This window comes from Ochlerotatus camptorhynchus, unplaced genomic scaffold, assembly GCF_037179485.1.
Source record: "Ochlerotatus camptorhynchus isolate MF236.1 unplaced genomic scaffold, CSIRO-AGI_Acam_v1.1 ptg000125l, whole genome shotgun sequence".
NCBI lineage: Eukaryota > Metazoa > Arthropoda > Insecta > Diptera > Culicidae > Ochlerotatus > Ochlerotatus camptorhynchus.
The window spans coordinates 309,055-420,342 of NW_027040615.1; the positions used below are offsets into that span (position 1 = coordinate 309,055).

Sequence of the window (111,288 nt, forward strand, 5' to 3'; positions counted from 1 at the left end):
AGATCAGAAGTTCAACACCTGTACCGGCTGTATCAAAGCCTTCATGAATGTGGACGATATGGGAGATCACGTGAAGCACCACAATAATAACAAGCCAGATCTGCCAGAAAACGTTCAGAAAATCGAATAACCTGAAAACCCACATGAAGACGCACATATTCCAGCATTCGTTTCAATATTTGAGTTCGCGTTCGTTTCCAAACGAGGAAGAAGTCAGCCGTCACTCGTTGGTAAATTCATCACTGAAGTCGTTTAACTATTCGGAAAACAATTTATTTATCCTGTAGACTCACGTCCGGAACCACACCCTGGAGTTCAATTTGACGGCGTTTCGTGTCCTTGTGTGGGATCTGGATCATAACCATGGCTGCTCTGTGGATATTTCGCATAGGTCCATACACTTTGCTGTAGGATAGCGATTCAACGGTGGACTGTAGAATCAATATCATTCTTTGAAATCAATCCTGCTCCTGCTGGTTGATCAGGAACATTCACAGGATTCACTTTGCTCGACTTTCACCCTTTCAAATGTTCAAATCGCCTCCAGCAGTTTTTCAAAATTTGCCTTGTCTTTGTCGTTGTTAACCCAAACCAACAGCAACACCGATGGAATGTCCTCCTCGATCTTCTTCTTGTTGTCATCCTTTATTAGCTAGAGAAAGTTCTGTAGAGGGTGGGTTGATAGTTCCGCTAGAGTATGGCAGTGTGAAAATTGAATAGAAGTTGAAAATGAGCGAAGGGCTATTAATGCGACAGTATTAGTCAAACGCACGTTCCTTTACCTAACTCATACATTAATGGATGATGATTTCTTCAAATCTACAGGCAAAAGAGTGCGCGTTTGACTTGCTCCTATACTGTCTGCGGCTGTTGAATGGTAATGTAATAAACGAAAATCGATGAAGAGATTTGATCAAAGTAGATAGGACCTTTTGAAATGCAAGATATAACTGAAGCAACTTGAAAAAAATGCTCGGAAGCTCGGGAGACACTATCATGACCATCCCTTGTTAGCCTAAACAAGACAGCAGTAAGTTGTATTTCTCATAGCTTCAGTACAGCTAGAGAATTTGACTCCCCGATTTCTACCTTTGTAATGTTTCTCAACTGTTTTGAAACAATAAATATGGCCTTAACTAATTACATTCCTATTCTACCTCTGCAAGAAGCACATAAAACAGCCTAACAACTAACCAGCACCCATCGAAACACCAACATCCAATGGTTCATTAAAACTAAATAGTCTCACTTCAACAGCAACAATGTAGCGAAAAAAAAAACATATTTCATAAATTTGTACCAAATCAATCACTCGTTGTGAACGAACAGAATCAAATCATAAACCATTAGTTACAAGCTGTAACTAATGAGAAACCTAAACAAATTATTGCACCAACAGAGCAGCAACGAGCGTCGTGGAATGAACGATGGAATGGAGCCAAGAATCGAATAGCAACGAACAACCTCCAGTATAGTGTAATGCAGTGACTAGTTTTTTTTAGTGTTTGGTGCAAAATGCACCGAAAGAAGAAATAGAGCAGAGTGGAGCATCTAGAAGAAAAAAAAAAAAAACAAAAGGCCAATCGCGCGGTGGCAAAAGGCGATGAAGAAATTCATCACAACCAAATTGCACGCGGTTTCGGTTTCGGTTCAAGAGCATTCAACAAACGTGGAAAACGTAGAAAAAGTGATAAACGAATCAGCAGAAGAAGGTAACAACGCGAAAAGCCTCACCGGTGGTGGCATTGTGGGATTACAGTCAGCAGCGGCGTCAGCGTCATCATTATCGTCGTCGGGGGTGGCGGCGGCGGTCACAGTCATGACATTGAATTCACCCACCAGTAAGCAGCAGCAGCAGCAGCAGCAGCAAAATAGTGGCATTAGCAATAGTAGTAGTAGCAACAACAACGGAATGATGACAGTGGAAGTTCCGCCTGGTGCTTCTCCGCAATTGGTGCAACAGCAGCAGCAGCAGCATGGAGGTGGGGTTATTACCATCAGCAAGCCGAAACCACCGACGACGGGCCCGGGCTCAGGCTCGTCAACAGCCGGGCAAGTCAAGATGTGCGGTTATCTCAAGAAGAAGAGAAACGTAAGTGTGCATAATTTCGTTTATATGGGGGGCAGTTTTGGGAGCTTATTGCCTGGAAATGAGGCACTTTTGTCGCTGGATGATGACTGGCAGGGGAAAAGGGGCATTTGTGATTTGATGTCTCCGTGACGACTCGGTAGTAAAATTCCCCGGGGAATATTTTTGCTAAATAAACCTAGTTTCTTTCTACTGACTGTGCTCATTGGGATGGCACTAGTTCTCAGAGGATTTTAAAATTTATCATCTAATGAACTGGTAAAGCTATAATCCTTTTATGGAACCCATTAGGTGTAGGATGGAAGGTGGTAAAGACGAACACCACAGGAAAATTGATACTGCTTCAAATCAAAACGATACATATTTTTAACAAGCGTGGAAACTAGGGCTTTATATTAAATTGGAAGGTTAAAAAAGAGAACTCACCACAGTTCCATCATCTTTGCAACTTTTCGCCTGCCCTTGGCTCAGTGTTTATTGAGCACTTCCTCAGTTGTTAATTAAGAGGTTAAGCTTAACCTACCCTTAAAGCTCTTTAACCTTCCCCAATGTACTGGACTTTTTGAGGATTTTAAAAGTTCTCTGAACGCTTCGGATAAAGGGTGTCCCATACCAAATTGCATCACGGAAAAAACGCTGTAGAAAATTACCTAGTTGACCGATCCTTTTCAAACCTTCAGACAATAAAATATAACCCATTAGTAAGCTTTTGGCATATTTATTTCATTCAACTTCAATACCATAACCGTACGCTCGCACCTTACGCTTAACTCCACTCATTAGGTTCTGAAAAGCCCGATTCAAAGTAAATTTGGACGCATTCAAGTGATCATAACTCAAGAATTAAACAACATAAACGGTTGATCAAAACGTCAAATAAAAGGGAATCTATTCATCTTTCAAACGATATATAAAAAGTTATTACATTTCACCGTTTCCAACTAACTGTCGTACTTCGCATCCTCGAAGTTTTCGCTTGACAATTGCCCAATATTTTTCGATCGGTCTGAACTCAGGGCAATTCGGAGGACTAATCTCTTTGGCGACGAAATTAACATTGTTTCCAGCATACCACTCTTGTACCTCCTTAGAGTAGTGGCAGCTGGCTAGATTCGGCCAAAACATAACGTTGGTCTTATGTTGCCGAATGAAGGGTAAAATCCGTTTTTTCAGACACTCTTCAATGTAAACCTTCAACGTCATTGTGTGAGATGTGATGAAAACCTTGGTTTTAAGGCCACAACTGCAGATTCTTTGCCAAATCATTAGTTTCCGAGCAAACTTATCAGCAAAAACAAATTTATACCTGGAAGGGACATCCCCACGACCAGTTGACAGGTAAACTTTTCGTCCGGGGATTTGTTTATAATCCATTTTGACATATATTTCGTCATCCATTAAAATACAGCCTTCAAATTTCGTCAAATCTCGTTCGTACGGTAATCGTGCTCGCTTTTTGGCCACTAAATTTTGTTTCAGGTAGCGATTCGGATGTTTACTGGCACAAAAAGACTTATATCCTTCTCTTGAAAGGATGTTACGCACGGTGGAAAAGTTGGAATCGTATTTCTTTGCCAAATCACGTATGGAGACACCTGGGTTGCTTTTCACGTACCTAAACACCTTTCTCCTCAGCTTTTTGTCCCTAGTGCCACTTTTATGATAGATGCACTGTGCTCTATCCACACTCAGAGTATCCTTGCAGCGTTTGATTACAAGACTCACCGTTGACTTTGGGAGTTTTAACACATTTGCTATTTTTAAGACAGACCACGAAGGGTTCTCTAGATGTTTGTGCACAATTAATTTTCTTTTCTCAATTTCCATGATCCGTAATTTCGGGATGCGTCGATCAATCGAGAAAAACTTTTCACCAATTTCTTCGTCAATGAAACACCAACATATGCCTGTCAATCGTTTTTTGTTCCAACCACCAGGGGCGCGGTGGTGTATTAAACCGTGCGTCCAGATTTACTTTGAATCGAGCTGCGCACCCCAACAAACATTGAATGTTGAATGAGAGCTTATTCAGGTAAAAATAAGCTTCTTCAGCTAAAAAATGGCCTTTTCAGCTGTTAATCAACTCAAGTTGTTTGTTGGGACTCCGTTTGCAACATGAGCAGATCGTTTGCCAAATCATGTATTTCTTGGCAAACATAGAAAGTTTCTGCTTCCTTACTTCCTCCGGAACATCGAACTTGTGCTGGGCGGTGAAGAACAGTAACCCCGGAAGCTGCCGGAAGTCCGCCTTGACGTAAGTCTAATCATCCATGATGAGACAATGAGGCTTCGTCAGCATCTGGGTGTATAGTTTGCGGGCCCGTGACTTTTCCACCGTATTTTGCCTATCGTCACGATTTGGAGCCTTCTGCACTTTTTACGTATGCAGCCTCTCCCGGTCCTTGGCTCTCTGAACGAAAGACTGATCACTAATAGAACATCTCAGAGTTTCGTAGTAACGTTTAATCACACGACTCACCGTTAACGGTGATCCAGAGGCTCGATCGTTCATTTGATATACTTCACTCATTCAGTCCAGGTGATGTACATATTCATGGTTCCATCTGAGACTCGAGTTTTGGCTCACTCAGTCGAGTTGTTCGAGTTGCGCGTTTGTTCGCGTCGTAGTGCCGGTCGCATCGTGTGGTCGGAGGCTCCGTGCTCCGTGAGAAAGCGGAGAACAGCGATGAAGGTAGCTCGTGCGTGCCTATCACAAATAGGTACGCTACTCTTCCCATCGATGTTGGGTTAAGTTAAGCTTCCTCCACTGGTGGTGATGAAAGTGCCACTCAACACGCTCATTGGCGATCTCACATCGCTGGGCATTGGCACCAAGGTGATGCTGTGTCCAAAAACGGAGTATGAAGCAATCGTGAAGTACCTGAAGGATTCCAGGGCGGAATACTTCACATCCCCGCTGAAAAGCCCTTCAAGATAGCCTTACCGAAAGATTAACTCAAGAACCGTTACAAGCTAGCCCCAATCGCAGTCTTCCGGATGACGAGGAGAGACTAAAACGTGAAAACGTACCCGGATCGCCTTTTCCTGGTGCATTTCCAGAAGGGAACGGTGACGCTCAATGCGTTGAAGGCCATCCGCTCCATCAACTCCATCATTGCTCAATGGGAGCCATACCGTGGCGGCCGTCACGACGTCACCCAGTGTCAGCGTTGCCTGAATTTCGGGCACGGCACCCGAAACTGCTAAAATCATGGCTCCTCCGATTGCGTTGTCGACGAGTCGGAAACGTGCAAATGCGCCAACTGTGGTGGAGCGCATCAAGGGTCCGACAAACAATGCCCCGACTCTACAGTGGTACTGCAATGGATGAAATCTCCCCCACGATCCTGGAAAACCTTCGTTGCAAACCGTATTTCCGAAATCCAATCCACTACTCACGGCTCGAAATGGTTACACGTAGCTGGAAAGGATAACCCCGCAGATCTCGTTTCCCGAGGGATGTCAGCTGAAGAATTGGTCGCAAACAACTTATGGAAGTATGGTCCAAGCTGGCTGCAAGAGGATATATCACAGTGGCCGGTTCAACTTACGCAGGAAGACCAGTTACCCTCCGAGGAGATGGAAGCAAACCCGAACGTGATCCCTACAACTCAAAAGCTCAAGCCAAATTCATTGTTCGAGAGATTTTCATCGTACCCGCTTCTGCTTGGTGCATAAGTCCATCCAGAAAATCAGATTAGTCATTGTACACCAAATTTCCTTAGTTTGAAATGTTCCAAAAATTTATTATAACTTTCAAAACAGATTAGCATTGGAAATCCGTAAAACACCGTTTACTTACATTCAAACGCCAACAGTAAACCCATTAGAGGTCTCAAAACCTTGAAATCGTACACAACCGAAAGATCATCGCGATGGTCTCCAAGATCCGTAACGGAGAGTAAGTCGGAATGACACGCCACACCGCCTTCCGTAGCTTTGTGTTTCCTCTTTAGCGAGATGGGGCAGGCGTGATTCTGGCCCCCCTCCACACCGACCGGTTATTGGTTGGAACGACAACTACCGCACAATGCCGTTGATGATGATGATGATTTGATATTGACATTAATTTTCACGGTAACATTATTTTCCTTTCTTCTCTTTTCACGCCGATCATCATCAAACGGAAATTTGCCGCCATCGTCGCCACAATCACGATCTGACATTGACATCTACCGATCGAACATGCAGAAGATGGGCGGCTGGCGGAAGATGTACTTCATCCTGCAGAACCAACTGCTGCTCTCCTACTCATCGAAAGACGACTACGAGAAGAAGCTCGCCCCCTTCAAGGACATCATCAATCTGGTGCCGGGGACGGTCATCATCCCGACGACCGGGCCCCGCTTCACGATTGAAACCAACTCCAAGGTGCTGTACACGTTCGTAAGTGACTCAAACCAGTGGAGATTATCGAGGCTTTTCTCCAAGATGAACATGCCCGGTCGCTAAACTAATTTGCATATCTTCTGTGTTTTGCTTTGCCAGCGCTGCGATGATCATAAAAGCTGTTCCGAGTGGATAACTGCACTGCTAGACAGCCTCAAAGGTGACGGCAGTGGTGATAAAAAGTTCAGGTGAGAGTTTTTGCTTTTGTTTTTCATTAGAGTTGATATGTGTAGGTATCTCAGATGTGGTGCGGAGTCACGGAATTATCATTTGAATACAATTTGATGAATAGACATTTGTGATTCGTCCCATTTTCTATACCTTTCCTAAAGCACCTTGAGTTGGTGAATAGGGGAAATGGATGTAATGTCGGCCTAAATGCCCCTAATTTGGGCCCATACATAAATTCAGCAATCGACTAAATAGCTACCGAAAATATCCATTACTACCGTCCCAATGACGCGTTCATCTAGATAAAAATGATAAATAGCAGATTTTTAGCGATGGACCCAATCTTAGATCGATAGGCCAACATTAAAGCCATTTCCCCTAGTTGCATATTTTCCTATAGATTGCGTTTTCAACGCCAACGAGTAATGTTTATTGTTATTATTGACTTCGACAGTGCCGTACAGACTAGTTGTAAACTAAGTTCGTAATACAATATTTTTTTGAAAATTTCTTGGTCATCTTAAAATCCAAACAATTTTAGCTGTATATAGTCAAGTTTTACTTGGAAATCAAATTTTACTTAGAAAAGCGCAATCGAATTTGGATTACCAACTTCCATAGAATTTGGATAAACAAACTCCACACACATCCGGATCTGACGTGTTGCGGCAAAGTGACAGCTAAATCTATTGTCTAACTGTCAAATTGACGTCAACGCAACGCAAACGGATCTAATGTAGGTGGCCTCGCCACCGCTCTTTCGATCTATATTAAGGTCCCCAACAACTGTGCAAAATTTTAATGGATTTAGTTGTGATCTGGATTTACGGGAAAACGTTAAAAATTGTTTGAGAAAATGTATGGGAAACGGAACAAAACTATTCATATATACTTGTCAAAATTTCAAAAATTTATCAATTTTTACAAAACTTGCAACTTATATTGAAAGGTTGCAGAACAACTTTGTCGAAGATCACAAATTGATTCAACTTCAGTGCAAAAATTTATTAAACTTTTACTATTGGTTAACTGTTCCGCTTATTGTATGTATGTAAAGGATACCACTCATTGTAGCAGGGCACAGCCATTATACAGTGGACTGTCCACCTCGTATGACTTGATCAAGTACGATACCTGGTTGTATTCAATTTACCATTGTATGAAGGGCCAAAAACGGAGGGTGAACCCTTAAGCAGAGACATTGAGGCGTGATCCACTGGAGCAAGAAGAATCTCCATCCAATGATACAAATGTTCCAACCCGATACAGAACAAGCCATCATACGAGGGAATGTCCCAAAGAGTGGGGAGAATAGCTCACCTTCAATTCACGAAATGTTAACAACAGGGAGTTGGCAATTCCACTCTTCCCATCCAAATCGCTTCAATCAAGCGCCCTGATAGTACCATTCCTACCCAATGAATGATTATATGAAAATATGTAGAACATAAGAATATGATACTACCCATGGTTTTCTGCTCAGTAAGCAAAACCGATCCCTCCAGGGTAATCGAGCATCTCAAAACCACTCCTCGTCACCACCCGTCGCTACTGGTGACGTTAAGTACTAAGCTGATGTATGATTTTAATATTTCACCTGCCGAAACGGTTTTTCGCAACGCCGACCATGGTAGTATCGCCAAGATACTCACTAGTTTAGATTGGGACGACTTATTGGACACCGTTTACAATGAGTCCACCGCTCAAACTATGTCCAGTGTCTTGGCATATGTCATTGACGGACACGTTCCGAAACAGATTCATCATCGTGCATCCACCATGGCATACGAGCGAATTTCGTCGACTGAAATCCAGAAACAGAGTTGCTCTTAGGAAATTCACCTAGCACCGCACACTATCCCTTCAACGTCACTATGTCAGGATCAATCACGAATACAAACGGGTTGCGAAACGGTGCTTTCTTCAGTATCGATGTGGATTGCAGAGAAAACTTAATTCACATCCAAAGCAGTTTTAACGCCATGAAGCTGGTCTGCCGTCGTCTATGATACATAATGGTAACGTGGCCTCATCTACGCAAGATATCTGTCAGCTGTTCTCTGAAAAATTTGCTAGTGTCTTTACGGACGGGAGACCAAGTGACGACCATGCCCGACTGGCTGCCAGTTCCTCAAAACGCACTTGGACTTGGACAGTTTGTTGTGTCCTCTGCTGCACGTTGTGCAACTGTCCGTGGACGTCGGCGTTTTCTCATCCTGTTGGAATCTAGCGCACATCTTTCCAGTACACGAGAAGGGCAACAAACAGGATGTTGGCAACTACCGTGGCATCACTTCGCTTGGCGCTGTTGCTAAATTGTTCGAACTCGTTGCTATGGAACCGTTACTCGCTCACTGTAAGCCGTATATTAGTATCGACCAGCATGGTTTCATGGCTGGTCGCTCCACTGCCACTAACTTGCTGTGCATTACTTCCTACAGCTCTAACAGTATGTCGGATTGTGCTCAGACGGATGTCTGACTTATCTGCAGCCTTCGATAAATTGAATCACTGCATATCAATCGCAAAACTGGACAGGCTTGGTATCCACGGCTGCCTTTTGCAATGGTTTCAGTCGTACCTCACCTATCGCTATCTTACTGTTGTCATTGGTGATCACCAGTCCCGTATGTTCGCTGCCACGTCCGACATACCTCAGGGTAGTCACCTGGGACCGCTGATTTTCCTGATTTGCTTCAACGACGTGAATCTGGTAATTGAATTCACTCAATTGAAGACTGTGAGTTTTTTCTAGGAAGCATAGCCCAGCACAACCGAAGCTTCAACTTTTGGGTAAGCCGATCACTCATTCCATGTCTTTCAAATATCTTGGGGTCTGGTTCGATTCCAAATGCACCTGGAGATCCCACATTGAGTATCTGAAGCGGAAATGCCAACAAAGGATCAATTTTCTCCGAACAATTACCGGAACGTGGTGGGGAGCCCATCCGCAAGATCTTCTAACGTTGTACCGGACAACGATTTTATCGGTTTTAGAGTACGGTAGTTTTTGCTTCCAGTCGGCGGCTAAAACGCACATCATCAAACTGGAACGGATCCAGTATCGCTGTCTTCGTATCGCGTTAGGATGCATGCACTCGACTCATACGATGAGTCTCGAAGTGTTGGCGGGCATGTTGCCACTATCGGATCGGTTTTCGGAATTGTCCCTCAGGCTCCTCACCCGTTGTGAAGTTATGAACCCACTGGTGATTGCAAACTTTGAGAAGCTTCTTGAGCTAATCCCTCAAACTCGTTTTATGTCATTGTACTACGTGTACATAACACAGGATGTCAGCCCTTCGCAGCATAATCCCTATCGTGTTTGCTTCTCCGACTTCGACAATTCTGTTAGTTTTGATTTATCCATGACGCAAGAGATTCGCGGAATCCCAGAGCATCATCGTTCCATGATTGCTCCGTCAATTTTCGCTGCAAAGTTTGGCCAAGTTGATTCCGCAAGATCGTTCTTCACAGATGGATCACTAATAGAGGCGTCCGCAGGTTTTGGTATTTTTAACGAATTTCATAGCGCCTCTCGAATGCTTCATGCTCCTTGTTCCGTATATGTTGCTGAACTGGCGGCAATACATTATACGCTAGAAACGATCGCCTCACTTGCACCAGATCATTATTTTATTTTTACGGATAGTCTCAGTTCTGTCGAGGCTATTCGCTCCATGAGGCCGGTAAAGCACTCCTCGTATTTTCTCATGGAAATACGAGAGTTTTTAAGTGCTTTATCTTTAAGATCTTTTGTCATCACCTTTGCATGGGTCCCATCTCATTGCTCGATTCCGGGCAATGAGAAGGCGGACTCGCTTGCAAAGGTGGGCGCTATGGAAGGCGATATTTACGATCGACAAATCGCCTACGACGAATTTTTCTTCATTTATCGTCAACAGTCACTCGCCAGCTGGCAAAATAAATGGAGTGAAGGGAGTTTGGGACGATGGTTATATTCAATCATCCCTAAGGTGTCGAAGTGTCCTTGGTTCAAGGGGTTGGATGTGGGTCGAGACTTCATTCGTATGATGTCTCGCCTCATGTCCAATCACTATTCGTTAGACGCTCACTTGTTTCGTGTTGGGCTGGGAGACAGCAATCTCTGTGACTGTGGACAAGGTTACCAGGACGCAGATCACATTATTTGGTCATGTGCTGAGCACCGTGGAGTCAGATCCGAGTTGTACGATTCCCTTCGGGCTCGAGGTAGACAACCTAATGTTCCAGTTCGGGATATTTTGGCTAGACGTGATCTGGAGTTTATGCAACTCATATATGTTTTCTTGAAGAATATTAACCATAAATTGTAAGTTTGATTAACTTTGTGTTTAGTTTGTGTTTTGTATGTGTGTGTGTATTTTTTTTTTTGTAGATTTGTTTCTGTAATAATTGTATAATTACAGAGTTGATATAACGTCGATAGGATTAAGTATATGTTTTAGAAATAGTGACATTTTTGAATCATAAATCTTATTCCAAATTTCCTTTTCCCTCTCCCGATCCAAACAATTGTCATCCACTAACCTCGAGAAGACCGCGAGTAATCGGTTCCAATCCTTTAATTTTAGATTTAAGACATTTATAATGTATAAATAAAATGATAACTTGGCTCTGTAAAGTTTATTCGATTGAGCCTGTACAAATAAAGTAATTAACAAAAAAAAAAAAAAAAATTGAAGACTGTTGCTTCCTTCGACGTCAGCTGAATGCTTTTGCTGATTGGTGTATTCTGAAGCATATGGAGGCTAACCCGTCCAATGCTCGGTTATCTCTTTTTTCGCACAAGAAAAAGACTATTATGTTCAAGTATGCCTTGTTAGGCACTGAAATTGAGCGCTTCAGCCAAATGAAGGACCTAGGTGTGCTTCTGGATACACAACTTGCTTTCAAGCACATTTCGTATGCCGTCGACAAAGCCTCCTGGGATATGCGCTACGTAAACTGCCGTGGACGGATCCCTTCCGATTGCCTAGCTACGAAAGTCGTTTGCAACTGATCCATCTGGAGCCCCTGTCGGTCCGAAGAGATACAGCAAGGCCATTGCTAATTGCGGATATTTTGCAAGGACGCACCGATTGCCCTGTTCTCCTTGAGCAAGTTGACATCAATGTTCAACCCCGAGACCTACGGAATAATTCAATGCTGCGCCTGCCCATACAGCGAACTAATTAACGCATGTTCGGTGCAATCGGTGGTTTACAGAGGGTCTCCGCACTATTTTAGTTTGACCTGCCTCGCCAGCTGCTTCACCGGAGGTTTAGTTCGGTTTCTAGATCAGTTTAGTTTGTCTAGTAATGTTGCTTTTTTTACGAGATGACTATCTATGTAGTTATTGATGTTTAGTTTTAGTACTTTTCATGTTAAGTCAAGGGGTGGTCACTCTACACACTTGTTTTGCACCAACTTTTTTTTCAGTGTACCTCAGTGTGCCGCAGCTGGCACGGCAGTGCCGAAAAGTAATTGAACTGACTTTTGTTTGCTTGTGAATCATGAATTGTTTGGCAACCCGGTATTTTGACAACTCTTGATTCTGGTTTGTTTTTCGAAACCTGAGAACTCAATTGACGACGACGATTTTGGGCGGCTTGAGCCGGAAAGCGACGCGGTCAAGAAAGTGGTGGTCGCTTTGTGCTAGTCACGACTGTCGGATCTTCGGAACCGAAAGGCGCTAAACGGAAAGCCATTCCAAGCGACGAACAGACGAAGAACACCAACGGAAGATCAAAGCTTTGAAGCAGCTGTACAAACCGCCGACGGTAGAGGAAATCAATCGGTTAAAGGAAACGGAATATTTTTACCACTCGAATCTGTTCCGGCTGCAGGTGGAAGAGATGCTAAGCGAGGTTAAGGTGAAATTCAAGGTGTTAAATTATATGGAGCGTTGGTTGGGCGATTTTCGGAAGTTTTTGAGGACGGTAAAAAATACGGACAATGAACGATCTCTGAAGGATGTGGATTATGAAGGGATTAATATCCAGACATCGTAACCGAGACTAGATTATTCAAATCGCCATAGGTAGGGGTGGTGAGCTGGGGCTCCCTTAGCTCAGTCAGTAAAGGCGCAGCTACAAAGCAAGACCATGCTGGAGGTGGCTGGGTTCGATTCCCGGTCCGCTGGCAATCGAAACCCTCGGATTCCTTACGGACAACAACCAGCGTAGAATCCGCCAGTGTAGTGTCGTTTGACCCAGTTGTTACCAGCACCGGATTGTCCAAAAACGAAGTTATTCGGTCGGAACAGCTGTCCAAATGGCCAAGGTTCGAGGGGGGCGACACATCCAAATCTCAATTCTAGATGCTCAACAAATCTCCCACTAGCGAATCAATATTCGAAAAATATTCTTTCATTTCTCGCATCTACTTGCATCGCGCCTCATCTTTTTACAGGAAATCTTCAGAATCGTCATCAATCTTCTTTCTATCTACTCAGCGTGCGCGCAGCTAGCCGAAACAAAACACAATCTTTCCTGCATCGTAGCTAGAGTCACCCCTCTCGTCAAGGTTGATCAGAACCGCTCGTGGGACGTACATTCCTCCGGTAACGAGAGTCGATTTTGGAGAATCACTGGCGGGACTTGATGGAGATTCACGGTTGTGGTTTGTAAAAATTGGATTGTATTGTGGCAACATCAATAACAAATTCTGACACATGCACACTGCGCAGGCACTAGAGGTGGGCAAAACAGCTCATCTAGCTGAGTGGATCAAACCCATCCAGCTCATTAAAGGGACTCGATTCTTTTGAACGCTGTTCAGCTCACATTAAAATAATAGAAATTATGACACAAATTCAATTGTGCCAACAACATATCAGTAAAAGCAAAAACTTTATGAGAGAGATACACCTATGTCACACGCGATGATATGATTCACATCGTGGCACACGATGTTACGCCTTTTCTCAAGCTATGCAATCCAGTCTACATACGATTTTATTTCGGATGTTAATTCTCCAGCAGAATTTCTCTCACTATTATCGGCTTCAGCTTCAGCTCATCAGCTCAGATCCGGATCCAGAGCTGAATCGTGAAGAATCGAGAGAGAAAAAAAGATCCGAAGAGCTGGACGGGTCCGAGAGTTGTCAACAGCTCCCAGTGAATTATTCGAGTAGATGATTCGGATCCGGAGCTGAGCTGATAAGTTGGAGAGCTGCATTTCACTTTTCGGTTACAGTTTTGTGTGGATTTTCCGCTCCCCCAGAGAATCAGAGGTGAGAGCACATATGCTGGAGGAATAACATCAGCAATAAGAGCTGGGTACTTAAATAAATTGGATAATACCAATAGAAAATTAACATCGCGTAGCACATGTGCATACTATGTCTCACTCTACCAAACAGCCGCTTGGAAGTTTGCATTTACCATTGGTGCTGTCGATCAGTAGGCACATGGTGTATTACCATAGAGGTAACTCTAAGACTAGAAGGTTCCGAAATTACGTGCTCAACTTTTTGGCTCAGCTCTGGTACTCTCTTCAGTCCCAAGCTAATCGATTCACCCCTCGAAACATAGGGAAAACCAATAACCCCTCATTTTATCTGTCAAACTTTCATAGCGAATCAAAACAAACATTGCGTAGTACTAGAATTTCGACTAGAATAGGGTACGTTAATCGTTTGCTTGGGACCAATAGGCTACTAAAGTGGTGAGCCAATTTAAAATCGTTAGTTTCGTGTTGATTGTTGGTATTACGCTTGCGTCTTGGTTTACGCGGTGAATATTCAATGCGTAAGTGGAGTAATGAGTCCTTTTTTGAAAAGTTCCGCTATGAATGATGTAATGAATGGTTTAGACTTGTGATTTCAGTGAGCTGATGAGCTGCGGTTCCTAAAAAATGAACCACGGGTCATCAGCTCACTTTAGAGAATCGGGTCTTAGAACAACTCGGGAGCGGATCGCCCATCTCTAGCAGGCACAGAAAAAGTTCAGTGTTGCCAGTAACTTTAAATATCATAAAAATTGTAACCATGGGTGCCAACAGCGCTAATGACTGCGCCCGGGTGTGCCTCCCCACCTTTTCTGAAACCAGAAGCCGCCATCTAGAGATAGGGATATTTTTGATGCCTGTACTGCCTATGCAATACAGGCGCTGCTCGATTGGCTCTGGCTTTGATAGTTCGTTTGGCTCAAAACCAGCGCTCCTCTCTTATAAAGCTTGAGTCATTTAATATCTGGACTGGATATCTGGACGAATGCATCTCGGAACCATCTTAACAAAATAAAAATGTTGAGCACTCAAATGAAGGTCCGTTATTGCACTATAAAGGAAAAATAGCGAAAAAATATTCCGATTTGGTTTTGATGAAATCTCGAACTTTTCTTCGAATACCACTCATCATATTTTGGACACTCTGTTGACTAACCTGAGCGGTCATTTTGTTCCACCATCTCTTCATCTCTCTCGCATTCCGAGTCACCTTTCTACTCTTCTTCAACTTCTGTTTGACAACTGTCCAATATTTCTCAATTGGGCGGAATTGAGGGCAGTTGGGTGGATTGATGTCCTTTTCGTTGTCTCGATACCACCGTAGAACTTCTCAGCTGTAGTTGCGAAATCAAGCCAAAACTTAACAGGTCAATTGTGAGCCTTAACGTACGGAAGCATAGGTTTTCTCAGGCACTCCTGCTTAAACATTTTGGAATTCATAGTCTTGTTTTCACGAAAACCTGGGTTTTTAGTCCGCAGCTGCAAATACCTTGCCAGATCATAAGCTTTCTTGCAAATTTATCGGCAAAAACTAAAATCGGCTTTGTAGAACTTTTGTCCGGGAAGCTGGCCATAATCCATCTTCACGTACGTTTCGTCGTCCATGAGGATGCATCCTTCGTACTTTGTAAGAACCTCATTGTACAACTTCCGGGCACGTCTTTTGTCCACTAGATTCTGCATCAGTGTCCTGTTTGGTTGCTTACTGGCCCGAAAAGATCGAAATCCTTCTCACTGACGAATCCTTCTGACGGTGCTATCAAAGAACGAAGTGACAGACGACTAACTGGCGAAGAAATGAATTAAAATAATGTGGTTCGCTGTAATAGACTTTTCTTAGAAGCTTGTGCCATCAGCCACCAGATGGGCTAGTATTTTTGTTTTGATTTGAACGAAGTTGATTTCGTGTGCAATGATCTTTGACAGTATGCAAAGAGTGTATCATTTTATCATTTTTTATGCATTTCAGTTTTGAGTAGAGTGAAAAAGATAAAACCAAAACATTCTAGTACATTTGGTGAAAATGCTAATACAATCCAGTAGTAGCAACAATCAATACGAAACTAACGATTTTAAATTGGCTCACCACTTTAGTAGCCTATTGGTCCCAAGCAAACGATTAACGTACCCTATTCTAGTTGAAGTTCTATTACTACACTATGTTTGTTTTGATTCGCTATGAAAGTTTGACAGATAACATCAGGGGTGTGTGGATTCATGCAGAACATGCAGGGGTGAGTGAAATAGCTTGGGACTGCTTGGGACCGTTGTTCTGGTACTGAGTGAGCCAAAAATAATAATGATTTTCTTCGGGACCCAGTGGTCTTAGAGTTACCTCTATGGTAGTAGTGTTGCCATGTGGTACAATCAACAATCAATTCGAAACTATCGATTTTAATTGGCTCACTGGTCCCAAGCAAATCGATTAACGTACCCCATTCTAGTCAAAATTCTAGTACTACACTATGTTTGTTTTGATTCGCTATGAAAGTTTGACAGATAAAATGAGGGGTACGTGGATTTTCCTATATCTCGAGGGGTGCATCGATTAGCTTGGGACCGAAGATATTACCAGAGCTTTAGCTCGTGCCTTCGGGACCTTCTGGTCTTAGAGTTACCTCTATGGTACAATCCAGTAGTAGTGGTGCTATCATGTGGTACACTGAAAAATTGCAATAGCAGGTTCGTCACCAAAGTTTTCGAGCCACTCCGTCTGTCACTTCGTTTGTGGTTCTATAGCTGGCATTGAATTTCTTGCCAATATCATAATCCGACAGCCCTGGGTTTGCCCTAACCATGCTCAATACCTTCAAATGCAGCTTCCGATCCTTAGTTCCCCTACGACGCTTGCTATGATTTTGCCGATCGATAGTATGACGCTCACGGAAAACGTTTGAGAACACTGCATACGGTCGATTTAGTCAATTTCAATGACTTCGTGATTTTTTAACCTGACCAAGTTGGATTTTCCAAGTGGGTGTCCAAAATTAATGTTCGGTTCGTGGCTTCCATCCCATCAAGTATAACTTCTTTTAAACAAAATGAATCGTGACGAACTTTTCAGCACTGAAAGAGGAAACATTTCAAAACAAACTGCTGTCAAAACATTTCAGATCCGACCGCTAGCACTGCAGTAAAATAAAAAGTGCGTCCAGATATTAAATGACTCAAGCTTTATTTAACACTAGGTCATAGCAAACTAACGATTTTAAATTGGTTCACTACTTGACTAGCCTATTGGTCCCAAGCAAACGAATAACGTACCCTATTCTAATCGAAATTCTAGTACTACGCAATGTTTGTTTTGATTCGCTATGAAAGTTTGACAGATAAAATGAGGGGTTAGTTAATTTTCCTATGTTTCGAGGGGTGAATCTATTAGCTTGGGACCGAAGATAGTACCAGAGCTGAGCCAAAAAGTTGAGCACGTTATTTCGGGACTTTCTAGTCTTAGAGTTACCTCTATGGCCATCGGGTGATAGATTGAGCTTGAAAATTCTTTTAGAAAACAACTACGAACATTTGAATAGTCGAACGGAAAAATGGTTTTCGTAACTTAAAAAAGATGGAAAGCTCCGTTAATATTGGAGAAATGCTCCTTTGCTGCGCAGCTACTCAGATTTACGGGCATCATTGAGGATAAGCTTCTAAAAGAATCTACTTGAGAAGATTCTAAAAGAAGATCCTAAAAGAAGCTTCTTTTGCAAGCTTATTCTAGACGCTTACCTGTCGCTCCACTCCTCTGACTAAAGCAAAAGCACGAGCAGGACAATATGTCATCGTTTCAATATTGCGTTCCCATAGCTGCCTACTCGAACTGAAACTTTAACGAAGATTATTATGCCAGGCCAGTATTTCACATTCTCGAACATAAACTTTAACTTTAACTTTAAATTTTAAAGATTTCAGATTGAAAAAAATGGGGTTTTAGGGATAATTCTAAAAGAACTATGGGTTGAATACCAATGCACAATGGTCCCAAAGCCGTATTAACATAGAGTTAACTCTAAGACTAGAAGGTCCCGAAATAACGTGCTCAACTTTTTGGCTCAGCTCTGGTACTCTCTTCGGTCCCAAGCTAATCGATTCACCCCTCGAAAGATAGGAAATTCCACTAACCCCTCATTTTATCTGTCAAACTTTCATAGCGAATCAAAACAAACATTGTGTAGTAGTAGAATTTCGACTAGAATGGGGTACGTTAATCGTTTGCTTGGGACCAATAGGCTAGTCAAGTAGTGAGCCAATTTAAAATCGTTAGTTTCGTATTGCTGTTGGTATTAAGGAAGATAAAAATGTTTGCGCTAAAACCGTTGGTTTTAGGCATATAGTGTATTCGGGAAAGTTTCTTCATATTTTTTGGAAAATCTTTTCATGTTAGTAAAAAAAGAGTGGTCCATAAAATTGATGAATTGAAAATGCGAACTTTTTTATTATTTAGGATAGACTAATGCAATGTTCTAAAAAGTTGCAGAACAATAAATTTGCAGTAACTTTGCTGAAGACACCAAATTTTCATCTCTTATGATTCATGAGTTAGGATTTTTTTAACAAGCAGATTAGATTGAAAAATTGGTTTTCAATGAATATCTTTTCATACGTTCATTTCTCGTAAAAACGATGTTCTAGACACTTTTAGAACTTTCAATGGCAAATATAACTTAGCAACCAAGTTGCTATATTTTTTATTGGAAAGTTAAAGGCGATTTTCTTTAAAAAAAAAATTGCAGTTTTCAAGCAAAGCTGCTGCAAATTGATTGTTCTGCAACTTTTTAGAACATTGCATTGGTCTATCTCAAATAATAAAAAGTTCGCATTTCCAATTCAACAATTTTATGGAACACTTTAATTTCACTAACATGAAAGATCGGCCAAAACATATGAAGAAACTTTCCCGAAGACACCATATGCCTAAAACCAACGGTTTTAGCGTAAACATTTTTGTCTTCCTAAATACGGCTTTGGGACCATTGTGCAATGGAATTTAACTAAAGTTAATTTCATTCAAGGTGTTTTTATGTTACTTTATACGTGAAGTTTACGATTTTCAGAGTTGGTTGGAAATGCTATATAACATGAAGCTTTGGTGTGATAATTTATTAGCTAGAGAGAAAGGTCTGAAGAGGGTAGGTAGATAGTTCCACTAGAGTACGGCAGTATGGAAATTGAATAGAAGTTGAAAATGAGCGAAAGGCCATTAATGCGGCAGTACTAGTCAAACGCACACTTTTTTACCTAGCTCATATAAAGTATGAGGAGATTTGAAGTATTTTTTTTTTCAAATCTACAGGCCTTACTTACTTACCTGACTTACTTACTATTCTAAGGTAATTCGGAGCCTCTTTCCTTCACCGTGAATTAAACCTACAGTAAACTTGACTACATGATTTCAACCTGTAACTACATAGAACGCATAGAACGCTAAAGGAAGCCGTTAAGGGCAGACGCAATGTTCGTGTTAGAAGATGTATTCCAAAGAAGAAGACTTGAAAACAGTTGTTGACAAGCATTCACTTGAAAAACCTTACCAAATTTATATAACTAGAAATGTAATTTAAAATTACTACCTACATCGAGCTCGAGTATTCTTCACATCCACATTGAAAAAACATCAGTAAGTCTGGGAAATCTGTTTGATCTTTCTTTTGTCAATCACGATTTGCCACCTCTGTATTCTCCGTAAAACAGCGTTTCACACCCTTTACTTTAACACCACATAGCACGTAACAATTATTTTCTACCTTGAAAGAAGAACATTAGAGAGCCAACAAAAGAAAATGTGTAACAACTCTGAAAATCAAATTATTTCCATCCATCAAGCCTACGGCGGGCGTGAAGCAATTGCATAAGACCCCTCTCGCTAATCCCTCTCAACCAGCATACGACTATTGGCCTGACTTCCACCAATTGACTTGAATTGTTGCAATGATCGAATTTTCGCTAATTGACATCTGTGTAAAAGCATGTTCAATGCCTGCATATTGGCAATAGCACATTTTTCCTTCTCAAACCAGCCTAGACCCCCAGCATCCATCTGTTTCCGTTTGTGCCAAGTCGCGAAAAACGAGTGAAATTAATACACTAATCATTCTTTTCTCAATTGCTCACAGCCATCACGCTCTGCACGGTGGTAGAAACAGCAGCGGCAACCTGCAACACCATCTGACCCGCCGCTCGCTGTCCTCCCTGTCGTCTTCATCCTCGTCGACGTCCTCCTCGGCATCGTGCTACGCTACGGATGACCCGTCCAAGATGGCCATTACCTCGATCAGGCGGCTGCAGCAGACCAATCTACTCCATCCGCAGCAGCAGCAGCAGCAAAAGCAGACCTCGCTTTCGGCGCCAAACTTGTTCTACGGATTCGGCAGCAATGGGACTGCAAGTGCCATCATCGCCACCAGCAATAGCAGCAATGTGAAAATGGGCAAACTGGTGCAGCTGCCCATTGCCGGGGGGACGGCGAGGCTGCTGGAGCGGGGCGGGGTCAACGGGCAGAAGATGTACAAGATTCTCACCATCAACGAGGACGACGCAGATGATGATGGGTAAGTGTCGAGAACCCGAAATCTCCTAATGTTTGAACCGTTTTGAACTGAGCAATGGATACAAAACTTAAAACTCTCCTCAAGTAGCATAGTCGTCAACACACGCACTTCAAGCGCGATAAAATTGACCCAAGCCGGTGACGGCGCGCGAGGTTGAGCGTTTGGGTATGACATAATTTCTCAAGCGATTCGGGGATTTTTACCAAACAAGGTTGGCGATGTGACTTTTGATTCGGCACGGCATTCATTCGTTAGCCAGTTCAGTACTGTGTTGTCATAGTTTCGAGCTCGAGTACGCAAGGTGATTCTGGTGGTGTGTTTGTTTTGTTATTTAACCCTTCAATACAGCAGTATGATCTTCAACCATCAACCATAATGAAGTCATTGAGTTTGGATTTGTGTCATTGTAGTAAGTAGAGCAGTGATAATTTGATGAACTATGAATCATATAGCAAACAGGTTTGAATACTTTTGTGTTTGGTTCTCACTGTAAGCGCGGGTACGGCATTTTAGTGATAATACATTGCACAGTGGTCCAGAATGCAGATTTAGGTGGAATTATATGTTTTGAGCCTGAAATTGAAACTTTAGACTAGAAGTCTCTTCTACAAAGTTAGTTAGGCCCTTATTTTTATGACAATGAATTCTAGGGTGGTTCTTATTATGATTAAAATTAAAAATCTAACTAAAAGTTAGATTTTTGATTTTAATGATAATTAAAACCACCCTATAATTGTCATAAAAATAAGGGCCTAGCTATTAGGAACAACTTTGTAGAAGAGACTTTTAGTCTAAAGTTTCAATTTCAGGCTCAAAACATATCATTCCACCTAAATCAGCATTCTGGACCACTGTGCATTGGGAGTTCCAATAAAACCGGTCATCTAGAATTTTACAAACGAACCATAAGGGAAATAGCTCTAATGACTCACTATGAGTCGCGAACTTTTCCCTTGGTGACCTTCGTGAAATATTGCGAGCTTTTCAATACCTACAAGCGTTATTACAAAAAAAATGCTTCATTTCGACTTGGGTAATGAGGGTCCCGTTCTTTAGATTTTCGTAGAACAATACGTCATCTGGAAATTACAAATGGATATTTTTGGTTGCCTGTGAAACATTGTCAAAAATATGCTTTCCTTCGAAATGTGTGTATGGGCCCAATATTAGAGACACTTATGCCGACATTAGGGACATTAACCTTATACACAATTTGTATTGGCTCGAGAAAAGACCCTAGAGCGGCTCTACGCAACGATATGGCGAATCGATCTGGCGAATCGATCTGGCGTGACCTTCTCCGGTTCGCATTAAACTTTGCATAATTGTTTGTTATGGTAAATTCAAGCCGTTAATGCGGTAAACACGGCAACAAACGGTCTTGTGGCCATGTTATTGGCGTAAAAGAAAGTCAAAGAAGAGAATCGATCAATGTTACTTAGGACCTAATGACAGGGCTGGTAGCCATCACTGCTGTCAAAAATAGTGATTTTAGTAACCATGTTGAAGAAATAAGTGACTAAATAGTGACTGATAGTTGTAAAAATAGTGACTAAAAAGTGACCCTGAATTGAATTAAACATAAATTTTATTGAAAACTCTTAGGAATTTCTGAGGAGCACAACTCCTGAGAACTTCAAAGGAAAATTCCAAGGGCATTCTGAGAATAATTTCATAAAGTGTGTGGGAGAAAACAAATTTGGAGCATAAGACCTTGGATTTTTTTTTTTTTAAATACTAAAAGAAGGATTACAATTAAATCTGAGAATAACTCCACGACATCTTCAAAGGAATTCGGAAAATAAATTAAGGAGAGTTTGCCAAACAAATTATGAGAAAAATTTAGAGAATTTGTGAGTAGAAATGCCAATGAATTCTAAGGAGACTTTCAATGTGAGTAGAATTGCAAGGGAAGGAATGAGATTCAAAAGGAAATCTGATAATTTTCATGGAATTAGAATGAAATAATTAGTATAGTTTTATGATTTTCACTTAAGTTCTAACGATTTTTCTGAAGTTCATGAAACTTCCATTAAATTATCAACACTAATTTAAAACTTCTTCAATAGTCTAGACTTTCCGGGTGTTATTAAAACTGCCTAAACGAATTTCTTTAAAGTTCTCTAGGTTGCCCTGAATTTATCAGTATTTTTTAACAACCCGCAACTTCACTGAAATTAATTGATTTGCCTTGAAGTTTGGACAATTTTCCTTAAGTATTCTAACCATTAAAAACGCTCACTAATTTTCCCTGAACTATGGTTACCTGAAGTTCTCTAAATTTGTTTGTACGGCAAATTTTCTGATATATATTATATATTTAAAATTCCCTGACGTTTTTAGATCAATCATAGAATTCTTGGAATACCCCATAATTCCACAGAATTCCTTGTAAGTCGCTGCAAATTTGCTTAAGTTAATGGGATTATTCTTTAGCTATTTGATCGTCCTCGAAGTACTCGGAACTTCACTGAATATCATGAAACTATCTAAATTCTAAGTTCTCTGGAATTTCTGGAATATATTTATCGCTGCTTGCTAAAAGTTCTCGCATTTTGTTTTAAATGAATGGAACTTCGTTGATATTCTCTAATCAACTTAGCTAAACTTTCGTATTTTTTAAAGTTCTTGATATTTCCATGATATAACACCCTTAAAGTACTCTCACGTTTTCCGGATGTTCATATAATTTTTATCACGTTTCAGAAGTTCTATCGGAGCTTTGTTGAAGTTTCTGGAACTTCTTTAAGGTTCCCACAATTTTCTTTAAATGATTTGAACTGTCCTTGATTATCTGATCTATCTTGATGTTCTCGGAGCTTCACTAAAGCTCTCAATTCTATTGAAGATAAATTTTCCTGAAATTCTTTGGACTTCTGTGAAGTTCCTGAAATATTTATGAAGTTTTCTTAAATTATCTGATGGTCTCTGTACTTCCCTGAAATTCTCGGAACATCTTAAGGGTTCTCAATTTTCCTAAATTTACGATTATAGATATTTAAACTGCTCTAAAAGTCTGAACTAAAGTCATGGGAACTGCTCTTAAGATCTGAAATTCCCCAAAGATCTCTAGATCTAGCTTTTCTGAGGTGCTTAGATGTTTTTTTAATTTGCACAATACAGTGAAGCCTCCATTTACGAACCAAAACGGGGGTTCGTAAATCGAATTAGTGCGTAAAAAAAAAACCTCGTTATTTGGGATTTACTTCGTAAAAAGAGGTTTTTGAAAATATTGTCAAATACCCCACAATATGGGTATTTTTGGAATCAGGGTGACGTGTAGGGACCGGAAATTGATGTGTGACGCCATTTTGGAATCCAAGATGGTGGTTTCCGGTACCAAAAAAAACTTGAAAATTCTGTCAAATACCCCACAATATGGGTATTTTTGGAATCGGAGTGACGTGTAAGAACCGGAAATTTATGACTGACGCCGTTTCGAAGTCCAAGATGGTGGCTTCCGGTAACATAAAAACAGAAAAATAATGTTAAATAACCCACAATATGGGTATCTTAAGAATCAGGGTGACGTTTAGGAACCGGAAATCGATGTCTGACGCCATTTTGAAATCCAAGATGGCGGCTTTCGGTTGCAGGAAAACAGAAAAATACCGTTAAATACACAACAATATGGATATTTTTGGAATCGGAGTGACCTGTGAGAACCGAGAATCCATCTCTGACGCCATTTAAAAATCCAAGATGATGACATCCGGTTACAGAAACACTGGGAAATACTGTCAAATACCCCACAATATGGGTTTTTTGAATTGGGGTGACTTATTAGGACTGAAAACCCATGTCTGACGCTATTGTGGAATTCAATATGGCGACTTCCACTTACATAAAGACATAAAAATAATGTTAAATAACCTACAATATGGGTATCTTAAGAATCGGGATGACGTGGTGGTATTTGCCAATTTTTTCTGTAACCGGAAGCCGCCATCTTGGATTTCGAAATGGCGTCAGACATAAATTTCCGATTCTTACACGTCACTCCAATTCTAAAAATACGTATATTATGGGGTATTTGACAGAATATCCAAGCTTTTCTGTTACCGGAAGCCGCTATCTTGGATTTCAAAATGGCGTCAGCCATTGATTTCCGGTCCCTAAACGTCACTCCGATTCCAACAATACCCATATTGTGGGGTATTTCACAGTATATCCCAGTTTCTCAAAATCACAAAAAAAAACTCGTTATTTGGAATTTACTCCGTAAAAAGAAAACTCGTTATTTGGGATTTACTTCGTAAAAAGAGGGACGTGAATTGAATACTGCGTAAAAAAAGACTTCGTAAACGGAGGTTTCAGTGTACCCCTCAACGTTTATATATTTCTCAAGTTTGCTTAACACCTATGATGTGCCCTGAAATTCTAGGAACTTCATAAAAGTTTCTGAAAATTTTAGAATGTTAAAAGAACCGATTTAAGGATCTTAAAGCTTCCAGTAAGTTCCCCATAATTTCAGTGTGTTAACTTCCCTTATGTTCCCGCAGTTTGTTTATGGAGCTTTACTGAAATTCTCAGAATTTCCTTTCATTCCTCAGAACTTCTTCAAAGTTCCTACAATTGTTGTGAAGTTAATGGGGCTGCAATGAAGATCTCTAATATTTCGTAAAGTTAATTACGAACTTGAAATAAATCATTTAATGTTTTCCTTAATTCAGGCACTTTGAAAATGTTCAATATCTTGAACTTGAACATAGAATACGAAACTACAAGACAGTGAATATTTTTAGATTTTGGACTTACTCAAATTAAGTACGTTTTTTAAACTGTGAACAGTGAAAAATTAAGTTCAACATTCATTGGATTTGATTACAAACTTGTTTCTTTAAAACTGATTGCCATGTCTTAAAAACGCTTGGGTTAGTTACTGTTGATCTTCCAGAAAAAGCATATTTTGAACGCATTAAAAAAAAAGCTTTCTTATTATAAGCCTTGAATTTTTCTTTCCTTTATTTAACGTCGGTCTCTGTTCCGCAATCTAGTGCCAATCACCGACGGACATCGATTGCCATCCATTGACGGCAATCGAATGTGCAGGAAGGCAGCTTCCACACCTGCGTAGGATATCGCACCCATTCAACACACATGGGCCGGGACCAACGGCTTTACTTCCCTTTAGAAGGAAGATGTGACCAGAGATTTTTATGAGTCAGAAAAATCCCACCGACCTCGGCTGGGATTGAACTCAGACCCATTTGGGTGTTAGAAAGCAGTCACGCTTACCACTACACCACCGGCGCCGGCTAAGCCTTGAATTTATCCGTTAAAGTTCTGGGAAACCCTGGAAAACTCAGAAAATTTTATTTAGAAAAATGAGTTGACAGTCTGTAGATAAAGAAAGACGATTAAACGTCACAAAGCAAATAATGATCAATATTGAAATAAATTCACGCTAAAATAGTTGAAAATAGTGACTGATTACAAGAAAAAGTGACTTTAATGACTTGACCTTAAAAAAAGACACTTTTTAGTGACTGGCTTGAAAAAGTGACCAAGTCACTAAAAAGTGACTCACTACCAGCCCTGTAATGATTTTTTCGGCTTGATTTATTCACTTTTGTGTGTGTTTTCCCTCTAACCCCCACTGGCCGGCAGTGTTATTTTGGAAGAACTCTCTCTACAATGTCGCATTTATGGTCATTGTAGACAGCTTTAGTCCCGGAGGTTAGAAGGTGATAGCTCTATTGCAGATCCAGCAACCCATTTCAGAATGTCTGGAGAGTCACGCCCATTCCGAGGTTACTTTCACTTACAATAAGCCCCGCATGTATGCATCACCGTTATCAAACGGATATGGGTTATATATACACACTTCCAGGTTCGAACATATTTTTTTCAATCCTGGCATGTATTTAGTTTTTTTTTTTTTAATCGGAAAGGTCTCACTATATTCTGCTCTTCCGCCGTCGTTAATTGCTTCTTTTGGAATCCCTTGAACTTTTTTCTAAAAACGCTTCGTATTTCATTCCGTGGTGCTTCACCGGCAATTTCCTTCTCGATCGATCCGAAAAGATTGTCCTTGGTTGGTTCTAATATGATTGCGCCTTTTTGGGTCGGTTTCATGTCCACAATTTGTCATTGAATTGCCATGGTGATCTGGGACGAGGCTTACGTCCAATGTCGCTGGTCCACCGAGCGCTCCGTGTGCGAAAAGAGAACGAAAGAAATACGAAAGGGATCAGTGTCAAGAAGTGACAGTTTCATCACATTCCCCAACTAACCATGCTCAAGCAAAGTAAGAATATACAAGCTATATTGCGACTATATGGTTACTTGGGTACTCATATGGCCGTCAGAATGGTTCATCGGTTGCGAAGTGAAGTATTTCTGAAAGTGATGCGTTGTATTTCTCAATGTTCTGATTTTATCCTAACGTTACCTCAATGTTAGATCACAGACAAGCAGACACAATACATTGAACATTTATCATTGTAAACCCTACCGCCATCTGTCGTATATACTTTAATGGGCAATACACTCAACAGATGGTTGTAGCAACAATCAATACGAAACTATTGATTTGAAATTGGCTCACTACTTGACTAGCCTATTGGTCACAAGCAAATCGATTAACGTACCCCATTCTAGTTGAAATTCTAGTACTACACTATGTTTGTTTTGATTCGCTATGAAAGTTTGACAGATAAAATGAGGGGTTCGTAAATTTCCTAATGTTTCGAGGGGTGCATCGATTAGCTTGGGACCGAAGATAGTACCAGAGGTGAGCCAAAAAGTTGAGCACGTTTCTTCGGGACCTACCAGTCTTAGAGTTTCCTCTATAGTCGTAGTGTGTAAACGTCAAACGCTGGCGGTACTATCAACTAAGAAACATTTAAATTGACCGTTGAAAACGATTTGGATGAACGTCTGCTTGTCTGCGATAATACCTTCACTATCGCAACTTCGGGTAATCTGCGAAAGTACTTGCATTTTTCTCAGGCACTTTTGATCTAACTATACGCTCTCTGACCGAAGCGACATTTGAGCTAAAATTCGGCCATGTTGAATCTCGCAAGAGATTGGCGGATTCGAAATTTTTCACGCTTGAAAACGTCACTTCCAATCGAAATGACGTCTGAGACAAAGTTGTGGCAAAAAATAATTCCTTTCTAAGAAAAAAAAAATACAAAAAAGTGTTTACAACTTAAATAACGAAAATCGACCCCTTCCATATTTTTTAAAATATGTTTCAGTATAAAGCTTATGAAAAATTCTATCTTCTATGAAATTTTACAGATGGACACTTAAAAATTAAGCCGGCGCCGGTGGTGTAGTGGTAAGCGTGACTGCTTTCTCACCCCACTGGGTCTGGGCCGCGTCGGTGGGATTTTTCTGCACATTCGATTGCCATCAATGGATGGCAATTGACGTCCGTCGGTGATTGGCACTAGATTGCGGAACAGAGACTAACGTTAAATAAAGGAATGAAGAACTTTAAAATTAGCAAAAAATATTAGACAACAACTAATGGCCAAATTTTTGAACTTTCTTTTTCAAATAAATTTTTGTAAAATTCTACACAGAAAAGCATGTTTAAGACTTTAAAAATAGTTTTCTGTTCAAAAATTTATAAACAAAAATTTCAAAAATTTGTCCAAAAATTGATGTTTTATGATTTTAGTTAATTTTTAAGTGTTGAAGTTGAAAATTTTTCACAGAAGATAGCGTATTTTATAAGCCGTTTAGTTATTCAAGTTTTAAAAACTTGATTGGTCTTTTAAACTGAATTACTTTATATTTTTCCTGTAAAGCAAATATTGTTTTCCATTAAACTTTGTCTCCGACGTCCTTTCGATTGGAAGTGACATCTGACCAGTTCCACGCCAAATGACGAATAGGAAAAACTCGCGTACTTCTCCGATTTGTATAAAACTTTGCATATCTGTCATTCACATTTTTGCTAAAATTCGGCCATTTTGGATCTTGCAATTTTATTTTCAAAATGGCGTCTTTGTGGGTTTTTTTTAAAATAAATTGTAGCACAAAAACGTCACTTCTGATCGAAATGACGTCTGAGACAAAGTTGTAGTGAAAAATAAAGTCACGATATACACGGTATTTTTTTTAACGTAGTTTTGGGAAAAATTTCTAAAACTCGAATATCTTAAAAAGTACATTTTAAATTTTTTTTAAAGAAAAATCGCAAAAAAAAGCAAGCTTTTGGAATATTTAAAATAATGAACACTTGAAAGTTGACAAAAATTGTAGGACAAAAACTGTTGGTCAAATTTTTGAACTTGTTGCTAGTAAAGACTGTACTCAAAAAAAATGCAGCAGACAAAAATGATCACCAAAAAATTATTTTGAGTCGAATATTTTTGAAACTCTCAGGGAATAAATAAACACATGTGTATGTATGTATGTGTATGTTTTTTGCAAAGTTGGTTTATTCAACCTCCTCTCCTAGGCTAAATGCCCGCACCTTGGACTTAACGCTACCCATCAAATCCTGTGCAACACTTTCGCCATGTTTCTTACACATTTTCGTCCACTCTTTCTTCAAATCCTTGACGTTTTTGAAGACCTTCCCTGTTTTTCGGAGCTTGCTCTTCATATCGCCCAGAATTTTTCTATTGGGTAAAGTTCTGGCGAGTTTGGCATCGTTGGTTTCGTACCACTCCATCACCGGTTTCGCGTAATGGCACGATGCCAGATCCGGCCAAAACAGTGACACTCGTTGGACCGGAGGAAGGACAGTAGGCGCTTCTGGAGACATGCTTCTTTATATATTTGGTCGTTGATGGTGCCGGTCGTTATGTACGGCTTGCTGAATTTGCCGCACCCACAGATCGCCTGCCACACTAAGTACTTCTTGGCAAATTGTCGACCTTCTTCTTCCGGAACTTCTCCGGAACATCCAGGCGGGACTTACCGACGAAAAACTTCAGGCCGGGGATCTACTTGGCGTCCGCTATAATGTACATCTCGTCGTCCATTACGATGCATTTCGGCTGCACCAACCACTCGCGGTACTGGCGCGGAATTTGCCCACCGTATTCTGTTTATCGGTTCGGTTAGGCGCCTTCCTTACCTTGAAGACATGAAGTCCGACCCGCTTCATTGTGTGCTGGACGAACCAGACGGAAGAATTGACCTTTTTGGCCACGTACCGAATACAAAGGTTCGGATTGCGCTTGAAGTAATCTCTCACCTTTCTTGCGTTCACGAGGTCGGTCGTCTTCGCTTTTCTTCCGCTGCCAGCTTGCCGCTGGATCATCTGGGTCTCCTTGAACGATTTTACCACACGAGACACGATCGAATTTTCGATTCCAAACTGTTTCGCGATCCACCTGTGGGACTGACTGGCCACTTCTATAATTTTATGTCAAAGCACTTCTTGCTTGAAAGTCTCGATAACCTCTTGAGATATTGTGACGAGATTTTGCGCATGTTAATTTTTACACTCTAAACTAGTTTTACTCATAATTTCATCAATTTATAAGTTATACACAAAAGAAAGTGTTGCATTTTTGGAGTACAATCTTTACACTTTTGAAAGGGGAAAAAGGAGTTAACAGTTTAACTTGTGGTTTATTACTGAACAATCATACAACATATTCGGTTTATATAATACCTCATTGCTATGCAGTTGTCACCCCCTCTTAGTTATTTCCTTCCAGTCCAATCTTCATTCTTATTGCAGTAAAAATAGGAGCGGGAAGAGATTTCGTGAGGATGTCTGCTTGTTGTTTCGGCGTAGGAACGTAGATCAGTTTGATCTTACCTTCTGACGTCACCGTTGAGTAATTTAGCTATAAACGAAGCCTGTTGTAGCTTACGCCTTCGATCAAGCATTTCGAGGTCAAGCAGACGGCATCTATCGGGATATGCTGGAAGGTTCAGAGGATCACGCCACGGTAGGTTTCTGAGCGCAAGTCGTATGAATCTTTTTTGCACACGCTCGATTCTTAGATTCCATGATACGTCGTTTGGAGCCCATACAACTGAAGCATTTTCTAGGATCGGCCTTACGAGTGAACAATACAATGCTTTTAGACAGTGTGGATCCGTGAAATTCTTGGCAATCTTAGAGATGAAGCCCAGTTGACGATTAGCCTTGGAAATAATCGATGCATAATGGGGATGAAAGAAAAGCTTCGAGTCCAATACGACACCAAGATCCGTCACTTGATCCACTCTGCTAAGAACAGCATCATCGATGTGGTATTCATAAATTAACGGGTCTTTGGACCGATAGAAGGTCCACACAGTTGACCACGATCCAGGTTCCGTTCTCGTACAGGAATCTCAGCTCGTCTTAATCGCTTGCCTCCACTCACCTTCGTTCGGATGGCCATAGACATCGTTGTAACTTTCAAGAACCTGTTGGAAATGAGCACCAGCAAAAAGTGCTCTAAACTGGTGGAACTTCCTCCGGTATGACCAATCTATGATCGGCACTTTCATTTGTCGATTTGATTGGAAATGCGGACTCGTTGAATTTTACATCACGAGCCACGAACATTTTCCGCGATTTTATGTCCCAGAGACGATATTCTGTCGGTGCGTACCCAAGCATAACACACTTTCGTCCAGTTGGATCCAGCTTACCACTTTTCTGCTTATCTTGTATTGTTTCACTCGGGCTTCTGTTTGTCACGTATACTGCGTTCAGAATAGCTTCTCCCCAAAGATACTTTGCTGCACTCAACTACAGTTCGATTGTAACGTTCTGCGACGGCGTTGTGCTGCGGGGTGTATCCCACCGTGGAATCCAATTCGATGCCCTAGAACGATAGCTGCACTAATAAAAAAAAACCATAAACGAACGATAACCCAAATGATAGAACTATTCCACAAATGGTTTGGATGATACCCCGAACACGTCCTTCCTTCGAGAAAAATTCACGCCCCAAATCGCATCGCAAATTCGATATATTCACTCCAAATTTCGCCATTGCCATTGCTCCGTAGACCTTGAAATATTGAAAAACTTGATCCTTCTTCAGCAGGTAAACGACTCCGAAGTGCGTATAATCATCCACAAACGACAGAAAATAACGATAGCCATCAGCCGTTGGTGGAGTTATCTGCCCACTCCGGTCTTGTTCCGTTGAATGGTTGCCTCACCATCTCACCTTTAGCACACGGAGAACAAAATTCTGCGTCGCCCTTCGCATCGTCCAATCCATCCACCAAGCTTGAGTTCTTCAGATTTAGCACATTCTTGAAACTGAGGTGCCCATCTCTTTGTGCCAAAGCTGCAGCTTCGAATCTCCATCGGCTGCCATCGCCGATCCACACGTCAATAGATCCATCCGCAAATAGAACAGGTTACCCTTAAGCCTTTGCAATACCGATGATTTCGTAATCCTTCGACAGGATCGCTCGATCTGGTTTGAATTCTACATTCACTCTAGCCTTCTGCAGTTTCGCCAATGATTGAACTTCAACTAACTAACATACAGTTGTTTCCCAAACGACAGGGTGTATCGATTTCCTCCGACGCATAGTTTGCCCTTCACCAGTTTCCGTATCTCCTGGAAGTATCCTTCGTTACTGACCATGTGGCAGCTAGCATCTGAATCCAGGACCCACAGTCCTGCTTGGGTGACACTGTCGTGCCGGAAACAAGTGCTACTTCCAAATCTATCGACACATTTGCGACCTGATGTAACGGTTTAACGGATGCGGCTCGTTTCTGACTCTGTTTCGGCTTCTTCTGCTTCTTGAACGTTTTCAGCCCGTTTCTTGCCTTGACGCGTTGAACGTTACTCTTCGATTTTCTCTGTTTTTTTGCCAAATCTCGAACAGAGGCACTTTTATTAGTGAAGAAAGCTTGGTGATGTTTTGGTCCACTTTTTGGTCAACCGGTCCCGGTTTACGGCCAGATTTCGATGTGTCCTGGAAGGTAACTTCTTCATTGACCTTCCGGATGGCGGTTTGGATGCTCTGATACTTACTTCCTCCATTTTCGCCAACTTCCTTACTGATAGGTTGGGAAAAGTGCACCATTTGTGCACGATCTGATTGCGCTTTTCGTTGATGCTCAGGGACAACTTCTTGGAATTTTAGGGATCTTCGTATTAGTTTAGGGAACTTCGAAGCAGTTTGTCAGAGAACTTATTTCAAAAATGCTCAATGAACTTCTTGTAATTTTTGAAAACTTAATTTCACCTAGAAGTTAAAAAAAAAACCGTTGAAAATGATCAGGGTCTTCCCGGTAGTTTGAAGCTGTTCATTGATGTTCTGAGATCTTGGTCGAATTAAGAGAGCTTGGAAAAAAATTGAACTGGAAAGTTGGCGAAACATCACATAAGTTCAGCGAACCAAAAAGAGACTCAGGAAACTTTCTAAAAGCTCAATGAATTGGAAAGAAGTTCAGGGAGCTTCGTTTGAGTTCATGGAACTTAGTTTAAGTTCAAAAAACTTCCGTCTATTAACGTCGGAATACAGGATCCTTCGCAACAGTTCAAGAAATAGTGTTGAATTTTAGAGAACTTCGTTTGCTATTCATTATTACATTAATGAACTGGATACATTTCAATACTCAGGTTCAACAAGTACTTTAAAGATTCGAAATCCGGACACTAAGTCCAAAAACCGGAACACTTTTAAAAGTTGATTATCACTGCTTACTATACGCAAAATAGCAAGTGAAAATTTCATTTCAATGAAGTGCTCTGGATATTTTTCAAGCCATCAGTATTCTTGTGAAGATCACGATCAAAAGATATCCAACTAATTGAATATTTCAGTAAAGTCCCGTGTATATTTAGGTCGATCAAATATTATTCTAAAAACAGCCGAGTTGATTATATTAATCTTAATCAACATTTTCAAGAAGGTACCTTAAATATGACGTCAAAATATTTATTTTTATAGCCAAAATCTTAACATGACTGCTTAAAATTCATAAATCCTATGGATTTAGCCTTCCTTCATCAATTTTAACATGTCATCAAACATCTTCACAAAACATAAAATGTCTTCAAAATGTCTGTGGGAAATCTAGCATCCCTGACCAGGATTTTAAATTTGTGCTGGAATTCGGGCACATCATTATTCGATATTTTTCCGAAATGAACCTCTGTGCTGTACCACGGACTGGTGCTCTTTACTCCGACCGTCCCACTGTTGACGACCTTCCCCTATTTAATCGACTAACTTCCAGCGCAGCCTTGGCCATAATTGAATCGATAACCTTTTGGGACGCAAGTTGTAAAATTTCAATCAAACTGAATCGTGACCAAAACGTGTGACGTGCCCACCTCTGCCATGCTCCCTTCAACAACGTGACATTTTCCAGTTGCACCTAAGACTCTAAGTTACATTTTTAAATCAAATCTTAATTTGTTTGTTCTAGTACATACAATGCACAAACAGCGGCGCAGTTAATAATTATTGATTTTTAAATAGCTCCCCTTTTTTGTGCGGCTTCATAATGAGCCAGTTCGAGAGAGTGAGGATGGATGTGTAACAACCGGAGACGAAGAAAAACGTGATAAAAGCGTAAAAATGCTGCATGCTGAACGGGTGCACTCCCTCCTCGGTCTGCAGCATAAACAGTATAGGTCCCGTGAACAAGCTAGAAGGGCAGAAAGAAAAAAGTCATCATCAAACGGCAATCGTCGAACACAAAAACGTGTCGACGACGACGATGATGACGGTGATCGGTGGTTGACTCTGTTCTTGCAGTGAACTACTAGGTAATATGAAAGCATCTGGAATCTGAAGTAGGGCATGGAGAAGATTGGATAAACAGACTTTTTTTTTGTTTGTGCTAAGTACCATATTTCTGTGTCTGGTTTGGTGGTCCATTGAGGGCTAGATTATAGGCTGTACGGAGTAGTATCAAGTATGATAAGGCGACAAAAGGTTATTCGGAACGTTGTACGCCTATGACCTATTGGCAGTGCTGGAAATTAAGGATTAAAAATGCAATAGCTAAAAAAGAAACACTGAATTCAGTGTTGAATTTTATGTATTATAAATCACCTAGCTCCATCCGGAGTAAAGCTAATGCAGGTAAATACGCATCCAGTTGAATAACCAAACGTTTTCCGCTAGAGTAAACATGGCACTCAATAAACTCCAATAGTCCCCTGTTACAAACATGTGGAATTAAAGAGAAAAAAACGAGAGCATGTCGTCGGTGTCTGGTTCCGCCATCCCAAGGCAACGTCATCATCAACATCAATGGCAGGGGCTTCCAGAGTTCACACCGTTAGTGTTTCCTTTCAGTCTGGAAAGCAGTCACTCAAAATGGATTTGGTTCCACTCTATACCTACTGGTGTTCTAGGCTGCAGTTGAAGCTCATGGGCGTCGAATTTTGGGAGCATGATAATTTTAGCATCTTATCCAGAAGGACCTTCCGCATAAATGCGAACCATTACATTGACCTTATCAAAAATGGTTTAAAATTGTCCATAATCCCTGCTAAACTTTAACTGAAATGATTTTGGAACTTTACATGAACGTTTTTGTCATAAAGTTTTAACATTATGTTTAATGGTTTTTAGGACTTTACAAATAATGGGTTGTTAATAACCATTACCATTCCAAATTCTTGTTTTCTCCATACATTTTCGGAAAAGGAATTATATTAGAATCTTTTAATTTATGATTTTATAACTTTAATGGTAATGGTTATGGTAGTCAGTACGGTCCATGCATATTTTTATAACATCGATCAACTTTATGTGGAATATATCGCGAGTTGGTTGCCTGTAAATTAATGATTACCAATTCGCGATATATTCCACGTAAAGTTGACCGACAATACAAAACCATCCCTGGAACTCACTGACTACCATAACCATTACCATTAAAGTTATGGTTTAAAAGTAAAAAGGTTCTAATATAGTCCGCTCTCCGAAAATGTATGGAGAAAACGAAAATTTTGAATGGTAATGGTACTTAACAACCCATTATTTGTAAGGTCCACTTCCAAAAACCATAAAACATAATGTTAAAACTTTATCACACAACTTTCATGAAAAGTTCCATAACCATTTCAGTTAAAGTTTAGCAGGGATCATAAACAATTTTTAACCATTTTCGGTAGGGTCAAATTATGGTCCGCGTTTATGCGGACTACCATCCTACCGTTTGACAATGTAGGTCAGTTTTGAGATTTGATCATAAATTACTAACTTCGTGGCACTAGTTCATGAGGTCAGTACCCAAGTAACATTTTAAGTTTTAAAATAAATTTATAGAGCGGTTCCATTTCAAATGACGAATTTTTTGGCCGATCGTTGCCGATTAAGGTTAAAGTTAATGCTTTTCCGTTGATACTGATTCCACACCCATTCGAACCACACCCAAATTCAAAATGCACAAATACCAACAAGCATTGCAAATTAGAAAAATGAAACGTATTGAAATTTTGACCATATTCGTAAATACAATATTATCATAGAGGTAACTCTAAGACCACTGGGTCCCGAAGAAAATCATTATTATTTTTGGCTCACTCAGTACCAGAACAACGGTCCCAAGCAGTCCCAAGCTATTTCACTCACCCCTGCATGTTCTGCATGAATCCACACACCCCTGATGTTATCTGTCAAACTTTCATAGCGAATCAAAACAAACATAGTGTAGTAATAGAATTTCAACTAGAATAGGGTACGTTAATCGTTTGCTTGGGACCAATAGGCTACTAAAGTGGTGAGCCAATTTAAAATCGTTAGTTTCGTATTGATTGTTGATATTATTGTATAACTACAATAATTCTACTACTGCAATGACAACTTCAATTCCAAGATTCCAAGTTCAGGGAAGGCCTGGCGAAGGACAGGGAAGTCTTGTCGTAGTTCAGGGAAAGCCTGCCAAACTTCAGGGAAGTCCTGATGAAATTCAAGGAAGTCCTGCCGAATTTCAGGGAAATCCTGCCAAAGTTCAGGGAAGTCCTGCTGAAGTACAGGGAAGTTCAGGGAAATTTTGCCGAACTTCAGGGAAGTGCTGCCAATGCACTGTGGTCCAGGAAGCAAAATTAGGTGGAATAAATTAATAACTCGAAAAATATGAGAGATAGCGTATTCATACCTTATAAACATTTTCTTTTGAGCTCTATTCGCGTTGGTTGCAAAAGATTCCTAAATGCCAAATTCTATCAGTAAAGTAATTTTGTATCTAACTTTTTTATTTCAAAAGATAGAGAAATTAAATGTTCTACAAAGTTATGAACACGAAAACTTCTTAGAACGTTGTTTTGGTCTATCTCTTCTATATTTGGAATAAGTTATTTAAGAAAACAAAATCCAAAAATCAGTTTTTCTGTCATATTTTATTTTAAATATCACTTTTTCGGCCTACTATGTTGAAAGCGATTGTAGTTAATATTAAAATACACATTTTCTCCAAAGATACTATACCAGTACAAGTCTTCTGTCAAAAGTTATCGCAAAATGGCGCTAGTAAAACCGATAGTGTTACATAAAGGGTGATACGGTCAAAATTTGGTCAAGGGAAAACGCGTGTAAATCGGTGAAATCGTTTATTTAAAAAATCAAATTAAATTTCTTTTTCAAGTTCAATTAGTATAAAATTCAGGAAAAATATTCAGTTAGGCTTCCGCTTTTCCAAATCCGAATTGCCGGGCCTTACGCTTGACCCCTGCCATCAGATTTTGTACAGCCACCTTGTCCACCTTCTTCGCCGCAGAAAGCCAGTTTGCCTTGAACTGCTGCTCGCCCTTAGCAGTTTTTTTGGTCTTCTTTAGGTTCCGCTTGACAATAGCCCAGTATTTCTCAATTGGGCGGAGCTCTGGCGTGTTGGGAAGGTTCTTGTCCTTGGGAACCACCTGCACGTTGTTGGCGGCGTACCACTCCATGGCCTTTTTACCGTAATGGCAAGATGCCAAATCCGGCCAAAACAGTACGGAACAACCGTGTTTCTTCAGGAAAGGCAGCAGACGTTTATTCAAACACTCTTTCACGTAAATTTCTTGGTTGACAGTCCCGGAAGCTATGAAAATACTGCTTTTCAAGCCACAGGTACAGATGGCTTGCCAAACCAGATATTTCTTTGCGAACTTTGACAGTTTCATGTGCTTGAAAACATCTCCTACCTTTCCCCTTCCTTTTGCCGTATAAAACTCCTGTCCCGGAAGCTGCTTGTAGTCGGCTTTGACGTAGGTTTCGTCGTCCATTACCACGCAGTCAAACTTCGTCAGCATCGTCGTGTACAGCCTCCGGGATCGCGCTTTGGCCGTCGTATTTTGTTTATCATCGCGATTTGGAGTCACTACCTTCTTGTAAGTCGATAGTCCGGCTCGTTTTTTGGCTCGATGCACGGTTGTAGACGATACACCCAGCTTATTTGCGGCATCTCGGAGAGAAAGGTTAGGGTTTCGCTTGAAACTACCGGCAACTCTCTTTGTCGTCTCAGCGGCTTCCGGTTTTCGATTTCCCCCCGATCCAGACTTCCTGGCTGTCGACAAACGTTCCCCAAACACTTTAATTACATTTGTAACGGTTGATTTGGCAACTTTTAGCGATTTTGCCAACTTTGCGTGCGAGTAGCTCGGATTTTCGCGATGCGCGAGCAAAATTTTGATACGCTGCTCTTCTTGCTTGGACGGCATTTTGACAACTGAAGAGTGAATTCCAAAATCAAAATAGGAGCAACATTCTACACACACACACCTTCAAAATGAGGGGTGTTCAGGTTTTTTAAATGCAAAATTGAAAGAAATACGTCAAGTTGATATTGACCAAATTTTGACCGTATCACCCTTTACCACTTTAAGAAGCATATCAAGAAGTACATTTTAGCAACTTAGGATGATGGAAATTTTGACCATATACGTAAATACAATATTATTGTATAATTATAATAATTCTACTACTAAAATGACTTCAATTCCAAGATTCCAAGTTCAGAGAAGGCCTGCTGAATGACAGGGAAGTCCTACTGAAATTCAGGGAAGCTTTGCCGTAGTTCAGGGAAGACCTGCCAATCTTCAGGGAAGTTCTGCCGAATTTCAGGGAAATCCTGCCAAAGTTCAGGGAAATCCTGCTGAAGTTCAGGGAAGTCCTGCCAATCAGTGCTGCAAAAACACGACAATACACGGCGATATTCAAAATACTGCTTTGGTCACTCGTTTGAGCTAACAGTCATCGTCAAGGCAAACCATGTAAATTTTCAGTGACGAACATGTGCAGAGTTTTTTTTTATTAGTTAAATTTGAAACGAAAATAAAAATGACTTGAGCAAAACAATTACATGGAGCATCTACGTCCTGAACTGCTTTGATAACTATAATTGGACTCAGAATGCACAAAATTACACTTTCTGTTACCAGGTGAATCTTTGTCATTGACGAAAAAATTAATGAGATTTTGATAAAGGTTTTTTTGAGGATCAAGTCTATCAGTGACTATGTGAATAACAATTTTATCAATATCGCGCGAAAGTCTGTTAATGACAATGATAAATCTTTGCACTGCTGCCAATGTGCAGGGAATTCCTGCCGAAGTTCAGGGAAGTCCTGCCATTGCAATTCTGATGTTCAGGGAACTCCTGCCGAAGTTCAGGGAAGGCCTGCCGAAGGTCGGGGAAGTCCTGCTGAAGTTCAGGGAAGTCCTGACGAAGTTCAGGCAAGTCCTGCCATTTCAATTCTTGGATGATGGTTTATTTTCACAATGGTGGATCCAAGATGGCGAATGATTTTCATAATGATGGATTTAAAATGGTAAGTCTTGGATAAAATATTGTATTTATAAATGGCAAACGTGGATGATTTCTACAATAGTTGAATATATAGTTCAATTTATCTAATTAGGGTTACGGGATGTAATGTCAGCCTAGCCCCTCACTTCGCCCTATCAAGCAAATACCTAACTAATTTATTCAGCAATAATGCAGAATAGTAATGAAACACTAGTATCGCATCAGCTGTAAAATTGTAATCCGTAAATTAATTGCATATTTTTAGGACAAATTAAGTACGTTTATTGCTCGTTTTTAGAGAAAAAAGTTTAGTGATTTTGTTTTATTTATAGGCGCCATGATCTTGCCGTATTATTGCACTAAAGAAAATCTAAACTGCGGTGGTCATCAAAAAACCTGATAATTTCATGAGTTGAAAGGACTTACCTTTTTGTAACATGGTAGCTCAATAAATCAATATCGCAGTTTTCACTTGTATTGTTCCCAAGTAACATTGCAGGTTTTATCGCATTCTACAGGATTAAATCATGGTCTACAGAACCCTCATAAAACCAAAATTGTTGCTTGGGTTAATTCAGAAGATTTAACGCAATTTGCGCTTTAAAACTATGGGCCGAACTTTATGGACGTCATTTTGAGACGTGTTATTAATTATGGCCTACGAAATTTATATGATGACTTTATAGTGGTATTGGTGAAACCATCCGTCTACGCACGACGAGTCTGCACCCTCTTTACTCCTGTAAGAAAATCCCATAATCAAATGTCAGTTTCGAGAAACATAGCGAAAGGTTTCTTTACCTTTTCACTACACTTAAAAATCTCGAAGGCAAAACCCGTTTCGACCCGGGACGTTAATTCGCGTCTACAAAGCTTCTGTAGCTCTTTACTCCTATGGGGAAATCCGATAAGCCAACTTCACTGGATGCGTGAATCAGGGCGACTTTTTTCTTATTCGGTCGCTCTATCGAAAAATCCCGTAGCCAAGTGTTAATCTTAGCGTGAAAATTCCATATCCGTAAGCGAACTAGTTTTCTAAAAGGGTGTATACACGCTATTTCAAAACTCCCCAAATTTGGGTAGAATCTACCCGGATCGGTCAAAACTGAACCTACCCAAAAATGGGTAAACTATGTTAGGGGTGACAAGTTGAAAAATGAAAAAAGTCGATCGGATTCATGTCGATGTTGTTCATTTGTCAACTTGTCACTAACAACACAGTTTACCCATTTTTGGATAGGTTCAGTTTTGACCGATCTGGGTAGATTCAACCCAAATTTGGGTAGTTTTGAAATAGCATGTAGAGCTTTTTGACGTTTAATCGGCGCACACTACTGCACCATTTAAATCGAACCAGTGTGAGCAAGAGAGAAACATATTAGTGGGAAAACAAACCGTCCATTCATCCATGTGTGCTAGATAGAGAAAGACGATTAAACGTACATGAAAAAAACAAAACTACTCAACAGTTGAGTTATTTTATATTAGCAATTAGAAATGCCTCTCATGTTAAGGAATACAAAACAGCCAGTGAGTAAAAAACTCTGCCATTTATAGCTAACACGAATGTTTACATTCGTCATACATGTAGCTGATCGGTTATGTCATACTGCTGTTATCGCGTAAAATGAACTATACCTCATAACTATAATTCCTTCTCTGCGTCAACAAAATTTTAAAAGATTTAGAATTAATCAGTATGTTTTTGAAATATAATTTAACTTCATAAGGCACACGGCTGTCGTTTTACTCAAAGACTAAGTAAAATTTTCCTCGGTTTTCCAGAAAAACAAAACGTTTCGAATATGAGGAAAATCGAGAGAGGTTTCACTCAGTCTATTAGTATACTCTTGGACTGAGTAAAATCTTCGTCGATTTTCTTAATATTCGAGCAGATTTACGAAGAAAAGCGAGGAACATATTACTCAGTCATGAGCAGGCATGGAAAATCATTTGCATTCATTTACATTCATTTGCCTCTAACTTTTTTCTTCAACAGCATTCCGCAAAATGATGTATAGAGCATTTGTAGGTTTATGTATTAGCTACAACTTTTGTTGATAAGTCAAATCCGTATCTCTTATGCCTGACGAACCAGAGCGAACAGAAGCCTCTATTGTTTTTCAGTGAATGTATTTTAATTTCATTAAAAAACATCAACAAGTTCTGCCCGCTCTAGTTCGTGATGCATAAGAGATATAGATTTGAGTTTTGAACAGTAGCTAATAACAAAACCTGCAAAAGCTCTATACATCATTTTGCTGTTGATGAATTAGTTAGAGGCAAATGAATGTAAATGAATGTATAAATAATTGACCACTTGTCAAGCAGTTTTGGCGTGACTTTCTACCAGCGATTCCACAAAACTGGACCAACTAATTACTATTTTTTTTTAAACGCACAAATATGGCTACTTTTCTCGAGGTTCTAGAAGAAAAAATCTCAAAATAATGTGTTATTTCAAAGTTCGAGTGGTAGTAAACGTCATTTTAACTGCTCGAATGAAGTGGTTAATTGCAAATGATTTTACATGCCTGGTGATGAGTGACCTACATTTTTGAGATTATAAGTGAAAAACAAACTCAATTTTGAGTTGACCTCATCGGCCGTGCAGATAAATTCCAATTTAGGCGCTTCGGACTATTACTTCTAGACCAACATGTGAATGTAAATAATGACTTTGCACGGTTGCTCATGAATCATAACACGTCCACGCAAACTAACTACACCATTTGATAGAACAAACTTACTCTGCCAGATGCTGCTGTTGGTTTGCCTGAATGAGTCTTAATCCGCTAGAAATCGACGTTTAAAGTCATTGTTTACATTTGGAACATAGGCCCATTTCATGTGTTAAACCAGAATTGACTTGACAGTTCGTTATAACACTGTCTCTTTCTTCATCATTAGTTCTGACGCGAGAAGTGCAAGTGACGTAAACAATGTGGTTACGTGTGAATGATAAGGAGTGAAAAAGAAGCGCGATTTCACATGCCGGACCTTTGTAGCTCGAGGGTCATCTTTGATTTAACGAAGTTGCATCCATTTATAGACCCAATTAGGGTACATTAGACCGACATGACATCCACGCATTCATCTAGCTAAAATTGATAAATAGCAGATTTTTAGCGATGGGCCCAATCTTACATCCATAGGCCAACATTAGAGCCATTTCCCCTACGTCATGAATCCTCCGTTGATGTGTTTCATGAAAGACGAAACTATCAAAGTGCTCTTTCGCTCGTCCGTTTCATCGAAGCTAGAAAGAAAGACCAATGGAGCGACGGGAGAAAGAGAGACAAGCGATTGAAAATTTGTTTGTGCACGCCGACTGAGGTTCTAGAATGCTGCGAAGCTGTTCGATTTTAACAGAAAAAGAAAGCCAGCAGTCTCTTCATCGCACTCGATTTGGTCGATTGAAGCTAATATTGTGACGCCCTGGTTTGAACTTACCTTTCGCCATCGTCCGAAATCGTTACGGACTATCCAAAGGAGCTGTTTTGGCTGCATCCTCTTCAGTTTCGTAACTTTCACCTATTGGCTGGCTTGTCTGTAATGCCTGTTGAAATTCGGGCGGCCCGCGCCAGGAACACTGTTTCCGTATCGAGGAGCCTTCGCAACTTCCGGTGATGAACCACTCTTTTCCACTATCATATGATTCAGGTTTGGGATCCGTTTTCAAATTTATTTTTCTCCACCACGCGATAATCGAATTAATCTTTCGCTTCTTGAAACCCATTCTACGCACTATGCGCTTTCGCTGTAGCTTGACTTCTAAATCAACGCTATTTTTTCAGCAATTAGCTAACACATACACACACTGGAATTGTTTGTAATACACAAATAAACGCGTATCCAACATGATTTAGGAATACTCACAATTTATCATTATTTTTACTATTTATTTTCAAGCGCTTTCATCAAGGAGTTCTTGCGGTAACGCATAGATGACATTGCCGAATAATTATTACATCCGTTTTCAATTATAGTTAATTTTCGCAGAATATTTCGAATTGAAATACCAAAAGATATCTTACAATACTCATCAATTATTGCGAACGAAAAAGGTCACGCGTGAGCTTGATCATGCTCTTCATGGACCGCCCCCGTCGTGTGGCTTTTTTTTTTCGCTTCTCTTCCACCTGGAGACTGCTTACGCACAGATACATGCAAAAGCCAGTTGATCGCTTAGGAGAACGAAATCTAATGCTTGGGGATGCGTTACAAAAAATTGGGATTGCGTTACAAAAAGGTCAAATGTGACCTTACATAATAAATACTTGTGTAATTGATGAGCAAAGTTAGCGACCACTATGATTGTGGTCCAAACATTCTTAGAAAATAGTTTTCGGAAAATTTAAACAATAAATCAATCTTAGAAACATTGCTAGAGAGAGCAATTTTAGTTCTTTAATTTTGCACGGAAGAGTTTTTCGATTGAGCGTTGCGTTATTTTTTTTTTTATCGATGCAGTGAGTCATTCTGAACCGACCCACTTTCACCTTAAGTTAAAATTTTGCACAGTTGTTTGTTATTGCCCAACATACCACTTATCACATTTGGTTCCTTAGTACGCACCATGGGGAGGCGGGGGGCTATACTCATCCACTTTTCATACTCTCAGCACTAGCTGGCGTTACCAGATCGCTGCTCCTCTCTCCATTTACGCTGCAGCTCCGACATAATCTGCGTGACTGCTCTGTTGACGGCAATCCAAGTGCCCTCCTCTTGACACATTTCATCGAAGACATTCTCCACGTTAAGGACGGGCATCTCCCTTCGCACTGCCTCGAACCTTCGACAGACGAAGACCACATGCTCCGGCGTTTCATCCACGTTGCCACACTCCGGACAGAGGGATGTTGCTGCGTGTCCGAACCGATGCAGGTATTTCCAGAAGCAACCGTGGCCCGACAGGAACTGCACTAGGTGAAAGTTGACTTCTCCAGCTTAGCCAACGATTCCGCTCTCACAACTTTCCGTACTCTTCCGACTTCTCTCCGCCTGTAGCACCCACTGTCCTCACCCAGGGTGGTGCCGAAAGGGATCATTCCAGCGATAACGCATACTGCTTCCGACGAGATGGTTCTGTACGCACTCACGACTTGCATGGCCATGAGCCGGAACGTACTGCTCAGTTTCTCAGTTTTTCTGCTTCGTTTCCAGCGCTGAAACCCAGGCTGGACCTCCATACCTCAGTATCGACGATGACACACTGGCCAGAAGACGTCTTTTGCTACTGCTGGGACCAGAGTTGTAAGGCATGATTATAGCTATCGGGGAAAATTGTGTTTTACTGTGGTAAGCTGCGCGCACGATGTGTAGATAGAAAGAAGATTGTTGGCGATTATGGAGATTTCCTACAAAGAGATGATGCGCGATGCAAGTACATGCGAGAAATGAAGGAAGATTTTTCAAAGATTGATTCGCTGTACATCCACTTCCAAAGCGTTGGATCAAGGATGGAGCTTTATGGAACTCTCACTGTGATCCTAATCGATCTCTGTCTCATGTATGTCTCGTAGACCAGAACCCGCTTCTGGAAATAACTCCTTAGCATCCTGTCATATGTAGCTAAAATCATTTACGCCACTGTAAGAATTGAAATTACTAAATTTGCCGATAAGACAGAAAAATGCATATCATGCAGTTGCACTCACGTCAGTAGCGTTCACTTCTTCATAGCCTTGCCAAACAGAATTATTAATTTACCTTTCCTACACCTAGAACAGCGAACCCGAATGCGCGGATCATGTTACATCTTTCAATACGCTAATAGCCTAGCAAGCACATTGACATCAATGAAACAAACATAGAATTGTCACACCGTTATAGGCATCTCACTTTGCCTACAGTAATTAAATATAAATCACATCATGCCAATGCAACAAATTGTAAAATGTATTATGACAATAACTCCGTATATAAACCCAAGCAGTTGATTAATAAAGCCAGATACTTTCGATCAAAGAAACACTTTGGATTGCGATCCTCTCCTGCCCAACTTGGGATACACAGGTTTGGACACCGCTAAAAGGAAAAGAAATTCCCCAAGGTTCTGCGATCCTCTCCTGCCCTCTGGGATAAACAGATGAGGACACCGCATCCATTCCTTGATTATGCCGCGAGCCTGCATACTTGTAAAAAGGCATAATAATCCTGTACAGGTAGTCAGGGACTCTCATTCTATGCAGCGCTTCTGCGATGACCTCCCAACTGGCGCTGTTGAACGTTTTCTTGACGTCGATCGTTATCACGACGCAATATCGATCTCCTCTCCGCTTCTGTTTTGGATGCCTTTTCGGCTCTCTCGACCACTGTTCGAATTGCATCCACCGTTTCCGGAATCCGGACCGCCTCTCCGACAATCCGTGCTCACTCTCCGTGCATTTTGTCAGCCTGTTTAGGATGATCCACTCCAAGAGTGTATCCAGCAGGCATCAACACTAGCTTCTACATCTTCCATCTGTCAGGGAAGTGACAGGTGGACCCTAGCCCAGGAATTTCTACAGCACCATCCTGAACGTGTCAGAGGACGCCTGAATCGCCACTTTCAACGCCACGTTGGGGATTCCATCCGGACCGGGAGCTTTCTTAATCTTCAATCATTTCACCACTGCTACGAGTTCCTCGTTGGTGACTTCGACGTTATCTCGCTCTCCCTCTCCGTACGGTGTAGCCGGCCAGGTCGTTGGGTCGTGCTTCGGGAAAAGTCCTTCCACGATGACTTTCAGTATCTCTGGGCACATTTCAGCGAGCATCGTTAGACTACCCAAGTAACCAACAAGCCCGCTAATCGCCCTTTTTGCAATATAAGGCTGATGTACGACTGATATAAAGTTAGGAAACCCTATATTTACCTTATATAGCAAAAAGGGCGATTATCGGGTAGTTAGTGGGCTTGGTGGTTACTTGGGTATACAAGTTATGAGCAAATACCTCATTCAAGAAGTAGTTGCGAGCTCATACGAAGGTTTCGTGATCGCCAAAATTAACGGAATGGAATGGAAGATGGAGCAGTTCCATGAGATGCTGGATGGACTTACCGAAGAGCTGCTCGGTGGAAGACCGGTAGTCAGCGGCGGAGACTTAAATGGAGTGGGGAAACAGCTGTTCCAATGCAAGAAGGCACAGTCTGCTGGGATCTCTGGCAGAGCTTGAAGTTATGCTGTCCAACGAAGGCACCAATCCATTATCGACGTCGAATCGACGGGAATCCACTATCGACGACACTTTCTGCAGTCCATCGCTGGTGGCAAACATGAATTGGAGAGTGTGCGAAGGATATACCCATAGCGACCATCAGGCGATCCGATATGGCATCGGTCAACGGTATACTGTGGCGGTACGGAGGACGAGAACTTGCGACCGGAAGTGGAAAACGAAGATTTTCGACGAGGATTTTTTCGTTGAAGCATTCCGTGTGGACAGGGGCCCCGCGGTTCTGGACGCGGATGATCTGAAAGATTACTCCAGATACGTTAGTGACACGATCATGCCGAAGAAACTGAAGCCAAATAAAAGACGGCGTTCAGCTTACTGGTGGAACGAAGCACTTAGCACCCTCCGCGCTGGTTGTCTCAGAGCCAGAAGACGAGGGACAACGCATACCGAGTCATGATGGCGATGATCAGAGGTTCAACGATACCCGTGTATGTATGTGTGTATATTAGACTGATGCAAAACTTGACATTTTCGCTCCACAGTGCTCAAATGGTTTTAAATCGGATCCTGATTAGCCTCCGAAAGTTTAAACTCATTTGATAAGAAACTGAGTTGCCACAAATAATTTGAAGTTTATATGGAAATTACTATGGGAAAACAAAAATTTTGTTCATTGTATTCTAGCCTTTTTACATATTGTACTGTTAACAAATTGTATTACTATTCTTATGGGAATTTTTATCAGCTACAACTTTGCAGAAAATTGTTTTTCAGCCAAACGTCAAACTAAATAGTTATTAATTGTTTAAGAGATTGATAATCTTATGGCAAGATTAAGCAACTGTATTGTGGGCAACACTGTATTCGGAAGTGTGACATAGTAGCCATAATTTTTGTCCTCTATTCTACGCGCCATAAACACCAATGTTGCCTGCTGAATAGTTGATTGAGCATAATCATAAGACATCAGTGACTTGAATCATTAATAATTTTTGTTCCTTACATTTGATCGAAAAGTGGTCTTTAACAAAGTTGTAGCTGAGAAAATTCAGCTATCATTTTCTAAAGTAGAGTGAACTGGTGAATTTTGAGATAGATATGAACCGAAATTATGGTTTCTCCATAGTAATTCCTATATAAACTTCAAATGGTTTCTGCCAAGTCAGTTTCTCACTATTCAAATTTTGAGAGGCTAATCAGGGCCCAATTTGGAACCGTTTGAGCACTGTGGAGCGAAAATTTCAAATTTTGCATCAGTCTACTGTATATGCGTGTGTAACGAAATATTTATTAAAACATGTTTCTCGGTAACCACTAAACCTAATTGAACGCAAAAGCCACCAAATGAAAGGTATTATGTCAACCAGTTCCGGAAATATGGCCGGAACATGCTCCGGTTTATATGGGGAATCAGGATAAGTCTGACCCCAAACGACATGTGACACCTCAAATAACATTGAAATTCATAAACTAGTTCATTGGTAGTCTTTTGGAGGCCCACGGCCACATTGGCCACACCAGGCCATGTCTACAAACCCCCCGGAGAAGTTGCCAGTTTTTGACTATACTCAAAAAAAGACCATCATGTGATACGTTCAACACCAACAACAACAATGGCAAGGGAAGAACTGGGAAGAACTTCGCTCAAGTTTTGGGAATAACATCCCTGTAATTTTGGACCTCTGGAGTTCTGAGAAGAACTTTTCTGTAGTTTTGAGAATGACTTTTCTAAAGTTTTGGGAAGAACATCCCTAAAGTTCTGGGAAGAACTTCTTTGAAGAAAGGTATTCCTGAGAAGAATTTCCCTGGAGTTCTTGGAAAAACTTTTCTAACATTCTGGGAAGAACTTCCCCACAGTTCTGGGAACAACTTGCCTCAAGTTGTGGATAGAACGCGACATCGGAACTAGAGTTATAGGAAGAATTTTCCCGAAGTTTATATCAGGTTATTTTTTCAAGCGTTCAGGTTGATCAGGTTTTATTCTGAATACAAAAACTTTGCAATAGTTTTGGAAAGAACGTCCCTGGAGTTCTGGAAAGAACGTTTCTGAAGTTCTGAGAAAAACTTTTTTTTAAGTTCTGGGAAGAACTTTGCTCAAGTTTTGGGAAGAACATCTCTGAAATTCTGGACACTTCCCTAAAACATCACCAGCCTTTACCATTTTTTAACATGCTTATATTTTGGGGTTATGAATCGAGCTGGAGAGCGGCTGCCATGTTTTAAATCATTGTTTTACCCTAGTATCCATTATACACGTACACATTAATATTTTAAAACCTTCACAAGTTTGATTTGCAAGATTAAACCCAACTTTATATGAAGAAACAACTGATGTACATGCAACTTGTAGACAGCGTGGGGCGCGATCTAGATCTAGACGTCGATTATTCAAAGGTGTATAATTCTATCCTAGGAAGCACCAATTATGAATTACTGCCTACTTCGTGGACATCTACTTAGCTCGATCAATCAAGGATTCGTACCTTCTACAATTTTTTGCAACTTGGAAAATGCAGGGCTGTTACAAGATTTTCTAAATATGATCCGCGAAATCCGCGATTTCTCAAAAGAAATCCGCGACTTCAAATACTAATCCGCGACAAAAAAAAACTGTTTTCATTGACTAAAAATAGCATTTGCATACTACTACATGGCATTTCAAGCTTATTGCTTATAGCATATTAGATTTTTGCCTGCTCTCAACTTTGAAGTACTTTCACATTTTAATTGAGAGCTTCCTATGTCTGTACCATCCTATGCCCTAGAAAGTAGAGAAATTTTCCAACTCGAAAAATTAATAGACCGGACGGGAATCAGTCGCCTCCAGCATGGACTTGCTTTGTAGCTGCGCCTTTACCGACTGAGCTAAAGGAGTATCGTTTGTAACCTTTAAAATTAAAAAAAAACATTGTATCATCTTCAGTTATTTATGTATAGTATAAATTCATAGTTATTAATGAACATAATAAAACACCCTTACATTATGAGATTCTATTGAATAATACCGGCCAAGATTTAAAAAATAAATAATTCATTTTTATTTGAAATGCAATTTTTTTTTTGAAAATTTACGTTTGCGTCTCTGACGTATTTTTCTGTCCTAAATATTGCAGTTAATTTGGCTCTAGCTTTCTCACTTTTTACCGATTCAAACCAAACACCCTGCACATAATCGAGAAATTACCAGAGGTTCTTAAGTCACACTTGTTGGTCACGAAATTATAGGTTTTCCAAATCGTCCAGCACGGAGAACAAATTCGTTAAGTTAAGATAACAAGCCTAATAGTTACTTTCACATGGAAAAATATTGTTGTTTGAAAGAAACCTATAGTTATTCCAACATTAATTTGACCGTCAACTCAATCATATCTACCTTATAGATTCAACTGTTCATCTTATACTCAATTCAACTATAACTTTGATCAATTATAACAACCGTCAAATGTAATTCAGTTATATAATATGGTTTCAAGTGATTATCATAAATCCATATACATTTAACTTGTGATGCGTAGAGCAGGCGATAAGATAGCTGGCTCTCACGCAGATGAACACGGTTCAAATTTAGTTGAATGTTCTTGTTCACCTTTTTATGATTTTGCAGTTGTGTTTTTGAGATCGATAAAGATACAAAACAAACTTCCTTAATATATCGATAATGAAGAGCAGTTCATTTAATAAACATTGTAAAATTTTGCTTCCCTACACTCAAAAAATTCCACACGCCATCATCATGTGTCTCACACTTAATTTTGCGCTTATTGTGAAACACGTCCATTTCATGTGTGAATCTTATGCTATGAACCATGCCTGAACACTATGGATTTGAATGGTGACACACTTGGATTCTATGTGTCTCATATGGTGATATCAATAGCTTTGCACATCATAGTTCAATATTCTACAATATTCTACTTTATCGACTTCTACTTTACCGACTCTAAAAATTGAAACGACAAATAAAATAATCAAACTGCCAGAGGCCAGAGCTTTCACATATATTTTTAATGGGTCTGATGTGGGATTCGATCATGGACTGTTGGGGTGTGCTGCTGCCGGAGTCTTCATTCTATCTCACTGTGCCAGGGTTGTTCTCATATATGAGGCGGGTTAATAGGATAAAGTCACAACTCTTGTTTTCGATGTTTACCTTTCTGAGCAAGCAATTCACATCGTATTGAAATGCAAAACACTTTAAATCCAACTGTTTTGAACAGTAGCGTGATTCAATGTGCAATACACTTGAATAGAAAGTAAAATTTTTTCAACATTTCAAAGTTTGAAACATTCTAAATTAACGTGTATAACACATCGAACCAAGGTGAAATACACTTAAAGTAAATGTGATTCTGCATTTAAAAAATCAAGTGTTTAAACACTTCGATCAAACGTGTGAAATTTTTTGAGTGTAACAATAGTTTTCTTGAATCTACTAAAGCATAGTTGTATTTTGAAGTTTGACGTTTGTTCATCTATTGAAAAATATAGTTGAGCCAACCGAGGAGCCAACTATGGACTATAGTTGTTGCCCTCTATATATAGTCAAATCAACTATAGTTTCGGGATCTCTAAAACAATTGAACAATATTGTTATTTTGACCGGAAAAATAATTGCGGCTGCTATAGTTTGTTCTCCGTGAGGACATCAGTTGATTTGTTCTACTAGATCAACCAAGTCTGCAATAATGTCTGTAATATCGAAAAATTTCCAATCAGATTCAAAGTGTCTATGTGGATCATGCATGATCTATTTCCGAGTAATCCAGATGTTCAAGGTTCTTCAAATCATCCTGGAGTGCAGATAATTTTGTCTACTAGATCAACCGAGATTAGGACAATGTCTCTAGTATCGAAAGATTTCCAGACAGATGCACAGTAGGGTGCTTCATTCTGAAAAAGTGATGAATTTCTGATGGGCCACCCTCCAGTTCGATTCATAGCCCCAAAATATGAACCTGTGCAAAAATTGGTAAAGATTGATGAAGGTTTAGAGGTCGCGCCAATGATTTGAAATTTGTATGGGAATTACTATGGAAGAATTTAAAAAATCGCTTATATCGCTATAACTTTGCTTCTACTTGTCCAAATGTCGAAAAAATTTAGTATGTTATTGCTATGGCAATAAACAAAAAGCCTACAGTTGCTACGCTCAGTTTTGCAGCGTATCAAGAATTATAAAAATGTGAAAAAATGGCAAAATAGGGTAAATTGACAGATGAATATGTACAAGGCAACAACGCCAATTTCATCGCAACAACAACAGGCTTGTTGATCATTGTCATGACAACCACATATTTTTTTTTTTTCAACGTTTGGACAACTACAACCAAAGTTAGAGCAATGTAAACGAAAATCAATAATTTCCCATACTAATTCACCAAAATCTCCATACAAAATCCAAATCATTGGCGCGACCTCCAAACCTTCATCAATCTTTACCATTTTTTGCACAGGTTCATATTTTGGGGCTATGAATCGAACTGGAGGGTGGCCTATCAAAAATTCATCACTTTTTTCAAAATGAAACACCCTAATGCACAGTGTCTATGTGGATCATGCATGAACTATTGTCATGTATAGCTGATGTTTTAAGTTCTCCAAATTGTTCTGGAGTTCAGATGATTTATTCTACAAGATCAACCATGACTGGGGTAAAGTCTGTAGTATCGAAATATGTCCAAACAGCTTCATGGTGTATATACAGATAATGTTAAATTGTTTCCACGTATACCAGATGATCTAGGTTCTCCAATTCGTCCAGCAGTTCAGATGATTGGTTTTACTAAATAAACAAAGACTAGGATAATATCTGTGTTATCGAAATATCGACTTGGAAATCCTAGAACATTTGGCATACACGGAAATAGATTGGCATGATCGACATAGACACTGCAAATTTGTTTGGGCATATTTCGATACTACAGATATTGAATTAGTCTTAGGTGATCTAATAGAAAAATAATCTGATCTCCAGAATGATTTCAGATCATCTTGTATACGTAGCAATATGTCGGGTACAATCCACATAGACACTTTGAATCTGTTTGGACATATTTCGATACTACAGACACTATTGGAGCCTTGGTTGATATAGTAGAACAAATCACCTGAACTCCAGGACGATTTGGAGAACCTAGAATATCCGGTATACATGCAAAAATTACTCCCATTTATACGATTCGTTTATGATTTGACAACGAAAAATACTATGTACCCCTCCCCATGGACATGGAGGTTGACGGTACTGAAGCAAAGGGTTATGTTTAATTTCTTTATATTTGCAACGATGATGATTTCCTATAGTGACACATATCACCTTCTTAATGCTTCAGTATGCCTCAAACGATTAATTCTTGGTTGTTAATAGAACTTCCTTGATGAAATCGGCTGCTTCATGCTGACTGAGCAATTCTGATTATAATATCAGATTTGTTCTGTATACAGAGGAACTGGGAGGGCTTATTAGAAACTTCTCACCAATAAAATAATGATCTTCTAGTAAATTTTGCACATAATTTTAATAATATTTTATTTTTTAAGCATATTATTTTTGTTACAGTCAATTAGCATTAGCATACGATACAAGAGGTTTAATATTACTTGCTCGTTTTTGCGTAAAATAATCAATATTTATTTTACTTGTAATTACCTTTGAAAGTTTTTTTGAAGTTTTTTTTTTGTGATTGAAAATTTTCCCAGTTTGGTTAGAAGTTTCGAAGCTAACGCATGTCCACAGGCCTAACAGAAAGATAGGCAGAAAAAGTGAAGAATGGTTGCATGCAGGGTTGCTTCCACTCACTTGCTATAGATGAGTGATTTTCAGAGTTTTGAATTCGTTAGATGTTGTAATGGAGATTTGTGTTAATGGATGCGGGAGGGGATTGAAGGGCGGGTGTTTGACGCATAGAGCTTATCAATTTCGCTTTCAGAGTGTCGCAGTCAGCGGTTTTATGATTCGTGAGCGCTCGCGATTCGTAGAATCGTTGATTGTGACTGCAAGTGGATTTGGCGGGTTTTTGTGTGTCGGACGCTTGCTTTTTGGCCTCTTCTTGTGTCTACCATGTGCAGAGTATCATTATAACGTCTAATGGTTTTGAGATTCCTGGTTGCGTGAAATACATTTGTGAGAATATCTTTTTGAGATTTAGTAGTCACGTTTTGTTTGTAGTTTATATTTTATTTCTTTCATGTAATTATGGTAAATAATAGTTATTCAATAATAGATAGTTCATCGATATATTCGTACCTTGACGCGAAGCGCTGTGGATTATGAGATGCCCGATGACCCTGGAGGGATCGATTTTGCTTACTGAGCAGAAAATCATGGATTTAACCCCAAGCTCTTCCACAGCACAATAAGTCGCCACCATCATTTGTATATTTGATATTGAACATTAACCTCGGAAACTATTTGCATATCAAGCGAAAACGCAGTCCTGTATTGTCGCGAAGCGTTATAGTTCTGAGATGTTCGATGACCCTGGAGGGATCGTTTTTGCTTACTGAGCAGAAAATCATGGGTTTAATCCCAAGCTCTCCGTCATGACTCTTAAAATCCATGATCACTAAACAAAATGAATATGTTCTTTCGGTAGCCGGCTATCGAGAGATTAAATGAACAACAAATAAACAATACATCCTTTTGGTTGCATCGTCAACTTGAGGTGAATCCTAACCGAATACCCTACCCAACCCTCCAACTCCGTAGCACTTATGAGGGTGTCGCTAAGTCGGTGGCCTCTCGTTAAGTAAGTACTACATCAACATTTCCTTCCCTATCCCTAGTTATGGTAAAGATGGGCGTGGCCGGGAATAGCGACAGTCATGCTTCTGTTACTCTTGTTTAGATTGGAACCAATGTTTACTCCCCAGCATTATTCCTGAAAGTAGTCTAACTGAGGATTTCAGAAGAGACGTGAGTGTCGCTAGTATCCAATCTACGAAGTATACCATAACAACGCTAACGCTAACAACGAAAAATACTATGTTCATATTGTAAAAAAAGGAAAATGTCTCACATTGGACAGACCTCAGGAAATTTCCGTGTAAATCCGGTGACTTATGGAATTGAGATCATTTCTCGATTATTTGCAGCGTGTTTGGTTCGAAATGGTTAAAAATTGAGAGCCTAATGAACAAACATGATGACAGCAAAATAATCCGGGACGGAAAGGTTACAATGAATTCCACATTTTTTGTGACAGCACATCAGTCTCTTCGCGATATTCGCGACGTCATTTAATGTTTCCGCGATTTTCGCGACTGAAAGTTCAAATCCGCGAAAATCGCGAAATCCGCGAAATTCGCGAATTCCGCGCCTGTTGTAACAGCCCTGATAATGCTAATGATACTCTAAGAGGAAAAGCTACCTACTTTCGAGTTGGAGGTCACTTGGAACTAGCTTTTTGATTGCTTATAAACATCCTCAGCAGGTATTAAGTATGTTACCTTCCGAAATTACATTAAAAAAAAAATTGTACATAATTTGAGGGCTTGACCCGAAAATCCGACTGTCAAATCCATACAATTGTTACCAACCTAACAATGTGAAAAAATCTCCAAGAGACCGTGTGGTCGCATTATCAAGTCGTCGGATTAACGAGAGCCGGATTAGCGGGGAATACTGTAGAGCCGAGAATACAAAAAAAATAGGAATAACTTTTCAAAGTATGCTAACAATATCCGCCCTGATTTTCAAGAACTGTTTTGAAACGTTCAACCCAAGGCTCAACCCTTTAATCGATAAAAATGCTGTAATACTCAATTTAAAAAAAGCATCAAAAGCCCCCCTCACTATCCAGACCACATCGGTGCCACTGTTCAACTTCCTAATATGCATACACCAGAACACCCTTCTCCTCCATGTAAAAAGGTAGATAGCAGATAGAACGTTCAAATGCTAGTGAAAAACCATAATCTGGAAAATTCTATATTTATCTCCGACTCATTTTCGTCCTTTCCTTTTTCCATCCACTTTCGTACACAGGGAAAACGATGAAAAACCAGCAACAATAACAACAACAACAACAGCAGCCACAACCACAGCGCGTAGTATCAGTAACGGTAATGCTAGTCGAGGGGACCCGGGGATCAAAGTGACGACTGCTGCTCCTACTTCTACTTCTACTTCTACTCCTACGCCACCGACCGCCGAGGAAATGGGAAAGAACGCCGCCGTCCACGTGAAAAGCAGATCAGCAACGGCAGCCACGGCGGTTAATGGTGAAAAGGCAACCAAACCAAGCGGGGCCAAGGGAGGAGGGCACCGGGTGGACGAGCTGTTCAACAGCAACTTCCGACTGCACACCAATCTGGGAAAAATGCATCAGTCCATTGAGGTGTGTCGGATCAACAGTATGTTCGGCGGGAAGAAGCTCGCCTCATCGTCGGGAAAGCGATTAAACAATCACGGTGTAAATAACAAAACCGCAAACAGTGATAGTAATTTGGCGGCCAGTACCGGTGATCTGCGGTCCAGTAAGATCATCGGTGGTAACAACAACAACAACAGTCATAACGTTATCCACAATAATCTACGTGGAACTCGCGGCGGTAGTGCGACCGATCTCCGACGGAAACCTCCACCGGATCTGCTGCTGCACTCGACCGGGGCTGCTGCGATGATGGAACCGAAACCACTCAAAGATATCAATCACAATAATCTGGCCAAGTGGAGCGCCGAGAGGTAAGTTTTGGTAAATCGAGCGGGAAATTAATTTAGTGAGGGCTAACATGCGGGATTGAAAATATGGGTTGTGACTGTGCGTGCTGGACCGGTAGTGTTGCAATTTTGATGCGTTACATTACATCTTACGATTCATAGGGCAGCATTGAGAGTGGTGGTGGCGTAATCGAACTGCGTTGCGAAGTTAGCTTTTGCGTTGTCCGCTCGAACAAAAGTGGATCGTAATCGGAATGTCTGTTGCTGCTGCTGCTGCTACAGAGGTCGATGGTTTGGAAATGGAAAAACGATATCTTATTTATAGCGGTGAGCGACTGGAATGGAAAATGTGATGCTGGTCGTTTTGGCGGGCGAAGTGATCTTGAATTTAGGCGCTGGCTGTATTGTTTTAGAAGAGGCTTCGCAACTGCGGTGTAACCTTGGTTAATTAGTGTTCTCTTGATCGAGTTAATGAGTCGGGATTTAAAATTAAATGGTCATCGTAGACTGGATTGAATGCATGTCATTAAATTCGTCGCAATGAAATTGACTTTGATATTGATGAATTTAATTGATTTAAAATTATTTCCAAATTGATTGGACGATGAATTGATTGTTTTGAACTTGAACTCATCCAACACGGTCATTAATTTTTGCTGTTACCTGATTCGCTTTATTGGACGGGCGGCACAGGTTTCTGCATACCGCTTAAAGACTGCTGGGCATAATGGAACTCCATGGACTTATAACTGGTAATTACCGTTTACACCTCCTTGTAGAATTCGATCACTACATAATTTTAATAATGTTAGGGTGGTACGGTACGTCATGCAACAATAGCTGTTCCCTCAATCATTAATTAAACGTGTTTTGGTATGCGTACGAAAGACATCTTCCTATATAAAATAGTAAATTACTAATTACATACCTTTGGAAATGGGCCAGAATTGTATGAATAAGATCTGGATACATATTTTAACACTTTTCCACCAAAATATTGCCAATTATTTATTACGATCAGTCGAATTTGTTCTGCTCAGGGCATGAAATTTCAATACCTGTTTTCACTAGCTTTCACTTATCAGAACCACAAAACAAATAATTACGACACGTGCTTGTACAAGCACTTTCAAGTTAATTCACTTTTAAAGACTATATTTACTTAAATAATACCATTTACATCCTTAAAAACGCGAGCCGCGTAATTGTGTAAGCTGAAACTGTTTTGTTTACCTTATTTCTACACACCGCATTACGAAGGTGTGTGTACGAATCGAGTATACCCCATTAGGCATAAATACGTTAGGCATATGGACCTTAGGCATACGGACGTTAGGCATAATGGACGTTAGGCATAAAGTCTTTAGGCATTAGGCATAAAATACCTTGTTAGTTAGGCATAAAATACCTTGCTGCTGTTCAAGTCTAGAAACCTGTTTCGAGCATGGTAAACAATGCTCAAATTAGGCTAAGCGTGGAATAAAAGATGATACAAGTTATACAAACATAGTTTATTTAATTTGGAATCCATTATTTATCATACCATAAGTGACGTAGCTAGATATTTTCTTAGATCCAAGACTAGTAGCGATAGAGGTTAATCTGGCAATAAAAACTCAGCATAGTTTTGAAATCAATCGCATTTAGAAATAAAAAAATCACACTTTTGTTGTAATATATTCTTAAAAACATATTGCAATTGTCAAAGAAGAAAAGGTTTTCCTCAAAGAACAGCTCATGAAATAAAGAATGGTGAATTCTGTGGTTTCTCATTCAATAACAAAAAACATACCTGCTGCTTCCAGGATTTACTCTCATACTTTTAGATACAATGATTCTGTTTTTGTTGTTTGTTGAATGAAAATTAGCGGAACCGTCTGCTGATGTGAGGGAGCGATACTTCCATAACAGTGACGAGTTACCGAAACAAACAAGGAACTGTGACAAACGTAACATCTGCAACCCATTACTTTGCCTGTCCAAGACGTCGCAAGTTTTAAGGCTCTTTCATTATTGGCAACGATTTCAGCTATCAATAGACGGTCCCCATTATCGTCCGTCTGGAATTCATCAGATAGATTATGCCTAATGCCATTATGCCTAACGCCCATTATGCCTAACGTTCACTATGCCTATCGTACATTATGCCTATCGTCCGTATGCCTAACGTCCGTATGCCTAACGTCCGTATGCCTAACGTCCATATGCCTAACGTCGTGTACCCGTACGAATCACCTATCATCGTATCCGGTGTAAATGATTTATTTGAAACAAGTTGTTTATTAATTTATTTGTGCAGGCTCAATCGAATAAACTTTTCAGAGTCAAGTTATTATTTGCGTTATCAGGGTGTCGACTCAATGAAAAAAATCAAATTCCCTGATATTCCCTAATTTTCAAAAAAAAAATCCAGGTGCGGTATCTACATGGTTCTGTCAACACAACCTCATCAGCAATTACTTTCCTCAGATATTTACTACCCAACAAACAATTCTAGCTGCAGATCAGTGGCTTAGATAAACGTTTTTCGCGAACACGGAGACAGATGTCGGTAGTGTGATTTGAGCAGAACAGGGTTATTCTGCGTGGCGAATGAGGTGAGGTGACTCGAGTCACTCGTGTCACCCGATTCCAGCTGGCGAGTGAGGTGAGAAAAGTCACTTGGGATGAACCCGGTGAACTCTCACTTTATTCTCACAGTCGTATTTCGGTGACAAAAGTCGTACTGAAGTGACGATTTTAAGTGACAAGAGTCGTAACCTCCGGTGCAGTCGACTGGATGGAAAACCTTAGAGTTCTATAAGCGATGGTTGCAGTTTTCGGTAATTTATTACTTCTAAATTTGTTTCAATCATTTTTTTTTGTTTCTTCGGCTTCCTCAATATGGGTAGGCCTATTCTGCGCGGCGTGTGAGGTGAGGTGACAGTGAAGTGACAATTGTCACCTCGGGTGAGGTGACTCTCCATGCAAATCAAATGGAGAGTCACCTCACCCGAGGTGACAATTGTCACTTCACTAGTGACAGTGAGTCACCTCACCTCACACGCCGCGCAGAATAGGCCTAGGGTATTTTTGGAATAGGAGTGACGTATAGGAATCGGAAACCCATGTCTGAGGCCACTTTAAAATTCAATATGGCGGCTTCTGGTTGGAGAAAAATTTGGAAACTCTGCCAAATACCCCACAAAACTGGTATTTTTGGAGTCGAGATGACGTGTAGGGACCGGAAATCGATGTCTGAGGTCAATTTGAAATTCAAGATGGTGGCTTCCGGTTGGAGAAAAACTTGAAAATTCTGTCAAATACCCCTTAATATGGGTATTTTTAGAATTGGGGTGACGTATAGGTTCCGGAAATCGATGTCTGACGCTATTTTGACTTCAATATGGTTGCTTCCGGTTGTAGTAAAATTGGGAATTACTGCCAAATTACGCACAGTATGAGTATTTTTGGAGTCTTGGTAACGTGTAGGGTTCAGAAATCGATGCCTGAGGCCGTTTTGAAATTCAAGATGGTGGCTTCCGGTTGGAGAAAAACATGAAAATTCTGTCAAATATCCCTCAATATGGGTATTTTTGGAATTGGGGTGACGCGTAGGGACCGGAAACCCATGTCTAACGCCATTTTGAATTCAATATGACAGCCTTCGGTTGGAGAAAAAATTGGAATTTCTGCCAAAAAGCCCTCAGAATGGGTATTTTTAAAATCTGGGTGACATGTAGGGCCCTGAAACCCATGTATGACACCATTTTGAATTCAATATGGCGGCTTCCGGCTAGAGAAAAACTGGGAAATACTGCCAAATTACCCACAATATTAGTATTTTTGGAGTCGGAGTGACGTGTGGGGACCGAAAAACCGTGTCTGACTTCTCTCTGGAATTCAATATGGCGGCTTCCGGTAAGAGAAAAACTGGGAAATACTGTAAAATTACCCAAAATATTGGTATTTTTGGAATTTTGATGACGTGTTGTACCGGAAATAGATGCCTGACGCCTCTTTGAAATTCAATATGGCGGCTTCCGGTTGGATAAAAATTTGTAAATTCAGTTAAATACATGTAGCGTCATCTATTCGATCATCGTTGCAGCTTCCGTGCGACATCATCGTTGCAACATTTTTTGTCGCATGCGCAAGTGCCTCAAATTGCCTGCGTATTCAAAACATTTTTGAACAAATTGAATACACAATTGTTACTCCGTACTTTAACCCTTTTGATGATCAGGACTATAGAAATGAATTGGTTTATTGTTTGACTCCTTATATAAGCCATATGGCAAAATGAAAATACAGTTTAGTGTTATACCAGAATTTGAACGCGCTGTTTCAATCCGAATAATCTGATCCCGCATAAGCCATATACACCTCAATGTGGGTATTTTTGGAATCCAGGTGACGTGTAGGGGCCGGAAAACTATGTCTGATGTCTTTCTGACATCCAAAATGGCGGCTTCCGGTTGGTGAACTATAAAACTTGGAAATTCTGTCAAATACCCCACTATATAGGTATTTTTGGAGTTGGGCAGACGTGTGAGAACCGCAAATCGATGTCTGAGTCCGTTTTGAAATTCAAGATGGCAGCTTCCGGTTGGAGAAAACCCTGAAAATTCTATCAAATACTCTACAATATGGGTATTTTTGGAATCGGGGTGACGTGTAGAGTCCGTAAATCCATATCGGACGCCTTTTTGAAATCCAAATGGCAGTTTCCAGGTAGAGGAAAATATAAAAATACTGTCAAATATCCTTCAACATGATTATTTTTGGAATTGTGTTGATGTGTAGAGACCGGAAATTCATGTCTGAGGCTATGTTGAAATCCATGATGGTGGGTTCTCGTAGAAGAAAAACTTGGAAACACTGTCAAATACACCACAATATGGGTATTTTTGGAATCGAGGTGACGTGTAGAACCCGGAAAGCAATGTCTGACGCCTTTTTGAAATCCAATTTGGTGGCTTCCGAATACAGAAAAATAGAAAAATACGGTTGGGTTTTCCATCCGTACACGTCACTCCGATTCCAAAAATACCCATATTTACCCCTCAATTGGCCAGAATTCCCAATTTTTTCTCGAACGGAAACCACCATATTGAATTCAAAATGTCTCTACACACAAGCAAAAATACCCATATTGAGGGGTATTTTATAGTTTTTTTTTGCAATTTTTCTGTAACTGGAATTTCAAAAAAGGCATGAGACATCGATTTCCGGTCCCAACACGTCACCAAGATTCCTGAAATACTCATAAGGCGGTGTATTTGACAGAATATCCCAGTTTTTATTTAACCGGAAGCCGCCATCTTGGATATCAAAATGGCGCCGGGCTTGGACGTCCGGTCGTCCAGTCCCCGTTTCCAAAAATACCCATAGTAAGGGGTATTTGACAGAATCTCCAAATTTTCTCCAACCGGAAGCCGCCATATTGAATTTCAAAACGGCCTCAGGCATCGATGTCCGGTCCCTACACGTTACCAAGATTCCAAAAATACCCATATTGTGGCTAATTTGGCAGTATATCCCAGTTTTTCTCTAACCGGATTTCGGTGATTTTGGATGCTGCCAGCGAGAGCTCTCGGAAATTCCAACGGTTTTTCCTTGCCTACTCGGTGGATGAGGTTCTGCATGATTTCGGCGAAGATTTTGCATGCTGCCAACGAAGGTTCTAGGATTTTTATTTGTCTTGATAAAGGTTTCATCCACCAGGATTACGTTTGACTCGGTTTGACAAAATGAATTACATTGGGGCTATATTGAGCCTGTTGCTGTTGACAAATAAATAAATTAAAATTACATAAAGTATGACCCAAAAACATGCGAAATTTCGATGCCGTTTTCTCGCGTTCTCAACGGAGGAGATTGTACACAATGTTGATGGATTTTTCCAATTCTCCCAGCGGAGGTACCAATTTAAACGGAATTTTCTCGCATTCGCGGTGGTGATTTTCGGTGCTGCCAACGGAAGTTCTAGGAAATCTCTACGGTATTATCTCGTGTGTTCGGTGGAGGAGCTTCCGCATGTTTCCGGTGGAGATTTCCGATTATGCCTACTGAGGTTCTACGGAATTTCGACGGAGTTGTCCCGCGTTCTCGCGGAGCAGGTTTTGCGTGATTTCGATGTTGGCAGTGGAAGTTCTAGAGGGAGCTTCTGCAGGATTTCGTCGGAGATTTTCGTTACTGCCGGAGGAGGTTGCAGGAAATTTGCACCGAAATCGTGCAGAGCGACGGGTTTTCTTTTCCAGTTGTGTTTGTTTATCTTCGCATCGAAAAAATGCGCATGCTTTGTTTTGATGTTCACATCCCACAGAATGGTTGATGCAAACGATGGAAATTAAATGCATTTTTGACGTAGGACTACGTCTTTCATTTCTATACTGGGGTTACACTTTGTGAAAACCGAAAATGGAACATGAAACAAAATTATGAAAGATATTGAAAATTAATAACTCAGCTTCTCCTGGCCAATTTCAATAATTTTATCACCAATCAATTAGAAATATTTCTACGCATCTATAGCAATGCTTCCGACTGATGCTTTTTAACGAGAAGCTATTGAAAAAGTGGTAATGTCAAGCATTGTCCAACGTACAAATAAAAAGTGATAATTTTATCACAGTTAAACGTTCTTCCCAAACCCAGTCCTCATAATCGAGTACCACTTGGTGGCACATCATTCTGCTTTAACCTGAAAAGATAAAAAAAAAAACAGCGCTGCTGTATGGCAACAGCTCATTTTCGCTTCGGGCGGCATGGTGGTTTGTAATAGCAGCATAGGAAGGTGGTGCAACAAGCAACAAGTGACTGGTCGTGGCAAAGGAGGAAAACGTGCCAAGCGTCATCGCATAGTTCTTCGAGATAACCACCATCCGTCGTCTGGCTCGCCGTGGTGGTGTCAAGCGTATCTCCGGTCAGATCTACGAGGTGTGCTGAAAGTGTTCCTGGAAAATGCCCTACCTATCGACCCATCAACTCAACTGGGGACCAACGGCTTTATTTCCCAAAGGAAGGCGTGATCAGACATGTTATACCTCAGAACATCCCGGCGGCGCCGACTGAGATTGAACCCAGGCTTGCTGGGGTGAGAGGTAATCACGCTTACCACTACACCACCGGCGCCGCTAACTTTCAAGGTGTTGCCATTGGCAAACTACGCAAAAGGAAAGGAGCCAGTGTCGCTACTTGATAGCAAACTACTCATAATGGGAGGAGTCTTTGTAACTTTTATACCACTTGGTTGCACATCATTCTGCTTTAACCTGAAAAGATATAAACAGCGCTGTTGTCTAGCATCAACTCATTTTCGCTTCAGACGGCGTGGTGGTCAGCAATAGCAGCAGTAGGAAGATGGTAGCTAGTCAACTCTTCTCCAACAAGTTACAATTGGCAGGCTGATCGTGGCAAAGGAGGAAAAGGTCTTGGTTAAAGAGGAACCAAGCGTCATCGCAAAGTTCTTCGAGACCATCAGCCGTCGTCTGGCTCGCCGTGGTAGTGTGAAGCGTATCTCCGGTCTGATCTTCGAGAAAACACAAGGTGTTCCTGGAAAATGTGATCCGTGATGCTGTCACCTACTCTGAACACGCCAAGCGTAAGCGGCCATGGATGTTATCTACAATAAAACGGCTCTTTTCAAGACCAACAAGCTTATAACAGTAAAGAGTTGGGATAGAATTTATCTGTGCATGTTCGTCCATATTCAGAACCACAAGCCCTCAACGACCACACAAAATGCTCTCCAGAGTTGTAATCTTGTAAATAATCAAACTTTTAAGTAGGGGTGCAAGTGATTTTGATTGATTCTCTTCATCAACTTTCTCTTTAAAAAAAAATACTACAAATTTGATACGCTTACAAATGATGATTGATCAATTAAAATAAGCCGGCGCCGGTGGTGTAGTGGTAAGCGTGACTGCTTTCTAACACCCCAATGGGTCTGGGTTCAATCCCAGCCGAGGTCGGTGGGATTTTTCTGAGGCATAAAAATCTCTGGTCACGTCTTCCTTCGGAAGGGAAGTAAAGCCGTTGGTCCCGGCCCATGTGTGTTGAATGGGTGCGATATCCTAAGCAGGTGTGGAAGATGCCTTCCTGCACATTCGGTTGCCGTCAATGGATGGCAATCGATGTCCGTCGGTGATTGGCACTAGATTGCGGAACAGAGACCGACGTTAAATAAAGGAAAAAAAAATTAAAATAACTAAATGCTCTTCACATTTGTTCCGTCTACTAGCGGTCCTACGTCAAGCTTCCGTTCGTGCCCCTAGACACAAACCCTTCTACGTTTTTTTTCAAATTAAATGCATATTAAATCTGTATTCCAAAAGCGGTTTGTCGCTGCAACCATCTAAAAACAAGGGTTGCTTAATCGCTTAAAATTGCAGCAAATTTGCTCGATTAACTTCATGATATGAGAAGAGGTTTTTGGCATGGCTCACCCTTAGAAGCAGTTCTCCTACATCTTGCATATGAAACACTTGTCTTTAATCCCTTCATATTTTTTTCCCTTGTGTACAATTTGAGAGCCAGCTCCACAAAAAAATATTTCGGATAATACGCTTAACAAAACCAGATTCCTAGGGTGGGTAATCGTAAAAACAACGCTTTCACCTCCAAAATTCAGTAGCTTAATTTCATCGCAATTGCAATACTAAAACTTCATTGAGAAAATAATTTTCCAAGCTAACCAGATTTACAATGAAGAACTAGAATACTGAATAACGCCACTCTATACTGTCGAGGCAATGTTAGTCTACGTTTCTTGAATCATTATGCAATCATAGAAGTGCTATTCCAAGGCCATTATTGTAAACACTCATTTAGTTTATTCTCTGAGCTAGTCAGACTTTTAATCATCACTCTTTATCAGTCTTGAATTAGTTACGCCTAATTACGTCAGACGCAATTAGGCGTAACATTTATTATAAGACGCATATACCCATTTGGAGGTTATGTTTTGCAACAAATAGCAACGTCTAGTGGCTACGGAAATAGATTTTTTTATCAACCAGGATCTCAGTTTAACTCAGGAATGTGTCAGCTGAATTTATATTAGGCGCAAAATCATTAATATACCCTTTTATTTTAGTAATTCTTGCTCAACTTGCAAAAATACCACATCAAGCATTGAGCAACCCCAAATTCACAACTCTATTTAAAAGTTTAAACCATCCTTAAACTACACCGAGTATTATTAAGTAATTACCGAGTAAATTACCTGAGACTCCCTGATTTTCCAAGTCCAAAAATGAATTCCCTAATATTCCATGATTTTCCAGGTTTTTACAGGTAGTCGATACCCCGGTTATACATAATTAATGCCTTAAATCTAGTGTTAAGGAAATTGAACCGCAAATACTCGTGGTCGTCTCGTGGTTAGTGAAGATTTACAGTTTTATGGATGGGGTGAGAGAGAAGGAGCTTTCAAATATGATTTTCGATACAAATATTTCCTTATTCCTAAAACATAAACTTATTCCTATTCAACTTGAAATTAGCAGTGTATACAAAACCAACGCACACAAAATACAAACTAAGCACAAGTTAACCAAACTACAATCTAAGGTTAATACCCGCATAAACGCGAACCATAAATTGACCTTACCTAAAATGGTTAAAAATTGTTTATAATCCCTGCTAAACTTTAACTGAAATGGTTATGGAACTTTACATGAACGTTTAAAGATAAAGTTTCAACCTTATGTATTATGGTTTTTTGGAACTGGACCTTACAAATAATGGGTTGTTAAGAACCATTACCGTTCCAAATTCTTGTTTTCTCCATACATTTTCGGAAAGAGAACTATATTAGAACCTTTTAACTTATGGTTTGAGAACTTTAATGGTAATGGTTATGGTAGTCAGTAAGGTCCACGAATGGTTTTGTAACATCGATCAACTTTATGTGGAATATATCGCGAATTGGTTGCCTGTAATTTACTGATTACCAATTCACGATATATTCCACGTAAAGTTGAGCGATAATACAAAACCATTAATGGACCTTACTGACTACCATAACCATTACCATTAATGTTCTCAAATCATAAGTAAAAACTATCTTATATAGTTCTCTTTCTGAAAATGTATGGAGAAAACAAGAATTTGGAATGGTAATGGTTCTTAACAACCCATTATTTGTAAGGTCCAGTTCCAAAAAACCATAATACATAAGGTTGAAACTTTATCATTAAACGTTCATGTAAAGTTCCATAACCATTTCAGTTAAAGTTTAGCAGGGATTATAAACAATTTTTAACCATTTTAGGTAAGGTCAATTTATGGTTCGCGTTTATGCGGGTATTCTTGAAGAAAACATATACGAGTTTCATAAACTCCAGTTCACGTCCAGCCAAAATATCCCGAACTGAAACATTAGGTTGTCTACCTGGAGCCCGAAGGGAACCGTACAGCTTAGATCAGACTCCACGATGCTCAGCACAAGACCAAATAATGTGATTTGCTTCCTGGTAACCTTGGCCTCAATCACAGAGACTGCTGTCCCCCAGCCTAACATGGAACAAGTGACCCTAATACAATTTGTATGGTTATTTTGCTTAACGACGTGTTCGGGGTACCATCCAATTGTTGTCCGGCATTCTTAAAACGTGTTCCGCCCATCGTACCTGTCCAGCTTTCGCAACTTTCTGGATACAGGGTTCGTCATAGAGTTGCGCCAGCTCGTGGTTCATCCTTCGCCTCCATACACCGTTCTCACATACGCCGCCAAAGATGGTCCTAAGCACTCGTCGTTCGAAAACACCCAGGTCATCCTCGAGCATCGTCCACGTCTCGTGCCCGTAGAGAACTACCGGTCTTATCAGCGTCTTGTACATGGTACATTTAGTACGGGGGAGAAGTTTGCCCGACCTCAGGGTCTTGTGGAGTCCGTAGTAAGCACGACTTCCGGCAATAATACGCCGACGAATTTCTCTGCTGCAGTTGTTATCCGACGTCACCAATGATCCGAGGTACACAAATTCATCCACCACCTCTAACTCATCTCCGTCGATTGTCACGCTTCTGCCTATGCCCGGTCGGTTCCTCCAGCTAACAGATACTTTGTCTTCGACGTATTCACCTTTAATCCAACCTTCTCTGCTTCACGTTTCAGCCTGGTGTACTGCTCCGCCACGGCCTGAAACCACAAACGAAGTGACAGACGGAGCGGCTCGAAAACTTTGGTGACTAACCTGCTATTGCAATTTTTCAGTGTACCACATGGCAACACCACTACCACTGGATTGTACCACATGGCAACACTACTACTGGATTGAACTCGATGTGCGGTATAAGAGGTGAGGAGAAAGGAAACTAGTGGACTCTTTCATTCTGACGGTGTTCTTATGCAACAGCAGACGTGACATCACGTCTGTTGCTGCGTAAGAAGACGCGAGAACGAAAGAGTCCACTAGTTTCCTTTCTCCTCACCTCTTATACCGCACATCGGATTGAACTAGCATTTTCACCAAATATACTGGAATGTTTTGGTTCTATCTCTTCCACTCTACTCAAAACTGGAATGCATAAAAATTACAAAATGATATACACTCTTTGCACACTGTCAAAGAATCATTGTACACAAAATCAACTTTGTTCAAATCCAAACAAAAAACTAACCCATCTGGTGGATGATGGCACAAGCTTCCAAGAAAATTTTATTACAGTGAACCACATTATTTTAATGGCTTTCTTCGCCAGTTAGTCGTCTGTCACTTCGTTTGTGCTGAAACGTTCTTCCGACAATGTCCACGTCGTCAGCAAAGCAGATGAACTGGCTGGATTTATTGAAGATCGTGCCCCGCACGTTAAAGCCCGCACGTTTAATAACACCTTCTAGCGCAATGTTGAACAGGAGGCAGGAAAGACCATCGCCTTGACGAAGTCCTTTGCGAGTTTCAAACGAGTCCGATAACGCACCCGATATCTTCACGCAGCTCTGTACACCATCCATCGTTGCGCTGATCAGTCTGGTCAGCTTCCCGGGAAAACCGTTCTCGTCCATAATCTTTCATAGCTCTTAACGGTCAAAAGTATCATAAGCGGCCTTGAAATCGATGAATATGTGGTGCGTAGGGACTTGATATTCAGGACACTTTTGGAGGAACTGCCGCAACGTAAAGATTTGGTCCGTTGTCGATCGCCCGTCCACAAAACCGGCTTGATAACTTCCCACAAATCTGCTTGCTAGCGGCGATAAACGGTGAAAGATGATCTGGGAAAGCACTACAGGCCACGTTAAGAATAGTGATCGCTCGATAATTCTCACATTCTAGTTTGTCGCCTTTTTATATACTGGGTACATTACTCCCTCGGTAGCTGTTCTGTATCCTAGATCCTGACTATCAGTCGGTGCAGACAAGTGGCCAACTTATCCGGGGCTATTTTGATAAGTTCCACTCCGATACCATCTTTCCCATCTGCTTTGTTGTTCTTAAGCTGTCGGATAGCATCCTTAACTTCACCTATCGTGGGAGCTGGCATGTCCCCCTCATCCGCTGTACCGACGAAGCCATTCTTCATGTTGCTTCTACCTTTCAATCACCACACGTTCGTCCGTTAAGATACCCCCTTCCTTATCCCGACACATTTCGACTCGCGGCACAAAGCCTTGGCGGGATGCGTTGAGTTTCTTGTAGAACTTGCGTGTTTCTTGAGAACGATACAGCTGCTCCATTTCTTCGCATTCCCGCTCTTCCAGACGGCGCTTTTTATCCCGGAAAAGATGGGTTTGCTGTCTTCGCTTCTGTTTATATCGCTCCACATTATGGCGGGTTCCTTGCTGCAGCATCGCCGCCCGCGTTGCGTTCTTCTCGTCCAAAACCGTCTGACACTCTTCGTCGAACCAATCGTTCCGTCGATTCCGCTCCACGGACCCAACGGCGCCTTCAGCAGCGCTGTTAATGGCTGCTTTCACGTTGCTCCAGCAGTCATCAAGAGGGGCTTCGGTGAGCTCTCCCTCATCCGGCAACGCTGCACGTATTCAGTTGCGACTTCGGGCAGCTGCAGTCGCTCCAGATTGTACCGTGGCGGGCATCGGTACCGAATGTTATTGGCAACGGAAAGTTTTTGGCGCACCTTGACCATTAGAAGGTAGTGCGCCGCGATAGGTCCTGACGTCGATAATGTCCGAGAAGTGCCTTGCGTCGATCAAAAACGTGGTCAATTTGCGATTCTGTCTGCTGCGGTGATCTCCAGGTATATCGATATGGGAGGCTGTGCTGGAAGTAGGTACTACGTATGGCCATGTTATTAGAGGCGGTGAAATCGATGAGTCTAAGGCCGTTGGCGTTCGTTAGCTGGTGAGCGCTGAACTTTCCTATAACCGGTCTGAATTCCTCCTCCTGGCCGACCTGAGAGTTTCCAATCGTTAGTCCGTTTCCGTTGCTTGGGTCTATGCCGATTGTTCCGGTCCGTATTTACATTGCTTGCTTCATGTACTTTTGTTTTTTACGGCTGGCAACCCCCATGGTCTCGCCGGGGGACCATCGTGCGCAGCACTGTTTAGAGTCCCACACTGGCACCAGGATGTTGATCAGCCGCTCCTAACATGGAGAACAGACGCCGTTTTGAGCCGCACCTCCATGGTGAACAGACGCTCGAAGACTGTCCTGTCTGCATACGACCAAGGTCCGATAAAGGCTTGCCATGGGCCGTATGAATAAACAAAAGTTTAATTTCCTGTGTTTCTCTACTCTTGTGTTCTTGTGTATTCTTTTGACCTGGAAGACTTCTGAAACTAAACTGAGAATACTCATTAATCACCACAAATATTTCAACGCTGGAAGACATTACGAACGGCTTCAGCAACACTCATCAACATGTTTTTTGAAACTATTAGGACTTATTTTGAAGCAGGATGCAGTAAACAATCACCGCAATATTTTGATAAAATTATGCATCGATTTTTATTTAAAACTCCGGTTTGAGGAATATGCCAAACACTTTGGAAGCATTAAGAATTTTATCCGCAAAAAACTTACAAAATTAATTATATTTCGCGGTGAGTAGCAGTGCTAGGTTATGAGGATCATTTTGTAGGTTCATTTAAGATTGCAGAAATACGTCAAATTAACTGAACCAAATCAAATAAGTGTCTCACTCAAAATTATTCATAATGAGCTTCTAAAACGAATAGATTAAAGTGATTATCTTTTGTTACACCCGTCCGTATCATTAACGGTATTCCTAACCAACCCTGAAGCCTCCAGAAACAGATAAGTAGTATAATGAGTACACTCTTACGCGCTGCAAAACCATTCTTTCTTTATTCATCATCGACGATAATAGCAATAGCGTTGAAAACACCGAAAGTGTCCTTGTTCAATTCTCATTTGTTCCAATTAATTCAATGACAGTCATATATTTTCGTTTTACAAATCATATATTTAAGCTTTTGGATCTGTACTGCTCAAATACATACGGTACACAAAATAAAAAAAAAAGTTTCATAAACTGATTATTAGACTGCCAGCGAAAATGGTAATTTTTAATTTCGCTAACAAACCATATACAAAATGTTTATTGCCTCGAAAAATGACCCTATGCAAAATTTGAGCTCAATCGGACATGATTTAGGGGTGGCGCAAACGCGTCAAAGTTTGACTTTTTTCACTCTCGAAAATCTCCCAAATTTATGCCAAATGTCTTAAAAATGCATGAAACGTCGAGATTTGGTGTTATCTAAAAAAAAAAAAAAAAAAATCAAAAATCGACTTTCTGGGACTATATAGAAGATTGATGAGTCGGCTTCTAAAACTGTTCACAATTGTCTTCAACCTGCTTATATATCGAATTAAACCACCATTTAGGATCTAATACGAAATAATTCACTAGGGTGGTCCAATTATTCTTCATTAGGGTGGTCCAAAAATTCAAAATTCAGTATAAAACAAGTATTTTTTCATCTTTTCAGGCAAATGTTCCTCTTGTGTAAAACTCATGATTCCCAAAAAAAACAGATTAACGCAATTCAAGATATTTTTACAATTGATTTTAGGAATTTCTGATGAAAAGTTGTGGTTTTTCATTTATTTTTGAATTTTTGGACCACCCTAATGAAGAATAATTGGACCACCCTAGTGAATTATTTCGTATTAGATCCTAAATGGTGGTTTAATTCGATATATAAGCAGGTTGAAGACAATTGTGAACAGTTTTAGAAGCCGACTCATCAATCTTCTATATAGTCCCAGAAAGTCGATTTTTGATTTTTTTTTTTTTTTTTTAGATAACACCAAATCTCGACGTTTTATGCATTTTTAAGACATTTGGCATAAATTTGGGAGATTTTCGAGAGTGAAAAAAGTCAAACTTTGACGCGTTTGCGCCACCCCTAAATCATGTCCGATTGAGCTCAAATTTTGCATAGGGTCATTTTTCGAGGCAATAAACATTTTGTATATGGTTTGTTAGCGAAATTTGATGGTCAAATTTTTCCCATACATTCATTGGCAGTCTACTGATTATGCATTGTGCATACTACTGAGAATCAAAGCGAAATTTTTAGCTGGTATCACTGGAGTTTCTATGTCGCTACACTCAAAAAAGGCCACACGTTTGATAGAAGTGCTTAAACACTTCATTTTCCATATTCACAATCATATTTATTTTAAGTGTATTTTTCATTCACGAGGTTAACTTTTGTGAAGTTTTGCTGTTCTGCAAACCGATCTCAGGAGGAACATCCGGAGAGGAACTGTTCGAAATACTCGATTCTGGTCGAACATGGTAATTGCGTCGGGATCTGCACGGATGGAGCTCGTTCCATGTCCGGTCGTTTCCAAGAGTTGCAAACACGGATTCGCAGTAAAGCTCCGGATGCTGTGTGCGCTTCTTCGCATTTCAAGCTTATTACTTATCGCATATTAGCTTATTGCGTACTCTCAACTTAGTGTTCTAGATGCACTGCACCATTTTTGCATTCATATAATTTTGTGAAAAGTACAATTATACACTATGCCCAGGGAAGTCGAGATATTTTCCAACCCAAAAAATTCCTACACTGGACCGGGAATTGAACCAAGCCACCTCCAGCATGGTCTTGATTTGTAGCTGCGCCTTTCCCGACTGAGCTAAGGCAGCCCCCATGCTGTGTGGACACTCTGTATAATTCACAGAGAAGCTTTAGCAGCGGCGTGCCTGACCAAAGATATCAGTGATGTCGTGGACACGGTCTATGTTAATGCTCGACCAATAAATGTGATGAAATGGGGGCAGAACATTCACGCAAAGGCGGATTATCCACTTATCAGCGTGAAAGTATTACGCGTTATGATTCCATTTGCAACCTCGTCTCTTTGCGAAACACAATTCTCGGCAGTGGCTGCTATGAAAACAAAATAAAGCTTGATATCAAAACGGAGATTCTTGAATCTTGTAGCAATTTCCAAACTAACTCCCAGATTTCTCGCGTAACATATGAAAAGGGAATATCCTCGTTGATCGGTTCGCTTCGTCGACTTTCTCTTTGGTTTACCACGGCAACATAAACGAATTTATCTTTAAGCTCGCAGAACAGTTCAACAGAAGATGATGTTAGCTTGCGCCTGAAACAACATACTCAATGAGAAATTCATTTGCAGTCGGATTATTCGCGAAAGAGAAAATCTATGAAGAGAATCGATCAACAATGATAGGCCCTTTTCTCGTGTTCCGCGAGATTTGATACGTTGTACAAAGACAAGCAAGTTCAGCCATCGCATTGAATAATTTAACTGATGTGCATGCAAATGTAATGTTTTAAATGATGAAATGTAATGCTAATGTTGAGAATATGTTTTAATAATAAAAAAACCATATAAAAACACAAAAATCTTTTGATTCTGTATGAAGAAATCTTCCTTTCTTATCCTTTTAATACTGGTGCGCCGCGGCTTTTCCAGAAAATTGCAAAAGGCACCGCGGTAGCAAAAAGGTTGGGAACCACTGAGTTAACCGATTCCTAAAATATTCAACTGCGTTCTATAGAACCATGATACTTTACATTTGGCGATTATTGCTTCAAATTTACTGCAGTGTAGAAAGAAGCCGTACGTTATTCGTCACAATCATATACACACATCCATGCATTTTTCGATCTAGCGAGCTGAGTCGATTGATACGTCACCCGCGATTTTAAGAGAAACTTGACCACCGGTATATTTTCCCTACAATATGATCCGCGCTCTCATCTCGCCCAAATCTAACGAGATATCATGACACCAAACACCCCATTATAATTATACCCCACCCAATCAGCCTTAATTTTGCCATCCATACTTTCAAAAGCCGCCTCGTTTTGGCAAACAAAGCTCTTTGAATGAAAAGCGAAAACTCAATTACCCCTACCTAATTGCATCGCCGCATTCCATCTACGATCGCAACGCATCCATTAGAGGTGATCCATTTTCAAATTTTCGCTTGACCAATTTTCTTACCTCTCACAGCCCCCCCTCCATATCCACCACCTGCAAAATAAAACTCTAATGCGAAAAGGAATTTTCTCGCCCCGTACAGCATCACGATCGAGTTGACGGCAAATGGCTACAACCTGCTGACCGGCACTGGCAACAAGAGCGTCGGCTCAACGGACACCCTCTACCGGAAGCTCAATGCCAACGGTGCTGGTGGTGGTCGCAGTCGTAGCAACAGTCACAGCAGTAACCTTCAACAGTCATCATCATCATCATCTCCGCTGCCGCCGCCGCCGCCGTCTTCGTCTAGTCAGAACCGCGGGTTCAGCAGTAAGATCGACCTCTTCCGGACATTGTCATCGGCATCGGCTCAACGCAGCAGCATTCCATCCACGAGGAACGATTACGAAGAAATTAATGTTGGTGGTGGCACGATGGAGGGAGCTTCCCCAATGATGGAACCGATCTATGCGGTAGTCGATTTGAATGTGAAAAAAGCTCGGCGGATGAATCAGCTCAAGGAGCACGATTCGCTGGGAACAGTCGATGACGGAACTGAGACAGAGGAAGAGCACAGCATCAAGGTAGATATGGTACGGGACACGGAGACGGGACGGCTCAAGGAGAAGTCCAAGAGTGCTAATGTCCTGCCACTGGGCGGCATTTTCGGTGGAGGTAGCAACGATTACGAGGAACTGAACGAGTTGGTTATGGAGAGTTTCGTGAATTTTGGAGAAGATCAGGACGATTCCAACGATGGTGAAAATATCTACGAACCGGTGAGTTGGGTTAAACTTGTTGCAATTTCTTACAAGATATCATCCGGATTTGTCAATTTTTCTAGATCAACATTCCAGAAGGGCCGCTGACGTCCTCGTCTACCTCACTTCCACTGTCGCAACCGACGACAAGCTCGTCCCAAATGAACAACCTATGGCGCAACCTGAAGAAAATGAACATCAACCACCTGATGAAGCGATCCGTCCAGGATCAACCCCAGCAGCAGCAGCAGCCCAGCCAAAGACCCGAAGAGGATCCAACAACCAAAGCGTCCACCTTCAGCGAGTTCAGCAAGAAATTCGGTCACCATCGTCGATCGATTAAGAACAAGATGCGGGGCCTGTACGACCGCGGCCAGTCGGCAGAAGCTCCCGCGAAGATAACGCAATCGGAGGAAAAGCCACGGAAGAGCACCGATGGCAGCCGGCAGTTGATGTTCAGTACCTTTGGGAGAAACAAGAAATCCCGCAAGTCACTGTCGTTTGATGATTTCATTCCGCGGAAGAAGCACCACCCCCACCTGAATGGGGTCGGCATGATCTGCAAGTCGGACAAGGCCAACGAGAAGCTGCACAAGGAGCTGAAGCGGCAGCTGTCGAAGCGATCGAATAGCAGCAGCGGAGGCAGCAGTTTCATTGGCAGTAAGAACGGTATAGAGTTGTAGGACGGGTTGGGAAGGTAGGTGTTTCTGTTTTTAATGATTTTTTTTTTTAAGTTAAGTCAATGTTTTAAAGCTAGTAATAAAACCAAATCGTCGTGTTGATTATATTAGGAGGAAGTTCAAAGTATGTGGGGTTGAGTTTACTTACCCAAGAAAGAAATTCTCCTTTTGCGATGCTTGCTGTTCGGTGGATGATGATAGGAATTCGTCGATTCTGGAATGGGAAAATATTGCTGTCAAAGCTGGAAAAATTTTCACAATCTATGTCAACCGATGAGGTGTAGAGCTTACCCTAAATCCAGCTCCCGGCGCCCCTGCCTCGAATGGTGGTAGTTCTTCCGGTAAAACAGCCCATTGTTGTCCCCGTCGACGCTGTACATGGAACGAAATACCTTCCTCTCCTCCGCATTGTTGCCTGCTGCCATTGACGCCACTGAAAGCGATTCATTTCGATTTCTCGGCATTTCCGAGAAGACTCCAAAGAGACAAATTCTACGAACGGAGCTCCTCTGCCGTTCCTGCTGTGCTGCGAAGTCTTGCGGGCGACCAAACAGCATGAAGGGATTCTTGCGATGCATTTCGGTAAAATATTGCATCCGATTGGACGGTTTGTACCGCGGAGTGCTGTCAGGGATGAAAGGGGCTAGATTGAGTGGAGAATGGGCGGTTGTTTGTTGCTCCAAGCGATTCGGTTGGCTGAAGAAATTCAGTTTCTTCGGTTGTTCGGGTGAATCATCTACGTCGTGAGTCTTGATCTCCAATTCAACTGCAGCTTGGTTGGTTTTCAGAGGGTCTGATACAACTGTTTCGTTCATTTTGCGACGCTTGCACTGACTTCCAAGTACAGTAAAATCGAAGGATTCATGAGCACGGATACTTTCTGTATGCTCCGTTTGAGTTGATTGATTCATCGAATTCAAAGATTGGAGCGAAACGTACCCTGAATCATTCGAATTCTGCTGTTTAAGACTAGAAGCTCTAACCAACCCGAAGCTGCCGTCATTCTCTTTATCGATGTTAAGCTTCGGTTTCTGAGTGAAACGGAACGACTCAAGGAAATCTCTCTTGGGACTGTCCTCGATCTGGATAACTTCAGCGATTTTCTTCGTATTCTCGTTGGAAGCTCTGTCGACCTTGCGATCATTTCCACCAACCTCCGCCGCTTTGGGATCCTCCTTCCTGTAGAACTCAGTAATCTTCTTCGAAGCAGTATCATTATTCACCTTCCGAGTGCGTTGCTTCTCCGGTACCAAGGATGATGCAGTTTCCTCGTTGATAACAATCGTCCTCGTACAATCCAACCCGGTCCAGTTGAAGCAAATCACATGCCCCGTAGCGCTCGCTACGGTGGCATCCGTGATTTTAAACGACTCCTGATAGCGACAGCTGCCACCCGGATTTGCGTCACTTAAATGAAAACCTTGATTATTGCAAACCCTTAAACCATCAATTACTAGCTTAATTATTCACCAATTTTCCTTAAAGAACAGAACATTGTTGTTGGAGTCACCGACTAGAATCGAAATTCTAACGGCCAACTGCTTGTTGTAGCAGTTGTTCTTCTGAACAACCGTTACCTCCAGTACGTAGTCTTGCTTCAAAACTAGATCGATTGAGAAGATGGGTAATGTCCTAACAAAATCAGTCAGATCACTTCCGAAGGGTGGATTTTTCTTCAAAATCTGTAGTGAGATCAAGTAACTTCAGTACAACAGTTCTAGCTTGTAGCACTCCTTCCGAGCAGACCTACCACTTCCAACTCCCTCGGATCGGTATCCATCAGCTCCTGGAAGGAAATCTTCCCACGCGCTGCCAACTGACCGGCATACACAGCCCCAATCCCCTTCAGCTGCTTCGTAATGTAGGGACTATTCTCCCACAGCTTCGTCTCCAAACATTGACCCAAGATCAACGTACTCAACAGAGCCTGATAGACACCGGGCCCTTCTTCATCCTCTCGCCCCATTTGACCCACGTAGATAAACTCCGCCATACACTTGATCAGCCGTCGGCCAACGTTGATCATCTTGGTAGCTTCCTGCTGCAGGGAACCGTCTTCGATCGGTAGATTACCGAATACGGCTTGTATCAGACAGGATGCCATTGCCGTGGTCGTTTGGATACGGCCCCGTAACGGGAACCGGATGGTGTTGCACGTCTTCGAGCGGTTCAGTTCATTCAGCGTTCGTTTGGCACTGTTGCGGCACTTGAAGACGGCGAACTCGTCGCAATAGGTCAGAAGGGTGAACATCTCCAGCAGCGGTTCGGTGCCTTTGATCTGGAATAGTATAATGGGGTTCCGTATTAACTGGGAGTCATCTTTCGATCACTTTAGATATCGATTTACGATCGGTAAAATTGATCAGGCTCTACAGTAGCTTCCCAATGCATTTCGAATAAATTTGATAAACTTGAGTTACTCTATATTGAACACATAGGATCAAAATTCCTTAACCTTCCTAATGCATTAGGAAAGAGTTAGCGGCTCAAAAGAGACCCAAACTTCAACTAGCTTCCAGAAATCGATTCTTGATTTATTGGCCTCAAATGAAACATTAAGGTTACTAGAATGTCACCCTTTCCAGGATTTATGAAATATGGCCATTTAGGCTATCTTGCACCGGTTCCGTTAAGGCCCCAAAAGGACGTCCGATGGCTCAACATTTGTGATCTTTCATCCAGAATTAAATAGATATCATGCCACGAACAAACATATGAATCTGATCACATACCAGAGTAACGTACTTGGATTCAACAATTAAAAAGTTCCGTGGGTTGTTTTTTTCCGAACCCACAGGACATATAACGGCCGTAAAGGCATAATGAAGGTGATGCAAAACAAACTGCGTGAAGGTGACCAGAAACAGGCAAATGGCCTACCTTACCAATCGGGCTAAGGCCTTATTGTCCTCTGCTGTCCAAAGAAATCGTCTCCACTCTACTCGATCCATGGCCACATTTCGACAGCCTCGTAGTCTGCGAAGGGTCCACAGGTCGCTTTCTACTTGGTCGCAGCACACCCTAATAAAAAATAACCATATACGAACGATAACCCAAATAATTGAACTTTTCCACAAATGGTTTGGAAGATACCCAGAACACGTCGTTAAGCAAAATAACCATAACAATTTTATTAGGGCACCTCTTCTTCTTGTTCCTGTTGGGTCACTTTCGAGAAACATTTTCACTGGATCGTCGTCCGGCATTCTTACGACGTGCCCAGCCCACCGTTGCAGCCCAATTTTTGCAATGCGGACGATGGATGATTCTCCCAGCAGCTGGTGCAACTCGTGGTTCATTCGCCTCCTCCACGTCACGTGATCCATCTGCACTCCACCCTAGATGGTACGCAACACCATCGGTTCGAAAACACCAAGGGCGTGTTGGTCCTCCACGAGCATAGTCCTGATCTCGTGGTCGTAGAGGCGTCTTGTAGATAGTCAACTTCGTGCGGCGGCGAATTTTATTCGACCGGAGCGTCCTCCGGAGTCACAAGTAGGCACGTTTCCCTGCCATAATGCGTCTTTGAATTTCTCTGCTGGTATCATTTTCGGCGGTCCCCAGTGTGCCCAAATGCACGAACTCATCGACCACCTCAATTTCATCACCGTCAATCTGAACTCGGGGTGGGAGGCTAACATTGTCTTCCTTAGAACCTCTTCCTCTCATGTATTTCGTCTTCGATGCGTTGATGTCAAGTCCAGTCTGCCTAGCTTCAGCCTTCAGTCTGATGTACGTTTTTGCCATCGTCTCAAAGTTTCGTGCCATGATGTCGATGTCATCGGCGAAGCCAAGAAGCTGGGTGGACTTCCAGAAGATCGTACCACTCGTGTATATCCCAGCTCTTCTGATCACACCTTCTAACGCGATGTTGACTAGCAGACACGAAAGTCCATCACCTTGCCGTAACCCCCTTCGAAATTCAAAGGACTCAAACAACGCACATCACTCGATCCATCGTCACCTTGACCAATCGCGTCAGTTTATCCGGAAATCCGTACTCGTGCATAATCTGCCATAGCGAATCTCGATCGATTGTGTCGTATGCGGATTTGAAATCGATGAACAAATGATGTGTGGGCACGTTGTATTCGCGGCATTTCTGCAGAACCTACCGAATCGCGAAAGTTTGGTCCGTGGTAGCACGGGCACCTATGAATCCCACCTGGTATTGTCCCACGAACTCTCTTGCAAATGGTGACATGCGGCGGCATAGAATTTGGTACCTTGTAGGCGGCGCTCAGAAGTGTGATCGTGCGGTAGTTGCAGCAATCCAACTTTTCGCCCTTTCTGGTAATATTTCCTCATCCAAAATCTTGGCAATTACCCAGTGCAGCGCTCTAGAAAGTGATTCATCACCGTATTTTAATAGCTCACTTGGTAGTTGGTCTACACCAGTTGCTTTGTTGTTTGTCAGCCGACCGATCTCCTCTTCAACTTCTTGAAGATCAGGGGCCGGAAGCCTGTCATTTTATGCGAGTGCACCAAGGTCTGTTGCCATGCCACCTTCGGTTTCTGCTGCATCACCGTTGAGGTGTTCGTCATAGTACTACTTCTACATTTCAATCACCTCACACTCCTTCGTGAGAAGGTTGCCGTCCAAGTCCTTGCACATATCGGCTTGCGGCACGTAGCCTTTGCGCAAACTATTTAGCTTCTCGTAGAAGTTCCGTGTGTCGGTACAGATTTTCCATCGCCTCGCGATCTCGGTCTTCCTGCTGACGCTTCTTCATTTGGAAAACCACGTTTTGTCTGCTCCGCGCTTGTCTGTATTGCTCCAGATTCAATCTCGTGGATGTCGCTGCATTCTTCTCCTCTACTAACAGTTTGCATTCGCCGTTAAACCAGCCATTTCTTCAGTCCGGGATTGCAGTAGCTAGTGCCGCTGCAGAAGTACTACCTATGGCGGAAGGGATGTTCTTCCAGCCATCTTCAAGAGTAGCTGCGCCAAGCTGCTCTTCCGTGGGTTGTGTTGCTCGTAATGCTGGGCAACTCCGGCGTCCCGTAGTTGCTCAATGTTGGGTCGCGGCGTTCGACTTCGACGGGTGTTATGCACCGTCCAGAGTTTTGAGCGCAAGCATACTGCAAATAAGTAGTGGTCCGAATCTATGTTCGCACTGCGGTACGTGCGGACGTTGATAATGTCCGAGAAGAATTTCCCGTCGATTAGAACGTGATCGATTTAGTTTTCTCTGTGCTGGTCAGGTGATCTCCAGGTGGCTTTGTGAATATCCTTGCGAAAGAAAAAGGTACTTCGGACTACCATACCACGGGAAGCTGCAAATTTCACGCATCGTTGGCCGTTGTCGTTCGATACGGCATGCAGGCTATTTGGCCCGATTGCCGGTCTGTACATTGCCTCTCGTCCTACCTGAGCGTTCATGTCACCGATGATGATTTTGACGTCCCGTTGCGAACAGCAGTCATACACCTGACCCAACTGCGCATAGAACGCTTATTTCTCGTCGTTGGGTCTCCCTTCGTGTGGGCAGTGCACGTGAATGATGCTGTAGATGAAGAAACGGCCTTTATCCTCAACTTTCACATCCTCGCGTTGCTCGGCTGCCAACCAATCACGCATTTGCGCATCTTACCCAGCACTACAAAGCCGGTTCCCAGCTCGTTGGTGATGCCACAACTCTGGTAGAAAGTAGTCGCTTGATGTCCGCTTTTCCATACCTTTTGTCCCGTCCAGTAAAGCTCCTGCAGTGCTACGACTTCGAAGTTGCGTGGTCGAAGTTCGTCATGGATTCACCTATCGCAGCCCAGGAAGCTGATCGATTTGCAGTTCCATGCAGTGCTGTAAATTTTCATATCATTCGATTGAAGATGAACCAATACAACCATTCAATCAATTCTGCGTAAACGAATTCTCACATGACCATAATTTGAAGAGCCCCTTTCTCATTCGAAGCTCATTGTCACTGTCAATTGAGTCAATCATTATCATTTGATATACGACAGTGGAGTATGGAAGAAATCCAGCAAAATGGTCCCGAACAGACAAGTCGACCCTATGTCAGATAAATGTAAGGCTAATTTAAGGTCGATGTCGACCCAATGTCGTGTTGTTGTCGGGTCAATTTTGAGTTTATGTCGGGTCAATGTCGGGTCAACATCGGGTTGGGGTTTGATAGAAGTCAGGTTGGTGTCGGGATGGCTTCGCTTTTTTGCCGGAATGTCGACCAGAGCTCCGTTTGTGTGTAGGTTACACTCAAGTGAATGATATATAGCGTTTCTCAAATGAGAATGATCCATGCCTTCGTCAAATGACTAAGCAACTGATATCACCCATTCGGATGAGGTCCCCTTTGATAGCGAATAGAAACTTTTCTCATTTTCATCAAAAATGTTCAAATGATTTTGAGAATTTACAGCACTGGTTCCATGTTCCGAGTTTCCAATCGTAGTACTTATTTCGTCGAGTAGGTCTGTGCCGATTGTTCCGATCCGTATTTCTTTCTTCGGTATTTGTAACTTTATATTTTTCCAGGGCCTCCCTACTCCCTGTCTCGCCGGGGGACCATTGTGGACAGCTCTGTTTAGAGTCCCACGCTGGCACTAGGACGGTGATCAGCCACTCCTAACATGGAGAACAGACGTCGTTTTGAGCCGCACCTCCATGGTGAATAGACGCTCTATCACCATACTATAGTTATAGCGCCAGTGTTCGCGTCGCACCTCTTCACTTTGCTAGTGCCGGACTGGCAACATTGCCCAGGCTACGCTACCCAGCTGTGTCCATGTTTCAGCTGGTAGTCTTTTGTTATCATATGGCTCTGGGAGGCGTGATGTAGGAACTTGTGAGGACCAGAGCTAAGTGTTCCACTTCTTTCAGGTTATGAACTCACCATTTTGTATGTAGATCTCGGAACAATAATGAGGTTCTCTGAAATTAAATAATGTTTAACTTCTACGATAATCCCAACACTCCAATAGAGTTCCTACTTCAACGCAATCTTCTGAAGTTTTCCAAAACTCCCTGAGTTTCTACGAATTTTCTGAAGCTCTATGAAATTCGCAGAATTTCTCCTAAATTCCGTTAATTTTTACGATTTTCCCTAAACTTTTTAGAAGTCCTTGTAGTTTTACGAAGTTCCCTGAGGTTAAAGAAAAATTCTGAACTCCTGGTCAATTTGCAAAAACTGAAAACGTCTTATTATGCTATCGATTAAATGTCGATATAATATAAATTCTCGAAATTGTTTCTTCTAGTCTAGAACATTAAGAAAGTAGAAATTCATAGAAATCAATAAAAATAAAGTTGATAGGCCCGTTTCAAATGTTACGCGAGTATTATTCATGTGTTCATTTTTAGTAAACAGAGCCCCGCTGTTGTGTCACTTTTTGACGAGTGAGTGAACTCAAATCCATCCGTGCACTCGTCTATAGCAAGGGGGGAGGTGGCTGTCAAATACGAACAATCGTCGCCTACCTCGCATAACTGGTTCCAAACGTAAACAAACCATAAGAAGCCTACAGGGTTTGTTTACGTTTGGAACCACTTTCATACAAGAATGATCAGTAGGCTGATTTGACAGCACGTCCCACCCCAGGTCTATAGAGATTAGTGACGTTTAACGCACGCACAGTAGCAGGAGCAACGCCGTGTAAAGTTGTTTATTATTTTCCTCTGGCTAACCTAAAAAATGTATGAAAATAGACCTGTCAAAATGAGTTTGACATCGATTTGTTATGTATTTTCCTCGGATATTCACTAGCACGCTCTCACATATTGCACCAATACAACCGGACGTGAAAATCTCAATAGACGAGTGCACGGATGGATTTGAGTTCACTCACTCGACAAAAAGTGACACAACAGCGGGGCCCTGTTTACTAAAAATGAACACATGAATAATGCTTGCGTAAAATTTGAAATCAACTTTTGTAAAGAACTTGCTAGGTTCTTTTCACGATAACCGAAGTACGCCCACGCAAACCGAGAGCACTATCGGGAAGGGGGAAATTTACCCTACCCGATACTGTTGTTAGTTTACGTGGACGTATTCGATTCGCGCGAAAAGGGCTTAACAAGTTTTGTGTACAAAAGTTGATAGGCGCGTTTCAAATGTTACGCGAGTATTATTCATGTGTTCATTTTTAGTAAACAGGGCCCCGCTGTTGTGTCACTTTTTGTCGAGTGAGTGAACTCAAATCCATCTGTAATTATTCAGGTAAATAAGACCTGATTTCCACGTACTCCTTACGTGAAATTGGGATGAAAACTACTGGAAAACTGGTAACTTTTACGTGATATTCCGGTTTAAAATGCTTTTCACATCATTTGTTCGTGAATTTTGAATGAAAATAATAGAACTTATATGTAGAAGACGCATTTCGCGCCAAATCGTATTCGAAGCTGGCAGTACCCTCTCAGATTTCAATGAAACTTTCTGAATGTGTGGACCTTGACTATATATGCCACTTTGCATACTTAGTTTTTCCAAAATTTATCTAAACTAACATTTGAGAAGGGCCAAACTTTTCTGCCGATTTTTTTCAAAAAAATATTATGGAAAAATGACAACTCCTACAAAAATGTGTTGTATGGATGACTTTTAGGAAATTTTTCCAAGTTATCGAAAAAAGAAATACTGGAAAAAAATTAATTTGAGGCCTACACTGAAAAAAATCGATTTTAAAAATTTAAAGTCGATTAAAAAAAAATGGTCATGTCTGATTTGGATGAAACTTTGCCTCAAGATAGGTAATTATGTTTACTACCAACCGTCCATACATCGCGAGATGGACACTTTGAAGGAAAAAAAGCTTTTCTTACAAAAACTTTTTCATGTCTGAACTGATTTTTTTTTTTATTTGCCATTTTCACACAAAACTAAACCAGTGAAGCTCAAAATCATCTCAGATCCAATGAAGCTCAATTTGCGATTCAATTTAGTCTAATCAGCACTTAAGTTCATTTTGATTATTGGAGAATTTTATATGAAAAGGGCTCATGATGCATTTCTCGCCAAATCGTATTTGGAATTGGCAGCACCCTCTCAGAGTTCAATAAAACTATTTGGACCTTGTAGACCTTGTCAAAAAAAAATATCATTCCCTTATTCTGTTGTCTACTACTGATGCAAAATTTGATAATATGTGAGAGAAAAAAGACAAGATTTTTCATAAATCATTTATTTATATATTTTCAATGTTTTAAACCTACATGCTATTTTTTCCTTTTTCCAATCAAGTTAAATATTTTTGGTTCATCTTCTGAATTAGAATACCTTTTTGCCGCTACTTTGTCACCAGCTATACACACTAAGATTTTTTTACAGGAGTCAGTATTTTTTTACTGGGTTTTTGAATTGCTGAAAAAGTCGGTAAAAATTCAAATGACCGTTATCCGTAAGGAATCAATGAAATCGACCAATTTTATTTTCTATCATTAAATGGGGTTAACAGAACTATGTATGTACAAGTTCAGAACAAATTTTATCATTAATAAATTTTCCACAGATTTTTAAACTTTTACCGAACAGTTCCGCAATTCAAAAACTCGGTAAAACCGTACTGACTCGATTAGTGTGTAGGCACAAAACTGTGGAATTTCTGTGTGTCAGATATTGTCTTTGTGCTGTTATATAGTTCTCCGAGTTCTTCTGACATTTCGATGTACTGTTCAGTTAATATGTAATCGAAACGTAGTTTTGTTATATTTTTATCTGTTTGTTCAACTGCCAAGTTGTATAATTCTCGTGGAGTTGTTATGGTGTTTCCATAATCTCGAGCAAGACTAGCTCTCTTTGCCATTCGCTTGAGAGTGCCACCAATGGCATCACAGGGACCTTTTCCATGAGACGTTGCAAAAAAATGCCATTCTGCTTCTAATCCATGCTTTGACTGAAATCTACAGATTAGAAAAGTTTTTTTGTATTGTGATGCTGACCCATCATCTGACATAAAAGTAATTTTAGAAAAATCTATCGATTGTCTAATAACATCTATCATTTTTGAGCTGAACAACTGAACTGCAACTGTATCGTGAGTCATTACTTCTGATATGATAATGAAGCTAACATTTTCAAGTTTATTGTCTTTCTTATAATAAACTTCAAATGGATGTATTGTTGCTGGAGAATTATTCCAGTGATATCCTTGAGCAGCGTTTTGGATAATTAATGAATAATTTTCAGAAAAATCACAAATTGCTAGAATTTCGCCTTCTTTTAACGATTCTTTTTTATTTCTTAGAAAAGATGACTGTTGTTTGTAAATAAAGTCATGAGTTATAAGTTTGTTAATTTTATCAATGAGATACGGAACAAATTCATCAACAGGCTTGATAATCGTTTCCAAATTACAACGATCAGTAGTCAGCCACTGTTGAGGCTGGGGACATCATTAACAGGCGTTTTTGAACGTGTTCTTTTCGTCCATTTCTAAACTCGGAAACAAAATCATAGGTATAGGTCATAGGTCTACTAATATCATTGTCATCAAAAAATTCCCTAACTAGTTTTTTTGTATCATCGTTGATCCCATGCCCACTTCTTTTGTTGGGTGTGCTTAGAATACCCTGCTCATTAACAAGGCTCTTAACCTGCCTCACCATGTACGTTGGTGCGTTGAATTCTGCTACAACTTTATTCACGGACCAAGACTTTGGCAATACTGATAATACTGTTATCTGATCTTTTCTGTCAGCTGTAGGGGAATTGAACTTCTCCTTTAGCTGCACAATCATTTCTTCGTATGCCTCTACTTTGCTAATGTCTGCTGTATCTAGGCCAAATATATTTTTTCGCACTGCTTGTGTAATTTCTAGAGATTTTATTGAACGATAATCCATGCTCCTCATGTTCCTCGATGAAATTGGAGATAAATTCAACGTTTCCACAAAGCCATTAAACTTCTCAACATTGTATGGACGTTGCAGATCATCTGCTGATGGAACTGACTCCAATGATGGAACCGATGGTACCGCATCTGAAGGAAAGAAGAAGAAAAAATAATTAATAAGTGCAATTAGGAGGTTGCAGTTAAAAGTTGATAGAATCATCAGGATGACTGTTCTTACCTAGCTCATCTACGGATTGATGGCCACTCATTGATGGACCTGGATCATCACTATGCTGCTGCCCACTAGTTGACGGTTGGATATTTACTTCATTTCCAACCGATCGGCGTTTTTTCATAACTGGACTTCTATTATGATATATCACGCTACGGCGACTCACAAATGCTCATCGTTTCATCAATTTCGTGGTTATATCCCATAGAATGATCTACCATCGTTGACGATATGGCCCGTAACTTATTTCGGTTGCATCTCGGATTATTTATATTTGCACAACATTTCAATCCTTTGAGCCTTAATTTACTACTTTGGTCCATGATAATAATTTTACTACAACTTGTTTTCACAACTTTCGTTGTCAGATTGACTGCTGCTCGTATGAAATCAACCTTAGTTTTATAGTGCTCATAGGTAGAATCTCGGGTAGAATGAAGTGGTAGGTATATAATGTTAATGGTTTAGGTATAAATAACAGAAGGGCATATAGAATTATGATGCGAATCGTTGTTGATTCGAAAGAAGATCTCAATTTAAATTTTATTCATACCAAATTCTTTATGGATAATTTGAGCTTAGAATTCTAAGTTGCTATAGGAGTATCGGATTTTGCCTCAGTAGTAGACAATATAATCAATTATATTATTTTCTAATGATATAACCTCTTTCCATATGGAATTCTCGATTAATCCAAGTGATTAGTTGCTGATTAGACAAAATTGGTTCACAAATGGAGCTTCATTGGGTTCTGAGATGATTTTTTTGAAAAAAAAAAATCGGCAGAAAAAGTTTGGCCCTTCTCAAATGTTAGTCTAGATAAATTTTGGAAAAACTGAGTATGCAAAAGTGCTTACACAGAAAAACAAAACTACCCACCGCTTGGGTTTTTTAAACTCAAATTTGAGTTATTTGACCTCTGTCCGTTTCATTTCCTCTCGCTATTGTTGTCAAAAATAGAACGAAAGATTCGACTCAACCGTCTAGTTCCGTACAAGAAGCCAAAATTGAGTAATATGCGATATACCCAAATTTGAGTTAATTGAACTTAATTTTGGGTAGAAAAAATTGAAAATTACTTAGCGATGGGTAATTTTTTTTGCCGTGCTTAAATGCAAACTACTTTGAGCCGGTTTACCCAAATTTGGCTTATTGTACGGAACATGGGAGATGAGTGAAAAGAACTTAATTTTGGGTTGTTTTGAATTTCTGTGTATTGAGTCAAAGTCTACACATCCAGAAAATTTTATTGACATCTGAGAGGGTGCTGCCAGCTTCGATTCGATTTGGCGCGAAATGCGTCAATAGTAATAGTTCGAAATTGATCTGGAATCCCATGAATCACTTGTTTCATGGACAGATCAATTGAGGAACTGCGATTGGTGAATTGAGCCTGGAGTATAACAAGGAAGACACATATCTGAGGATATGTATAGATGGTAGATTCTCATAAATCGAGATTGTGTGTTCAGCTCAAAAATTTCTTCAAAATTTGCAATTATAAGTGTGTTTGTCACTCCGCATTTGATTAGTATTCTGAGAGAGAGCTCCCAGAAACGGTTCTGGAAGGGTGTTACTCCTGCCAGAACCTCGAGACTCATGTTATGCGTTGAGTGCATACAGCCAAGAGCAATACCCAGACAACCATATTTAATTCCAATTTTATTAGGTGACATTTTCTTGCCGAGAGAAAGCAGAAAGAGCCGTACTCTAGAACAGAGAGAATAGTTGTTTTATAAAGCGTTATGAGGTCTCCCGGATGAGCACCCCACTATGTGCCGCAAATTGAATGGAGAAAGTTGATCCTCTGTTGACATTGTTGCTTCAAATACGTAATATGGGTATTCCAAGTGCACTTTGAATCAAACCAGGCTCCAAGGTACTTGAAAGACAATGATTGAGTAATGTTTCTGCCCAAAAGATTAAGCTGCATTTGGGCTGGGTACCGCTTTCAAGTAAACACTACCAGTTCAGTTTTCTGCGGCAAGAATTCGATCCCTAGATTCCTAGCCCAAAAAGACAAGTTATCTAAGAAACCTTACAATGGTCCTTGCAAGTCCACGGCATGTGGACCACTCACGGAAACCACACCGTCATCTGCAAGTTATCTTAGCGTGCAGTTGTCTGCCAAACAGTTGCCGATATCTTTGACATAAATGTTATAAAGAAGATGGCTGAGACATGAGCTTTGGGGCAGGCACATGTAACTAATTCTGGAAGTAGTAAGTTGTCCAAGGGAAAAGTTCATTTGCTTTTCGGACAACAAATTGTACAAGAAATTATTTAAAATTCCAGAAAGTCCACATCTGGGCAGATTGTCTGACAGAATTTCAATGGAAATTGAATCAAAAGCCCCCAATAATACTGAAGCCAATTGCTCCTTGTGTGCAAAGGCCAGTTGAATATCTGTGGAAAGCAGCGCTAGACAATCGTTTGTTCTTTTGCTCTTGCGGAACCCAAACTGTTTATTTTAAAGCAAGTTATTTGTTTCGACCCACTGATCGAGTCTCCGAAGAATCATTTTCTCCAACAATTTCCTAATGCACGAAAGCATAGCAATCGGAAGGTATGAGCTATGGTCAGACGCTGGTTTGCCAGGTTTTCGAATGGCTTTTACTTTGATATGTCTCCATTCAGGCGGTACAATGTTGTTTTCTCGTAAAGAATTGAATAAGTCTAGCAAGCGTCTTTTAGCGATATCTGGGAGATTTTTCAGAAGATTGAATTTAATCATATCGCTTCCCGGTGAGGAGTTGTTCGATGAAAGAAGAGCCATAGAGAATTTTAGAATTGTGAATGGTCTATCCAGAGAGCTGCCGCTCGGAGACGCTTCTCGAAGAATGTGTTGTGCTGGAACTGAGTCCGGACAGACCTTTTTAGCGAAATCGAATATCCATCGGTTGGAGTATTCTCATTTGAAGATGAGCGGTTACGCATGTTGCGAGCCACCCTCCACAAGGTGGAGGTTTCTCGTGAGAGTCCCTCGATGATATTGCGCCAATAACCGAGTTTCTTTTCTTTGACTAATTGTTTCAGCTTTGTCTCAAGCTTTGAATATTCCGCGAAATATGTGGAGGTTTTGTGTCTACGAAAAACTTTGAAAGCATCCGATTTTTCTACATACAATTTTGTGCATTCTTCGTCCCATCCATGTGTGGTTGATCTCCTTTTGAGCAAAGTTGTTAACGAAAGAGAGGATCGATCAATGTAGATTGGTCTATTTGAAAAGTAACGCGGAACTGTTCTCTCTATAAATGTGGCTAAAAAAAATGTTTGTTTAAATTTTGGCTCTCCCGCCCCTTTGAAATGTTTGTCTAGAAATCATCTTTCTTACAATCTTACGATGTGCTGCAATGGTAACTCACATTTAACTACTATTAGAAGCACCTTAGAAGTGCCAAATTAGGAAGTTATAAGGACAAAAAGGAAAACATCTAATGAAACCACATTTCCACGCCACTTACCTTCCTCAGTAGTTTCACGGTGCGAAAGTTCAAACAGTACTGCGCCATCAACCGTCCATAGAGAGTGGAACTAATCGTCATTCCACCGGCTGCAGCACCTTGATCTTTCGCGTTCATCACAATTAGGGAGTACTTCCCCAGGGCATTCAGTTCGGCGAGACAGAGTTCTGAAAATGGAAAAATAGATTGACGAGTGACTGACAGCGTACCAAACACACGAACCTTCCAGTTTCTGCTCGATCTGCGACTTGTCCAGGTTTGGCGGTAGTCCGTAGCACGCGGGAGCAACCAGTGCCCGGACGTAGAGAAAGGTCGACCGGATCCAGTCCATAGCACTGCCCAGGTCCGTTATGGTTTGCAGTACAATCTCCGAGTTTAGGTGCTCGGCCAAATGCTCGTGCAGGTAGGACTCGATCGGAACCGATCCGGTGGCAAGTCGTTGGTACATTTGCTAGGGATGGGAAAGTACAAAAAACGGAGTATGAGTTTCTAGCTTTGGAATGACATTCATTACTGAGGGGAACAAAGAACAGCCGGTTCGTCCTTCACGAAGTTGTTTCGTGACGAGACTAACCTGACTACTGATTGCCACTCATGTTACAGCAGGCACGACACGACGACAACTCCTACGAATCTCTATGATCTCCCGTGAAGATGATGCTTGTCTCAGGTGTATGCAAATTTAGGTGCACAGATCTTTGACCCAGTTCCGTGCCCAGAATGTACACCGATCGAAGGGACCTTGCCCGAAAACTCTACCTTGGTGGTGCATTCCAAAACCAAACCCTCGGCTTGATCACTTGATTGCCAGCTGATTGTGAGCAACATGCATTTCATGGGGTTCAGCAAAAATGTTTCGCGAAATGAACCAACTTGGGCGCAAAGGGTGCACGGAAGGCAACCACATTTGTATGCATCTTCTTGTTCCTCTCCACACGATCGTAGTTGCGCCGAACCACAGCAGCAGCAGTATGTGACATCTCTGGCGAAAAAAAAGAGGCTCGGCTCACGCCGCCGCCGCCGGATCTGCTGTGCACGGCAGCAGAAGGCTGACTCTGACTGTGGCTGGATGCACCCCCAAAACAGAAGAGGAATCTTCTAAAGTTCAATTCAATCAGAATCCTCGCGCTCCCCATTAGGGGAGTTGTATAAATACAGAACTTGGCTAGCCAGGTTGTCTCACTTGTTAGTTAGTGTCTGATCGGGACGGCTGTGGCAACTTCCAAAGTGATTAGAACGAACGTGATGCAGTGTTGGAGTTGGTGATAACGGATAAGAAGGAAATTTTTGAAAGTTCTTTCGCTAGTTGCTTGTGCGTGTGGATATAGGACAAAATGTTACGACAACTGTTTATTGTGATCTCATTCGCGTACTTTGTGTACTCGGCGCCACAAGGAGGCGATAAGTATGAAGCGGTAAATGGATTATCAGATCTTTTGTGCGATTTATATGGACTGCATTTATTAAGTGACAGAAGCTCATATCGGAATCAAATATGCTAAAATGTCTCTTTCTGGATTACAGTACCAATACCAGTACGAGGTGAAGGATCCGGAAAAGCAATTGTTCTTCGATAAAAACGAAGCCGGCGATGCTTCGGGCAAGGTAGGTCATTGTTTAATTGTAAGTGTAATTGTAGTTGTTCAGTGTATAGGCTGTGCCAACCGCTAAGTTGGGGTAAGACCCTAGTCAATACACCTACTGTCCTTCCCGTTGCACTTGTCGGCTCGTGCGATACTCTAGACACACATGGGTGGTCGTATCCGGGTCCTTCCCTGGGTAGGCTCGTGTCCGTCCAGATTCTGGTACATTAACTTATCTCTATGCATGGTAATTATACGTTACAACTCATCTTTTGATTATAATGTCGATAATGCTGAAACTATATGAAGGTTATTGATCAATAATAGGTGTGTCCAGGCTTTAGAATCGTCCAGTGGGCATTGCGCTCTACACTCCAAGTTCCCTTTCTTTCAAATTGACCTTAAATTTGATATTTTACTCCTCTGAGTGTTGATTAATCACAATGAAACATTGTGACAGAGCACGGACTTGAGGTTACTAGAGTATTAAATAATCTAGGTCCTATGTTGGATTATATCTGAAAAATCCAAATCAGGCCAACGCCTACCTAGGTAGGTCATTGTTTAAAACATTTAAAACTTGTTGAAATTTTTTGTTAGCTCAATTTGTTTTAAATTTAAATTACATTAGATTTGATTAAAAGGTGCTCCAACTACTACAGTAACTTACCAACTTTAATGTTTATAATACATATCTATGTGTTTTTACATTGTTCCTTGTTTGGCAATTCAATATTTTAAACAGATTTTCTATACCTCCATGTCAGTATAACAATTGTCATCTTAAAATTAAAAATTAAACTAAATCTAATCTACATATAAAGGGAGCTAATCGGTGCAATTGATGATTTTGTTGGACATTTGTTCTTACTAATCCAAGATATTTCACTTGACTTGACCAACAAATTGGAACTCCGTTCATAGTGACTATGTGACTACTACTAGGTTTCAAAAAGGAAGCTCTAGGCTTATGTGGGAATATTATAAGTTGAGTTTTGGAAGCGTTGGGAGAAATCTTCCTATTCAGTCTCGGTGGTGGAAAGTGCTACGGTGGACTGCCTCTTCGAGCTCCAAGAAATAGCACCTCCACTTTGCAGGAACAAGTAGCCGGTAATGGAACGCCGAGTTTCGACGTCGTTCGCCCAATCCGCATCGCTGTATCCTTGAAAGTTCTGCTCGCAGTTGGCCCGATACACCAGCTTGTAGTCCTTTGTACCTTTCAGGTACCTCCTCTCCATGAAGTTCACACTGCAAGAATCCAGTCACCGCATCCATTTGGCACACCAGCAGATCGTATTTGTCCGCCATTGCCAAGAGGTAGCGCACGGTTGCATACCATACCACCGGAGAATACGTTACGTCGTAGTCCTCGCCTTTGACTTGGAAATACCCTTTAATCACCAGTCGGACATCATGTCGTTCGATGGAGCCATTCGGACCCGTCTTCAGCGCATACACCCACTTATTTTTGAGTGCTCTCCGTCCCGCCGGTAGACCGAAAAGGTCCCATGTGTCGTTATCGCACAACGACCGATGCTCGGCCTCCATTGCGCCGATCCAGTCATCGCGGTTCGGTCGTTCCAATGCCTGCTGAAGCGTCTCCGATTCACTAGCAATCTGTGGAGTAGAGGATGACGGAAATATACCATTGCTAATTGAATTATTGCTCCACATGCCTCTGACTGGGCGCTCCCAGTCACTATGCCCAGAATCGTGTTGCGGTCCAACATGTTCTTCCTTTTCGTGTGACGGGAGCGCAGTGATGAACGTCGCTGGCCTCACTTGGCCATGATGGTCCTGTGGAAGGGCAAGATTCCGAGGAAGGCCTGGTACTTTGCGCTCCCTCGCGCTGCGCCTCATGATAGGTTGAAAAACGTTCCGAGTTAATTGCGGAGGGAGTGCACTACACTGCTGCAATGCAACTGCATCGGAATCGTTTTCTTCATCATTGTGGGAGGCCAACACTCGAGATGGCGTCTTTCAGCGTCTGTCTCTTCATCTGCCTCGCTTCGCTCAGGATGATCACATCACGATTCTCGAATGCTTGTTGGGTCGTACACTCGGTATCCTTTGGAACAGCCAGCATACCCAACCAGGATACACGGCCTCGACTTCGGATCCCATTTCTTCCGATTAACTTTTGGGACATACGCCATCGCCCTCGATCCGAAAACTCGTAGATTTGAAACGTCTGGCATCGTTCCAGTGAATTCTTCAATTGGTGTGATTTTCTTACCTTTGGTTGGCGATCTGTTATTTCAAGACCAACAATTGAAATGGCCTTAACTCCATTTTGTAAACAAACCTTGTAAGGCCATTTTCTCGCGAACCGAAGTCCGCAAAGGCAAACCAACATAATGAACAGGTAGGGTAAATCCTCCTCTACCCGATTGTGGTTTAGGTTTGCGAATGAAGGTTTCGGTTCGCGAGAAAATGGCCTTACAAGGTTTGTTTACAAAATGGAGTTAAGGCCATTTCAATTGTTGGTCTTGATTTAAGAACATCGCCGTTGAGGTTGCTTCAGCCCAAAACTGCTTGTTCAATCCAGCATCGAAGAGCAAACATCTGGCGCGTTGTTCGATCGTCCGGTTCATCCTTTCCGCAAGTCTGTTTTGTTGCGGATTGTAGGCAACCGAGGTCTCGTGACGGATGCCGCATACCTTCAAGAACTGCTCGAATTTATTTCCTATATACTCGGTTCCATTGTCGGTGCGCAAACGCTTGATAGATTTGATTTCCACGATTCCATGAGATTCCACGAACGCATCAAATGCCTCAGCTTTGGATTTCAGGAAGTAAGTGTGTGTCATCCGGCTGGCATCGTCTATGAAGGTCATGAAATATTTGCTTCCTCCTAGCGATGTCTTTCCATTGGTCCGCATAGGTCCGAATGGACCAGCTCCAGCAATTCAGTGGATCGCCTACTCACCGACTTGAACGGTTGCTTGTGGTGCTTACCTTCAGCACACTCGATGCAGACTGTCCAAATTCAGGTCGCCGAACCGTCTATGCCACAGCTCCAGATTCTCCCCGGGTTGCCTTGGCTGGCTTGAACTGCTTCAGCTTGTATAGCCCATCCACCTCCGTATCGGTCGCGATGATCTCACCGGTGGACTCGCTGGCTACATCGCAAAAGTTCCTCAAGAAATTGATCCGGTACCCTTTCTTGTAAATACGGCTCACCAGAGAGCAGGTCTGGAACGAACAGAATATCAGCGATATCTTGAGTACTGCACATACTTTTCACATCGGCATCCAGTTTGACGCTACTGACGGCCGGAACAGGAACGTCGGTTGAATTGGCCATAAAAATGCTCTCCGAGACTTTTTTCTTGTTGATAAGCTTGCTCGGATTTACACATGTGCCGTCCTGCTCCTTAATCCAAAATCCAGTATTCTATCTCCAGTTTGGATTTCATGCACGCCATCAAAGCCGTTTGCTTTCCATGGAATCCTTTCTCGGGCTTCGATTTCAGCTTCACCTGGAACTCGGCCTGATGTACGTTTCCGCCATGTTTTCAAAGTTCCGTGCCATGATGTCGATGTCATCGGTGAAGCCAAGAAGCTGGATGAACTTTCTGAAGATCGTGCCACTCGTGTCTATCCCAGCTCTTCCGATCACACCTTCTAACGCGATTTTAAATAGCAGACACGAAAGTCCATCACCTTGCCGTAACCCATTTCGAGTTTCAAAGGGACTCGAGAGTGTCCCCGATACTCGAACAACGCACATCACTCGATCGATCGTCACGTTGACCAATCGCGTCAGTTTATCCGGAAATCCGTACTCGTGTATAATCTGCCATAGCTGATCTCGATCGATTGTGTCGTATACGGATTTGAAATCGATGAACAAATGATGTGTGGGATACAATGTTGTATCCGCGGCATTTCTGCAGAAACTGCCGAATCGCGAAAATCTACCCATGAATCCCGCCTGGTATTGCCCCACGAACTCTCTTGCAAATGGTGACAGGCGGTGGCATAGAATTTGGGAGAGTACCTTGTGGCCGGCGCTCAGCGACCGATCGTGCGGTAGTTGCAGCAATCCAACTTGTCGCCCTTTTTGTAGACTCCTCCGGTAATATCTCCTCCTTTCAAATCTTGGCAATTACCCAGTGCACCGCTCTAGCCAGTGCTTCACCACCGTATTTTAATAGCTCACTTGGTAGTTGATCTACACCAGCTGCTTTGTTGTCCTTCAGCCGACCGATCTCCTCCGCAACTTCTTGAAGATCAGGGGCCGGTAGCCTGTCGTCACCTTCGTTTCTGCTGCATCACCATTGAGGTGCTCGTCATAGTACTGCTTCCACCCTTCAATCACCTCACACTCGTTCGTGAGAAGGTTACTGTGCAAGTCCTTGCACATATCGGCTTGCGGCACGTAGCCTTTGCGTGAACTATTAAGCTTCTCGTAGAACTTCCGTGTGTCGTTTACGCGGTACAGATTTTACATCGCGTCGCGATCTCGGTCTTCCAGCTGACGCTTCTTCGTTTGGAAAACCGAGTTTTGTCTGTTCCGCGCTTGTCTGTATCGCTCCACATTCAATCTCGTGCGGTGTTGCAGCATTCTCGCCCGTGCTGCATTCTTCTCCTCTACTTACTGTCGGGAGGAAATGGCCAAATAGTCAGTCAACCGAACAAACCAGAGGAATATCCGCGTCGATGGATCAGACAAGACTTTTATGCAACGTTTCTTCAACCTTTTATTAAAAGAACAAGAAGTTAATGCTAAAGGTGAAAATGTTCCGCTATTTCAGTTCAGTGCGTCAGCATTTTCACCAACACTCCTCCTCGATTACGTACTGTACGTCCGGTTATGAGGTCGATCCAACAAGCCCCAAAGCGTTCGCAAACTGCTTGATCATCGTAGGTCCCAGCAGCTTGGTAAAAATATCGGCGATCATCTGATCCGTTGAACAGTATTGCAGTACTATCACTCCTCTGATGCATAGATCCTTAGTATGGTGGTACCAACAATCAATACAAAACTAACGATTTTAAATTGGCTCACTACTTGACTAGCCTATTGGTCGCAAGCAAAGCGATTAACGTACCCCATTCTAGATAAATTCCAGTACTACACTATGTTTGTTTTGATTCGCAATGAAAGTTTTACAGATAAAATGAGGGGTTCGTACACGCTTATTCTGGTCAACTCAAAATTGAGTCGAATGTACTCATCTCAGCGGCAAGTAGGGCTACTCAAAATTGAGTAACCTTATGCTGACTCACTTTTGAGTAAACGACGTTCTCACGTAGACTGAGTCAAATCCACTCAGCGATATTTTCACTTGCGGGGAGTGTTTTTGTTTTGATTTTTATTCAAGGAAATGGAAATTTCTGCTCTGGATTCATTCTATTGGAGCAGAAAATGCTTCAACACCGTTTCCCTAAGCAATTCCTTCTTACCTGAAGGCATTTCAGCCGGTTTTGAGTAACTTTTCCTAGAAAGTTTCCTCCAACATGGTTGACATTTTTTCTAAGTCCAGGATTTTGCTGACTGAGTGGCTTTTACTCAGTTTGACGTTTCTCGTTTACTCAGGTTTTGACAACTCGATACATCGGACGAAAGTGAGGACGATCGACTCACCCGGTGAGTAAGCTGAAGTTAGCGTGTAGATTTTCCTATGTTTTGAGAGGTGCATCGATTAGCTTGGGACCGAAGGGAGTACCATAGCTGAGCCAAAAAGTTGAGCTCGTTTCTTCGGGACCTTCTGGTCTTAGAGTTACCTCTATGGTGGTACTTGATATCGAACTGCTTACTTCGTTTGTTTTGACGATCGAGTGCTACAAAATCGATGCAACTACAGGTATCTTTATTGAGCGTAGTCGGTCGATGCAAGCTAGCAAATGGCGCAACCAGACAGCCTCCTGTGCGGCTTCAGATAGAGCCACATACTCTGTTTCCATGGTCGAAGTTGTCCTAGCTTCAGCCTGTAGTCCTTTGTACCGAGCAAGTACCGGACAACTCGTTTTAGTGCAATCCAGTAGTGTTGCGTCGGAGCACTTGTCTTCCGACTCAGGATCGATATGGCCACCGCGATATCTGGCCGTTTGTTAGTCGCTATATACAATAATGTACCGACCAAACTGTGGTATTGGTTGTTATCCGGTAATTTGTCGCCTTCGCTCCTTCTAGTCCAAACTGATCCGCAATCTCATGGATAAAAACCCTTTGACTAAAACATCCCAAGAAATTGTGTAACTTCACCGAGCGATGAAATGTCAAACTCGCGCCGCAACTTATCCTCGAGAAGTGCAATCTGCGCCGCATCTTCGCAAACGACGATCATGTCGTCCATATGTATAAGCAAAAACATCAACTTTCCGTTCGACAACCGCTTGATGAAAAGACAGGAATTCGATTCCGATTGTTGGAAACCCAGCTTCGATAGAACTGCCTTCACTGTGATGTTCCAGACTCTCGCACTCTGCTTCAAAATGTAGAGGCTTCAATTCAGCTTGCAGACATATTCATCCTTTCCCTATTTCCAATGTTCCGTTTAGGTAGGCATTTTTGACATCAATGTTCCGTATCTGTAGCTTCCGTTGACCGGCGATAGTCAGTAGCATTCGGAACGAAGACTGCATTGCCACAGGTGCGAAGGTCTCACCGAAATCCAACCCAGACTGTTGTGAATAGCCTTGGGCCACAAGTCTTGCCTTATAGCGCACGACTTGGCCCAAAGAATCCTTTTTCCGTTTAAACACCCACTTCGATCCAACGATTCGACGGCCCGAGAGACCACGTTCCGCTTGACAGAAGAGATTTGTATTCTTCGTTCATCGCTTGATTCCATTTGTTCCTGTCCGGGCAACTCATTGCTTCCTTGTAGCAACCACGAAATCGTCAAATTTTCTTGGTAGTGTACGCTCACGTCGTGGTATTGCTCCCGGTTTCGCATTCTCATCATCGCTTGAATAAGTGAAACCTTCGAAATCAGCCTCATCCGCAATGCTTTCGTAATTCTCGTCGACTTCACTGCTCTCTGCTGATCGTAGTTCAACTTCTTCTTGTTCTCCACTGTTCATGTCCAGCTCCGGTTTCATATCTGACATTACCGTAATCTTCTGCTCCCGTCGCACAGAGCCCGTCTCCAGGAATCCAGCATCCCGCTTTATGATAATCTTACACGTTGTCTTAGTTAAAAACTGATAAGCCTTTACCTTACAGTCGTAGCCGACGAAAATATCCTTCTCAGCTTTGCTATTTGGAAGCCCGTGGAATTCCCGCAGGTTCTGATACTGAGGGCATACGCATAGAATGTACACTATTGAGGCTGGAGTTCTACAACCGACGCAAGTCCTGTGGAACGGCGTTCCACCGAAATTGTGCGAGATCCTCAAACGTGACGCTATCTTCTGATCCCGCTGGTTCAACTGTTCTATCCGTTTCCTCGTCGTCCCTTTGATCCGTCTGATGAAGAGGGAGCGGTTTTGGGCCCACTCTGAGTCCCAAGCTTCCTGTACTTTGCTCACGATCCAGCGCATGACATAGTGTAACGGTACTTCGTTGGTATAGCGAGGGGCAGATGGCCCTGCCCCAGCTAGAAAGTCAGCTTCACAGTTGCCTGGTATTCCGCAGTGCCCCGGAACCCAGCAGAATACCGTGTTTGGTGGCGCGGACTTCATCGTCGCCTGTACCCAAGGATGAGTCGGGGCCTCGGATGCCAGGGCTTGTATGACGGTGTGCGAATCCGTGAGGACCATGATCGGTCGGTCGGAGAGCGTTGTAGCAGCGATGAAGCTGCAGCTGGTTGGTGTGATGTTTCCGGCTAGACCGATACCGACCCCGGCCCGAGAGCGAGATACGTCCATGTATCGGTGAGTGTGCGTGGAGTATTTTTCTCCTAACATTTCAGCTACAGTCCTTTTCAGAACCACGGAATTGTCTCCGGCTTTGAACCTGTCCTTAATCCGGCTTTCGATTTTCGGTAATGGTGTTTGCCAGCATTTGTCTCCATGCCAGTGAACCCTGGCCACTGGGAGGAGATCTTGGTTGGCAGCCGTGCGGAGGAGTATGTTCGCCTCGTCGAGGAGGAAGATCCCTTTGATTTCCGGATGTCTTCAAGATGAAAGCAGCGGCTTTGGTTGCGATAGCTGCGGTTATACGGAAGCGGAAAGGCAGGATGCCTGCGTCGATGCATGGAGCGTCACCGGGCGTGGATGGCAGCAGGCCAGAGACAATCCGGACGTAGGTGTTGTAGACTGGTGCTAACGTAGCTAAAAGCTCATCCGTTGCGATGCAGGTCATCTCCAACCCGTATAGAAGGCGACTGTCGATAATTGCACACGCCACGTGAAAACGGATGCTGCGGTTGTTCGATCTATTCTGTCGGGAAATGGTCCGGATGAGATTCACTCGGCTGCGGCATTTTTTCTTGACTGCACTGAAATGCTGTTCAAAGTTGAGGAATCGGTCAACGAGAACTCCCAGAACTCGGACGGTCTTCTTCAGCGGTATGGACTGGTCGTCGATTTTGATCGGTGTTCCGCTAATTCTGTGTCGCGAAGGGCAGACATGGCACCTTATGCTTTTAGAGTGGGGCAAGTGGCCTCTACTCCGGAAAACTTCCGTCCGATCTCTCTGACTTGCTGCATTAGTAAAGTAATGGAACGGATGGTCAATCGCCGTCTAATTCGCTTTCTCGAGGACAAGGACCATCTCGATCACCGACAGCATGCGTTCAGATCCGGTCACGGCACCGGAACGTACTTTACTGGCCTGGGCGATGTACTCCAAGAGGCGATGGATGAGGAACTCCATGTCGACATAGCGGCCCTGGATTTAGCTAAGGCGTATAACCGCGCCTGGACCCCCCAAGTCATCAAACAGTTGGCTGACTGGGGTCTGGGTGGCCACATTCTACACTTTTTAAAAAATTTCCTTTGCGGCAGAAGCTTTCAGGTGATGATCGGGAACCACCGCTCCTCAACCCGGGCGGAAGAAACTGGAGTTCCACAGGGATCCGTCATAGCGGTCACCATCTTCTTGGTCGCCATGAATGGAGTCTTTGGGATCCTACCAAAAGGAATATACATATTTGTATATGCAGACGACATCGTCCTGCTGGCTTTAGGACGCACCCTCAAGGCTCTGCGAAGGAAATTACAAGCTGCTGTATCAGCCACCACAAGATGGGCCAGTACGGTCGGCTTTGAATTATCCGCAGAAAAGAGCGTAGTTTCCCTCCTATGCCACTTCCGTCATCGCCCGATACCAACAGCAATCGTTGTGAACAATATTCCAATACCCAACAAGAAGACCATCCAGGTTCTCGGTGTACGCTTGGACCGGGAGCTGAGGTTCGACGCACATTTCAACGAAATCAAAGCCAACTGCCGCACGCGGATAAACCTCCTCCGGACACTTTCCAAACCACACCGGAGCAGTAACAGAGAGATTCTACTAAAAGTGGCCAAAGCCACTGTAAACAGTAGATTATTCTACGGGATCGAACTGTTCTGCCTTTCCAACGACTCTCTTACCACACGACTAGCCCCAACGTATAACCAGGCAATCAGAATCGTCGCAAGACTTCTGCCTTTAACACCGGCTGAATCGGCATGCGTCGAACTCGGTGTACTACCGTTTCAATATCAAGTCGCCGAAACGCTGAGCTGCAGAACGACCAGCTACCTGGAAAAGACCACCGGGAACCACGAGGTCTTTCTCCTCAGGGAGGGGAACAGAGCTCTCGGAAACTTGGTCCATCAGGAGCTCCCACCCGTGTCCAGGGTACACTGGAACGGAGCCAGAGGATGGACAGAACCAACCATACGCGTTGACCTTTCAATTGCCAAGCGCTTAAAGGCAGGTAACAACTCCCGTGCCATGCAGGCCCACGTAGCGGAGCTGCTGAGAACTAAATACGCAAATTTTCAACACCGTTACACCGACGGCTCTAAGGCCGTGGGGAAGGTCGGATTCGGAGTAGCGGATGTATCCAATAGCTACTTCTTTCGACTACCCGATCAGTGCTCCGTCTTCTCGGCGGAGGCTGCGGCCATCCACTTCGCCACCACGACACCCGCCAATAAACCCATATGTGCCCTAACAGACTCCGCCAGCGTTTTATACGCCTTGAATTCAGCAACATCCAGACACCTCTGGATACAAGGGATCCAAAAGGCCGCGCCGCCGAACACCTCATTTGTTTGGGTACCCGGCCATTGCGGTATCCGGGGCAACTGTGAAGCAGATCATCTCGCTGCCACAGGTCACTCCGGCCGGATGGCCACCACAGTTGTACCCAGTCAGGACGTAAAAAAATGGGTGAAAGCATCCCTCCGAGACGCCTGGGCCTGGGTGTGGTTCGCAAAAAGGGGACCGTTCCTGAGAAAAATAAAGGGCAACACCTCCAAATGGAATGACATTACGAGCCGATGAGAACAACAGGTCTTATCCTGGCTTCGATCCGGACACACCCGAGTGACCCACAACATGGGTAGTGCTGCCTCTTTTCGGAAGTTTTGCGACTCCTGCAACACGATTATGACAGTCGAACACCTGATTGTTAACTGTCCCTGCTTCCATAACATCCGGCTCCTCTATGGAATACCGAACAGCATACGTAACGCCCTTTCTAACGACCCGTCCACGGAAGCAGCCCTAATAGTTTTCCTAAAAGATGCTGGACTGTTCGATAAAATATAATCAATATATACAAAATGACTACACTTCGAACATGGACACCACTGGAGTAAGCCTGGATATCACATGACGATTACCTGACTGCCTTCGACAACGACCACCGCCATTCACACCATGATCCGCCAACCACGCTAAGAACCAAGACAGGAACTATAATGAACTCTGTTTAAAAATACTCTGTACTAAAGGGACTCCCTTCTGGAGCTCCACCAACCTCTAGGAGAACCCCTTCTGGTGACGATGAGGATGTCGTCGGCGTTTTTCGGAAGTTGACGGAAGACTCCGCTCATCGCCACGAGGAACAGGGTAACGGCAATAACCGATCCTTGTGGGACACCCATTTCCTCGGGGAAAAGCCGGGATTTGGTGTTGCCGACTGCGACTCGGGATTAGCAAGACAAGAAGTTCTGGATGAAGTGAACGATGGGTCCGTTAAGATCCCAGTCGATTAGTTGCTTAAGGACGAGGGGCGTCCACGTTCTGTTGAAAGCCTTCGATATGTCGAGCGATACTATCTCGGTGTGCAGACCACTGTCATAGGCGTTCTTGAGAACGCGCAATAGGTGGACGCTCCGAAACCTTGTCGGAAAGCGTGCTGCCGATGATCAAGGAAATTTCCAGCTTCGAGGTGTTGCTTCAGTCTTCGATTGACCATACGCTCTAGGACTTTGGCCATGCAACAACCTGTCCATAACTCCGTGACGGAAGTCGGTTCTGAATGTATTCCGCAGCTGCTATCGCTTCGACCCAGACATGCTTTTCCAATCCAGCGTCGAGTAGCATACAAACAGTCATCTCCTTCAAATACTGATCACGACGTTTCGCCAATCCGTTTTGCTGCGAGGAGTATCCGGCGGTCAGCTGCGATTGTATGCCTTCTTTGTGGTATAATTATTCCTATTCCTTATTTACGAATTCGCCGCCCCGATCCGAACGGATGATCGCTGGCTTTCTGCCGAATTTGTTCTCGACAAATCGAACGTAATTCATGATGCGTCCCTTAGCTTCCGCCTTGTCTTTCAGCAGGTACAATACAACATACCTGCTATAGTCGGCAATAATTGCCATACAATTTTATACTTATTGTCGCCTGGCGTTGTGTAGCGCATCGGTCCGCTCAAATCCGTATAGACCAGCTGTAATGGTAGACGTGCCATTTTTCCCTCCAGACAGCATTCGCACATGATCTTGGTTCCGCAATCGACAATCTTCACCCAGCAACTAAAGGGTGATACGGTCAAAATTTGGTCAAGGGAAAACGCGTGTAAATGGTGAAATCGTTTATTTAAAAAATCAAATTAAATTTCTTTTTCAAGTTCAATTAGTATAAAATTCAGGAAAAATATTCAGTTAGGCTTCCGCTTTTCCAAATCCGAATTGCCGGGCCTTACGCTTGACCCCTGCCATCAGATTTTGTACAGCCACCTTGTCCACCTTCTTCGCCGCAGAAAACCAGTTTGCCTTGAACTGCTGCTCGCCCTTAGCAGTTTTTTTGGTCTTCTTTAGGTTCCGCTTGACAATAGCCCAGTATTTCTCAATTGGGCGGAGCTCTGGCGTGTTGGGAGGGTTCTTGTCCTTGGGAACCACCTGCACGTTGTTGGCGGCGTACCACTCCATGGCCTTTTTACCGTAATGGCAAGATACCAAATCCGGCCAAAACAGTACGGAACAACCGTGTTTCTTCAGGAAAGGCAGCAGACGTTTATTCAAACACTCTTTCACGTAAATTTCTTGGTTGACAGTCCCGGAAGCTATGAAAATGCTGCTTTTCAAGCCACAGGTACAGATGGCTTGCCAAACCAGATATTTCTTTGCGAACTTTGACAGTTTCATGTGCTTGAAAACATCTGCTACCTTTCCCCTTCCTTTTGCCGTATAAAACTCCTGTCCCGGAAGCTGCTTGTAGTCGGCTTTGACGTAGGTTTCGTCGTCCATTACCACGCAGTCAAACTTCGTCAGCATCGTCGTGTACAGCCTCCGGGATCGCGCTTTGGCCGTCGTATTTTGTTTATCATCGCGATTTGGAGTCACTACCTTCTTGTAAGTCGATAGTCCGGCTCGTTTTTTGGCTCGATGCACGGTTGTAGACGATACACCCAGCTTATTTGCGGCATCTCGGAGAGAGGGGTTAGGGTTTCGCTTGAAACTACCGGCAACTCTCTTTGTCGTCTCAGCGGCTTCCGGTTTTCGATTTCCCCCCGATCCAGACTTCCTGGCTGTCGACAAACGTTCCCCAAATACTTTAATTACATTTGTAACGGTTGATTTGGCAACTTTTAGCGATTTTGCCAACTTTGCGTGCGAGTAGCTCGGATTTTCGCGATGCGCGAGCAAAATTTTGATACGCTGCGCTTCTTGCTTGGACGGCATTTTGACAACTGAAGAGTGAATTCCAAAATCAAAATAGGAGCAACATTCTACACACACACACCTTCAAAATGAGGGGTGTTCAGGTTTTTTAAATGCAAAATTGAAAGAAATACGTCAAGTTGATATTGACCAAATTTTGACCGTATCACCCTTTAGGTCCTCTTTCTGCATGCTTCTTCTTGCTTTGCACCCGGCTGGCCTCCGGAATATTCACTTCTTCCTGCTTCTTTTCCTTAACTGCCTGATACTTCCTGCATTGTTTCTTGAAGTGGTCAGGTTTGTTGCAAAAGAAGCAAACCCTAGGCTTACCAGTCTGTATCTTGAATACTTGTTCTTATGCCGCCGTTGATAGTCCCTTCCGCTCTGCACACTTCCAATACTCGTCGTTCACTTGCGATCGGACTAGCTGCATCGTTATGTCCCCATCCGGCCAAGCTTCTAAGAGTTTATGTCAGGTAGTGGTAGGATTCTGGCATACATTGAAAAGCACATCCATTTCTAACAAGTGCTTCTCAACATTCCCCTCTTCTCCTGCTATCGCATATCGCACAGCCGGATGAGAAGTGACAGTTGAGATGAAGCAGTCGTCTTCTCGTGATACTGCTTTAAGACATCCCAAACTTCTTTGCAGGAGCCACACTCTTTAATAAGAGGATATTGACTCTGCTCGATGCACAATCCGATCATTACTCGTGCCTTTCCATGCCTCCGTGACAGGATTCGCTGGGGTATCCACTACCACATTCCATAAGTCCTTTCGCGTCAGGAGCATTTCCATCTGGAATTTCCAGGCAGCATAATTGTTGTTTCCTGTGAGTTTGGCGATGGACAATTACGAAGTTCACTGGAGTTCTACGAAGTTCGCTGAACTTTTATAAAGTTAATTCAACTCGTATAATATTGGTTGCACTTCTAGAAAGTTTCCAGAATTTCTACGCAGGTCCTTGAAGTTCTAAGAAGTTTTCTAAAGTTCTTTGAAGTTTCCTGAAGGTCTATAAAGTTCCTTTGAATTCTACAACGGTCCCCGACCTTAAATGAAATTCCCTTAAATCAAAGAATGTTCGTTTAACTTCTGGTACAATAACGGAGAACTTATGTAAGTTATTTAGATTCTCAATTATTAACACTACTATTATCCTCATTTCCCAGGTTTCCGGTCAGTATTCGGTCTGGCTTCCGGACGGACGCCTAATGACCGTCAAGTACACCGTCGACAAGGAAAGCGGCTACGTTTCCGATGTGGACTTTAAGGAAAATGCAAACCCACTAACCGGGAAGTGATCAACCACTCCTGGGCTCAAACCACGCATCATCATCTGATCATACGGCGCGCGACTTCATACGGAACGGAACATCGCTCTCATAATCGGCGGAAGGCGGACGAGGAGATAGATGTTTCTTCATTTTTCACATTTAGGAAGCACCGAGCGGTTAATACTCATTTTACACAATTGAACACACACCCACACACTCACACATACAATTACACATCAATACACTTTTCTAACAACAACAACACGGGAGACAGTGATTAGATAGGGAGAGTGACTCACCATTGGACGGCATCTCTGTATAGCTTTTTTTTTCGTTAAGATCATATGTTAGCTAGGTTCAAATATACATATAGGAGTTTCCAGTAACTTACCACATTTTCCCTCTGGGTCATGATGACTGCCACTCCGAATGTGTCGAACTGGGGCCGCCCAGCGCGGCCAATCATCTGGAAGATGCTACTTTCCGGGTACTCCTCCATCCCGTAATCGGTGTACATCTGGAATAGATGAAGTCTGTTAAGTCGCAAATAATTCAAGAAACTTAATGGCAATTTCCATCAAAACCTGCGTTGATTTGATGACCACCAAGTGCGCCGGGAGGTTGACTCCCATGGCGAGACCACTGGTGCAGCACAAAACCGGAATGCGACCGGCTCGAAACGAGTCTTCGATCAGCTGCCGATCGGCGAAGCTCAACCCGGCATGATGGTAGGCAATTCCGACCAGCACGCGTCGCCTCAGTTCGCCATTCTGCAGTTGATCGGCAATGTTCTGCAGAGCGGCTTTCTGGTCCGGTGTCAAGCGAAGAGAATGGTGTTCCACCAGATGATTCGAAGCAGTCTCCGTCGCCTTCCTGGTACTGCAGAATATAAGCGATGGACGACCGCTCGAGTATTTGGCGATGACTTCGAACAGTTTGTAATTCAAGTTCAGATCGAACCGATAGGGCGTCGTGTTCGGGTCGCAATTGTACCCGAGCACGTGTTTGTCGATCTTGATCGGACGGCGGGATTCGGAGATGCTGTGGTTGGAAAATTCATTAAAACTTCGAAAGCAACTCAATATTGCTCTAATTTGACCTACTTATAGAAACAAGTCATACTGCCATCCCCGACCCACGCAGCCAGATCGGCTACGTTCGGAGCCGTAGCCGACAGTGCTATGATCCGCATCGGTTCCACCGACTCCCCTCCATCCGAACCGATAAACCTGTGGATACCTCTCATCCGGGAAACCACCGCTTCCAGCACCGGTCCTCGGTACTGGTCGTTTAAAATGTGGACCTCATCGATCATGACCAGCTTGATCAGCCGGACAAAATTCACATTCTGCCTCCACCGTCGGGTAATTGAGTTCCACTTTTCCGGCGTAGTCAGAATCAAATTACAATCCGGCAGGTCCCAAAAATCTCTCAACTCAGTATCGCCGGTCACCTCAGCACTTCGTATCCCCAACCGATCGAACTTCCCCTTCCAATCGTTGAACTTCTCCGTACAGAGAGCCTTTATCGGAGCGATGTAGATCATCCGGAAGTCCCCATCATATTTGTCATCTTCCATCTTCATCAACAGCCGGACCATGGCCAGTTCGAAGATGGCCGTCTTACCCGAACCCGTCGGAGCGCTGACCACCAGCGATTTGTCCGTGTACAGCATATCGTCCATGACCAGCGATTGGATCTCGTTGAACTGCGTAAATTCGTGGAACACGCCCCTGAAGACGGGAGCTGCCAGTCGGAATAAGATTTGTCTGAGCAAAATTTAAAGGAAAAGTTGGATATTTACCTAGTTCTTCCACTGAACGGAAATCGCCTCTCCGACCGGTGTATATCTCCGGTCTTGGGTGGCTCGACCAGGTACGACTCGAAAAGTTTGACCCTTGTTCCGTCGTCATTTTAATTGATTTTTTTTTATTTATAATACAATCGATCATGCGCAAGCACATGAAGCATACACGCTTATTCTGGTCAACTCAAAATTGAGTCGAATGTACTCATCTCAGCGGCAAGTATGGCTACACAGCAAAAAAAAATGTAATATCGATCAACGTAACTCAAGCTGATGTATGAAATAATGATGTAATAGCAAAAAGCAGATACAATATTACATCAATGCATGTAATTTTGTTCGCAAAATCGATGTACATCGTACAATGTGATATTACACAACCGATGGATTGACCTGGTTGCAGCAGTTTCGATGTAATATTCAACAACTTTTTTTGCTGTGTACTCAAAATTGAGTAGCCTTATGTTGACTCACTTTTGAGTAAACTACGTTCTCACGTAGACTGAGTCAAATCCACTCGCCGGTATTTTCAGTTACGGGGGGGGGGGGGGGATTGGGTTTTGTTTTGATTTTTATTCAAGGAAATGGAAATTGCTTGTTCCGGATTCATTCTAGCGGAGCAAAAAACGGTTCAACACCGTTTCCCTAAGCAATTCGTACTTACCTGAAGGCATTTCAGCCGGTTTTGAGTAATATTTTCTATGAGGTTTCCTCCGACATGACTGGCATTTTTTCCAATCCCAGGATTTTGCTGACTGAGTGGCTTTTACTCAGTTTGAAATTTCTCGTTTACTCAATTTTTGACAACTCGATACATCGGACGAAAGTGAGTACGATCGACTCACCTGGTGAGTAAGCAGAAGTTAGCGTGTAGCACGCGTGAATGTTTTGAATTTTGAAAGCAAGTCTGCGTGAAATATTTCAGTATCTCGAGAAATTAGCAGGGTTGCCAAAACTACAGATTAAAATGTATTTCTACAGATTTTTTAGGAGTTTTAGGGCTGTGTTCCATTTGGTGCATTTTCATTTAAATTTGACAGATGGAAAAATTTCCAATAAACCCGCTATTGGCGTTGACGGTGACTCTGTAGCTCTTTACTCTTATAGAGATTGCTGACGTTTATCGTACGCACACTACGTCACGTATACGTATACGCAAAATGTTTTCATCGGGAAAAAAACTTCATAGCGAAAAATTTTCCCGATGAAAACAAATCACTGACACAATCATACTTTAGCAATCTCTATGGTAAAATCCATAAGCAAACGTCAGACTGTGCGTGAAACATGGCGGACTTCGTACTATCAACCGGTGAAAACTAACGAATTTAAATTGACTCACTACTTGACTAGTCTATTGGTCCCAAGCAAATCGATTAACGTACCCCATACTATGAAAGTTTGGCAGATAAAATTAGGGGTTTGTGGATTTTACCTCGGATTTTACCTCGGATTTTCCTATGTTTCAAGGGGTGCATCGATTTGCTTGGGACCGAAGAGAGTACCAGAGCTGAGCCAAAAAGTTGAACACGTTTTTCGGGACCTTCTGGTCTTAGAGTTACCTTTATGGTACTATCCTTAATCACTCCACTGAAAATTCCCAAAAGAAGCTGTCAATCTTTGCTGCAACACCAATTGTACCAGACTTATTTCTGACAGACCAGGAATCAATTTTGACAAGCACCTTCTCGAAAATCATAAGATCAACAGCAGATGGGTTTTCAAACATTATACCACAGACAAACAGATGTAACGCTTTGAAAAAGTTCTTCTTGAAAACATAGTATAGCCAACAATCAATACGAAACTAACGATTTTAAAGTGGCTCACCACTTTAGTAGCCTATTGGTCCCAAGCAAACGATTAACGTACCCTATTCTAGTTGAAAATCTATTACTACACTATGTTTGTTTTGATTCGCTATGAAAGTTTGACAGATAACATCAGGGGTGTGTGGATTCATTCAGAACATGCAGGGGTGAGTGAAATAGCTTGGGACTGCTTGGGACCGTTGTTCTGGTACTGAGTGAGCCAAAAATAATAATGATTTTCTTCGGGACCCAGTGGTCTTAGAGTTACCTCTATGCTATTACCCAATATCCCAGTGCTTCCTCGTGGAAGTGCAGAGGTGTTCTCGGCTTCCATCAAAGCGAGTGTCACGTCAATGTCGTGATTTTTGGCTGTGTAGCCGTGTGCTCTGACGAATACGTGGTCTTCCCAATAAACAATTATAGTTGCAGACTAGCTTATACAGGCAAAAATTAACTGTATAAGCCAATTTTTGGCTGTATAAGCTAATCTGCAGCTAAAATTGTTAATTGGGTTGCTGGTCTTCCATCGCGATCCGTTCTTTGTATGTCGACCCTAATGATACTGATGCTGCTGCTGTTTTCCAAGCGAATACCGTTCGCTTTACCGTCCGATAGTGGAATGAATGCTGACTCGAAGGCAACCGCCTTATATACGATTGCTGGAAGGGGAAAACCTCGGCTATTTACTCTTCCAGACGACTTGTATTGACGTCCCTCCAAACTTAGAATCAGGGAAACAAGGAATTTCTTATTCAGATCGATGAGTGATTATTACAACTCCGAATAAATCAATTCATATAAGTCAAACTATAATATTTATTCCGAATTACTGATTTACGAATAAGTATTCCACATCGCACCTCTACAGTCAACACATTCCTACCCCTTCCTTTCTTGACCTGTGTTCGGGCGTGGCCGGTGCTGTTATTGCCTAGTTTGAGATCACCAGTTTTTACACATTGAGGATGATTGCTAGTCCCAAGCATCTTCTATTGGTTCTCTGTGTAATTACAGCTGGTCTGGCAATAACAGAGTAGCAACCGTGGGCAGTCAATCATGCTCATGCTCATGTTCATGCTCAAAATAATATTCTAACTTTATTGATTAATTGATCTTAGTTGGTAACTAAATGACACCAATAAATGTGCAAAATATTGCGATGCAATCAATTATTATTTGTCACGTAAACCGAATCAAAAATAAAAGTCAGGTGAAATGCTAGTTGCAAGATAATGTAGGTACAAATCCCTAAGGACAGCGTATTGTTCTGGAGCAGAGTCCCCCCCCCCCCCCCCTTCCCCCGCTTACAAAGGTTTCAAGTATCGGGAAAGCCTTCTTAAGACGGCCTACCGATAACTACCGATAAAGGTTTAAGAAGCTACCGATAATGACAAACTTTGTATCAGACTTTGTATCAAGAGCAAATTTTCATTACGTCGAATGTAACAAAGGTAAACAAAGTCGAGCTATCAGTGTCAATCGATTCTCCTGCTATTACACTATATACTGTCCAAATATAGGATCAAATCCCATTTTTAAATTTATTTACCAGTCAAATTGCTTTTTGACGTAATCACCTTCCGAACAAAATAGTTTTCGATGTTACTTAAGTCACCCAATTTCTATGGAGATGCCGTTTGACTTAAGTAACAGTGCTGAGAAACCCGTGAAAAGTGTACGTTCGTCGTTTCGCTTTCTCATTATTAAAGTGAATAAATCGAACTGTTTGTTGCTAAGATGATTTCGGTGTTCCTAAAATGATGAATGGGCTGCACGTAAGGAGACGTAATTGATAATTCTCCCGAATATCCTGGTAAATACACTTTGACTTAAGTAACAATAGGGGCCACCAAACGACGTATAATAACGTTTGACTCAAAAACCAGTATTTTTTAGCATGAAAGCTAGCGATTTGCATTTGTATGATTAAAACCCTGCTAAATATGCTAAACATTGCTATCACTATGAGATTATATGTGTTTACTTGGAAATAGGAATAACTTTTCGGTCATCAAAACAAAACTTTATTTTTCTCGGATTGGTGCGAATGTTACTTACGACATAATAAAAATTTGCTCTTGGTATCTGGATCTCAGAAATGATTTCTCGATGAACATTTCAAATTATCCTATCTGCTTTGATCGATTCTCTTCATCGAATTTCTCTTTTCATAATCACTGGTATGCAAACAGATTTTGCGCTAATTCTACCACATAGTTTGATAAAGGAGGTTCTTATCTTATCTAATTCTACCACATAGTTTGATAAAGGAGGTTCTTATCTAGCGTCCAAAATGTCAAATAAAACAGGGAAAGGTTTTGCAGCTGACCCGCATAAACAATAACCACAAGAAGCGCCTAACCACCAATTCGGGATATCATCCCAACTTTATGTGGTGCGGCCGTACCATCTATGATATCGTTAGTGTATGGTACCCATTTATTAGGGGAGTTATTGTCTAAAGAGAAAGTCGATGAAGAGAATCTATCAATGCAGATAGGACATTTTGAAATGTTTATCTAGATTTCATTCTAGTCTAATTTTATTCATCATTATGAATTTTAGCTCAGAATGAATGAGCATTAAGCAAAATGCAGCTAGAAAAATGTACATCGAACGATGTAGC

The 111,288-nt window shown here is 41.9% G+C and overlaps 3 protein-coding genes across 3 annotated transcripts; 2 read left to right on the plus strand and 1 right to left on the minus strand.

Moving 5' to 3' along the window:
• The first annotated feature begins 1,335 nt into the window (after nucleotides 1–1,335).
• On the plus strand, nucleotides 1,336–74,796 carry LOC135700026 (serine-rich adhesin for platelets-like). The gene is made up of 7 exons (XM_065220404.1): nucleotides 1,336–2,092; nucleotides 6,281–6,475; nucleotides 6,578–6,666; nucleotides 19,972–20,406; nucleotides 55,194–55,892; nucleotides 73,356–74,031; nucleotides 74,097–74,796. The coding sequence occupies exons 1-7, from the start codon at nucleotides 1,604–1,606 to the stop codon at nucleotides 74,694–74,696; spliced, it is 3,183 nt and encodes a 1,060-aa protein (XP_065076476.1). The 5' UTR covers nucleotides 1,336–1,603; the 3' UTR covers nucleotides 74,697–74,796.
• An 8-nt stretch (nucleotides 74,797–74,804) lies between these two features.
• Nucleotides 74,805–106,957, minus strand: LOC135700025 (probable ATP-dependent DNA helicase HFM1). The gene is made up of 10 exons (XM_065220403.1): nucleotides 106,849–106,957; nucleotides 106,148–106,790; nucleotides 105,629–106,085; nucleotides 105,436–105,561; nucleotides 89,403–89,631; nucleotides 89,181–89,347; nucleotides 76,444–76,971; nucleotides 76,164–76,375; nucleotides 74,985–76,100; nucleotides 74,805–74,907 (listed from the first exon to the last, which is right to left on the minus strand). The coding sequence occupies exons 1-10, from the start codon at nucleotides 106,955–106,957 to the stop codon at nucleotides 74,838–74,840; spliced, it is 3,657 nt and encodes a 1,218-aa protein (XP_065076475.1). The 3' UTR covers nucleotides 74,805–74,837.
• Nucleotides 90,515–105,081, plus strand: LOC135700010 (pro-resilin-like). The gene is made up of 3 exons (XM_065220367.1): nucleotides 90,515–90,595; nucleotides 90,705–90,785; nucleotides 104,940–105,081. Exons 1-3 carry the CDS (start codon nucleotides 90,515–90,517, stop codon nucleotides 105,069–105,071), a joined length of 294 nt encoding a protein of 97 aa, XP_065076439.1. The 3' UTR covers nucleotides 105,072–105,081.
• Nucleotides 106,958–111,288: the final 4,331 nt, after the last annotated feature.

What these genes read in the sequence shown, in the direction of transcription:
- LOC135700026 (XM_065220404.1), top strand. Translation starts at nt 1,604, where the DNA reads ATGAAGAAATTCATCACAACCAAATTGCACGCGGTTTCGGTTTCGGTT. An exon ending in AGTGGTGATAAAAAGTTCAG is followed by an intron (nt 6,667 to 19,971) that starts GTGAGAGTTTTT and finishes AATTGCTCACAG; the next exon opens with CCATCACGCTCTGCACGGTG. An exon ending in GTGAAAATATCTACGAACCG is followed by an intron (nt 74,032 to 74,096) that starts GTGAGTTGGGTT and finishes CAATTTTTCTAG; the next exon opens with ATCAACATTCCAGAAGGGCC.
- LOC135700010 (XM_065220367.1), top strand. Translation starts at nt 90,515, where the DNA reads ATGTTACGACAACTGTTTATTGTGATCTCATTCGCGTACTTTGTGTAC. An exon ending in GAGGCGATAAGTATGAAGCG is followed by an intron (nt 90,596 to 90,704) that starts GTAAATGGATTA and finishes TCTGGATTACAG; the next exon opens with TACCAATACCAGTACGAGGT. An exon ending in CCGGCGATGCTTCGGGCAAG is followed by an intron (nt 90,786 to 104,939) that starts GTAGGTCATTGT and finishes CTCATTTCCCAG; the next exon opens with GTTTCCGGTCAGTATTCGGT.
- LOC135700025 (XM_065220403.1), bottom strand. Translation starts at nt 106,957, where the DNA reads ATGACGACGGAACAAGGGTCAAACTTTTCGAGTCGTACCTGGTCGAGC. An exon ending in GATCGAGCAGAAACTGGAAG is followed by an intron (nt 89,348 to 89,402) that starts GTTCGTGTGTTT and finishes TTCCATTTTCAG; the next exon opens with AACTCTGTCTCGCCGAACTG. An exon ending in CGCCGGGAGCTGGATTTAGG is followed by an intron (nt 74,908 to 74,984) that starts GTAAGCTCTACA and finishes TTCCCATTCCAG; the next exon opens with AATCGACGAATTCCTATCAT.